At 54.6% G+C, this 141739-nt stretch overlaps 1 protein-coding gene across 4 annotated transcripts; it reads right to left on the bottom strand.

The window, feature by feature from the left end:
• Window positions 1-34473: 34473 nt before the first annotated feature.
• Sh3bp4 (SH3 domain binding protein 4) lies at window positions 34474-104607 on the bottom strand. 4 transcript variants are annotated; one of them, XM_047546540.1, is made up of 6 exons: window positions 104417-104607; window positions 86270-86446; window positions 50524-50768; window positions 43226-45585; window positions 36689-36877; window positions 34474-36347 (listed from the first exon to the last, which is right to left on the bottom strand). In XM_047546540.1, the coding sequence occupies exons 3-6, from the start codon at window positions 50639-50641 to the stop codon at window positions 36123-36125; spliced, it is 2892 nt and encodes a 963-aa protein (XP_047402496.1). In that variant the 5' UTR covers window positions 50642-50768; window positions 86270-86446; window positions 104417-104607; the 3' UTR covers window positions 34474-36122. The 4 variants fall into 4 exon arrangements, with proteins under 4 accessions (XP_047402496.1, XP_047402495.1, XP_047402499.1 ...); XM_047546539.1 differs by lacking the exon at window positions 86270-86446; XM_047546543.1 differs by lacking the exons at window positions 86270-86446; window positions 104417-104607 and adding an exon at window positions 94870-94890.
• Between the last annotated feature and the right edge of the window lie 37132 nt (window positions 104608-141739).

Genomic DNA, 141739 nt, shown 5'->3' with positions numbered 1-141739 from the left:
CTTCCAAGGAACCACCTGAGACAGCTGCTGTTTTGGAAATCTTGGAGCACGTTTTCAAGATTGCTGGAATCTGCCTTTTCTCAGAGTGCAGTCCTAATTAGCCCCCAGTACAGTTCTCTGCTCTCAGCCGGGTTGATTTCATTCTAGTGGACAGGAGCGAGACCCAAGTAAAGGTGAAAGATGGGGCCTCAGATGCCCACGGCCCGGCCAGCCCCAGCCCCGCTGGGCCCAGGTGCATTTCTGCCACTACGTCAGCAGGTCGCCGTCGGGCCTCACGGGGCTCCCCATTGCTGAGGACGCTAGCTCCTGTTGCCGGCATCGCCAATGCCACCTGCATGCCAGAGAAATGCACGCCTCCGGGCAGAGGCCATCACCTGACCGGCAGTGCCCTGGCTTGGCCGGAGGCGCTCTCTCTCTCCTGGCCTGGAGTGTTCTGAGCCTGGCGTGAAATGCGTCCCTCTACCCCGCAACCGGTTGGATGGCAGGACATGTGAGTCCCTCCTCCCTCCCCCTCACCCCATGCCAACTTATTCTTCAAAAGCGACCTTTCAGCTTGAAATACTGACACTGATGTGGGAAGGGAGCCTTGTGAAGACGAGACAGAGACCGGGGCCACCACAAGCCAGGCAGCAGGAGCCACGAGGAGCTGGGAAAGGCCACAGCTTTCCGGGGAGCAGGACCTGCTGCCACCTGATTTCCGACTTCTGGCCTCCAGGCTGTCCGAGGATAAATTCCTGCTGCTTCACACGATCCAGGTCGTGGCTCAGTGGTTTTGGAAATCCCAGGAAATGGGGCTCACCTTATCCAGACTTCGGCTGTCAGCATCTATGAAATGACTCTCTGGGTGTTTAGTCCTGTACGATTTCGTCACATGTGCAGATGTGTGTGACCACCACAGTCAAGAGGCAGAGCCTGTCACAAAGATGGTGGGCACCTCCTCTAGGGCTACAGCCACTTCTCTTCCTTCACTTCCAAGTTCTGTCGGCCACTCACCTCCTCTGTCACCCTGGGAATGCCACCTGAGTGCCACCACAGCACATGGTCTTCGAGGTGGGCACAGCTCGATCCCTCGAGATCCAGGTGTGGATCTGCAGTTTGCTGTTTTCCTTCCACAGTGTGGAGGTTCACAGGTTTTTACCATTCGCCTGGGAGGGTATTCTGGTTGTCCCGTTTTTGACTACTACAAATAAACCTACAAAGGACATTTGTGGCAACATTTTTGTGTGAAAAGAAGTTTCATTTCTCTGGCACAGGTGACCAGGAGGGCCCTCGCTGGGTCCTGTGCTGAGCATGTTTGGTTCTGTAAGAAACGACCCCTGGGCTTTCCCAAGGTGACTGTGCCTTTCTCGAGCCCACCAGCTGTGCAGGAGTCTTTCGGGTCCTTGTCCCCTGGGGCGGCCCTTGGGCTGGTCATCCTCCTTATTGCAGGCACCCTGACAGGCTGTGACTCCTCTCTCGTGGCATCTCCTGGTTTCTTAGGTCTTTCATGTGTTTATTTCCCACCTGCACATTCTCCACTGTGAAATGCCTCTTCCGTCTTTTTGTGCATTTATAGGTTGGATTGTTTGTTTTTTAACAAGTTTTGAGAGTTCTTACATTGGAGAGGCAGGTCCTTCGTCAGGGTTTGCAAGTCTTCTCTCCCAGTGTGTCTTTTCATTCTCCTAATGGATCCTTTCATAGAGAAAATTTTGATTTTTTTCTTTTTTTTTTTTTTTTTTGGTACCAGAGATTGAACCAGGGGCACTTAACCCCTGAGCCACATCCCCAGTCTTATTTTTTGAGACAGAGTCTCTCTCAGTTGCTTGGGACCTCATTAAATGCAGAAGCTGGCCTTGAACTTGCCATCCTCCTGCCTCAGCCACCTGAGTCTCTGGGATAAGAGGCGTGTGCCCACTGCACCCAGCCAAAGTGTTTGCTTTTGATGAGATCTTGCTTCGAGCATCAGGTCTAAGCCCTCTTTGACTAGTCCTAGGCCCCTAAGTTTTTCTCCTCTTTGAATGTTTACAGTTCTACACTCGGGCCCACGATCTAGGTGAGTTAATCGCATGTGTTGTGAGGTCTAGGTCAAAGGTCAGGATTTTTGCTCTGTGGATGCCCACGGTTTCCCTGCAGACTCTGAATAAGTGATTCCAGTCTCCATGGGCCTGTGATGGGTCTTGATTTTGTAGTTTGCTTCCCCAGGAGTCCTGTTCCTGGGGTGGGCTGGGGTGGGTGAGTCAGGGCCTAGGCATTCTGGGATCAAATATCCAACTCATCCTTCCACCGTCACCGCTGGGCAGCCATGGGCAGTGCCGTGGGGACAGGGTGAAGGTGTGTCCCAGGAACTGCTCTGCTCTGAGAGGCATGGGTGGCTGTGGAGACAAGCCATCCCGCGCCCGGCGAGCAGCGGAGCAGGCCCCGCAGGGTGGCTTCCGAGTCCCGGCACCCATGGGGCACGAGGCTCCTGGAGGGCTTTCGGTCTGCCTTGCGGCCTGCCGTCCCCGCATAGGAGTTTACCATCTTTACAAAACATCTTTATAAATGGAGGCTGTTCGCCATCCATTTGTCAAATAAATCAGTATTCACGGAACATTTTACTTACGCTTAAAGTGAAAATAAAAGTGAGAAGACCCAGGTAGCAAAATAAAACAGAAACAAAATTAATTGGAAACGAGATCTGTCCTTATCAATACTTTTGAAAATTCCTGTGTCAGTAATGCTTCGTAACCACAGACCCGGAGCTCCAGGGTGAGCTTCAGGGAGGCAGCTGAGTTGCCACACAAGCAAGTGCCCCTTGGCGCCTGACCTGGGTGAATCCTCCCAGCTCAAGTCTGCTTTCCAAAAACCTGTTTTTATTACCCTAACGGGGTTCTGTCTTCTAAGGACTGACACAAGTTAACTAGGTTCGCAGTGACCGAGGTATGAACCTGAGGCCGCTTTGTTTCTCGTTAACGGGAGATGTTATTGCTGAAGGGACGGGACGGTGTGACAGGGACTGGGGCACATTCTCCTTATGAAGACGCTTCCGGAGCAGCGATGCCCACACAACAGTAATTGCAAGAAGGCCGACTGGGCGCTCCCCTGAGCTCGGGGACCAGCCAGCACTCTCCTCCACGCTTGGGGCTGTGCCTGGGCACCTGCCTGAGGGAGCCTCTTGGGCAAGCGTCCTGCACCCCACAGAGCTGCACACCTAAGTTCCACGCCTGCCCCACATCCTTCCTGTCCCCACTGGTCTGATACAATTGACTTTGTGCTGAGGGCTTTATGATCCCATTCTGCCTCGCACCCCTCCCCCGCCGGCTGGCATCTGATGTGCCCCGAGCTCCTCACCCATGTCTTTGGGGCCCCAGGGTGGCTGCCTCAGCAGCTGAAGCACAGGGTGTGGATTCACTGCCTCGACCTCCAGGTTCTTGGAGACCCCTGTCGGCGCAGCCCGCAGACTGGCTATGGACGGTGGCACCGGGTCCTGTCAATGTCCACAGAGGCTTTCTGAAATGAAAAATCTCGGCTTTGGAGGGAGAAAGGTGGATTTCTTTTTAATAAAAGTATTTTGGTTCTTTTATTGCTAAAATGAAAGTGATTCATCCAATACCTCATCCTGAGCTCCTCAGCAAAAAGAGGAGCTGGGCTAGACCAGGCCAGGGCCCTGACAAAGCAGCAGTCCAGTCCCCAGGGCACCTTTCCTTGCTGATGCAGGTCACGCTGGAGTCGGGCAGCAGACCTGCATGCTGGAGTCGGCCAGGTGACCTGCAGTCACCCTCAAACCCAGCAGATCTTGGAGGGCTTTACGCTGCCAGAATGCAGATTTGATGACCGTCACTTTCTGCCAAGGGCAGCCCCGCTCCAGCCTGGTACCTTAGAGAAGGAGGCGGCTTCAACTCTTTTACAAGCTTGAACTTCACTCAGAGCTCATGGTCACCTCAAAGTGTAGGGAGCCGTGTCCATCCGGGCGAGACACCAGGGCACCGGGGCTTTAGAAAAGGCCACCAGGGTGGCTCTGGAGCCAGGCCGACCTTCTGACTCCAGGGTCAGCCTCCTTGGGGTGGGGCGGCTCCACACAACCATCCCTGACCTTGAGGCAGGGAAGCGACCGTGGCGCAAACCATGAGTGGGTCTTGAGGCCCTGCTGCTGGCCGCGAGGGGAGCGGGCAGGGCTGGGGACGGGGCCTCTGAACAGCAGACCTTGCCGACCTGTGGTCTGCTGGGCCTGCGGCAGATCTGTGCTCAGGTGACCCTCTTGTGCCCCCTGGGAGTCCTAAGAAAGTGAAAACCAACGGTGCCAGGACTTCGGAGGACCTGGGGGTCGCGGCACCCACCTTGTGGAGAATGGGCGGTGGGCCCTGGAACCGGCACTCGCGGCCTGCAGGCCCTCCGGGTCCTGGCGGGAGTGGTACGTCTGCCCCCGGCAAGTGCCCTGGAAGTCACCACTTAACACCGGCCCAACGCCCTGGTCACTGACCCACCAGGCTGTCCAGCTTCCATGTCAGGAAAGGATTTCGAGAAGAAACCATTCCACAGTTGGGCAGTTAGACTTAAAAGCTGGAGGAATTACATGCAAGACGAAGTTCCCGGCACAGAGACGCCCCGGAAGTCCGAGTGTTCTTTCTGGCCAGTGAGAAGCGCACGCTGGGTCTTGGCCCTCGCCCGCGCGCCTCCTCGGCCAGGGCACTTCTGAGCATGTGCCCTGGGATCCGAGGACAGGGCCAGGGGAGGGAGGGAGGCAGCCGGGGCTGCTCAGGCCAGCCTGGACCTTCTGTCCTCAGTGCCCAGGGAGGCACAGAGGGACAGAACCCCAGTATGCAGAAGCGCCTGGTGCTCCCCGGGGAGACCAAGTCAGGGAGGGAGGGACAAAGTCCCCACGGCTCTGAATGTCCACACTGAACTTCTGAAATGTGTAGGAAAGTTGAAACAACTGTGGTCTCATCACAAGCTGCCTCATTCTCTGTCCCTCTGAAGTCCCTCATGATACATGGCATGCATAGGCAATGTCCACTTAGTACATGAACTATTTTGTTAATATCGGATATTCTATCCCCATATTAATATAACTTATGGTACATATGCATGAATGCAGGCATGTTTACATATTTTATAGCACATATCACATTTACAATGTACAAATATATCATAACATGATTATATAAAATTAATACACATTATATTCATGTATACATGTGTGCTTACATGGATTGTATGTATACTTGTACATCACGTGTATATAATGAGCTTTATCTATATGCATTTATCTAGCATTTACTTACCTTATTTACCTGAGTGTATATGCACACTATCCTGAGTAGTTTGAATGTTGAAACATCCGGAAGTTGCAGGTATCCTAACATGGCTTTTAAATGTCACAAATAAGAACATTTTTAATATACTCATCATGTCCACCCAAGAAATTCACCTTTAGCGTAATACTATTATTTGATATTTGGTCCATGTTCAAGGCCCACTACATCAGTCATGGGTTCTTAAACTCCAGGACCCAACCAGGATCATGAACTGAGTCAGTGGCTGGGCTCCGTCACCCTCTCTGATTGGAGGAAACCCTCCTGCTCTGCTCTTTTTTTTTCCTTTTTCTTTCTTTCTTTCTTCTTTTCCTTCCTTCCTTTTTTTTTTTTTTTTTTTTTTTTTTGTGTGTGTGTGTGTGAGTGTTTTGTTTTGGAAGATTGAACCCAGTCAAGGCTAAGGGGTGCTTAACCACTGAGCCAAGTTGCTTAGGGCCTCACTAAGTTGCCAAGGCTGGCTTTGAACCCTGGATCCTCCTGCCTCAGCCTCCGGGGCCGCAGGGATCACAGGTGTGTGCCACTGCTCCCAGTTCCTGACCTTTCACAGCTGGTGTTTCCCGGGGGTCCAGGCTGGGCTCTGATTGCCCTTCACACCCCATGATTCGGTGCAGCTGTCTCACTGTTTCCTCCAGCCAGTCTTGAGGGTAGACGTTTCCAGCAGGAGTTCCACGTGGTGAGCCTCGTGTGGATCAGCATATGCCAACCAGAGGCACAAAGACAACCTGGGTTTGCCCCATTGCTGGTGGCATTAAGCTACCTCTTATATACATTCCTCAGGAAGTTCCCTGCAGGGTGACGTCCTGTGGCTGCACGACATCCTGTTCCCACGGCCTTTGTCCCAATGCTGTGGCATCACTGTGGCCCTTACCTGAATGGACCATTGTACTGGGGACTCCAAACGGCAATCTTTCTGTTTCTTCTCTATTTGTAGCTGGCACTGTCCTATAAAGAAGACCCCCACCAGATTTTCAGTAGTATTCGGACCTGTGAATACACTCACATCATCAGATCTGGCCAGTGGGAGGCTCCTCGGAGGCAGCCTTTCTCTCGTGCCTCCGCGTCCTTGGCTTGTCCTTCTTTCTGAGACTGTGAGGTGCTTCAGGCTGATCCTGCCGTCCCCCTGTGCTGGGCCTGGAATCCTTTCCCTCTGGTGGAGATCGGTATTTAGAAACCAAAATCTGGGTGCTGGGCGTGCTCATTGCTATGGGGCATCCTTGCTTCCATATCTTTTCAACGGGCAGAGGTAGGAAACACACTAAAGAAACAAAGTCACGAGTTCAGCTGGCCAGTGGGGGAGCAGCTGCCAGTGTGCACAAGCCCCTGGGATCAGTCCCAGCACTGAGAAAAACAACCACCATGAAGTTATACAATGACGGCTTCACCCTCAGTCCAGCGTCAGCAGGTTCTTCTCACAGCCCCACAGAGTGGTTCACTCTCTTCTCCTGTAGGGAACATTCCTCAGGCTTACCTGACAGCAGTCACTGGCACCATGGTCTAAGTAAGCCAAACAGTCTGGACAGAGAAACTGAGGTAATGGTAAAGACTCGCTATGGAATGAAGGTCTTTGTAGCTGTTGAGGCTGAGTTTTTGCTGAGGGGAGGCCTCGTTCTGACATGCATCCCAGCAAGCTGTGATGTGAGCTCACCCACGCTGCCTTGCCTCGTGCTGTGTGCTGGAACTTGCCATTCCCCGTCCTTTGTCTCAGACCTGTTGCTGGACAGAATTGCTTAGGCACGCTTGGTTTGTTTACACTACCTGGACCCTCGACGTACAGTTCACCTATAGGCTGACTCTGTTATACTTTAACGAGCGTGTTAACCTGATTGGATAATGTGTCTATATATGTCCTGTGCAACCCTAAATAAAGTTAGATCCGTGCCTTCAGAGCTCGATCTCCGATGCCTGGGTAAGCGCGCTGGGTAAGTTAGGCAAGGTAGGCGTCGTTTGTCCTCACCCTCAGGGAACCCGTCTCAGAACATCTACATTCTCCCCTGGCCAGAACTGGCACTCCTGATGTCCATGCATCTATTCATTTGCCCAATTCTACTGCAGATATAAAGTAGTTTTATAACTACTACACTACTAAAGCAAAGCTATTAAGTAAATCTCAACACGACTTTGTCTTAAAGCACATCACCAGCACCACAAAAAAACAAACAAACAACAACAAAAAAAAACCCAAACACATCACAGTAGAGTGAACTTTTCCAAAAGTACTAGAATTGCTATGTTTCTGTGTGGTTATGCTGTCAATCTGATGTATTGTTAGGTTATCCATTTCTGCTCATAGTCAAAATAAAGCAAATAAATAAATGTCAAAAGGTAAAAAAAATAAATAGAAGGTTTGCTCTGTAGGAAGCATGTGCAGAACTCCATGACAATGGAAAATATGACTTAGAAAATTAAAATGCAAATTTTATTTCAATCAAAGAGCTGTTTGCTCCAAGATGTAGGTGACACAAAATTGGATGGACTTAGAGGATGTTAGCACTTTGATTTTCTGTCACTGCTGTTTTGAGCAATCTTCAGGAAGCTAGAGAGACTTCTTCAATGTTCACACAATAAATAAGGGCAATGACGAGCCCCAGGATGGGAAAGGAAACTTGCATGATGAACACAAAAGCACCTGGTGATCTCAATAGATTAAAATAAAATAAATTCCTGTCTTAGTCCAATTTGTGTTGCTATAACTAAATACCCAGAGCTGGATACTTTATACCCAAAAGAGATTTATTTGGCTTATAGTTCAGGAGACTCAGGAGCATGGTGCTGGCATCTGATGGACTCTGACAAGGGTCTGGTGGCAGCCAGTGCCACAACGCGGGAGTGCTTTTGGAATAGGGATACAGGGAAGGTGCCAGGCTTCATTATAACGACCCATTCTCTCCGAACTAACCCAGTCCAGGAGACCTGACCCCATCCCCAGAGACAGAATCCATCCATTCATGAGGGTAGAGACCCCATGACCACTAGGCCCACCTCTTCAAGGCCCACCACCACCTCAGCACACCAGGCTGGGGACCCAGCTCGCACCGCACGGGCCTTAGGGGGACCCACCACATCCAGATCATGACCACCCAGTACCCACTGGACACTCCGACTTGCCAGGCATTTTCCGACTGGTGGGTAAGGTAGGGGTGACCGCCAAGAGGCCGCAGCCAGGGCAGCCTGCTGGGCGGCAGGGTTTGTCGCTCCTGTGGGCCCAGCTGGCCCTGCACCACTTCTCCTGAGACACGCTGCTCTTTGGTTTACGGGGGCTCCGACAGGCCTGGCAGCTCAGCTGCGGCCTTGAATTTCGACTCCCCGATACTTGGTGGTGGTCAGCATTTTGATTCTTCTGTGACTCACAAATCCCATGTTTTTAACACCGTGCGATTTCTTTAACTGTGATTCAAATAAGGCTGAGCCCTGGAGTCACCGCACATGAACCTGCGCCGGCAATAGCACGTCAGGCGCCAGGGAGAGACCTCTGAGCCAGTGAGAGACCGCTGAGCCAGTGAGAGACCTCTGTGTGAGTGAGAGAGAGACCTCTGTGCCAGGGAGAGACCTCTGTGTGAGTGAGAGACCTCTGTGCCAGGGAGAGACCTCTGAGCCAGTGAGAGACCTCTGAGCCAGTGAGAGACCTCTGAGCCAGGGAGAGACCTCTGAGCCAGTGAGAGACCTCTGTGCCAGGGAGAGACCTCTGAGCCAGTGAGAGACCTCTGAGCCAGTGAGAGACCTCTGTGTGAGTGAGAGACCTCTGTGTGAGTGAGAGACCTCTGTGTGAGTGAGAGACCTCTGAGCCAGTGAGAGACCTCTGAACCAGTGAGAGACCTCTGTGCCAGTGAGAGACCTCTGAGCCAGTGAGAGACCTCCGTGTGAGTGAGAGACCTCTGTGTGAGAGACCTCTGAACCAGTGAGAGACCTCTGAGCCAGTGAGAGACCTCTGAGCCAGTGAGAGACCTCTGCCAGAGTGAGAGACCTCTGAACCAGTGAGAGACCTCTGAGCCAGTGAGAGACCTCTGTGCCAGGGAGAGACCTCTGAGCCAGTGAGAGACCTCTGAGCCAGTGAGAGACCTCTGTGTGAGTGAGAGACCTCTGTGTGAGTGAGAGACCTCTGAGCCAGTGAGAGACCTCTGAACCAGTGAGAGACCTCTGTGCCAGTGAGAGACCTCTGAGCCAGTGAGAGACCTCTGTGTGAGTGAGAGACCTCTGTGTGAGAGACCTCTGAACCAGTGAGAGACCTCTGAGCCAGTGAGAGACCTCTGTGCCAGGGAGAGACCTCTGTGCCAGTGAGAGACCTCCGCCTGAGTGAGAGACCTCCGCCTGAGGGAGAGACCTCCGCCTGAGTGAGAGACCTCTGTGTGAGTGAGAGACCTCTGAGCGAGTGAGAGACCTCTGCCAGAGTGAGAGACCTCTGAACCAGTGAGAGACCTCTGAGCCAGTGAGAGACCTCTGAGCCAGTGAGAGACCTCTGTGCCAGTGAGAGACCTCTGAGCCAGTGAGAGACCTCCTCCTGACTGAGAGACCTCTGTGCCAGTGAGAGACCTCCTCCTGACTGAGAGACCTCCGCCTGAGTGAGAGACCTCCGCCTGACTGAGAGACCTCTGTGCCAGTGAGAGACCTCCTCCTGACTGAGAGACCTCCGCCTGAGGGAGAGACCTCCGCCTGAGGGAGAGACCTCTGAGTCAGTGAGAGACCTCTGTGTGAGTGAGAGACCTCTGCCAGAGTGAGAGACCTGTGAGTGGCACCAGGTTCCCTGCGGGCCTTCCCCCGTCACCTACTCATCCTCCTGCGTTTCCCTGGAGACCATTGATAAGATTTCAAGACCCTTCAAAACAATGTGGCCATTGCTGGTGATGTTTCCAGGGTTGCCGAGGAAACCGTCTCTCTCTGGGCTGCGGAAGGGAGGGAAGGAGGTTGCCCAGCTGCGCGCACCGCTGGGCGGCGAGGCCCAGCCCGCCCGGCAGGAGGACCGGCTGCCCCTGCTCCTCCGCTGGATCTTGCCCACCGCCCGTTGCGCACTGCTCAGGACGGGGCACAGAGAGCTCTGCCCAGGGCCGGCACCCGCGCCCGACTTCCTCCAGCAACACAGACTCCTGGAGAGGGCTGGGCGGCAGGTCTCCCTCGCTCCCTCTCTGTCTCTCCTCCGTGTCTTGCTGTTATCCAGATAACTGGTGCCTACCCGGCGTGCAGCTCTGGTCCTACCCTCCCCTTGCATTCCTGCCCCCCATCCTGGCTGGGGAAGGGTGTGAACGGAGGCAAGGGGCCTTCGTTGCTGCAGTGGGGAGGGCGGCCTCCACAGAGCCTCCAGATTGAAGCCCGCCAGCTCCCAGCCTGCTCTCCGCCTCCTCAGGGTGGAAGCAGGTTGGGCTCTGGAGGTGGCGTCTCCTAGAGCTGCAGTGGGGCAGGACCCTGAAGGGCTGTCCCAGGGCCAGGGCCTCCTGGCCGTGTGTGCAGGGTGGGCACAGGGAGGCCTAGAAGTCAGCCCCCAGGGTGGAGGCCCCAGGGAGAGGAGGGGTGGGGCAGGGTGCTCCAGGGACGGGCTGGGAGTGTTCCGGAAGGCGCTGGGGCTTCCGTGTGTAGGCCAGGGTGAGGTCCTCTGCACAAGTGGAAGCTCCGCTTCTTAAGGAGAGGACGAAGGTTCCGAGGATGGTCAACTGCAGGCCCAGCTCAGGCCCAGCGGGTTGGATGATGTCGGCCTGCTTCCTGCTTCCTCCAGCCTCCCTCCAAGTGGCAGAGGGGGTGGGGGAGCACAGGACCCTCACTGCCTGGGAGGGCAAAAGAGGCCTCTGGGAGCCTGGGCACCAGTGTCCACGTGAGGTGGACAGGAGCCGCCAGCCCAGGCCGGAGAGGTGGGGCGGCAGGAGGAGCGCCCTCAGAAAGGGCAGGTGGGGGCCCCAAGAAGGGCGGGCAGTGGGCAGGGGATGGGGACACGGTGTGCGGGGAGCTTTGAACAAAGCCTGAAATAATATTTACAGTTTTTTAAAACGAGAAGGAGGAGCGGCCCCAACGCCCCCAGGAACCGTGTGCGAGGGGTTGACTGCCCTGGGCCTGGAGCTCAGGGTTTGAGGGGAGCTGCCGGGGTCCAGCCAGGTGCGCCTATCCCCCTGCTGACAGGTGGGGGATCCCAGAACCCCAGGGGCAGCTCGTGGCTACTCAAGTGCCTTCTTGGAAAAACCAAGGTCCTTCCTGCCCCCAGGAGCCAAGGGACGTAGCAGGAATCTGAAGAAACACAGGAGGCCGGGAGGGGCGGACCTGGGCTGGGGCTTCCCTGATCCCCTCAAGCAGAGATGCCTCCGTGCTTGGGTGGGGGTTCGGAAGGTGAGCTGCATGGGGGCCGCAGGCGTGTCCTTACCAGCCGGGACCCACGTTCCCCTTACGTGAGGGCCGCCCTGCGAGGCGGGGCCAGCAGGGATACGCGCCCTCAGTGGACAGCTTCCCTCCGGGCAGGGGGATGGAGAGGGAGTGCCCAAAGGTGGCAGCGTGTTGGACACCAGGTCAGGTTCCCGCTTGCCTCCGCACAGCAGTCCTGAAACTCTCTGCTGAGTCACCAGGTTTTCTGTGGCTGGTATACTGTTCCCATCAGCAAATATGCTGAAAACAGAACAGAACAGAACACCTTTGGTCCCTGGTTACTTCCCCAGCTGCTGCTGTCCCTCCCTTCTCCCCTGGCCAGCTCAGCTTCTTGGAAAAGCCGATCCCACCTGCTCTGTACACCCCTCTCGCCCTGTGTTCCAAGGAGCAGAGCATGTTCCAGCTACTAGTGCTGCAGAGCAGAATTCCTCAAAACACATTACGGTCATGGGCTTTGTGGGCCAGGAGTTTGGGCAGGGAACACCTGGGGTGGCTTGTCTGTTCCACAGTGTAAAAGGATTGAATAATGGAAACTTCTGGAAGCTTCTCTCATGTCTAGTGCCTGGGCTGGGCTGCCTCAAGGCTGAGATCTGCTGGGCTGCTGACGGGCACTCCACGTGGCCTCCACACGTGGCTTGGGCTTCCTGGGAGCATGGCGGCCTCAGAGGAACTAGATGCTCATGTGGCAGTCAGGGCTTCAGGAGCGGATGTCCCAGTGAACGAGGCACAAACGCAGGGTGGCTTGTCCTGGCTTCAGAGTCACATAGCACCCTGTTGGCTGGACTCCACTGTGGAGCTGTCAGTCCTTCCAGATTCAAGGAGAAGGTGCATAGCACGCACACCTGGGTGGGAGGAGAGGCTGATTGTCAAATAATGGCAATTTTAAAGGTCCACGTCACAAGGGAAGGGACTCTGGAGTCTGGAGAGAGCCCAGTGGAAGGGAGGTGGGGCTCATGGTGGTCCACCTTGCAGAACTCTGAGGATCTGGTGCCTGTAGTCAAGTTCCACAGGACAGGCCAACTGGATCCAGCACTCTAATCTGGCTACACGTGGAGAAGCGTGTTGCTCTGGAGTGGGTAAGTTCAAATCCTCCAGAGGCTCATGTGCTGGAAGCTTGGTCCCCAGTGTGGCTGTGTACAGAGGTCTAGAATGCCATGTCTCTTCCTGCTCCTGTGCCATGCTGTGACACAGTCAGAGGGGCCCTCATTAGAGGCCACACAGATCCCCACTTGAACTTCCGCTTTCAACCTTATGAACTAAGTAAGCCCTCTTTAAAAATAAAGTACCCAGTCTCAGGTATTTTGTTACAGCAACAGAAAATGAGCTACTCCATGCATGTTATCCAGATACAAAGTTTTTTAGTGACCCCTGGCTCATTCTCAAATGTCCTCACTAATTTTTGTCCCTTGGGCATGGAAATCCCTCCCTGGGATGGTACAAACCCATAAGAAGAGAAGTATCTTTGCCAGTGATGGTAAAATAGCACCTGGACACTATTTTACCATCATTGGCAAAGATACCCTTCTCTCTGGCTAAACACAGCCTGGGGAGCTGGCGGGGGCATGCTGGAGTGAGGGAGGAGGCAGCTGGGGGCCAGGAGCAGAGCAGGGGCTGGCGGTCTCTTAATTGTGAAAATAGGCACAAATACCACTACAATACTACTGAAAATAAAATTAAGATGTCCTCTGAAAAATGAGTACGGTTCACTGCCTTCATCATTTGCTTGCTTCTAAGGTGTGTAGTCTTCCTTTGGGGCTCTTTCTGAGAGGCTCTGGGGACCCAGGCTGGAGTCTGGGACAGCATCGCTCCTTCCCGGCACCTGGTCTTTTGTCATTTCTGGAGTTCCAGCCGCGGAAGGTCACACACGACTTCCTCTGTGGTCCTGGACCAAGGGAGGCTGCCTCCTGGGTGGCCCAGCACCAGACAGCGAGGAAAGTCTCTTCAAGTCGGCAGGCGATGCTCCAGCCCGCCCTCCATCATGGCCTCCAGGGAGCGTCTCTGGGAGGCGAGCAGGACACCTGCCTGTCAAGCGTCCTCCCAGCCCTGGGACGGAGCTGCCGTCTGTCCTTCCTGCAGGGCGCCTGGGGCCAACGTTCCTCGCTCCTCGGACGAGAGATACCAGCTTCCTGAAGCGCTCTTTTGATGTTTTCTTTCTTTCTCTCCCTCCCTCCCTCCCTCCCTTTCTTCCTCTGTCTCTCTGTCTCTCTGTCTCTCTCTCTCTGTCTCTCTGTCTCTCTCTTCCCTTTCTTCTTTCTTCCTTTCTTCCTTTGGCAGTGCTGGGGATTGGACACAGGCCTATTGCTTTCTTTTTTTAACTATGCCATTTATTTATTTATTCTGTACTGAAATTGAAACCAGAGGTGCTTAACCACTGAGTCACATTCCCAGACCTTTTATGTATTTTATTTTTAGACAGGGTCTCCCCGCGTTCTTTAGGGTCTCTCTAAGTAGCTGAGGCTGGCTTTGAACTTGTGATCCTCCCGCCTCAGCCTCCCCTGAGTCGCTGGGATTAGAGGTATGTGCCACCACGAATGGCCTATTCTTTTCTTTTTAAGTCTGTTGGAAAAATTTCCCTTTGGTGGCTCATCATTTTCCGCTCTCTGAAAGTATCAACCTCATTGCTCTCCGCTGCTCTTATGGCAGGGCCAGGGCTGTAGCTGGCTGGACTTCCCTGAGTCCATCCTAGTTCAGACAGATGGGGACATGTCTCTGTACAGTCTACACGTCCACCCACTGACCCCACCAAGGATACATTTGCTGCAAGGCTTCGGGGCTTCCTAGGAGATAACCCACCCCGAGAGCCAGAGGAGCAGAGGAGCCCAGCAGGGGACCCAGGGGAGTGAGGCGGCTTGGAGGGGAGGCCGCCCCGAGTCAGGGCAGGATCTGTCCACAGCCTGCCCTCGGGAACATACCCGTGTCCCAGGAAGAGTCTCCAACTGCAGGGTGAGTCAGAACCACTTCCTGCCCTCGTCCTTTCTTCCCTGACCACAGTGTAGGGCGCTTGGTCTGTGGCCCTGCAGCAGGTTCACGGAGGTTTCATTGGGACTGCGGTGACTCTCCTGCAGCCCTGGTGGCTTCAAAGATGTTGAACTGGGTGGCAGATCCCTCAGCAGGGAGCCAGAAAGGGCCAGGCCTCTTGTGCCTCCCTACAGCCCGGCCTCTGGGGACAATTCCTGGAGCTGCGCCTGGGTTTCTACATCAAACAAAGGCTGGAGGGAAGAGAAGCCAAGCAGCAGGCCAGAGACCAGAGCCTGACGGGAGCCATGGAGGAGTCCCTGGGGACAGCAGCAGCCATAAACATCCACCCACCAAATAAAAACCCAAACTAGGTCTTGCTGTTCAGCCCCCAGGGGGCCAAGATGTCTTAGAATTCTAACTCAAAGAAAGCTAAACCCCCAGGGAGGCTTGCTGGAAGACCCCTGCTGGAAGGCCGCCAGCCCCCTCCCCATCTGAACGTCTTGCTGTGGTTTAAATGCGGTGTGTCCCTGGACGGTCTCCTGTGGTGGGAGGCGTGGTCCCAGTGTGGCCTGGTCCCAGGGCGGCCTGGCTGGAGGGGCCTGAGCCTTCCAGGTGAGCTGGGGCATGAGGTGACCTCTTGGGTGGTCCTCGTGAGGGTCATTATAAAGGGACCACGTGCGACTGCTCATCTTTCCTTTCTCTGCACCTGCTGGGATGTGAGCACTGCTTCTCCACCCACTTGGGCCAAGCAGGGCTGACATCCGCCGCCCTCAGCTGGGGACAGCCAATGGGCTGTCCAATCTTGGATTCTGAACCTCTAAATCTACGAGCTAGAGAGGCCCATCAAGGTGACTGTCACGGTTGCCAGGGGGAGGTAATCATGTCCCTGTCACCCCTGTGGGACGTTCACAGCACCCCTGTGGGCAGTGCTGTCCATAGACTCCAGGTCTGTCTGCCCACCAGGGAACATGAGGGACAGAGCAACCTCACAGGACCCTGACCATTCAACCCGCCAAATGCAGACGTGAGGCCAACGACTGGGAACGCCTCACTGTTTCTAAATCGAAACCCGGAGTGGGGACGAACTGCTAAGGAAGATCACAGGAGAACAAGGGACAAGGGAGCCGAAAGCAGGGGACAGGTAAGGAGCCGTCCACGACTCTGTGGAGACAATCAGGGGAAAACCAAGACAGAGCGGTCATCAGAGAACTCTAAGGAGCTGCGGCTGATCGCTCGGTGAAGCGGTGGCATTCGCAGGCTCAGACTTCAATCACTGACTTGTGGAGTCCAGGGCGAGTCGCTGGGGACATGGAAAGTGGATTCTGGTGGGTTAGGGTGGGGCAGAGGGCGGGACAGTAGAGTGTGGTCGATACAGTTGTTCTGAAATTGATGGTTCAGAGGCTTGCACATATTTGAGAATGTTTCCCACTGGGTTTACACTCTCCATGGGTGGACTGTACAAGTGAACTAAAAAAACCATTAAAATACATAAAATTAATATACCCGAGACATCCATGAGTCTCTCAGGAAGTCACGGAGACTCAGGATTGGACTGAGCATGACCCAGATGTTAGTCCAGGACACGCAGGCTTTACTCACGCCTATCTACCTCTTCAGAGACAGAAGTCTTTCTTAATGTGTGCGTGCCTTCTGATGCATTTTAGTGAACTTACATGTTAATTGCTCACAGTTTCCATAATTCATTATGTGCAGCCTCAATTACATTATTAATGACTCAAATTGCTGCTAGGGCTGTTGGTGGCCAGCCACTGGTGACCTACAGGCACAGGGTTCAACAGAAGTGTCCACTCTCCCACATTCTGCCCACCACACCTCTTAGAGAAACCACCCTCGGTGCCACAAACATCCGTCCTTCCCCGACACACGTGCACGCGTGTGCATGCACACACATGAGGTAACTGAGTTAATGGACGATAGCGGAGGGAAGCCGCAACCATCAGATTCTCTCTCCCAAAATTTGTGGCGACAAAGTCTAAAATTATCAACCTGAGGTGGGTCAGGAACATTCTTTGACTCGGGGGGCTGGGTCCCCATTGGAAGATGTGCACATGAGCAGGGAGCAGTGTGGGTTCTGCAGTAGGAAAGACCAATGAGGGGCAGCAAATATAATTGGCCAGTGGGCCACAGTGGAGTCACAGCTGCCTTGGTTCCTGGTGGTTTTCCAGAGTCCTGATGGTAAACTTGCATTTAGGCTGCATAAGATATAAGGAGCCGTGCTGGCGATATAGCCCATCACGTAGAGTGCCTGCCTCACAAGCTCGAGACCCGGGTTCGAGTCCCCAGCACTGTTAGGTTGCGGAAATAACAAACAAACAAACGAAAGCAATTCAGATATAAGATGTCTTGTCCAGGAATATTGTAAACCTCTCTCTGTGTGTGTTTTTTATTTATTTATTATTTATTTTTTGGTACTAGGGATTGAACCCAGGGCTGCTTTACTACTTAGTTAGATCCCCAGCCCTTTTTACTTTATTGTTAAATTTTGAGACAGGGTTTGACTCAGTTGTTCAGGGCCTTGCTAACTTGCTGAGGCTGACCTTGAACTTGTGGTCTTCCTGCCTCAGCCTCCTGAGTTGCTGGGATTACAGGCATGCGCCATAGTGCCTGGTGGTGAACCTCTCTTGACAAAGCACTTAAATGGGCTCCTCTGTCAAAACCCAGTAGGATACTGTAAATTATATGCTTTGTCTTTGTCCTCAGTTCCTGCTGTAGCTCCAAGACCCTTGGATCTCTGGAGCAGCGAGCGTGCCTCTTGTGTACTGACGGGCTGACTACTGGCTGACCCCTCTGCAGCTGCAGGTGGGAACTGGCCACAGAGAGATCGAGGCGGGATGAGAGAGCTGGGACTTCCAGCCCACCCCAAACCTCCCTGGAGGGAGAAAGACGGAAGATCGAGGTGAGCATCAATGGACAGTGATCTAATGAAAATGCCCGCAAAATGAAGCTCACGTTAGGCTCCCAAGGACAGGGCGTGTGGCGTTCTCGGGTGGCTGGCACCTGGCGGCTTTGGAGGATGGTGAGCCCTGAGAAGCCATGGGGTCTCTGAGCCTCTTCCTACCTGGTGTTGTCCCTGCATCTCTCCACTGTGTCCTTTGTAATGTAAACAAGTAAACTGAGTTCTGAGAGTCACCCTAAAAAATAAATTGAACCTGAGGAGAGGGTCGTGGCAGCCCCAACTTATAGGTAGTAGGTCAGAAACACAGGCCACAAACCACATTCGTGATTGGCACCTGAAGTGGGACTGACCCCTCGGCCTCTGGGGAACGACACTACCCCAGGTAGACAGTAGTGGAACTGAGTTTCGTTTGAGGACACTGGGCTGGTGCTCACTAGAGAACTGGCTGCTGGTGGGGAGAAGTCCCTACTCATTTTAGAGCCCGGGGGTCACAAAAATATTCTGTTTATTGTGTTAGTGAGGAGATAGTAGGAGAAACTGTCTTTTTTCCCCATATCCAAGCGACTCACGGTTGATAACGAGGTGCTGATTGCGTAGCTGGCAACATTTCAAGCAGACGATATTTGGTCCACAAGTCACATACGGGACACCTAAGAGAAGAGGGTGAGAATGAAAGGGCACAGACAGGGCCACAGGGGCCAGCAGCCCCATTGCCAGGTGTGTCCTTGTAGAGGGATGAAAGCACTTGTCCACACAAAGACTTATGCATGAGTGATCGCAGTGGCGTTATTTATAACAGCTCCATGCACGGTGACCTTCCAAACGCCAATCAGCCGGTAAGCAGAGAAACCAACCAGCACACTGTAGCGTACGACTCGCGAACAGAGAGAAAAGGTACTGATTCATATAACGATGTGGATGAAACAGAAACTTGGTGCTGGGAAAAATGATCCTTTTATACACAATTTTAGAAAGCTGATACTAAGCTGTATCACCAGAAGCTGATCATGGGCGTCTGGGTTTGCAGAAGGGGATAAGATCAATTGTAAGTGGCCCAGAGAGCCCTTTAGGGAGCAATGAAACTATTTGGTTTCTTGAATATTTGGCAATTTACATGGCATACATATTTGTTGAAACAGACTGTATTCTTAAAGGGATCCATGAAATTATCCTTTAATGAAGTTAATTTAGTAAGAAAAGAGGAAATGACAAAATCATTACGCACGCTATAAAAATTCTTAGGATATGTTTGAGTTCTTTGGGTTGAGCTGTGTTTTTATTTCTTATGTGTAAATACTTAGTTTTACATATAAACTTCTTTTATTAGATTTATCCCTGAATACTTGATGTTCTTTGTGCTACTGTAAATAGGATTAGTTTTTAATTTTTCAATTGTTTGCTGCTATTTATAAGATGCTAGCTTATTTTATAAATTAAACTAGTATCTTGTGACCTTGATGAGCCTAATTATTAGTTCTAATAGTTGATTTTTAGGTTCCCTGGGATTTTCCATGTTGAGAACTATATCATCTGCAAATAGGAGCAGTTTCATGTTTTTCTTTCCGACTTTTATACATTTTGTTTATCTTTCTTGCCTTATTGCAATGGCTAGAATTTCCAGTTGGATGTTAAATATAAGAGGTGGAAGCATGCACCCTTGCTTCATTCTCAATTTCAGGGAACAATTCAGTCTTTTATTACTTAGTATGTTAGTTGTGAGCTTTCACAGATGCTTTGTATTGACTTGAGGAATTTCCCTACTATTCCTACTTTTCTGAGACTTTTTACCATGAATGAACATTAAATTTATCAAATACTTTTTTGTATTTATTAAAATTATTCCTTATTTTGTAAACAAGGTGAATTATATTGAGAGATTTCCAAATGTTAAAGCAATCTTGTATTCTTGAAATTATTTTCACTTGACTGGTGGTCTTCTTACCTTGGTTCCACTGCAACTAATTTCTCAGACAGCTTTTTAGAGTTTCTTATCACCAGTGTTCAGAAATTTTGTAGATATCTATCTATCTATCCGCAGATAGATATATATGTGTAGAAAAAGAGGGAGAGAGAGAGTTACAGATGTAGCTGCAGATGTAGATATGTAGACTTAGACCTGTGGAACTGGTGTGATTTTCATTGTTTCTTATGATTGCGACTCACTGAGTTTCTCGGATCTGAGAGTTTCAGCAAATCTGAGAATATTTCAGCCATTATTTCTTCAAACACTTTCCTGCCCCACCTCCCCTACCTTTTGCTAGGACTCTGCATGTACATTAGACCACGTGGTATTGTCCTATAGATCACTAAAACTGCCCCCTCCCCGCACCCTTGTCTTTTTTCTGTCTGGTCTCAATTGGGAAGTTACTACTGCTCTATCTTTAGGTTCACTGATCTTTTCTTCCCTAATGTCTAACTGCTTGGAAACCTATCCCATGAATTTTTAAATTTCAGATACTGATTTTTCAGTTCTAGTGCTTCTCTTCAGTTCCACCTTCTGTTTCTTTCTTCTTTTCCCCGTGTTCTTGTTTCCCTTGGAATTCTTAAGCGTGGTCACAGTTTTTTTGGCTGCTATGACAAACACACTGGTGGCTTCAAACAGCAGACATTTACTTCATGCCGTTCTGGGGGCTGAGGGGTCAGGGGTCAAGGACTGGCAGATGGAGTCAGGAGGGCCTGGGTCCTGCTCAGTCGGCTGTCTTCTTGCAGTGACCTCACACGGCAGAGGGGCTGGGGGTCCTCCGGCCTCTTCTAAACCAAGCCTATTCATGAGTGTTGCCCTCGTGACCGTCCACCTCCCCAGTCTACAGATTCCATCTCTTTGGGGGTCCGGGCTCAACATGTTAGTTTGAGGGGGACATACACATTTAGTCTATGCCAAGTACATCATAATAAGAATTTTGAAGCCTGCCTTGGGTAAGTCCATCGTTTCTGCATCCCTGTGTCTGATTTTCTGGTTGCTTTTTCCTGGATTCCACGTCACCGTTTCTCACAGCCTCACGCGTCCAGTTCACTTTGATTGGACGTTGGACATAGTGCATATCATCACACTGCTGAGTGTCTCGATTCTGTCTTCCTTTAGGGAGTGATTCAGCTTTCCGTAGCAGGCTGTTAAAGAATTTTTGAGTCAGGTTGATCTTGTTGAGGCTTGTTTCTGGGTTCTGGGGCAGGGGTAGAGCAGGCTTTGCTGTTGGCCTGGTTTGTCCTGTGACTGAGGCAAGACCTTCCCGAGTTCTTTTCTGAATGCCCCATGTACTCAGTGAGGTCCCTCCACTTGACTGGCTGGAACTGTGGGAGCTCTAGAAATTACCCAGCTGACAGATCCCCAGTTCTTGTTTGCTCCTGTGCTGCAGAGCACAATGTGACCCCAATCTTGAACACACTCAAGGGCACTTTGCACAGGATAGGCAAGTGCTCTACCACTGGGCCACATTCCAGCCCTTTTTAAATTTAATTTTGAGACAGGCTTGCTAAGTTGCCCAGACTGGCCTCAAACTTGCAATCCTCCTGCCTCGGCCTCCTGACTGGGTGGAATTACAGAAGTGTACCATCAAGTCTGGCTTCAAGGGCACCTTGGGAGGAGCAATTTCCCTTTTAGCTCATCCCACTTGACAGCTCTGCTCTGTAACTCCAGGTCCCTCCGCTCCTGGAACCCGTCTCTGTGGCCCGCCTGACTCCATCTCTGTGCTGAGCTTTGGAACGTGCCTCCACGCGGAAGCAGGGCAGCCCCCACTCCCCCATGCTCTGCCTTCCCTCGAGGCCTTCGCCGGCAGCCCCAGCGTCTGAAAGCTGTCGCACAGGCTCTCCGCAGCTTTCCGCTGCTCCGCCAGGCAGGCAAGTTCAGCACTGACCACACCTGGCAGCTGGGAGCAGGAGTCCAACGTTCCCCCAAAGAAGTGGGGGGGTAACATCTGGCCCGTTCAAAAGCTTCCACTAAATGAGCCAAAGAAGAAATGAGGTCCTGACAACATGATCCATGTTCTCAGCCAGCAGGAGGGACACTAAGGAGGCCTGACAGCCACCCGTCATACCATGCTGGTCATCTCCGCAGGAAGGAGAACCAGAAGAAAACGGAGCTACGGTGAACCAGAGGAGGGTGCTGTGCTCACACAGGCCTGGAGGACCACCGAGGGAACGTGGGCCAGCAAGAGCCATGCGCGGGGGCTGCCAGAGGGGTCCCTGGAGGAGCGGAGCAGCCAGGGCAGCAGGCTCGCTCTGCCGCCCACAGCGTGTCCACCCGCATCTACCCACACCTGCCTGAGGACGTGCACGCTATGGGCTGCTCTGGAAATCAGCCCAGACTCACCCCATTGTGTTCAGACACCGGCCTGTGACGCTGGCCCCCTCACGTGAGCCCACTGGTGTGGAAGCCAGCAACCCCACCCGCGCCTCCTTGGACCCTGACCACAATAGCCTTGCTCTGTGGGACTAATGCAAAACTGTTTTTCTGAGGAAATGTCACTTGGTACTTTTCCACTTTATGAAATGTATCTTGTGATTATAACTGTCTCTCCTGCCCACCCCATTTTGGGGCTTTAATTCCTTATAAGCTGGTTGCTACCCCCAATCAGGGTGGAGGGTTTCAGAGAGCTGCTTGGTTCTCTGTGCTTTTGGCCCTGGCCAGAACATAAAGCTTTTGTCTTCACCTTCAAAGGACCTGGAGAATTATTTGGAAATTTGGGACTAATGCCTTAACAGGCAGAGAGCTTTGAATTTTGAATAGGTACTTGACTGGATAGGTGTTGGTATAAACCACTTTTATTAAGAGTGTTAATTTAAAACAAATGAGCCTGTTCAAGGGCAGGGGACAAGGAGGCAGAAGAGGACAGTCAAGTCTCCAGACGTTCCCCCAAAGGACACTGCCTGCCCTGCTTGCTCCCTCAGCTGGGGGGCCAGCACGGAACAGCTTCCCTGGGTGCTGGGGGAGTGGCCGGCTTGGCTGGGGCCACATCCATCTTCCAGGTGGGAACAGGGTGCGTCCTGGAGAAGGCTGTGCCCCCTCCTCACTGATATCCAGGGCAACTTGGAGGATCGGCCTCCTTATGTGAGGCTCAGGCCCTCTCCTCAGGTTGGATATTGTCTCTTCTCTCTTCATTCAACTCTGGATGTGTATATATGACTCAGGAAGAATAAGTGGCAGGGGACCATGTTTGTCGGTAGCCAACACAAGAAATGCAGGTAAGGCCGTAAGTTCTTCTGGGAGACTAAAAGAAACTTGGACTGAGACCCTGCCGTCCACGGCAGCCTTTCATTTTGACAAAGTTGGGCCGTAAAGCCACAGGTGACGACATCAGAGCCAGACGCCTGCGGTGATTTTCAGGACCCCACCAAGCATTCAGGTCTCGGTGATGAAACGGTTTTATAAAACATGGCGACAGTTTTGTTCCTTTAAGCAGCTCTAAGCACAGGTGAGGATGCTACTTAAGAGGGACATTAAGAAGGGTGAATGGGCAGTGAGGAGCCAGCTGAGTTCTCTGAAGGAGGACACCTTCAGCCCAGCACTGGCCACGGCTGGCTGTCTGCATTTGGATCCAACCAGAAAAACAAAGACAAAACACACAGTGCTCTGTCCAAGGCCCAGATCCCGCAGTCTCAGAGAGGCGTGGACGGGACGGGCCAGCCCCGAGAGCCTCCCTCCTACCGCTGGGCTTAGCCTGGACCCCTGACCCTGCTGCTGGCCACCAGGGATGCCATGGTAGGCCAGCCAGACTGGGCCCTACCGGAGCCTGGGGGAGCTGGCACCAGGGAAGCAGCTGTAGCCAAGGTGGTGACATTAGGTGAGTAAGTTCTGGGGAGGAAGGAGCCAGGGGCCTGCAAGGGCACCACCAATGGAGCTGCCCAAGGTCCGGGATGGGGAGCACCCCCGAGGGAGGTGCTGGAGGAGGAGGCCCGCGGGAGGGTTTCCTGGGGGAACCCCCACCTTGCACCTCTGGGCGGGCTCAGGGAGCAGAGAGCAGCTCCTAGGCTGCTGTCCCAGCTCTCAGAGGCGACCTTCCATTCATCGTGCCTCGCAGAGGCCTTGCTGGGACCCAGGCTGACAGACGGTCCTGAGTCCTCCTGAGTCCATTCTGGTAACACGCTGGCCACCCCTTCTTGGAGAGGCTGGGGCCAGGTCAGACCTCCAGGAAAGGCCTGCTGCTGACTTCGGGGCTGCACTAGGGCTCCTCACCTTTTTTATTGGGTATCTCTTTAATATTTGATGCAGCTCCCACAGGGACATTTTAAAGATTCACAGGCTGTTCATAGGATGCTTCAGTGTAGCCTAAAGAATTGAACTACATAGAACAGGCTGCTTTTAAGATATTTCAGAGCTGTGATAACAAAGGATGTTTATCTTAAGGAAACCTGGATTTCAATTTATCCTTGGAACTTTAAAGAAAGGACTGATAATTCCCAAAATTACACCTTCCGAAATATCTCACGGTTTTTCCTTTGGGTGTATAGAAAACATAAATCAAAGGTACTTCGGATGATGTAAAAAATGCCATCTGTGTAACCATGAAAGAGAGGCCGTGATCCAAAACCATTCTGGAATAATTTCTAACAGAAGCTGAGTGCGTGTGGTAGGTTTGGAACTTTCTCCTTTTGGAGACTAAGGAAATTTTACTTTTCTTGGACTGTGGGCACTTCTGAAGGATACAGTGAATAACTTCTTTCTTCATGCACTATGCCGTGGCCTAGACAATCCCCACCACGTTCGGGACGGCCATTCTGTTGTGGAAAGAAGAGGGCGACGTGGGAAGGCTGTCCCTTCCAGTAGCATCTCTTTAAATACAAGGTTTTGAAATTAATATTTCTGGAGTTAATGTAAAGATTGCAGAAGATTTTCAAGGGAGAGAGAGCCTTTACCTTTATATTCAAGATAGTTTCTGTTGGGACATCACTATGAATGAGCGTGTCCTTGGCCTTTGGAGAAACATCACATTGTACAAATACCCTAGCAAGAGAGTCCCAGGCCTTCTGCAGGAGAGGCACTGGGGTTGTGGGTTCACGGGGTCCCGCTTCCTGCAGCCCAGTCTCTGGGCCGTTTGCATGGAAGCGACAGGAGCGGGTGACCCCAGGGCCCGCGGCTGCCACAGAGGGAGCACCTTTCCTCAGAACCCCAGAGAGTACGGCAGGAGTAAGAGGTCAGGCTTCAGCTCTGCACACTGGAGGCCGCCGCTGAGACGGAGGCACTCCGTGTACCTTGCAGGCCTGTGTGGCGCCTGACTCCAGACTCTCCCGGACTGCCCTGCATGGCTTCCGTCAGATGTCCTGACTGGTGAGTCGGCATCTACCCTGCCATGGCACCAGGCCCTGGGTCCTCAGTGGGGAAATGCATCCCTGTTGTTCTGGTGTCCTGGTGTCTCCAGCGGAAGGGCTCAGAGAAAAGACACCCTGTTTTCTTGGAGGACGGTGAGCAGAGGTCTGCCTTGGGGCCGGCTGGGGACTTGGCGGTGGAGGTGGGCTGTGACAGTCTGTGTCAGAATCGAAACTCGGGCCGTGCACAAGTGATTCGAGCACACTCGGTTATTTTACTTCTTCTTTTCTTGCATCTCAGTTTTATGAAAGTGCATTTTGCTTTCATGAGGAACCCTTTATGAAGTCCCAGCTGCCACGGGCTTTTGTCAGAATGAGACCCGAAGAGCTAAAAATCAAGTCATCACGCTCATTCTGGATTCCAGGCGCGTGGGTGCGGTCGGGGGGGTGACTCCAGCTGCACTTTCACAATGCAGGTATTAGGCCAGCTTTTAGGTCCAATTGATCCTCTAATCCACGCTCCCCAGCTGGGGTGCGGGGAGGCAGCTTCAGGAATGCACTCGCCTGAGCATGGGCAGACCCAACCTGGAGCCCACCATCCCGACTGGGCCTGGTCCTTCCATACTACAGGAGCCCCTGTGGTTTACGGTAACATTTCATCCAAGGAGTGGACAACCCCACCCCAGCCCAGGATCTCTCTCTATAACCAGGGCAGCCACGTGCTGTGGTCCCGCCTGACCCTGCCATGGGATTCTGGGGAGTGCTGTTGGGCAAAGTTCCTGCTTCCCTTGTAAAGAGGGACTCAGATGGCAGGTCCCCAGCTGAGCTCAACCACCGAGCCACATCCCCAGTTTTTTTTTTTGATATTTTATTTAGAGACACGATCTTGCTTAGGCTGGCTTTGAACCCATGATCCTCCAGCCTCGGCCTCCTGATCTGCTGGGATTACAAGTCTGTGTCAGGCACCTTTGCTTTTCTTCTGACCTGGTAAGTGAACCCAAAGCCCAGAGGTGCTGTAGCCATCTCAACTATGGAACATAGCCAGCCGCTATGGCTGGGTCTGGGGAGAGAGGAAGCTGCTTCTCTAACCCAGACGACTCATCCGCCTGGGACAGGAGTGAAGAATAAGCCCCTTCCGCCACAGCCACCCTTGATGCGGCCCCTGGTGCACCCGGCCAATGGAGTCCTGCAGACAACGATGTGTCACAGATAAGACCTGCACATGAGCCACGGGGCCAGCATGGACCTGGGGACCAGTGACCTGGCACCCGACTGGGCTTGGTGCTGCCGGTTCCCCTAGAGCTCACTGCAGCTTGGAATGCTAGTCTTTTCTATCCAGGTCATTTCCCCAGCACCTGGGCAGGTGTTAAGCTTTTATGCATCACGAACCTGTGTGAGAACTGACTAAAAGCCTTGGGTAGCCTCCTCCAAGACACAGACCAAAATTAACAAAATATCTGTGTGCCATTCTGAGGGTTTCATAGGTCCCTAAAACCCACATGGGCCCTGGCTGGAAAAACAATCTTGCTCTAAACAGACACAATCAATTTTGATTATCTGACTATATATGCCCACTTTGTTGATTAACAGCATGTGAATTAGGTACTTGATTTTTAATTTTGCAAATTGGGATATTCATTCTGTTCCTTGGGTACTTACAGCCAGTTCCAAATTGCTCTCATTTCATAAATTATGATCTGTAGCAAAAAATATGTAATGATGAAAATAATATTGGTTCAGAATAAGATACTAAACAGCACAGCGGAAACGGAGTCCCTCAAAATGCTGATCTCTAGGCCTCGGGACCAAGCTTCTCAGCCTAGAAGTGCCTCTTGTGGCCCGTTGTCTTGAAGAGAAAGGACAGGTTCTATGCTCTGGTACTCACTGCGCTCTCTTCCCTTGCTTCTTCGAGACCCTGCACATGGTGATCGCCCTGTGACTGACAGATGTTTATGTCCAGGCAAATTTAAAACACACTGTTTCTCCCCAGAACTCCATGCCAACTTCATGCCAGCCCTGGGCATGCAGAGAGAATGCAAACCAAAGCCAATCAAAACCACAACTCTGGCAAACTCCGTTCTACCTATCTTCACGTAAAGCATCCAAAGTCAGATAATACATTTCTTGATATTTACTCTTTTTAATCCTGCAAGTCACTGTTTCCTTCTCATCCTGAGGTTTCTGACTCACAGAAAGCATCACCTGGGAATGGCAGGAAAGGGGCAGAGCAGGGACCTGGGAGCCAGGCTGCCCAAGTGTGGATCTCAGCTTCACACTTGCCAGCTGTGTGAGCTTGGGAAAGTTCTTAGCCTCTTTGTGCCTTCCTTTCTGATCTGTAAAATGAGGGCAGTAAATGTGCCTACTTCATACTACACTGTCAGGATCAAATGAGTTAAAAATTTCTAAAGTGCCAGGACTCTGTTGGGCACAGAGTAAGTGCCAAGGAAGTATCTGGAAGTATTTTTAGTCTGGTGCCTAGGAATAAAGTTCGGGTGGGGAGCTGCCCCAGGCGAAGAGTCAGGCCTATCCCAGAACCCCCCTGACCCAGGGTGCAGACGCAGGCAGAACACACCTCCCCTGGGAGTTCAGAGGCCTTTGCACCTGCGCGGTTGTGCAGGCCAGCCCTCTGCACAGCCCAGGGGGAGAACAGCATGAGCCACACAGAACCAGTCTACCCAGGCCGCGCCGTCCACGGAGGCAGCAGCCTCGTACACCCAACAGCTGTGGGCATGCGTCCTCGAATTCACAACCCCGGGTGAGCAGCAAAGTGTCCCCTGGCCGGGCACAGGCTGTGCCGCTGGGAGTTCCAGCCAAGGAGTCTCTCAGCCGACTGGCAAAGCAGAGCCGGGTGGCGGGAGGCGGGTCTGTTGCTCGGTGCTGGGGGCCCACTTATGCCCCTGGCTGGGCAGCCCAGGAGTCCCGGGGACACTGTCTTATGGAAGAAGAACCCCTGAAAACAATGGCCTGGATCGGAGGAAAGTTCAGCGAGAAGTGGCTGCCAATAGGAGGAGATGGAAGGCAAGGCGGGAGGAGAGCGTCCGCTGTGGCTGCGGCTGACACAGGGGCCACGCTCCAGAGCCACAGCCCGCCTGTGCAGGAGTGGAAGTCTACAACCCGAGCGTGTCCTCACACGCTGGGCTCCGCCGCATCTGGCTAACTGGCAGGTTCCCCAGCCCCGAGGCGCCCCGGCAGCCGGCTGGAGAGCCTTGTTATCCGAGGCTCCTCCTGGTGGCTCTTTAGGTGGTCCCGGGACTGCACCGAGAGACAGGCAAGCCCGTGTTTCCTTCAGGGTCCCTGGGCTGGTGTCCAGGGCAGCTCCTCCCAGAGCTGCGAGTGAAATTCCATGGAAGCCCAAGATGACAACCCTGTTTCAGCCAGAGCTGTTCAGATCTGACTGCAAAACACCCAAGTAAGACAGAACACTGCAGACTTGGACCCTGAGGAAACGATAGCAAACTGCCTTCTTTGGAGGGAAATGTGGGCTCAATCCAGAGCAGAGCCCTTTCTTTGAGGGAGAGAGATCTGCTGACCACACCAAGGGACTGCAGTGACCTTTTGGGCAGAATTTTGAATGTCACATACATGTCACGAACATGGGTATGGGTCTTGAGCCAGAGACAGGCACTCGTCTGGACAGCTTGATACCCGTGCACAGCACAGTGGCCATCAGTCACAGAGCTGTGTAGTCTGCACACACCCAATGCTTGGAAGGTGATGGCCAGCTCCGGGTCCTGGACGCGCACAAACCGCCAGGGCCTGGGAGGACCCTGTCCAGGTCACATGCAGGAGCCTCTCAGCACGCAGGCACCACCTTTCCTGATTTCCTAACTCATCACACGTGGAAAACGTGATCATTAGGAATAAAGATGGTGTTCAAAATGCCTCGGAGAGCCACAGGCCGACTTTCCGGAGGTTTTTCATGCACAGTCATATTCTGAGGAACTCGCTTGCCACGTGAAGAACCGACCCAACGCCCCCCACACACCAACCTCTACATACATGAGCACAGGGCTGTTGCTGTAGTTCAGGGTTACAGCTGCCGTGCTGATGTCCCTGTGGATTCTACTACAAACTCTGAGCTCAAAGGTTCCAACCAGGCTCAGTCAAAAATGAAAGGGAGTCAATTCTCTAGGTCTTTCCTCTCCCAGGAAGGCGGGCCTGAGCTCCACAGTTGCCAGGCAACCACCCAGCCCTGCTTTCACCCCGAGCTGGGCTCAGATGTCAGGGCAACTGTCCAGGAAGGACCTGGACAACAGCCCACTTGAGGCTGTGGATGTTCACAGTGCACCCACGGCTGCTGATCACACCTAAGTGGGGTGATCTACACTTTGGGTGTGAGCTGATTTTGCACTTGGAGTGCAGAAAAAGTGTGGGTGTGTGAGAAACAGAGCAAGAACTTGTCATCCTGAAGTGTGAGTTCAGCTGAGCCAAACGTGTGATATTATGGGGGAAGACCAGTGAGCCGAAACCAGTAGACACAGACCTTTCTAGAAAACTTCCTCGTCTTCAACACAGAACTCATATTTGTTGAAGAAGATAAAGAGTAGCGCCAGGTTCACAAAAAGCCACGTAGATACTAACAGCAGGCCTCCATTTCCCCCAAAGGAAGCGCTCTGCTGTGGATTCAGACGTCCAGCCAAGGGCTGTGTGAGGGTCTGCATCCACTCAGTGAGGCCCCGTGCCCACGTCTCACGAGCAAGCACACTGTGGTGAGACAGACCCAGATTCTCTAAGTGGTAAGGGCCAAGGTTATGGGAAATCAAAGGATGGGGTTTTCAGCCTGGATGGGGGAGATCCCCAGAGGAACCTGGCTTTCAGAGCTGAATCCTGAAGAGGTCAAGGTCAAGGTGCTTACGACAGGCAGCAGCAGTTGGCGAGGGCTGATTCTCCACAAAAGGGGCTTAGGAAAGGTTAACTAGGTAGTTTGCCAAGCCCCTCACCCAGTGCTAGGCCAATTGTCCTGATGAGAAATGTTCTGTGGCCCGAGGACAAACTGCCACAGCCACATGTCCCATGGACACCATGGCTGGGTCAGGAGTTTGCCCCCAAGACCACTGTGGCCCTGCAAGCTGGATGCTTCTGCCAACTCACCTCCTCCTGCAGGCTGCTGCCTCCCGGGGGAGGCTGGTCCCACTCACGCTTAGCTGGGGGAAGTTCTGGGTTTATGCTTCAGGGGCTCCAGACATAGCTCTCCGCCTCTCGCTGCCGTCCCTGAGGCCCTTACCCTCAGGTCTGAAATCCCAGCTCCCTGCAGTCCTTTTTAGAGTCAAATCCTAGAACCATTTGCCCCTCCACCCTCCCCTAGATCCACATCTTACTCGGCTCTCCTCGCCATGGACAGCCGCTAACCCTCTTCTCCCCAGTGTCAGGCAAAGTCCCTTGCTGAGTGTCCGTGTTCTCAGAGGCCACCAGCTACCTGCCCAGCTAGCCACCCTCTCCTGCCCAATGCAGTGATGAATCTCCTCCCATCTCCTGCCCTTCTCTTTCTCTTCCTGGACCTCTTCAGACCAACTCAGGCCTCCCTCTGAGACCCTCAAAGCCTCCCTCCCTCGGAGCAGACTCTGGGAACCCGAGTTTGAACTGAAGGCTGTCCACCACCGGCCCAGCTTCCCATCTGCTTCAGTCTGTTTAGGTGGCTATGACAAAATGCTCGAGACAGGGAAATTTATTAAGAACAGAAACTTCTCATGTCCTGGGGGCTGGGATGTTCAAGTTGAGGCAGCAGCAGGTTCGGGGTCTGGTGAGGGCCCCTCTCTGCTCTCAGGACAGTGCCTTGCTGCTGTCTACCCCAGAAGGGTGAATGCCAGGTGAAGCCAACGCTGTGTGAAGCTTCCTGTGAGGCCCTTAGTCCTACTCATGGGCCGGGGCCCCGCATGGCCTACCACCTCTTAATACCACTGCACTAGCCACGAAGCTCCAACAGCTCCCTCATCCCCCACTTCTCTTTTCAAGCACCTGGAACTCCAACGGCTGCCCTGGGGGTTGGTTCTGGGCCCCTGTCTTAGCACAGTACACGTGCGCGCAGAGCACTTCACACCACAGCCCTGCTGAAGCGCCACGTCACAGCTCCCTGCACGGCCCGGCATCCGGCTTTCCTTTCTGACCTCCCTTGCGACTCTTCAGAGTTATGTTTTAAAGTGTGTGATTTCTGAGTACTGGGGGATTTTCCAGATACCCGTCAGTAGAGGGATCGGAGGGATACGCATGGGGATTGGGTCCAGGACCCCCGAGGATTCCAAGACTCGGTATTTGCGTATAACCTAGGCACATCTCTAGATTTCCCTTGGGTCACCTTGAACCACCTCTAGATTACCCAGGGTACCATGTGCATCATGTAAATAAGTAGTTTTTATACTGTACTGTTACAGAGAACAATGACAAGAAGTAACCGTGTACTTCCTCAGAACAGAAACGACTTTTTCTCCACATACCTGTTTTTTTGTTTTTGTTTCTGTTTTTTTTGGTGCTGGGGACTGAACCCTGAGCTTGCCAGTCAAGTGCTCAGCACTGATCACAACCCAGCCCTTCCAAGTACTTCCATTGTGTGGTTAGCTGAACCTGTGGACTTGGGAGCTGCAGGTCAGAGGCCTCCAGGGCTACCCAGCTCCCCTGGCCCTGGGGTGGCTGTAAACCACCTGTTTCCCCAAAGCACACACCTTTCGCTGATCTGACACCTACCGTGGATCTGATTTATAATGCTGTTTCCCCGCAGGCATGTGAGTCCTACAGGGACAGGGGCTATGTCCCCAGCCTAGAAGAGTCTGGAAAATAGGAAATGTTCAGTGAACACTGTCAGTCACACAGCAATCACCTCTCCCTCCCTTTGAGATCATCCAGCCCAGCATGACACTCTGAAGCCCACCCACAGGCGCTCTCCCCCAGCTCGGCCCACCTGCTGACCGCAGTCAATCTGAACTGCCCTGTTCACACCCGGGCCTGACCTTCTCAACTGCATAAACTCCTGGAGCCCAGGAACTGGCTCTCGCTTCCCTGGACGCCCCTGGGACTCCCCGCGTGCCCAGGAGGGGCATGGGTTAACACAGGCCGATGAGCAGTGCCCGGGCCTGCGACTGCCCGTGTCTCCTTGCGGTGTGATGTGGGCAGGTGTTCCCTGCCCCTCAAAGTGAAGACTACGTCCACGTCTGCCATTTGTATACGACCGTGAGCCGTACAGGTATTCTGAAGGAAAGTAAACAAACTGGAATGGAAATTAAGCAAAATGGCTTAAGATGCTTAAAAAGCCATCCACAGCCAGTGACCTGGTTCCCCCGTTAGGAAGAAAGTGAGAGCAGAGAAGCGAGGCTTCAGGAACACCACCGGCGAGGAGCAGAAGGTAGGAATCGCAGCACCTGGAAACAACGAGGACAGCAAATCTGGGTGGCTGTGTCCCTGGGACCAGACCCCTCTTTTCCTAAGAACCAGGGAGACGGTGACATCTTTATTCTCCTTCACCTCTAACTGAACGCTGCCGTTTCCTTCGAGAGCGGGGAACGACATTACGGCCGATGTTCTGGGACACCGGCAGCTCCGAGGACGTTTCTACTCGGGCAGAGGCTCTCCGGGGAGGCGGGACCCCGGCTAGCCTGCTGCCGATGCCCGAGGAAGCACACATTGTTTCTGCGGCACGATTTTAAAACAATCTCTGGAAACTGCAAATAGGACAGCTTTCCTTTGTTCTCCCAGGTTTTATTTTATGCACTTACATAATTCTGAGGCGTTATAGCCTTCATCAAATTGCCAAAGGGGTCCGAGGCTCAGAGTTAGGCAGTTTCATTTCAATCTATTTCACATAAAACCAAATAAAAGCACCATAAATCACGGACTAAACTGAAAATGTTCCCTTGTGCCAGAAAACGAACCACGAAGGGCTGCAATTGCTGGTGCGTGCACTTCACGGCGCTCCGTCCTGCACTGGCCCTCTGACCCCCTAAAACCCAAGCTGGTTCAGTTCACCAGCAGGCACATCCGCACTTACTTTTCCCACTGGTGGTAAACAGCACGAAGCCCGTCCTATCTGCGCCCGCGGCCCCAGCCGTCTCATGCTCGAAACTCATTTCTATCGCAGCGAGGACCAATTTTCTCCTGCAGCACGTGCTCCCGGAATTCAGAGACGAGCTGTCATCAAAGGGCTCATGTGTGAGGCTGCCAGGTGAAGGAGGGGGTCACAGACTGGGGAACAGGAGGGGTGCTGGAACAGTGTGGCCGATAAAGAAAAGCGGGGAGGGCAAAGGGAGAAAGGACAGGTCTTAGGAGTGGCTGCGGGGCCTGGTGGCCCCTGGAGAGGGGTCTCAGGAACGGACTGCCTGGTCGCCACTGCAGGTGCCAAAGCTCAGCAGGTGCGGGAAGACTGCAAAACAGATGACTTGCACACGCTCCATCTGATTTCACAGGATGCCCGTCAGGATCAAGGGGAGGCTCTCAGGGACACAATCTTTCCTCCAGAAACCAGAGCACAAATTTTTTCAACCAAGTCTTTTCTCCTGAATATTTGGTTCTAAATAAACCCTACAAATTCCATCACCTTATTCATGATTATTGGTGTCAAGATGGGCACCAGTAGACTGCAGAGTGTGACCGAGTGTCTGGAACCACGGGGAGACGGGGCGGTGAACTGAACTTCGACCCAGACACGGAAGCCCGAACCGCGAGTCCTGCGCTGTACCTGTCTCTACTCAGGACCCAGGTCTGTTCAGGTGCGGTCGAGTGACGCTGAGTCATCCTGGATCAGGGTGTCCTTAGGAAAGCTGGGCCGACACCGACGGGCTGGTGGCGGCCGGGTTCTGGACTTCTGGCCACCAGAGCTGTGAGAATGCTTTTCTGGTGGTCCTAAGCTCCCTCTCTCACCAGCTTCGTGCAAGTTATGAGACCACAACGAACGTGTTCTGAATGGCAAATGGGTTTGGGGACCTGCAGGGGCTGAGCATCTGGTGAGAGCTTCCTGTTTCTAACCAAGACCCTGAAATGACCACTTACAGAGAGAGGGTCTATTCTGCCCCCGTTTGGGGCGGTCTGAGCCCATGACTGGAAGCCCAGCACCACGACAGGGAGCGCAGGGTGAAGGAGGCCTGCTCACTGGCGGCCAGGGGATGAAGAGCCCAGGCATAAGCCGCGTCCGCAATCCCCTTCCAGGGCCCGCCCACTGACCCGCTTCCTCTGGCTGGGCCCACCTTGTCTTCACAAGGCTCTCCCTCCTCCCAGTACTGCCCTGGCGGGGGAGGACCCAGCCTTTCCCACCTGGGCCCTGGGGGCCACGGCAGATCAGACCTCGGCGGCTGAAGTGAACAGACGCACAGAGGAGAGAGCCGCGCTCTCTGGTGATCCCTGCCGAGGGGCGCTCCGGCCTCTCTTGCAGCCCCAGGCATCCCCTGCCAATGCTGCGTCTTGGCACCACCCCGCCTTTGGACCCTGGGTTGAAGTCCCTCTCAAGCAGGCTGTCCACACCACTCAGCCGCCCTCCCCCAGCCTCCAGGGAAGCTCCTGCTAGCCGTCCTTCTCCCCCGCGGCACAGCATTCCCAGGTGGGGGGCTCCGAGCCTGCACCCCCAGGACGATGCCTGGCACACACGGAAACAGTCAGCCAATATTGAGGCAAGACTCCAACTTGTCTCCCTCCCTCAGTGACACCGATTCTCTCTTAGTCAGTGTGGCCTGTTTCAAGAGCAGTAAATTAACAGTGGGACTCTAGGAGCTCCCACCCCCCAGTCCTTGCCACGGGGGCTCAGGTGAGGGAGCCATTGTCTGTGCACACATGCTCACACTAGGTTTTGCTTCTGTTTTATTTGAAGTTCAACGGGGTACAGAAAAAAACGCACACACTAACGGGTTAAAATAGCCAGATAAAATTTACTGCAACTTTTGTAGAATTTAATTTGTGCTACAAGACACGTTGCATAGGAAACTATTTAAAGCCCCTGAGGAGAAACATCCATGGTTTAAGGTGCAACTGGTTCTTCTTTGGGGAAAAGGTGAGGTGATCTCTGGGCGTGTGAAGGAGAGGAGCGGAGAGGCAGAGCGTCGGGTCACTCTGAGCGACGGGGGCTGATGTCCTGCTCGTTTCTGTCGGTTGGTCTTCAGTGCCCTGATCAGCGGCTGCGTGGCGATGCGGGACAGGGACTACACGGTGGTTACCTAAGTCATTTTCATGTTTCAGGAAACCGTGAGCTCGGCACCGAAGGCCGATGCCCTGCAGCAGACACAGCTCCTCTCTGGGGCCCTCACTCCGCAAGCCACCGGCAGGAGTCCCGTCTCTCGCCCCTTCCAGGAGGCTGCAGCTACGGGGCGACGGTGGGATTCAACCCGGCGCGACCCGAGCTCGGCAGCCAAGCTCCTGGCTGCAGGTGGGAAACGCTCCACCCGCTCAGATGGGTCTTCACCTTGTGCCCAACTGTTTACCTACACAGTTCACCTCAGCCGGGTGGGGCACCGGCGGGGGAGAAGTGTTCGACTTAGACACAATGAAATGCAGAGTCTGGGGGCCGTCACCTCTGCACCCATGGGTGCAGCACCGCTTGGGAGGCCACCCAAATCTCTGCAGTGGGTGCAGGAAGTCGGGGGCCTCCCGGCTCTGGTGGGGGTGAGGCTTTCTCTCTACCCAGGGGCTACAGAGCACCCCCGCGCCCAAGGGAGACACCAGGCGATGGACAGAACTGCAGGACCTCCTCACCCGAGTGGCACCTTCCTTTCACATGACTAACCGCACACGGGCAGCGGACCCGGGAACGCCGCCTTCCAGGTAGACTAACCTACTGGCAGTCACACCGCCAGGCACCTGCAGCTACCGTGGGGCAGAAGCGCCCCTGGAAGCTCACGGAAGACTCGTGCTCTGTGGACGGTTGCCGAGTCCAGCAGGAGGCCAAGGCAGAGGGCAGGAGGCAGGTGGGCGGAGTGGCCGCAGGCAGGTGGGCACAGATGGAGACCCAGCCTGCCCGATTCGCCCGCTGTGCGCAGGGCTGAGAAGGTGCCACACCCGACAGAGCCCTCCCTCCTTCCCTGCTGGGTGTGAAACGCAGGCTGGGAAGCAGGAGCACCCACGGCCTTTAAATACTATGTACATCTGTGACATAATTTAAAAAGTGTTTCAACAACATAAAAACCTCAACGGCCTCTGCCCCTACTATGATTTCTAAAATCTTTATAGTCCATTAAAAAATTAGATACCAACTTTCTCGTGTCCCAGCCTCCCCCGGGACACTGCTTTTAAAAAAGTGATTTTAAATTTAACTTATACTTAAACAAATAGAAAGCTATTTGATTGGCAACATCCTGCAGTGGACAGCCCCCTGCTGTTCCCGCCTCACACGCTGCGGTCCCTGGTGTGCGGCTGGATGGGACCCCTTCGTGGGTGGCCTCCCCGATCTCCCACAGTCCTGGGGACAGCACGGGGATCCTGCTCACAGCACCTGTTCAGATCACCAGGTCGTCATGGTCGGCGGGGCTGAAGGCGGCTGCCCGCAGGATGTCCAGTGAGTTCACCAAGATCAGAGTCCCCGTGAGGTGCTTCCAGCGCTTGGTGATGGGGTTTTTCATCTTGTCCAGGCCTATGTGCAGTTCCTGGATGACGTCCCGGTAGCTGTCCCCAATCTGGTGGCTCCAGGTGAGCAAGAAGTCGTAGGCGGGTTTCCACATGGCCTGGGAGATGGAGCCCCAAAGAACCAAAGCAAAGGGGAACGAGGTCAGGTGGACCTGGGAGGCGGTGCGGCAGCCTCAGCCACCAGACCCGGCAGGAGACAGAGGAGCCCACCCAGAAATGGCGCCGTGGGGGCAGCACCCGCCTGGCCCGCCTCTGCTGGAGGCCTCCTCACAGGCGACCCCAGAACCCACGCGCCTGCCCCACCCCCGGCTGGGGGCGCCGCACGCCAGGCTCAGACCCAGACCGGGCTCAGCGGCCCTTCCCCTCACACGCCTGCCACCACTGCACCCTGGGCCACGGCACAGAGAAGCTAAGTCACCGAGCAGCTGGCCCTGCTCACCTCGCTGTCCACCACCCCGTTCCTGTCGCGGTGCGGAGACTCGTACGCGTCCATCTGCTGCCTGGAGACCTTGGCCAGCTTCTCAGCCAGCTCCCGCCAGCGCTGCGCCACCTCCACGGCTGTGGTCAGGAGCACAAAGTCCTGGATGAGCCTGACCACCAGGCCCTGGCAGTCCATTTTCAGTAAGGCCTGAGGAGTGAGAAGCACAGTGTGAGGAGGGACAGAGCCAGGCCCTGGCTTCAGGGGGACGTTCCACGCGGGACGGTGCTGTCACCTGGCAGCCTGAGGCCATGGAATGTCCCCTGGTCCCCACGAGCACTGCTGGGCTCACGGCAGGGAAGAGACAGTCTGCAGGGTGGTCAGGGCTGGGGACTGTTTCCCTCCAAGGTTCACGTCCCCGAACCTCAGGATGGGACCTTACTGGGAAGCAGGACTTTGCAGTTAAGATGACGTCATAAACTGGACTGGGGGCCACCAACAACTACACCCTCAGGAGAAGAGAAGCATCCTCTGAAGCAGGTGCCAACTCTGCCCCATTTTGCAGCTCACGCCGAGGGACGTGAGTGAGGCTTCCACAGCTGGAAGGGCAGAGCCAGACTGGCCTTCAGCAGCCGGTGCCAGGCTACCCCGGGGGTGGGCCCAGTCACTGGGGTCTGTTTTACAGACAAGCAAGCCATGCCTGCTGACCCGTGTGTCTTGTCCAGGCCCCACAGCTGGAGGTGCAGGGTGGAGGCAGGTCCAGGCCTCTGACCCTTCCAGCTCTGTGACACTAGGTGACCTCAGAAATTGAACCAGTATAATCCTGGTCTGCATGGGTCATGCTTCATTTCAGCTACCAGCGAATTTCAGAAAGTAGTGGGTTTGAACTTTGATACTTTAGACATAAATTGTTTTTTAAAAATAAAATGTTTACTAGGCTTCAGAAAAGAACTAAGTATACGTGTTTAGTGAGTGGGGGTAGAGGTTCCGAGGACTGTTGGGGACGTCAAGTCACTGGACGCTCCCACTCATCTCTGCTCGCAGCTGCCACCACACCAAACGTGGGTCTCTGTGCTCAGCTGCCTGTTCCAAAGACACCTGCTTACGACCCCAGCGGGCACGGGCGCGCTAAGCTGCTGTGTCCCCAGCCAGTCTACTCTCTGGCCATCGCTCCAGAGGAGGGCGTCTGGCCCCACCTGGAGGCAGCCCAGGTCTCAGATGAGTGAGGAGGTCGGTGCCATCTCCCTGGCCTCCACTTAGGCCACCAGTGCAGCGCTGGTTTCGCTGGTTACAAGGCTGCCCGCATCACCGGAGGCCATTCACGCATCGCCTTACGGGCACATGCCAGGAGGCCGCCATGTCTGAGCAACGGGAGTGCTTCACTGCAGGAGGCTCCAGCTCCGGGACCTCGCCCCACGACTTCCTCTTCATTTCCAGAGACACAGGTACACGCAGATGAACCAGAAAATACCCAGTGAAATCGAGCACCATGCTGACTTCACCCAGAACTGTGTTAGTTTGAATAAGCGATGGTTTAAGTCAGGTGAGCAAACTTCACCTCTAAAGGACAGATCATAAATTCATGTGACTTTATGGGTCACACAGTCTCCACTGCAACTCTCTACAGACAGGGCCTAAAGGCTGCCCTAGATGACAGGCAGGCAAAGGGTTCTGGTAGGAAGTCACTCCTAAGAACAGGCGGCCCACAGGCCTAGGCTACCAGCCTGTTTAAGAGACCTTAGGAAACACAGTAAGGTACCACTGGGTTTGCTATACATTTGCTCCACCTGCTTCTGTCCTCAAGAAGTCCAAGCTCTGGGAGGGAGGCCCCCTGCGCCCACCACTATGGCTGATGGGCTGGCCCTCCCTCCTGGACTAACCACGTGGTCCGCAGTGCGCTCTGGGGCCTCCTGGAGGGGCCCCCCGGGGGCCTGGCTAAGCCAATGGGTAACAGCCTCCTCCTCTGAAGGATGAGGTGGGTTTCTCCCAATTCACAGGCCCCCACTCCCTCTAGCCCCTCACTCCCACTGACTTTCTGGCCTCTCTGGGTCACCGCAGGCCCCGCTCCACTCCTGAGATCACGGCCTCCCTTGATGTGCATCCCACAGTGACTGCGTCCCCTTCCTTCTCAGGGACCCGTCTCCAGGGAGTCCACAACGCCCGTTTCCTTATCTCCCACGTCTGGACTGAGTCAGCCTTGGCACAGCCGCCAGCGGCTCCTGGGCTGCACCGCTGGCCTCCATTCCTGGGCCTCTCCAGGGCCAGCTCTTGGACCCGGCTCAGGCCCCTTCAGCAAACGCCTCACTGGGTTTGGGGGCCACTGTGGATTGTTTCTGCCCCGTCTCGCCTCCATCTCCAGCTGACCCGCCTTGCCTCCCAGCCACTAGGAGAGGCTGGGTCTGTCCTGAGGGGACGGTGAGCTCTCCACCAGAAGCTCCTGAATGAAAACGTCCGGTTCTCAGAGAGCTGGCTCCCAGGGCTCCCCTGCCTGCTCTTCCCCCGCACCCTCCACACACACGCTCTCCCTGAGATGACCATCACCCAAACCCGACAGCTGCACACACGGCTCGGGCCAAATCCTCTCCTGACTCAGTGTTTCCAAAATCCAGAGAAGAAATACGCACTACTGTTTTCCTCTTGGATGCTCGGGACTCCCCTTCCAAGACCCGCAAGGGGTATCAGATGAGGCACCACAGGATTTCAGCGCCTTAAAAACAGAACAGGCCTTCTTGTTTCCCCTTCGTAGAACAAAGCCAAGACCTGACGTCAGAACCTGAGGCTCCTCAAGGCGAAGAGCGCGTGTGCACCAGCGGGGGTCAGTCCCACCGTGGCGCTTCAGCCCTCGCCCGCACAACAGCTAAGTGCTTACTGGTTCGGAGGCCGGACTCTCCCTGGTGACACTGCTACCCATGTACGCAGTGGTGGCTTTGGCCCACCCGAGGGGGAGGGGGGCTGCCCTATGAGAGTGGGGCTGGTGGAGAGGCCCCGACCCTACCCCTTCTCAAGTCACTGGAGAGGAACTGAGGCCTTCGGGGACAGAAGTGCAAGGAAGGACCTTGCAGAAGTCTGCTCTGACCAGACACCAACGCCACAGCCAGAGCAGAGGGAGGAGCAGCCGCGGGAGAGGCCCCGGACTCCACTGGGGGCCTGGGAGGACACCCTGCCCTCTGCTCGCGGGGACGGCACTGCCAAGTGTCCAAAATGCAAGCACGATGCCTTCGCAAAGAGGAGGAGCATCCAGGACGCCTCCCGCTCTGGAAACACCCCACCGGGACGCCCGAGACGGAGTTCGCAAGGCCGACGGCAATGGCGCGCGCGCAGCACCAAGACGGAGCTTTCCGGGCCCGGTGCGGGCTGGGCAGGCCAGGTGTGAAGTCGAGGAAACCGGCACAGGCACCTCTGCACAGGTCTGCCAGGGGTCAAGGGGCAGGGACACTCCTGGACTCAGAAGTCGGGGGACCTGGAGCAAATCTCATCAGGTCCCCACCGCTTCCCTTCAACACAGAACCCCTCCCAGGCCCACGGAAGACAGGGAGACCACTCACCACCCGGTCCCACTGCCCCAGAGTCCATGACCCCAGCACGCCCCCGCCAAGCCGCTGGACCTCAGCCCCGTGCCTGCCGGGCCCCGGCCCAGGCTGCACCTGCAAGCTGGCCGCCTTCCCCATGCCACCCTTCTCCAGCCCACCCGCCTCTCATCTCACCTTCTCGGGGCCCTTCCCCTGTCCCTGGCTCCCGCAGGAGTTTACGCCACTGTTTTTCTTGTGGGAAAGGCCCAGGTTCTCCCACAGCCCAGCCAGCAGGCAGCGTGATTACTGGGCCCAGAGTCCAGCACCCTCCTGGCTGTTCTTCCTGGTTCTGGTCAAGCTGTGGCCGAGACCCCTCACCACCTCCAGGCGGCCCCACCTGCCTCAGAGCAGACTGACTTCACAGCTCTTCAGACTCACGGTGCCCACGCCAGCGCCTTCCCAGCCCAAGACCCTCAGCAGAGGCCCCAGCGGCCCTCTCAGGCCCTCTCTGCTCCACGGGCTCCGGGGCTGTCCACCTGGTGCCACCCCACCCAGCATCTGTTCCCCTCCCACAGTCAGCAAGGTCTGGGCTGTCCTCAGGGTTGGGTCCCATCCTTTGCCATTCTGGACAAGCAGGGCCCCTGCTGGGCAGCTGGGTAGCCAGGATGGAGGCGCGTCCTCGGAGGACACAAGTGCGGTGAGTGGGCAGAGGCCTCGGGTTCCAGGAGCTGCCCCAGGACTAAACCAAACAAGGGAGGGAACAAGCGTGAGGGACGAGAACAGACAGGCTCCGGTTCCGGGCTGACCTGGACCCGCCGGACCCCACGACTCATCCGTTCACTCTCTTGCTCCCTAGTCTTTACTCCACGGAGCCCTTGCTTGAGAGGGTGACCACAGGAACAAGGAGCACAGGGACCTCCGTGGGCAGGCGTGTGGGGACAAGTGTGTGGAACTGGGTGGGGTCACCCTGGCCCAGGAACAGTCTCCCCGTGAGATGTCCTTGGGTGCGGCTGGTGGTCCTGGGGGGAACAGGACTCACAGGGCCTGGGGGCAAGAAGGAGCTGGTGACCCCTTCTCACCCCACGGGGCAACTCTGCTTTCCTAAGTTGCTTAGACGCCACCTACAGAGCAAGGGACTCCAACGACCACACAGAAAGCATCTTGAAGATGGGAAATGGGTGGGGGTCTGGCTGGAGCCCCCGGGAGCAGGGCTACGGCTGGAGGCAACCTGACTGTCCAGCGGTGAGAAGCCAGGGCAAGGAAACACGCTGCCAGCGCCCTGATACACCAGCCGTGGCTTCTAGACTTGTGGCCAACCGTCAAGACTCACCTGCTCCCAGGACAGAGGCCAGGCTGGGCAGGGGCAGGGAGGACCCTGCAAAGCCAGTTTCACTTGACTGGCAGGAGACGCGCTGTGCCTTGGGCGAAGGTACAGACAAGGTCAAGTTCCTTTCCTTGTCCTTGGGCAGAGAAGGATGGAGGGGCGGTCAGAGGCACGGAGGTCCCTCAACCCTCCAGAATGACCCAAGAAGACAGAAAAATCCTCTCCAAAGTTGCCAGGTGGAACAAAATGACTCTGATCATTTAAACAAACGGAATGGGTATGAAAGCCACCCCTCACCACTGTCCTCGGCGGCAGGAGCTATGTGCTGGCTCCCCTCTGCCACTCACACCTCTGTGGCAAGGGAACAATCAATATTGCTTACATTCCATGAAAGCACCTAATCCCACAAGCAGCCGGTACCATGGCCCAAGGACTCTCCCAGGGGACATGTCCTCCCATCTGCACTGTGGAGCCAGGTCCAGCCGTGGAGACCTGGCTGGCTGGTGTGCACCAGCTCCAGGAATCTGCTTTACGGGTGGTCTGGGGTGTGTCCTGAGGGCACAGGGCGGCTGTGGGACAGGGACCTGTGTCACCCCGTGGGAGCCACACGCAGGGTCCCATGGAGGTCCCGCTGCTGCCCCACTCACTAACCAGCCTCGGCTTCCTCCCGCGGGTCCTCCTGGTGCCCAGGGTGCCCCCTAGTGCCCCTTCTGCTGTCTCCCTCCTGGCAGCCTCCGTGGGTCTCCACGCCCTGTAGTGCCGTGGGTCACCATCAACGGTCCCTTCACATGCCGCCCCACCAGGCTGCCACGCACGCGCTCTGCCAACAGAGGCAGGGGCAGTGGACCCACCCCCTGCCTCCCTGGCCACGAGGGGACAGTTGGGTGTGTGGGGAGCGCCACCCTCGGGTGCCCACCTGGGTCAATCTGGACACCCGCCATCTCTGTGGGGCTGCGTTCCTGCAGGACGGCAGGTGTAGGGCGGAGGTGGAGGGCAGGAGGGTGGCAGCCAGGCTGGGTGCCCAGTGGAACCAGGCAGGACTGCCCTGTGACACAGGCTTCCCACAGGAAGGACAGGTCCCTGTCTGGAGGACGTGGCTGAATCTACTTCTGCCACACAGAGTGCTGAGGGGACAATGTCTGCCCCAGGGACATCCAGGGAGACAAGGGGGACTAGCAGAGTCATGGGTGGGGGCTGTGGGGAGTGGAAGCAGGGAGCCCCGGTCAATGGAGGACTGGAGGTTTTGGAAATGCTTCCGGCTGACCTGCGGTCAGTGCAGGTCCCGTAGTGTGACACTGTCCCCACTCACTCCTCAGAACTCCAGCTTGCAGGTGTACTGGCCAAGCAAAGGCTGTCCCCTCCCCAACTCAAAGGCACCCCAGGAAAGGGAGGAGGGGAAGCAGCAGAGAGGGAGGCTGGAGGTGAGACCGGGTGAGCGCTCCCCGCATCGAGCCGGGCTGTGGGAAGAGTCCTTCCCACTCCTGAGTCACAGTCCCCGCAGGGAATCCCCAGAGGTCCAGGCACAGAGAACAGGCTCCACTCCGAGCCCGCGGAGGAGCTGACGAAGGCGGTGGGGAAACAGCCCCGAGTGCCCCCTCCCTGGCCTCTCAGGGATGCTGCAGGCACAACCCCAGCCCAGCCACAGCTCTGTCCCGGGGACGGACGCCGTCAGAGTGGCTGCGGGGCAGAAAGGAGCGTGCGGGGCCACGCCTGCCACACACTCACCATCACCAGCTCCTTCTGGAAGGACTTCCGGTCCTTGTTCTCAGGGTTGTTGCAGTCCTCCTTCAGCTTTTCCAGCACACAGGCCACGCGCTCGGGCTCGCTGTCCAGCTCCGCCCGGCAGAAGGAGGAGAGAGGCAGGCTGCCGTAGCCCAGGGCGTCGGCGAAGGAGCGCCAGCTGCTGATGTTCTCCATGAGCAGCGTCCGCACCGAGGCGTAGATGTAGGTGAGGAACTTGCAGGGCCGGAGGATCTGCTCCAGCAGCACCGAGGTGCTCAGCTCGGGGCCCGGCAGCAGGCCCGGCCTGGCCCTCCCGACCACCAGCACGTTCCTGGCGTGCACCAGGCCCACCTTGCCCTGGTAGTAGCCGATGTACCACTCCTTGGTCCACAGCTGCCCCTTCAGGCGGATGCGCTCCTCGCTCAGCAGAGCCACCGTGTCCCCCTTCTTGTACTCCAGCAGGTAGTGGTTCTTGTTCTGACGCACCACCGTCTTGAGTAGCTTGCCGAGCTTGAGGCTGGACACCGGCCGGTCCTGAAACGTCGGGTACTTGGTGGTGGTGGCAAACGGGGACAGGATGATCTTCCCGACCTCGTTCTTCTTGAGGAATCTCCTCTGCCCGGAAGGCTTGATGGCACTCTTGGGGGGCGGCTGTGGCGTCTGGATGCAGAACTGGGTCAGGATGGCCTCCTGGTCATCCTTCACCTGCACCCGCAGAGTGAAGTCGGAGAGCTCGCTGGGGCTCTGGCAGGTGATGGGGAAGATGAGGCGGCTCACCTTGCCCAGCTTCACCTGGAACCCTCTCACCACCCTGGCCTGCTCGCTGGCCTTGACCTCGTAGTTGGTCATGTTGGAAAACATACAGACCTGGAGATCCTGGGGCCTGGACAGGAGGAACTGGTGCTTCCCCCACAGGTGCAGGGCCACGGGGGCTGGGCCAGGCGCCTGCCGTGTGACCTCGCTCACCAGGAGCGTCTTGGGAGCGCAGTCATGGCCGAAAATGGTCACTACCGTCTTGAAGGAGGGGTGGATGTGTTTGGGACCGTAGAGACCCACGGTGACCTTCTTGTTGATGAAGTCCCACACGGTGGAAGGGTAGAGAATGTTCGGGCCGTGGGCCACAATGGCCAGGTACATGCAGGGCTCCAGGTTGTCCAGCTGCACCTGGACGGTGTCCCCGTAGCTGTAGGTGAGTGGGATGGGCAGGTACGGCCCTTCCTTCAAGTCGCTCCTCAGACACTGGAGGCCCACCGTGCTTTTGCTAAAAATGTCGTTCTTCACCTCGGCAGAAACCTTCATCTCCAGGACGAGGAAGGTGTTCACTTCCAGGTTGCTGAGCTTGACCTCCAGCACGGGGCTGACGCTGCTGGACCTGTCGCTGTTGAGCTCCAGCGGGGGGTCCAGCAGGGCTTTCATGGAGATCTGCTGTGTCTCCCCGGGGGCGACATGGCCCTGGGGCACGTGGATGCTGATGCTGGTGTCTGGGAGCTGCACGGCGCCCCCGGAACTATCCAGCTTACACACGATGTTCGTCTCCACGGCCTGGGTCTGGCCCCAGCCTGGGCTCTGGCCGAGCAGATCCAAGTCATGGCAAGACCGGGCCAGCTTCCGGTGGTTCAGCCAGGCAGTTCGAAAGTCCTCCCGGCTCTGAAACTGCTCGGGAGCGGGTGATTTCAAACCTGTGAAAAAACTCGAGGTGGCGGGCGCGTCCGACTTGGCCTGCAGGACCGAGAGCTCCGACAGGCTGTAGGAACGCTTGCTTCTGAAGAAGGGGTTGTCCCGTTTGGCCGGCTGCTCCGTGTGGAGTCCATTGGTGGTCGGGAGCTCGTCAAAGATGTTGCCGGTGCTGTTTGTGGTTGCTGAGCTGGACTCAGTGAACGAGGACGTGCCGGTGTCAAAAAGCAGCAGGTCCACCGTGCTTCTGGGATTCAGCTCATCCAGGCTGGGCATCGCTGGCGTGTTCCCATTCAGAAACGGGTTTGTCTGGACCCCGCTCCAGAAAGGGTTATTACTGTGCGCCTTGCTGGATCCTTTCTGGTCATCCGTCCACCCCCCGAGCAGATCCAGCTCCTTGGCTACCTCGTCTGGGCTGTCGGGGAGATTGTCGATCATGCCGCTGTCGCTCAGGGTGGAGTTGCGGTAGTTCAAGGGCTGCACGTAGGACGAGGGGATGTAGCCCATCTCGGTGGTGTTGTGTGCGTACCACCACTCCCCGCCCGACGTGTCCAGCACATAGAGGTGGTCGCCCTTGGAGAACTTCAAGGTGGTGAAGTTGGTGGGGCAGTAGTCCCTGATGGCGATCACTTCCTTTGCGTTTCCAAAAGGTGTGGGGGTATCAACCAGCAAGGCACTGGGAGAAGGCACTGGAAGACAGGAGAGAGACGGTGAGGCAGCAGGGCGCAGGGGGAGGTGGGCTGAGGACAGGCGGCACCGAGACTGGCCACCAGCCCAGCAAGCAGCCAACAGAAACAGACCTCAGTGAAACTCAGGGTGAACTTCACCTGGCCACCGGACTGGAGAGTTCCAGAACCACCTGCAGAAAGGGAGATCTGAACATCTCACTTTTGCCCAGATTTTCATGATCCAACTGCCTCCGTGTGGAAAGAGGCTGAAGGCGAGGTGCTTAGGAAGCCTGGTGCATTGGGTGGCAGGTGGCACACTGCATGCCTGGTGCCTCAGAATGAGGGGACTTCAGATCCCCTAATGAGGCACACGAGCCAAATTCCTGTTCCCCTTCAGCACGGCCTCATGAATGGACAGGCCCTTGAAAATCAGGCCTGGTTCAACCCACTCCTTCTCAAAGTGAATACGATTGTGGAAAACTGTTTTTAAGGGTTCAAAGTTACAGCGTGGAAGGGAAGGTCCCACACGCCTGACAGCTAGAGGCTTGGGTCTGGCCATGGACATCCCCGCTGAACCGCTGTTAAGAGTCTGAGAATTCCAACACTTTAAAAGAGAACCAAGCTACTTTATGGTTCTTGACATTAAACTACCTTTGTTATCAACATTCACAGCACATGGCAGGCAAAAAAGTCGTCTGCACAAGGTGCCCATCTTAAGTAATGGTAAACGGGCTGAAGGCCCGTGCGTGGGCTTGCTCTCCCTCCCCAAGTGGGGAAGCCTCCAGAGGACGGAGCTCTCTCTGATGGAAACGGCCCTTACGCTACTCTCAGGGAGTGACCTGTCCGCCCGCAGATACACCTGCTTCCTGGGACAGACACCTGCAACTTTCTCAGTAGCTTATGGAAAGGACTGCATTTTTAACTGAACTAAATCTGTGTCTGTTCTAGTAGGTCAGCAGTCAACCTACGCTACCAAACTGGCTGTCCAGAAAAAATTATGTGCCCGTTTCCTTTTTCCATGAAAGGGAATAATGAAAATTACACTCTGCTTCCTTGGCAATGCAGGCCCTGAAGCCTCTCCTCCCACCCTCCAGGGAAGCTGTGTGAGCCTGATCAGAGGTGCTGGCTGCTGGCCGGGCTCGATCAAGGCCTTGGGAGCAGGGACTGCGAGCCAGGTGTCCCCTGATGGGCTAACTGGCCTCTTTCCTCGGTGGCCAGGGCGAGGAGGAGAGGAAAGGAAACACTTCCGATCTATTCAGGTGCTTGGCACGGTGGTGCGTAGCCAGGAAAAGGGCCATCTCCCTCCCTCCCAATCCTGTTTTCCTCTAAAGCACCTACTGGAGGGTCAGAGGGAGTCCCCCTCACCCGAAGGCTCGACGAGTGAAGAAAGCTTAAATAAGAGAAGTAAGTAACGCGCACAGGGGAGAAGCCCACGCCGGAGCATGCAGACCCTGCACCCCTTTCTCCACAGCAGGGGGAGGGGGATGGAGGCGTTTAGGGGAAACAGCAGATGGCTTTTAGGGAAAGTCGCTGGGGCTGGGCAACAGACAGTGGCAGGGACAATGCAGGGTTCCGTGGCATGGCAATGCTGCCCACGTTCCCTGTGGGACTGCAGCGGGACAACAGTGTGGCCGAGGCCTGTCCCATGTGGACAGGGGAAGGCACGGGGGAGCCGTGAGGCGCGGCGTCCAGGGAGGGCCTGCGGCTTCAGAGCTGCCCTCTGCTGACAGTCCTCTGGGTGCCTGTCCTGGCCTCCTTCACTGCTGCCAACCACCGCACCACGTAACCACTGGGGTTCAGCACACAGCTCCCCAAAACATGGCACCAGGAGTTCACAAAGCTGTAGGATCCTGGAGCAGCAGGGGCAGGATGTGGAGCCTCCCCCACAGCAAGGCCGGGAGCACCCTGCGGGGCCTTCCCGCTCCCACGGCCCTGGCGGTGGCCGCCTCTCCACCCCGAGCCCGCACCTTCCTGCCAATCACATCCCCCACACTCCAGGGAGGCCCCCACAGAACCCGCGGTTCGACCTTCCACTTGGGTCTTTTTCTCTAGGGAAAAGGCTCCTGTGTCAACCAGACACCTGATGCTTTGTGCCCGTGATCTGTCTCCTGTCACAGAGGCCCCAGCTGGGAAGGGAAGAAGGAAGGCACCTCCCCCACAGGGACATATTTTGTTTGTTTGGGGGGTGTCCCTGGGCCTGGCTCGGGGCGGGGCCAAACCCAAGCTCCGGGATCAAGGTATTGGCCCAAGGCAAAGTCAGCACGGCCCCGGCTGCGCCCTTCCGCTGCAGATCTCAGCAGAGCAAATCCTGCACCAGGCAAGGGCTGGTGAAGGAAAGACAGCGGAGGAGGGCGCAGGAAGTCCCTCTGGCTTTGTCCCTGAAGGCCTGCTGTCCGAGTCTGCTGAAGCAGATGAGCAGCAGAGAAGCACAACCGAGTCCCACGATAGTGCAGTTCTGCGAGGCCCACGAGTCTTCAGATCAAGGCCCGAAGACCCGGTGAACAGCGGGTGAGCACACAGCCAGAGCTGGGCGGCAAAGCAACTGCACCAGGGTGAGGGTTGGTGGGAGCACGGAGAGCCAGCGGGGCATGCCCCTGTCCCCCAGGCCCCTCCTGGCCCCCAGCTGTAGCTCTTCTTACCCCTCTGGAGTGAGGGTCCCCATGCCTTCCACCCAGGAAGGTCAGCGAGGCGCCTTCAGGCTATGGCTGGCTGGAGGGCTCTGCTCCTCAACCACCCAGGGAAGAGGAATCCGAGCTTCTCCCACTTGCCTTGAGAGGAAGAGGGGCCAGACGGGAGGGCGGGAGGAGGTCAGGGACTCTGCTTCTGAGGCCTTCATTGTGAGGTACCGTTTCCTGAGCCCCATCAAAGGCTTTGAGGGTAAAGGGAATTGGGTCAAGCTGAGGCCAGTGGGCACATAAGCCCCTCTCTCACTTTTCTGTGGCTAGTCCTGGTCTAGCAACGTAGATCATTTGGTTTCCTTGACACATCTACTGGAAATAAAAATGAAAATCAAATGAGACTTGCATAAAGCTTGCCAGCCATTAAAATCCTGTTAGAATCCCTCCAAAGTTATATCCTTATTATTGCTCCTCCAGAGTAATTAATTCCCCTACAGTAATATCTCCAATATTTAAAAAATCCCCAAAGCAATTAGGCATGCTTTGCGCATAGCCTAACATGTATCAATGCAAATTATCATTTTAGTTTTACCAGACTGAATGAGAATGGCTTTACTTAAAATTCCAAGCACTCTCCTTGGAAGAGAAGCAATAATACATTTTACCCAAGGATTGGGCGCATCCAAGGGGAAGGGCCTCCCGTTGGGGACCGCACAGAGGTGGGCTGTGCTGTGACTCTCTCTGTACGTGGCCTTCATCAGTCACTGCCAGAGAGCACCCAGCGACAGAGAATGGAGGCTGCCATCTCATCAAGTGCAGGAAATCACTATCGAATCCCATCTTAATGAATTCTGGGGAGTGGTGCCCACATTCACAGGTACCTTGATTTTAATACGAAAAACTCCCTGAGTGTTGCAAACTCAGTGCACTGAACGGCACATTTTCTATCCTCTGCCCAGCGAAACCCCATCGGGGGGAAGACTGCACAGCAGGAATTCTGGCTGAAGCATGCACTCCCCCGCAAGCCTGCACCCCGATGGTGCCTGGGAAGCTGCGGCTGGCCCTCGCAGACAGACTCCAGAGGCCCCGAGGTCCAACCGGACCTGATTCTCAGCTGCCTTCTCCACCACTGAACTGGCCCTGCTCATACTCAAGATTATCATTGTTTTTAAAAACTGGGCTTTCTTCACCCCTTACTCTAAGACCATGGCCTATACCACCCAAGTTAGGCGCTCACTCTCCAGCTTCAAACCCGATCCACTGGACTATAAGGTAAGAAAGCAACGCCCATTATCAGACTAGGAGAAATAAATGGCAAAGTGATTTATAGTAACACCCATGAACCCTGCTGCCATCTTATAAAACCTCAGGGTTCCACATGCCCGTCTTATTAAAAGCGATGCTCAGGGCTGCAAGGGTAAATAAACCAGGGGCAGGAGGAAGATGCTAGGGATAAGATGGAAGGGAGCTGCCAATCAACGAAGAAGCAGCCAGCCTGCTGGGGACGCACGGTGGGGGTCACACATGCATCTGGGGAAAAACATTCCTTAGTTCCAGGTTTGTACCAAGGGCTAAGGACCATGGGAAAGTCCCTCCTGCTCAGCTGTGCTCCGGGAGGACCTGGGTGATCAATTGCAGCAACTGTTCAGACGGCCAAAGCCCGCGATACCCACCACGTGGCTCCCGCTGCAGCTCCCAGGGCACCAGGGAACACAAGCCTGGAAGCGGCTGGTGAGGGCAGGGTGGTTGCTGAGGAAGCGTCTGAATGATCCTCCTCAACCCAATTCTACCAGGACACCTGCCAGCGAGCCCGGGTGACGAGGCCCTGGGGCCGCCTCCTAGACCTGCAGGGGTCACACACAGGGGCCAATGTGGCTGTCCGGCTGGTTTTGTACAGCTGTACCGGCTTACAACCACGTCACTGTCTGTGCTTTCATGCCACAAGGGCCGCGCTGACCAACCGTGACAGAGATCTCAAGGCCAGAACAGGATAAAATAAAGAGCAGACCCTGCGGGGACAGGTCCACCTCCCGTCCCAGGCCGCTGCTTTTTCCTCGGGTGGTTCCCGATATCTCATCTGCGGACACCCTCCTTTCCCCTAGATTCCAAGACCACCAAGCTACTTCCTGTCACCAAATCTCCTCAAGAGAGAACAGACGTGTGGATGGAGGGTATCATTGAAGCCCCCTCCCCACACACCAAACACCCAGGCCAGGGGCCGCCGACCCAGAGCTGTAGTGCAGTTTTCTGAATGGAAGCCAGCGGCCTCTTGGGTAGTGGGCCCTCGAGGCTGAGGCACGAGGAGCCCTAGGCCTCCCCTCCGTGGCTGGTCGGGGCTCACCTTTGACATCATTAAAGCTGGTCTCTGAGAACCCCTCGCTCAGGTCGATCAGGGTCCCCTCTGACTTGCACCGAGGGAGGCCGCTGGAGTTGGCCGCTCGGATCCGCTGGGCCGCCATCTGGAAACCCTGGCCTGGGGGCCACTAAGGGTGCATGTCTCTTCCTCTGCTTCTTGGAGCAGCAGCGATGCTTCCGTTTCAAGCAACCACGCTGCGCGGCAGCAGCGGCTCGGCAGTGTGCTTCTTCCTGAAAGAGCAGGAGGAAGAAAGTTCCCTTGAGCAAGTGCAATGTGGCTTCCAGAGTCCTTTCAGAGGAGGAGGGCATCCTCCTCCTTCCAGGCCGGTCCATGAGAGGCCCGTTTCTCTCCCGCTGGCCTGGAGGCAGGGCGGGCTGCACTGTGCCCACTTTGTGCCATCTCCTCAGCCTGCTGGGCATGTGGCCACTCCTCCCGGGGCACAATGGCGCTTGTGAGATGGGTCCCAGCACCTGGTCAGCCCATTCTGCAAAGAGGACGACACAGGACCGTGCAGTCCACACTGCCAGTCCCGGGGCTCAGGAAAGCAGAAATAGCCTCATATATCCAGAGAGCAGCTGGTCCCCTGGGAGGAGCCGCGCGGGTGACCTGGCACCTGGGCAGCAGCAAGTGGGCAGCACTGCCGCTCTTGAGGCCTGGAGGGGTGCTCCTTGCCACATCCCAGCCCCAGGCCCAACCCAAGTGGTAAGCACAGTGGCTGTCAGGATCCCAGCGTGGCGTCTGCCTCTGAAACCAGGGCGCGTTTCCTGAGCCCTGGGCAGGGGCAGGTGGGCTCTGTGGAAGGCATCTGCCCTCCTGAGGCGGGGACGTAAGAATCACGCGCTGGGAGGGGTCTGGGACAACCAAGTGGCTGGCTGGCTTGTGGCACTGGGAGGTGAGAACAGGCGACTCTCATCTGGACATGACCCCAGGTTCCCTAGGCCAAGGTGACCACTCAGGAGCCCCTGAAGGACCCTGGCGTGCTCTGGCGGCACCTGAGGTCCTACCACGGCTCTGAAGTAGGCAGAGAGGCTTTGCACCCCCAGCTCTGCTCAGGCACGCCCTGTGTTCAGCATGGACCCTGATAAGTTCTGCTCCCTGTCTGTGACCTGGTGGGTGACAGGTGACTGGTTTGGTCTGGGTGGAGAACGAGCAGGGCAATCCACCGAGCTGGGCGTGGAACGCAAAGCAGCGTTGCCCCAAACGTGGCCTCCACCACCACGGCCGGCCCCGAGGCTGGAAGGCCAGCCTGCAGCAGCTCCAGCGAGGCCTCCCTCCCACCTCAAGACCCAGAAGGCCCCACTCCTGTACCAAAGGCTCTGGGAGAGGGTCGTGCTGTGCGCTGCACGCAGCTCCCAAGCTCGCTGCTGGAGCTCCAGGCTACCCGGCCTGTGAGGACCCCAACTTAGCGCCGTGGCAAGGCCAGCTGCCGGTGGGGCCCGGGGCTGCCCAGCGGGCGTGATGGAGAGCTGGCATCCGGTGGGGCCAGCAGGGAAGGATGGAGCGGAGTGTGCTGGGTCAGGCCTGAGAGCGCGGGCTCTTCCCCTGGGGCTCTCGGAAGTCACTGGTGTTGCTTAGGAAGGTGACTTTGAGTTAGAAATGTGCTGTTTTCTCTCAAAGACCCACAGTGAAGGAGGGACCAAGAGAACTACTGGGTGACCCCACTTCCCTCCAGGTCCCGGAGAAGTGGGGCACATCTGGGTGGGCCAGCCTTATCCAGGTAGGGTGAGTGTAGCCAGGGGTGAGCCAGCTCTGCTGGGCTGCGGTGCAGGCTGTATTCCCATAATAGCTGAGGACGCATGTGGAGGTTCCTAGAGCCACCCAGGACCAAAACTGAGGAAGACCAGGATCTTGGATTCCTTCTCAAGACCATGAAGGTATCCTGGGGCAAAGGCCAGGCCTCGGGCGTGGGCAGGGACAGAGACCACAGGGTTCTGTCACGGTTAGGGTCTGAAGCTATTCCCCGAATCAGGGCTGAGACGGAAGCAGCAGCGCCAACAGCTAAGCGAAACCTGCAGTCCTCCAAGAGCCCTGGCGGCACCCACAGAGGCTGGCCCTCAGGGCCACTAAGTGCCCGTCTCTGCCCTCGGCCGGGGAGAAGCCAGGCGCCGAGGCTGCCCGCGCCGCATTCACACTGGCTTCAATGCGCTCATTCACACAGACCCTCTCCACCTTGTGGGCACGTTTGTCCTGCGGTCTTCAGTGCTCAGGGAAGTCCCCAGAATGTCAGCTTTTCCTCCAGGGCTGGTGACAGGCAGCCCTGGAACAGGGTCCTGACCATTAATGCTTCAGAGCGAGTGCAAACAGGGACACTCACCCCTCACCTTGGGAGACTATTTTTTTTAACAGCAAAGGAAGGGCAGCCAGCCCCAGTGTGGACCAGGCCTGGATGGCTGCCTCCTCCAGAGGCCTTCCCTAACTGGACATGGCAGGGTGGGGTCACAGGTGAAGCAGTCAGTGCACCTCTGAACCAGAGCCAGGTGCAGGTGGAGAAGGCCCCACCAAGGAGCCCCAGGCCCTCCCGGCGGTGAGACACTCGAGCCTCCTCTGCTCCTCAGGCTCCTCGGCTCCCGCCCGCTGACCATTCTCCCCAGCCAGGGCTCACCTACCCTTCCCACCATCCACCTCTGATTTAGCCTCCGGTTTGCTCAAGCCGTCCTCTGAGGTCATGGCCACCCCCTGCGTAAAACCCTGCCGCAGTTCCTCATGCCCTGACGAGAGCCGAGCTCTGCCGCGGGCCTGCGAGCTCCCACCTGCCCTTCCAGGTTGGTCGCTGGCTTCCCTCCACACTTGGCCTTGCCGTTTCCCAGGACGGGCCCGGGGGCAGCGTCTGCAGCTGGACTGGCCTAGCCCCTGCTGGGCTCCCAGGAAGCCCTGGGCCTGCCTCTCCCTCTCCTCCCGGCTCCCCGAGTCCCGTGACTCACGGCACTGGCCCATGAGCAAAGGCAACATACGGGAGCCTCTGGAGACTGGGAGCCGAGAAGCGCCACGCCCCGAGCTGCTGTGGCTCTAGCAGGGTGACGGGCTGCGTGCTCGCTCCACTTCAGTTAGACACGTGGAGGCTCATGACGCTGTCTCCCCGCACATGGACGTGTGTGATGTGTGCAACACAGCGTTTTCAGGAGTCAGGAAGGTAACACGAGGCACTCAGCACCTGCCCTCCGAGATGCGGGCCAGCAGGGGTGACTGCAGCAAGCCCGCGGAGCCGTGAGCCCCGAGGCGGGGCAGCCTGGGCCCCTGGAAGCACAGCAGACCTGCTGGGCTCCAACAGGTTGAACCCCACACTCCTGCGGCCTGCCTGTGGCGAGGGGTCTGCTTGAGCACTAAGGGCGTCTTGAGTTTCCAGGGCACAAACCCAACCCTGGGACTGGTCCCAAAGCTCCTCCCACAGCCTGCCACCTGTCACCGGCAACTCCTTCAGCCAGCCCAGAAGCCAGAGACCCCCCCCCGGCTGCACACACCCTGGCAGCCCTACCTGCAGCACAACCTCTGTCTGAACCCGCTGGGCACCTGCAGGCTGACTCCATTACCATCATCAGCTCCTTCCCACCGGGGCTGCACCCAGCTCTGTGCTCCCTTCAATTAGCAGTCTCCGCCAGGCCCTCCCCACCCCAAGACTCCTGAGCCTCGGGCGTGCTGGCCAGGCCTCCAGGTCCGTGTGGCTGCTCCTGCGGGCTCGGGGCTCTCCCTGGAGGCCCCAGCTCCCAAGCCCGTCCACCACAGGCCTCTCACAGGCTGTTCCTGCACCTGGGAAGCCCTGCCTAGACAGTCGCCAAACTCAATCACCTATTCATACAGGTCTCTGCCTGAAATGTGGGGGCACAGGAGCATCCCTCACCTGCCCTCTGTCCCTGCTTACCACCCCTGGAGGTCCTTGTCTGTGGCCGATTTCCCCTAAGAACATCAGCCTATGAGACCCAGGCCTGTGCCTTGGTTCCTGCGTGCTGTGCGGCTGGTGCCCAGACAGGAGCAAAGGAAGGAATTCTATGACCGGAGAGCGGCAGTGCAGAGGTTCTCTGCTGGATGTCTAGGTGATCTTCAGGCACTCAGTGGCCAACGCAAGCTGACCACACAGCAGACAGGACCCAGGAACGCTCCTGTTCTGAAATCTAGGTGTGGATTTCTAAAACACCAACAGGGTTCCTGGGTCAGTACCCCAGCTACCTCCCTCACAACAACGGTGAAGCCATGGACTGGCCTCCAAGTCTGGACCCAAGAGACCTGGGCAATGCCCCAAGTGGAGAGGCCACAGGAGAGGGCACTCCTCTGCTCCTGTGGCAGAGGGGCCCACCCAGCATACTGGACATTGCGCCTTCTGGGAAGCAAGGCTGGACCCACCGGCACCACAGGCTCTGGGGACAGACTGGGTACCACTGCCCATCTGGCGAGAGTCAGCCCTGTGCCCTGCCCCCGGGTGAACGCGTGAGCCTCACAGCAGAACCGGGCACTCCAGCTCCCGGATGCCACATCCACCTGGGCTGTGGTGCAAGGTCACCTCAAGGTCCCTTAGCTCCAACTTCTAGGAACAGGGCTCCACGGCCAGCGCCAGGTGTGGGAATCAGGCACAGCTGGTTTTGAGGGGCCCTTATCTGAGAAACACAGAGAACGTGGGCTCGGCCGGGCCAGCAGTGACCGCCCGTGACCCGCCCACACACAGGGCCTGTGCGTCCCTGTAGAGCTGGTGACTCAAGGATGACCTGCTGGACACTCGCAGGAGACAGGCCAGCAAGCCGGCCAAGCACTCGCCCCCACTCGCTCTCTCTGCCGTGGAAGTGAGGAGGCTGGAGGGTGGGGACGGTGGCACAGTAAGAAGTCCGATGGGGGTCGGGGAGAGGAGGAGGGAGGGCGCTGTCCCTCCACAGCATGGCCTCTTCCGTCCACCAGCTGAGGGGCTGCGACTGCCAGCACACTGTGCTCCACCTCCGTCACACCCGGGGTGCCCCAACGCCCACACTGCTGTCTTCAGCGCTGGCCTCCAGCTGTGCCCGTCTCCCCACCCGCCCAGTGAAGACACCGTGGGCTCCCGGTTTCAGCTGCTCTGCGACTTCCCGCCTGACACCGACCCCTTCCCTGACCAGTGCCCTTGCAAACGGAAGCCCTCCTCTGGCCTGCGCGCCCTTGGGTTCACCGCGGCCTCCGCGTGGGAACTGCCCCCACCCGGGCACCACAGCTGCTGGTCTGTTGCCGCCTTGTAGTTCCCAGCGCCCCTGATGGCGTGAAAGCTGGTCACCTGGCCACTCTCCATCCCTCCCGGCTGGAGCAGCGCCACACTGTGCTGCCAGGGGCCCTCTGTGGATGGACGAAGGTGTCCTTCCTTCTCATGCTTTAGGGGCCACAGAGGCCACAGGGGAGTGCAGCCCTGTCCCTTTCCTCACTACCCTCAGCTGGGAAGCCCGCACCCGAGTCGGACACCCACGGGAGAGCGGAGAAGGGGGCTCCCACGGGACGGGCAGCAAGGGCAGCGTTCTACCGCATCTTCAGGGCACTCGTGAGACCACAGCCACGGCAGCTGCAGGTCACATCATGTGTCCCATGGAGGGCACTCTGCACTGTCCCCTTCTTTCCCCATCATCCTGCTTCTGAGTGAAAACCAGAGTCCAGGGACTAAGCCACACGTGGCCCACTGAGTGCCCATCAAAGTGTGGTATTCAGAGGCTGCTCACCACAGTGGTAGCCTGCGGCTTGCCCAGGGAGTCACATGAAGGCTGACCCACCATGTGATGCAGCCCACGGCCCACAGCCAGCAGGAGGGTCGCATGATCAGTCCAGACCAGAACTCTTCCCAGCTCTGGTCCCCAGCCAACCAGGAAGAAAAAGCACAATTATCTCTGAAATGCAGTGGCGGCGAGAGGGACCTTCACGTGCCAGGGCTGGCCTGGGACTCCTGGCTCCGAGGGACGAGCTGCTCAAGACTGCACCAGGGCACAAGGAGGGCTTGTTTCCAGCATTACTCCCTCATGTGCCAAGTTCCTCAAAAATTAACACTGTGCTTTAAGTTCACGCACGTTTGACCACTGTTTTCTACCTCCACCTCCAAGAGACTGGCAGCTGTCCTAGGGCACACTTAGATGGCGTTCAAAGCCCATCCTAGACTCCCCTCTGGGAAGCGCACATCGGGCAGGCCCCGTTCCACCCCAGGTGCAGGAACTGAGCTGGATTGAAAGGCGCGTCCTGGGCCGGGGATGTGGCTCAGTGGTGGAGCACTTGCCTAGCACGTGCGAGGCACTGGGCTCAACCCTCAGCACCGCATAAACAAAGGAAAGAGGGGGTTTCCTGAGGGTCTTTCCTGGGCAGAGTAGAGCCGAACCGAGCCGAACCCGCCCCACCAAGCAAAATGGCTCTAGGTGAGCAGACATCTTGACTGCATGACTGCCAGGCAGAGGTGGCAGTGCAGGGACGAGGGTCCCACAGCCTCCTTCCGGGTGGACAGGCTAAGATGGAAAGGAGCAGTTCCAATGCCATTCGCCAGCCTATGAGAGTCCAGCAGCCAGCACAGCAAGCACTTGGTAAGATCCTGCAACGAAGGAAGGAAGGACTTTTGCTCCTGAAGTGCTGCTGGCCCCGAACTCCTACCAAGATAGCTACAGCAAAGACCAATCAGAAGCCAGCCTCACCAGGATTTATTCAGGGATGAAGGACAGAATTCCTGTCCCTCCTCCCATCCCACTGCCCCCAGGAAACTGAGGGTGTAAGGTGTTCAGGGACGTAGACATGGAAGCGGCCAGTTGCCGCGGGGCACTGGCGGGCCAGCTGGGGGCACATCTCCCGAGGTGGCGCTCACCCTGGAATGTTTAATAGAATGGGGAAGTCCATGCACCGACGCTGGGAAACACCCAGATGCTACAACGAAACCTACGCCGCTGCAGGAAGTGCACTAGACGTCTGCTAGGAAAAGCGGGTTCCACACTCAATGCTCACATACTAGGAGGCAAGCGGGCTTGCCTTCGTTTCCCCCAAGTTTTCTTCCTTTCCTAATTAAAAAGCGCACCTTTTAAGAAGAGCTCCCAATCTCACCGGCACGGCACGCCTGGCCCCAGCGGCGCCGCTCCCTGGAGCAGAGGCGTGCTCTGAGCAGGGGCCAGCTCTCACGCCCAGCCCGAGCCTCCCAGTCCAGGGTGCCCGGGCGGGTACCCCTGCCTTCTGCTCAGGCCTCTTCCTCTGCGCCCTGTGATTCCGCCACCAGGGGCCGCGGGCTGCCTGAGAGGAGGTAGATCCAGGAGGGACAGACTAAGTCAAGAGAGGAAAGCCTCCGAAGCCAGCCAGGCCAACCCAGCTGACTAACCCTCCCCTGCAGCTCGCGACCTTCCCTGGGCAGCTCCGCAGTGCCCGTGACTGCAACGGCCAGCAGTGGCCTTCGTCACACCTGACAGTGTGCAGCACTCTGGGTCACCTTCTTAGGACACTTTTCCGTGGCCTTGCCAAACGCTCCTGAAAGGTCGTGGCCACTCACCCTCAACAGCGGCTCAAGAAAACCTTGCCAATCTCCCAAGTGGGGACAGAACAGCAAAGAGAAACTCACCTTCCTATGACCGCTGTTCAGACCCGGTTCACACAGTCCCATGCCACGCGGTATCCCGCCACGGATGCACACGCACACCAACGGTGGCTGCCACCCCGGTGTGTGAGCACTCGCTGTGCTGCCCAAAGGACACCAAGGTCGCCCAAGGACGCACTTCTCGGAACTCGCCCCCTGGGGCGGTGGGCCGGCCACTAACTTCCTGCCGTCCACTGCCCCTGTCCACTGCTGCCGCGTCCCCTGCTCTGTTGTTGTAGACTTCCTCTCCTCACGGCCACAACCCCCACGCGCCGCCCACACTCCCGCCTGCTCACCTGACAAAGTCCCGACTAGGCGGACGTCGATCGCCCACACGACACCAGGCTCGCTCAACGCAACGCTGCCCTTCACAGCTATGCGTTTCCCTTTACTCAAAAACAGGTCTGTGTGCTGACATGAGCGTGCAAAGAGTTTATTTTGTTTTCAGTCTGAACTTCATGAACTTGATAAGCGAACAGCTGGGCAACTTCTCCTGCCTGATCACACAGACTAACACGCGGTCGCCTGCGTGACGGTGGTGCGGGCCGATGAGGGCCTTTGCGGGGCTGCCCCGTGTCTCTGCCTGCCAACAGCACCGTCCACTCTTGCTAGGTCACGATGGTCACCCAATGTGGAAGAACTATTTGCAGGGGCCATTCTCCTTCAAAGTCCTGTCAGTTGTTTTTGCCGAATTTTTTCTTCCCAAGGAACTTTAGGATAATGTCATTAAATGTTTTCCCACCATTTAAAGTAAACCTACTGGAATTATCTTTTGAGGGGAGGGGGGGATTCCACTGGTAAGAACTCTAACATCTTCATGCTATTTCGTCTTTTCTTCAAGAAATATGGTGGTCTCCATTTTAACAACCTCCACAGCAAAGACTCAGTTCTGCTGTTGCGGTCCAACAAGAACAAGAGGCAAATGTCTGTAACCATGTTTCAATAAAACTTTATTTATAAACTTAAGTGGTGGGCCACAGACTACCCCTCCCTGATGTCAAGGCTAAGAGCTTGTGTGATGTGTGTGGTTTTTATGGACTTAGAGCGTGGCACCCACCAGCAGCCTCCAGCTCCTGGCTGGGAGGCTTAGGGCAAAAATAACAGACAACATCTCCAGAGCATGTAAACTAGATTCGGGTTTTGATGTAGTTGCCACAGGGTGCCAGCGCTTTTCCGTATTCTTAGGGGATCACTGCTGCAAAAAGAAGTCACTGACTTCTCTATCTGGCATTTTAAATGCAGCAACTACGATCCTGCCCTGAGGAAACCCCGAGGAGCCTCAGCACCCTCGAGGACGACCTCTGCCCTCCCTGCACGGCCACCCCGCACTGTCTCTGGCCGGCTCCACCTTCCTGCTCGCGGCCACAGATCGCACCTTCGGTCTCCTTCCCATATTCTGGTCAATTATCAATTTAAAATATCACATAATCTTTCCAACTAGAAAATTTAACTTCCTGTTCTTTTAAAATTTCCATTCTTTAACAGAATAAGTCTCGAGCTCTAGCAGCGCCTGGGAACTCTGGACTGCAGTTCCCTCACATGGAAAACGAGGGGCCAGCAACACGACCCCCGAGAAGCTCGGGGACAGAGCTTCTGGTTTGAGAGGGAAGCACACCAGAGACACAGCGGGGACAGTGGGTCCATCCTTCTGCCAGACACCGCCACACACACAGGGGAGTTCTCCAGACTGCTCCCTGTCCCTGCCCCAAGTTCACCGGCTGGGTCAGCCTGGCCTCATCTTTACCTGCTCCCACCAGGCACCACGGCAGCCTCCCACCTGTCTCCTGTCTACACCCCGACTCCCACACAACCAGGCCACTCTCCTCAGCACTGCACTTGGACCCCACCTGCCCCAACCCTGTCTCCCCATGGGTGCAGTTTAACTCATTTCTGCCCCAGGACCCTTGCACTGGCTGTTCCCATCGGCAGGCACGTGGCCCCAACCTCACTGCCTCAGCCCAGGAGGTCCACGTGACCACTTGTCAGTCAGGCCCCATGGCCATCTTTTGGTCTTGTCTGTTTTCTGGCTCCTCTGGAGGGTGAACTCATGAGCAAATTCTTCCTGTCCCAGCTGGATGTGACTACATACAGTGCAGCATTCCCGTCACCAAGAAACTGGGTTAAAGAAAGCAGGGGAACTGAGGGCGTGCCCCGCGCCGGGCCTGCGGCCCCTCCTCTGCCCCTTTCTCCCGGGAGCTCTTCACTGAGGGAGGCTTCAAAGCCACCATCACTCACACCCACGTCTCCTTTGCTCAAACCTTGGCCGAGATCGTGGAGGGGTGAGCAGGGACCTCCTGAATCTGACCCCGGCCAGCGGCAGCACCCACCCCAGGAGAAGCACGGGGGCCAAGGCCCTGTCCCCACTGGACCGTATCCCCACCCTGCACCTAGAAGGGCACCTTGCTCACAAAAAGCGCCATTCTTGTAGCATGAACTTGCAGACAGGGCCGGTGAGTTACCGGAAGCATCCGCCCTCATTCGGCCTCTCGCACATCCCGAGGGTCTGCTGATGATGCAAACCACCCCAGACAGCAGACCCTGCAGGCTCCGGCCTGCCCCTGCACAGGACAGGGTCTCTGTGGGTGGGTGGGTCCAACGTGCAGCGGCTTTCTGAACCCCAAGGAGCATCGCTGCTGCATTTCAGAAAGCACAAAAACCTGGCCTAACGTGGGCACCCTGGCATGGCTCCCCCTGAAACTCATGGTCTAAAGCAACCCACTGCCAACCTCTCAGGGGTGTGCTGCAGTCAGACAAGAGTCCACCTGGGGAAAGGCAGGGGAGGGGCTGACCCCAGCACCCTGGACCCGCATGGAGAAGGCAGCTGTTATCTGGCCACCCAGTTTAAGAAAGAGGTCGCACACCAACGGTCATGGTGTCCAGTGGGTGCATGGACATCATTAAGAGACCCCACGAGGATGAGAGGCCACCGAAGGCCAACAGAGGTGTTTAGGAACATGAGAGGTTGAACGATTCAGTCAAGGCACTTCAGCCAACAGGACCACAGCAGGACCGGATTTTCCTTTTGAACTACGAGGATATAAACCCCCCCCAAAAAAGGGGGTAAACGAACAGCCACGGGAGGCGAGCTCCAGGTGTCCGGTGATTCTCCTGTCACGTTGAATCCCGTGTTCCCCAGCTCTTCTGAGATCGGTGCACGTCAGTTTGGGGGGATGTCTGCCGCACCCCCAGGGCCTGGCCGCGGTGATGCTGAAGGCGGGGAGGACAGCCAGGCCCGCCCTGCTCGCATCCCCAAACCCCCCTCCCAGCACGGCAGATGCTTCACAGCAGCCGGAACCGATGCACGAGCAACCCGAAGGGAGTCCCCGGGCCTTCCAGACACAGAAGCAGAACAGGGGTGCCCACTTCCACTCCTGGGGGCGTCAGAGCTTTTGCACACCAGGGGATAAAATGCCATCGGGACAGCCCAGGGCTGTGCCTGACCACCAGGATCGATCTTGCGAGCCGGTCAGCAGAGCCTCGCTTTCTGCTCCTCCACTGTCGTGTGTCAGAAGGGCAGCTGGGGAGAGGACGGGCTTCTGCCTCCAGCCTCCCGGGTCAACACTGCTGGGTTTTGGACCTCAGGTCTCGCGGCTGGGAGGCAGCGGAGCCCTGCTGGTCGAGCTGCCCGGTCTGCGGGGCCACCGCAAGCTGCATGGGGTTTGGTCAGCTGGGGGTGGCACATCTGACGGGGTGCTGGCCGGCCACACGGCAGTCACCCTGGTCTGTGTCAGTGCACTCTGTGGGCTCCCATCACCCCAGGACCCTCTCAGCTCTCACCACCAAGGACCAAGGTGAGACTGGGAACTGGCAGCCGGGAGGCCAGCTCACCCTGCCAAATGCTGGGTTTGGACACAGCCCCGCTCCTGGCTGGGTGGCCCTGCTCCCAGCATGCACCTCCCTGTCCCTCCTTGTCACATCTAATAGGACTGAGACTCTAAGAAGTGCACAAAGTGAGACTCTAAACCCGAGCAGACTTGGCCCTGCCCCACACTTTCTGAACACTCTCCTCAGACCCGAAGCCGCCGGCCTTGGCCTAGTCCTGCTCACCACGCATTCCTGACCGGTGAGTCCACTGCCAGGCAACTGGTGATTACTCCTTGGGATGCAGAGCGTGAGTTAAAAACGCTTGCTAAGCCACCTCGAGAGCCACGCTAAGCCATCTCTTCAAGGTAGCCCATAACTGGGGTCTCCAAGACCCCTGCACCCAGGGCTCACTCACACCATCTGAAACCCACAGGACGGGCGAGGAACAAGACCAGGCGGCAGAGCCCCCTTAGGCACCCTGGGCACAGAGAGGAAGCTGTTCTTCCAGCACCCTGCCAGAAAACCAAGGTTGTGCCGGTGGGCTGGCCAGCCCACAGCAGCATATGCACCAACCGAGACCATAACTGGCAGTACCAACGAACATGCACGCCCAGTCCCTGCACCATACCCAACACAGACCCACGAGGGGAGGCGCAGGGGCCGGGGGCGAATCCTGCACACGGGGAGAAAGCACGAGGCTGGCGGGGCGGGAGACCCCATCCATGGCGCCGCGGCCAGACGCGCCCTGCCAGGGTCTTACCCCATCTTCGGGAACAAACGGAATCTCATCTTTACTGGATCATCAAGAGACAGCAATTCTGGAAAAAGACAAGGGGAAAGCTGTCTGGAAACGTCTGTCCTAAGCAGACGCACGCTGTCTTTCCCGCGGGCTGACGCCCCGCAGCCTGGGCTAAGCCAGAGGAAGGCGCTGGGCTACCCGGGCTCCTGCCTCCGGCCCCACAGCCCAGCACCAAGGCCCAGCTGCCCGAGTCCTGTGTGGCCTCCTGGCGTGGGCCCTGGCTCTCGTCTGACCCTCGGTGAGATTCAAAGGCCCTCAGGGTCCTTCTGGTTCTCAGACTGTAGTGGGGACTGGCTGGGCAGATGGCAAGGCACACAGGAGTCAGGGGGACTAAGAGGTGCCCAGGGAAGTGGCAGGGGTGGGAGGTCAGGGTGGGTCACGCGGCCAGCAGGGATCCGCGAGGGTGGATGAGCTGGGGCCCGGGGGTTCCCTGGTCACAGGCAGTCAAAGGAAGAGCCTCCCCACAATGCAGCTGGCTAGCGAGGTCCCTGCTCAGCCCTGTGTTCTCCAGGAGAAGGGCGAAGGGCGTGGGAACAGAACAGGGAGGGAGAGCACCGTGGCCCAGGGGCTCCCCAGCCCCCCTGAAGAATCTCAGGGAACAAGCTCCTGGCCGTCCCTGCTGTCACTGTCTACACAGAGCCTAGGCAGCAAGCTCCTGCTGTCTGGTGAGGACTCTGGGTCCCTCTCCGTGGCTGTCAATCACAGACTTGTGCTGAACGCAGGAGGGACCCCAGGACCTGTCCACGCAGGGCCCTTCCTATCTCCACACAGTCAGCTGTCCACAAGGCGCTCTGAGCAGCGGCCAGTGCCCTGAGACACGCGTGCTGCAGAAGGGATGTTGCCAGGTTCCCAGGTTCCTCTGTGCTGAGGCAACACCAACCAGGTCTGTGGTCACAGCTTGGATGTCCCGGGCTCCCCTTGTAACAGGTCTAATCACTTCAGTGTAACTGCTGATTTACTGGTTGTCTCTCTGGCCACTCACAAGCTCTGGGTCTGCAGGGATTGAGTTGGCCCTCCTGTTCCCTGGCCCCGCCTCCAGGCCTACGACACGGTGACCAGTGCTCCCTGCACAGGGGCTGGTGTGCAAAGGGCTACAGGCTGCTGGGAACACAGGCTACCGGGAAGGGGGGGGGGGGTCCCTGAGTTTCAGGACATGGGTACCCAGCACGCACCAGAACAGAGGTCAGACAGACCACGGCTGCTCTGAGCAGCTCCCAGACACACTGAAGGCACAGGCCTGAGCTGAGAGGAACCGAAACACAGGTGACAAGCCACCATGGCCGCTCCGTGGGCAGGACTGTGCTCCCCAAAGCTACCTCCACGTCCTCACTGAGGTGAACATGGCAGTGTCTGGAAACGGTCTGCAGCTGTGGTCATGTTAGGATGAATGATGGATTAGGGCAGACCCTAAATCCAATCGCTGGTGTCCCTTTAGGAGGAAAATTTAGATACAGAGACAAGATGGCCATTGACCGTGGAGACAAAAACTGGTGCAACTGCTGTGACGTAGCTGCAAGTCCAGGAAGTCCAGGGCCACCCACCCCACCTCAGCAGGGAGGAAGGGTGAGAAGCACCCTCTGCCGGAGGCCTTAGAGGGAGCAGGGCCCTACAGACATCCCCATTTCAGTCCTGGAGTCTCCGGACTAAGAAGACCGGCTGCTGCCTGGAATCACCCATTCTGTGGCCCAGTGGTCCCTGGATAGGGGTTCCAGGGGTCCCGGGTGTCCTCCGGTACATCACCTTGCGTACATACAAAGGGTGGAACCTGCATGCGACCTATGCACACCTTCCCTGCACCTCGACCCACTCCATGTGACTCACAATGTAAATGCTGCACATGGTCACACTGTACCGTTCAGGGTATGGCCAAGAAAAAGGGTCTGCAGAATTCAGTGCACACAGGTGTTTTTAATACTGTCTGTGGCTGAATGAATCCCGAGGTTGTCAGCCTGACAGTCAACTCTGGTAAGCAATCCTAGGAAACTGTTTTAGGCACTGGGTGTGGTCGGGAGTTGACTCACTTCAAACATCGCAGCTCCCCTCTGGAGACTGTGACCTCCACTCTACAGTGTCTTCTCTGAGGTGTGGCGAAGCCAGCCACTTGTCCATGGGCTTGCAGCCACAGTGTGGCAGGACCAGGCTGCTCCAGGCCTGCTGTCTGGACCTTAGACTGCACGCCCACATCTCACCTACCCGAGAGGCCCTGAGAGCGGGTTACGAAGGTACCTGTGCTGGGTGGGAGGAGGCTGGTAGCTGGAGGCTTAGGGACACCCTCAGGCAGTGGGCTCTGACTATCCAGCAGGGGTGGGGTGCTTGTGGGGGCTGGATGTCCTCTGCAGGACCTCTGGGACCAGGCACCCCCACAGGGCCCAGGAGGTGGCTACATTTTACAAACCCCACCCGAGGCGCGAAGACGAGTTCTCAGGTACAGAGAAGCCTCGTGCAAATCCCTCCAACCTACCGCCTGGGCAGGGTCTGTGGGGTCCGGTGCTGTGCAGATGCAGGGGTGAACAGGACAGCCAGGCCCGACTCTTCACCTCAGAGTCAAGCATCACCACAAACCCCAGGAGGCTCACCGGTCTTTCAGCGGGGCCTCTGTGACACGTCTGTGCAGCAGAGACAGAAGGCAACCTGGCTGGGTTTCCCCAGGAGAAGGGCTTGGGACCTGTGCGTGGGCACCCCATGCCGGTTTTCCTCACAGTTCCTACAGGAGGGGAGGCGCCCTGTGCCACGGGAGCCAGAGGGCACAGCCAGCCGGGGCAGTCTGGAGGAGCCCGTGGTCTCCAACTCGGAGCACCTAGGGACCATGATTCCATGCAGCAGGGTCCTGGTGGGCACAGGCTCCAGCTCGACCTCCTCTTGGTTCACACCACACTCTGGCCTCCTCTTCCTGGAATCTTCTCTCCGGCCTCCGGCAGAGTCCAGTGCTTAAAGCCGACACCCCCGCAGCAGCAGGGGGCCGGGCCAGCTGGGTGGGAGCCGCCTTCCTTCCAGGGTGTAAACGCCTGCTGCGGCCGGCGGCTGTCCTCCCTCCCACCTGCCCTGGAACAGTGCCCAGCTCAGGACTCGCTGAGGCTGGAGAGGAGGGCCAGAGAGCGCCCCACCCAAGGGTGCTGTCCTGGGTGAGCCTCCGGGTCAGAGCCTCCTGCTCATGCAGGTGTCCTCTCCCCTTTCTCTGCAGCTGGCTTTGAGGGTGCCATCTCGCAGGTGTGTCCCCAGCACCCGGGCGTGTCCTCCCCACCTTCCCTGGAAGCTCCTCTCTTCTGCCTGCTGGGTGTGTGCACAGGCCTGGCACCCACCTGTGCCTGCCTGTCCCCTCCCAGGACATTCTCCTTGAGGCCCGAGGCCCGGTCACACCACCCCAGAATGGCTGCCCACAGCCAGCAGCCCTCTGAGACTTTCTGGCCACAGCCATCCCCCAGCAAAGGAAAGCGACAAGCTGCTGGGGACAGGGCTCCCCTCTCCACTTCTGTCCCTCTCTGCCTGGCACCACGGACAGGAGGCTGGCGGCCAGCACAGGCGCTGTGTGCTCAGTGGCTCCACTCTCGGGTGTCCCCACGTCCTGACCCGCCCAGCTCCAGGGCCAGGACAGATGGCTGCGGCCCGGGATTAGTGGTGGAGCCGAGGGCAGAGCAACAGCTGCAGGGCACAAGCCTGTCCTGGCCCTCCCAGGGTCTAAGCCGCCACCAAGACGCCTTCACGCCAGGACGGACAGTGACAGGACAGTGGGATTCCAACCGCGGGAGCCCAACAGCAGTCCGTGCCTGGCGTCAGGGGCTGGCGCCGGCTGCCCTTTGATAGCCGATCCTCGGCAAAGCAGCCCGCTGTGCCCCTCCCGCCTTACAGCTCTCTGTAAGGAGTGCGCCCGCCTCGAGCCCCACCAGAAAGGCACACAGCACTGAGGCAGGGGGCTCCCGACACCAGGCACTCGCATCAGGCCAGCCAGCTCTCGAATGCAGGTTCCTGGGCTCACTGTGGATGCTCAATGTCACTCAGTGTCCCAGAGGGAAAGGGAGAACTTACAAGGGTGTCGGGTAGGTACAGGACACCCTGGAGAAGTGATAGCAGGGGAGAGGGGGAGTGCTCGGGGTCACAAGGCCCGCTCTGAAGTACACCGCTTTCCAGATCGGCCGTCCTCCCTGCACATACGTCACGCATTAGCCTCAGACGTTCCTGACGGGCACGTTCCCAAGGTAGCATGTCGCTGCCTGTCCCAGCCTCAGTGGCACTGTGCCTCTTGGCCACATCGATGCTGCTGCTTTAGTCTGCTTCTGCGGTGCCGGGGGTGGAACAGGCCGCGCACATGCTGAGCACCTGAACAACCACCTATGGACAGAAAGAACCCTGTGCAGTGAGGAGTAGCCACCGCCGGACTGGAGCCAAACTTCACGTCACCACCAGGAAGCCGTCACGGGTCAGAGGTGCTGACGGAGTCTCAGAGCTGGGGGCCCTCGGGCACCAGCATCCCAGGTAGGGGCAGATGCCCGGCCTTCGTGGGCCTGTCAGGACTTCCACCAGCTCAAGTCACTCACCAGGCTGGGGTGCCTAAACCACAGAGACACCTAGGTGCAGACAGGCGGCACCTGCAGCTGGCAGCTTGTCACTGTCACTGCATTAGCGCCACGGGGGTCCTCGTGAACCCACTGTGGAGGCTCCAGTCCAGAGACGTGTTTGTCAGGTAGGAGCTCAGGGACACCAAGATGGGGACAGCAGGGTACAGGAGAAATGCCACTGGAGGACAAGACAGGCAGAGGAGTCATCACAGCCCCGATGACAGCCCCGATGACGTCAAGTCCCGTTACCATGACAACCGCCACTGAGGACTCTGCCCATGACAACCCTTCCACAGGTTCTGCACTCTAAAATGAGCCAGGGAGAGAACCAGACAGCGTGCTAATCAGGTGTCCCAAGGAAACCACCGGAGTAAACGGGTAAGGTCTTCAATCCGGTCTGTCTGGGAAATAGGCCGGCTCTGGGCTCGGCGACACTGATTTCCAGACGTCAGGGCCCTGAGCCTGTCTCTCGCTTGGCCCATTCCGCTCTACCTTATGGAGTGCTACCTTTGCATCCCCCTTCAACACACTGTTACTTCTGCTCAGCTGTTTGTTTGGGGCACCAAGGACCTGGACCCCAAGTGGATACCCCAAAAATAACATTTCTCATTCCCATTTTACAGATGAGCAAACGAAGGCAAAGCAGAACTCAGTCTGTCACCAAGATTTGAACCCAGACCCACCTAGCTTAGCCCAGAGTCCAGGCTTCACCCCCAAGAACAGCACAGGGGAAGAGGAGAGAAGTCTCCAAAGAAAGGGTTCTTTTGCTCAGCAAGGACAAGTACAGTCCACCCTGCTGATGACCCTTTCTGCTCCCATGCTGCCCACTCCATCTGCCCACCAAAGATGCTGTTCAGTTAATAAACGGGTCCCTGGCCTCCAATGCCCAGGTGTGTAAGTCCACCCGGGATCTGGTATTTGAGGGCCAGAGCTCAGCGAGAGGGCAGTTCCCCCAGCTGGGCTGGACCTAGCAGCTGGGGTGTCCTTGACCAACTTCAGGGGAAAACCTGAAGGCAGGGCAAACCCACCGCACAAGGAAATGGCCCTTTAGCAGGGAGACTAAGCCCACTCGGTATGAAGCCCATTTGTGTGAGGTGTCTAAGATTTGTGCAGAAACTCGGCACCCCAAGCTGCTACGCAAACTATTTTATAGCACCCTGCATGCAGACGCCTACCGCAAATATCTATGCCCCGCTCAAGTTACAGTAAGTCTCTTGAAACCAAGAGATCAAAGCCAGCTGGGAATCTGCAGTTGAGCATTCCTGTGGGAGGCTCCTGCAGGCCCTCCCTGGATTCTGTACTATCAGGCTACTCCTTCCTCTGCTGGAACCTTCCCTGGCCTTCCATCATCTGAGACCATCGGTAGCCTGGGGACTTGGATGCTGAAATCAGATGACTCCAACTGGGCCATTCCCCCCCAGCATGCCACCCTCGATTGTGCAGCTTCTCCGAGGCACACTTCATCTCTAAAACAAGGCCTTTAATGAATACTGAGCTCCACCCACCTGTCCTTGAGAAGATCTAGTCAGATAATCCAGGAGAGTTTTGCAAACTGCTAATCACATGTGAATTAAAATTAAAATGCGCATGCAGAAGAGTTCTTCAAACACTCTACAGTACCAGGCTCTCTCAAGCTTCAACTTCACCAGATCTGGCAACGGTCCCCAAACCACATCATGTAAAGCCCACCCTTCCTTTGGGAGTTGGTACATAATTCCTCCTCAAATCCGCATCAGCACCTGAGCACCCAGAGGCCTAAACAACTCAGAGGACACCCCTCTCCAGCCACCTGTCCACTGACCACCTTATAGTAACCTGGACCTGCCCTGATTTCTATTAAGCATCTGCAAAGCCCCTTCAACTTCCAGGTGTTGTTCAGAGTAAGCCCAAGTCCAACGCCACAGGTAATTTTCCTAAGCCAGTTCTCCATTCTCTAAGCACGCAAACACTACCCGGAGGTAATAGAAGCCAGAGCAATGGAATCACACAGGAGAGTGGGACTCTCGTCTGGGCCCTGGGGCCCCTCCCGGGCACTGCAGCCAGGGGAGTCAGCGTACCTCCTGGAGACCTCCCCAGTTTATCTTATCTCCAAGTTGGATGGGCTTGTCTTGGGCCCTCTTCCAAGGCAACGGCTACGAACTTGGAGGGCCCAAATCCTGGAAGGATCTGACAGAGGCTCTGGCCAGCTGTGTAGAAAATGTAGCACCCATAAAAGTTGATGTGTAACTTCAGGGGCTTCACGGACCCTCAGGAAGGACTGTGCTGCAGGTCAAGAGCCCAGGATACCCACACCTGTTCTGTGGCTTATAAAAACGATGTTCAACGACCAAAGCCTGGTCCAGGGTTCAGTGGGGCTCCATCAAGACCCTTGGTCAACCTGGAGCCTCTGCTGGTGCTTTTTATATTTCACTGGCAGCTGGAGCAGAAAGAGGCTCACACAGAAGGGAGTAGTGTGTCACAGGACCCGGGGCCAAAACCAGGTGACCCCTACCCACAAGTAGTCAGGTGGCAGGGCATAAACCCAAGTGCAAGAACCAGACTACCCCGTGCTGGGTGGCAGCAGCAAGTGACTGGCTCAGGGGCAGTGCTGAGAAGGCACAGTGAGACCTCAGTGAGCCACTGGCCTTGTGTCTTGGCTTTTCCTCTGCCCAACGCAGAGCTTGCCTGGTGGCCTCTGGAGTCCTTTCTGGCACACCAAATGTGGGGCTCCAGAACTTGCCTCTACCCTGGGGGCATGAGCTCTGCAGTCAGGTGCCCTGTCCCAGGGCCTCAGACAAAACCATCCCGACATGACCCCACGATCCTGCTTTGCTCGCTCCTGCTAACCAGAGGAGCCCCAAGGTACAGACTCTGGCCAATGAACCATGTTCATCTCTCTTCTGACCCTGGTGACAGTCGGGAACAGAAAGGCAGCGGCCTGGGAAAGCACAGATCAAGGGACGAGGGCCAGGACCACCCATGCCCTCAGCCCATGGGCACCATGCTCACAGGGAAGGCATGCCACAGCTGCTTGGGGAGCTCAGTAAACTACGAGGCCCAGAGAGGATAAAAAACTTGCTCTAGGAGATGCGGAGGGAGGGGCAAGCTGAAGGACAGCAGGGAACAGGGAAAGAGGACAGGAAGCTCACACACAAGCACAGGTGAGGACAGACACATGCCACCTTCTTGATCCCCTGGGGGCACCAAAGGGGCACCTGACTCAGATACACCTCTCCAGGTCTACCCTGATCTGGAGGTCATTGCCGGCCGGTCCCTAACCTGTGTGTACAACAGGTGCCGCACACAGGTAGACCAACCCAGCTCCTCGGGAGAACTAGAAACTTCACAGCAGCCCCCGGGCAAGCCCTGCAAAGGCCTGTGCTTCAGTGGCTGGCGGCCATCCCGTATGCACAGGCGAGGGAACAGGAAGCTCCTGTAGGGCAGTTTCGTCTCTCCAACTCTGGTTCCCAGGACCTGCCATGCTTGGGCCCTGAATCTTTCCAGTAAGTGCCCCGCCCCCTCTTCTCAAGCAAGTTCGAGCTCATTATTTGATACCCTTTCCGTATCTGAGAACGTTCAGAGACACCAGTTCCATGCTTACAGACAGGGAAACCAAGGTCCAAGGAAACCGACTGACGCAAAAGGCGACTGTGGCCAAAATGGTAAGTTCTCTCCACTGATACTTTTCTGATCCAAGAATACCGCCATACCCATGGGTTCAACCACCTCAACTCAAAAATATTCTGAAAAAACCTGCCCTGTCCAGTTCATGTGTGGGCCTTTTCCCGGTCATTATTCCCTAAAGAATTCAGAGTGATGACCGTTCACATAGCATGGATATTGTACCAGGTCTTGCAGGCAACACAGACAGGACCTGAAGTGCGGAGTCCGGGCTCCAACCACCACGCGCCCATGAGCTCTTCTGAAAAGGCGGTCAGCTCAGCCCACCCTAGCAATGCACCAGCAAAGCGGGAAGACTCTGGGCCACAGGGAAGAGGAAGCTTCTGGATTAGGCAGGAGAGGTCTTGGAGGGCCAGGCAGCTACGGCAAGACAGCCCAAGGCTCTCGAAATAAGCAAGAGGGGCTCCTTCTTCCACTCACTTTTATCCCCAAAGCCTCAAACACGTCGAGCGCGTGTCTGTCCTCACCCGTGCCCCTCGGAGGGCAAGAAGGCGGCTGGCAACAGCACTGAAGTGCAAACTCTGAAGAACAGAGGCCAGTTTTTGTCCAATACGTGGCGGGCTCAGGCCTCCGTCCCTCTGCCGGCGGCCCGCTGATCTCACGCCCGCAGCTACCGCCTTCACTCCTGAGCCAGGGTGGAGTCCACTGCCATCTCGGTGCAGAGGTCTTGAAAGGAGCCGAGCACCACCTCAGGCTCCGCCACTGCCGCTGCACGCCCTGCTCTGGGTCATCTGCTGGTAACCAGCAGGGCAGGCCTGATCAGAGGAGCCCATGCAGCATCCACAGGCACAGAACGGACACCTGCAGGTCACCTGCCAGAGACAGTCCAGGAGGCCGGGGTAGCACCTGACAGCCAGGAGTGACCTGCAGATCTTAGTGCCTAGGGCTTGACCCAAGTCAAAGTTCAAGGGTAAACCAAACAGTGGCTGCCCGGGGATGGACGGGGGTGACAGGAGTGTTCTTACAGGGTGACGAAGGGTTCTGACACTCCAGCGGGAGGCACAGGACTGGAGACCTTGACGTACGACCGATCTGCACCCTCTACAGTTAAGTGGATGATATGAACGCAGCTCAACACCAATAAACAAGCTCTAGAAAAGTGTGGAGACCCCCACTGAAGACTGGCCCCTAATCCAGAACACGTGGTCACCTTTCCAGCACTGTGGCAAAATACCCAAGACCATCAATTAATAAGGAAAAGGTTTATTTCGGCTTCCCGTCTCAGGCTTCGGTTTGCTGGCTCTGTTGCTCTGGACCCGTAGCAGTACAGCAGGTCACGGCAGGAGACAGTGCGGGGCTGGGGTCCCTGTACTGATTCCAGGGCATGCCTCCAGGGACCTAATCACCTCCCACTAACTAGGCCCCCCACCTCAACAGCACCAGGGCCGGGGACCAAGCCTTCAGCACTGGGGCCCGCAGGGGACATTCAAGATCCAAACTATCATGCAGACTATGAATTTGTCAGTGATGCTCCACAAGGTCTAGGCAGGAGGTGTCTGGCCGGGGAAAACAGATGAGCCCAGCTGCCATGGGCTCCTTTAAAAAGACCACCCACCTCACTTCTTAATGGTACATTTGACTTTCAAATAAATCTACCATTCCATTAAAAACAAAAACAACAAATACTTGACCTGCTTTCTCTCACATCTGTGTGGTCCATGTCTGTGGCTATTTTCACTGGCTGGCATGGGAGTCTGGGGTACAGAGTAGCTCGTGTGCCCTCCCGGGCACCAGTTAAGGGGGCACACAGGGTGCTTGGGGGCAACTTGGTGGGCCGCAGGCGCCAGGAGGTACTGGAGGCTCCTGTCTCTAACATGGGTGGGGCATGCAGGGTGGTCCAGGCCTGAGCAGTGGGCGGTCACTGAAGCTGCTGGGGGCCGGAGCTTGTCCCCAGGTTATCGGGGAGGTCAGTCTTCCAGAGCCTCAGCTTCCCGCCTGCTGCCCCTGCCCAGTGGCTGGTCCCCTGCTGGCTGTGCCCTCACTGCCTCAGGGACAGAGCTGCCAGGCAGCACTCCATCTCTCAGAGGCAGCACCTCAGCAGCAACATCCAGGTGTCCTAGGACCTAGGTGGGCACAGCAGGATCAGTACCAGGTGAAGCGCCAGGACCCTCACTCAGGGAGAATGCACAACCACAGCCAGGCGCTGCAGAAGCAGGCCCAGAGCAGACCTGGGGAACTGCCAACGGTGACCTCGAGGCAAACCAGGGCGTGAGTGCGAATTAGTACCAACCAGACACTGGATTTTTGCTGGGGTGGTACAAAAACAGGCCCAAGTGTCACAGCAGTGGACGGTCTTTAAGACCCTGTGAATACCCGCACCCACCTCCTGGACTTCTCTCAGGCCACCTTTGGTCCACCCGCTGTCCTCGGGCCAGCAAAGGCAAGCCTCCCAGGAAGCCCCCTGCCCAGGACAGAGCTGTGGGCACCGCCCTGGCTCACTTTCAAGGTGGCAAAACTCTGGCCCTTCCTCCAGTCTCCTCCTCCCAGACACCATGCTGGCAGAACGCCAGAGAAAGCAAACCGCACCAATGCCACCCAGGGAATGCTGGAGCCAGAGAGGGGCCTCCCTCCGCCAGCCGCTCCTGCACCGCGCGGGGCGGGCCCGCTGGGCCAAGCTGCGCCCCATGCCCAGTGCAGAGGTGAGGCACGCAGGGGCTGATGGGGGGGTCGCTGCATGGCCCACTGCGCTCTCCAGAGAGAGGCCGGCTCAGCACCCACTGGAGAGACCCCGCTCTCCAGCCAGTAATGCCAGGCCAGAGGAATGCTGGGAACAAGGGTTCTCCCTGGAGGCTTCCCACGACCCAAACAGCCCCGCCTGCAGGGCAAAGCCTGTGGCCTGCCTCAGAGCCCTGAATCCCTCAGCTCCCCGCTAAAGCCTGCATGGAACCCGTGGACACCCCAACATCCTTCCACACCTGTGAACAAGTGGACGCTGAGCACGTGACATAGAAGATGGGGAGAGAAGCTGGAAACTTCCACCCAGGCTCCCTCGGTTTAACAGTACGCCCGGGATTCAAAGGGAAACCCGAAACAATTCGCCTAGCTGTCCACTTGATTTGGAAGGACTTTTAAGTCCAAAGTGCCCAAAAAGGAAGCTGGCAGTCCACCTGTCGCTTCTCAACTCCCCTGGCCCTCAGCCTCAGTGTCCACATGGTGCGTCCAGTGGAGGCCAACCTCCCCCACCTGGTGAGCGGCCTCCCTGTTACTCCCGTCACCAGGACAACCCTGCCGAGGGATTCCTGGGGGCACAGCGCTCCTGCTGCCAGATCAGGAGAACACAGGAGAATGGCCTGTGGTGAACAGCCCCCGTGACCCAGCTCCTCCTCCTCCACACCAGCGCTGCTCCCTCCTAACAGGTCCTGCCACGAGTTTCAAGGACAAATGCTCTCCCGAAGCACCCCACTTGGGACGGGGACAGCGAGAGTGACCTTGTCACCGTGGGCACACGGAGTTCGCTCATCACTGGGTGCCACCATTCGGGAAACACTCAACCTCTTACATTAGGAGAATAATGACCCCTTTGTGCAAACACAGAGGACAGTCAACCTGGGCCCTGTCCCTTGGCTGCAGGGAGACGACAAGCTGCAGGTCTGGTTTCTCGGCAGCAGGAGAGCAGGAATTCACGGACGGCAAACAGAAACAAAGGGCCATTCTGGGAACGCACAGGTGCCAGCGTCCATGCCGCCACATGGAAGACAGCTGACCTTTCCATGCTGGGGACATTGCGGGCTGCCAAGGATGTGGGAAGAGAGCCGTGAGGGGGGTGCCTCAGGCGGCTGCGGAAGGCAGGTACGTCAACGGAAGCTTCTGGAAGAACTTCTCCCTCTGGCAGCCGCTCCACACACATGGGGCCTGTCTCCCCACAGGTCTGCATACCTTGGGCACGAAAGATATAGCCAGGGAGCAGGCCAGACACCGGCTCACCTGGGCACATCGGCATAATCCACCCCACAGGGGGACGGTGGCTTTGATGGCAGAGGAAGAGGTCTGGAAGGGAGCCACTGTGGACGGTGGCTGCAAACTCAGAAGGCCAAGTTCAGAAGCCATTCAGAGGTGAGGGGAAGGACAGGTAGGCCTGTGATGTGGTGCCCAGACGCCCTCTTGGGCCCGGCTCCTGGAGTGTAGCCGGCAGCGGGACCTTGGCCGCCAGCCTCCTGGGACTGCCTCGCTGGAAGGAGCCACAACCAAGGTCACAGAGGCTCCATCTCAGTTACCTTGCATCCAGTGACCAAGGCAGTGGCCACAAGGCCTGCCCCACTCCATGCCCTGCTCAGGAGAGTCCCAGGGGTCACCCACGCCAGAGTTGCTATGGGTCGCCTTGCTGTGGGACCCTCATTAAGACCACAGCACCATGGTGCCTGCTCCCTTGGCCCCCACGGCTGCCCCCGAGGACTTTCAGCCCCCACCCAGGGAGCGTGGGCTTGGGCACTGCTTCCTCTGCCTACTTTCCCCCACACTGTCTCGCTGACCTCCTGGCACCTGCCCACTGACAACCTCCGCAGCTGGGTTTGCAGATGAAGCTGCAGCGCAGCTCACGGGACCGGGCAGGTGGAGCCAGACCTGCAGAGCCCACACCAGCCAGAGCACACGTGACCCCCAACGGCAAGGCACAGGGGGGTTGAAGGGGACCACCATGAGCCACCCAGAGCCACCTGCACTCAGGCCCACTTTCCAGAAGGGAGTAACAGAGGCTCTGGGCTTTTAGAGGAAGCTGGGACCTCACTGCTGGGAAAGAGAGGGAAGGTTTCATTCCGGACATGGCCCACGACTGCTGCGCATTGAAGAGCATCGCAGCCCGGGGGGAGGCAGGGTCCCTCCCCCTGGGGGACCCAGGCAGCTTCTTAGTTTTAGGACACGGTCCCTCTTTAGAACTTAACTGATGTACCTCCCACGGGAAAATGAATTCTGGGTGTGCACAGGTGTGGAAGGAGCAGAGGGAGCGCCCATCAGGACACAGAAAGTCCACTAGGGACATATATCTAGATGACGACGGCCTTCCTGACGCACAGCACCGTATGGACTCACAAGGCACGGGAGATCACACTCAGGCTGACGGACACCCCAGGAGGCCAAGCGTGACACACATCCCCAGCACGACGGAGGCTTCCACCTAAAGGAAGGCTGGGCAAGCAGGAGGCTGCGCCACAGACGGCAGGTGCCATCCACCCAGCAGGCGGGCAGAGAGCTTCGTGCACTTAGGGAAAGAAGAAGGAAATACCGCAGCAGGCCGAGGAGCGAAAATATCCACAGCCTAGGGGTGCTTCTGTCTGCCTCCCCCCAAAAAACCCAACCAGACCAGCACACCTAAGGACCTGGGGCCCCTCCTTTCCTGACACCCAGCCCCTTGGACCTAGGTCCACTTGGACGAGGTGCCACACCAGGACTCTTCATCTGCCTGCACCCACCAGTCTGCAGGTCCTTCATGAGGGACACAGGAAGCAAGCATATGGGTCCTACCTGAACCAACTGGGCCAACAAGGACATCAGAGACAGCATGTCCATGAACAGGAGTGGACCTCTGAGGGAATATGTGCTCCCACAGGGATGAGTATCACCCATGACAGGGACCTCAAGAAATCACCAGCTGGGGCTGGAACCAGCCTCCCTCCTCCACGCAGGGCGGCTCCCAGACAAGCCCACGGGGGTCACTGGCAGGTGCCTGGAGCTCCCCGAGACCCATGTCCTTCAAATGAAGGCCCTGGCTGTCCCAGGCTGTGCACGCCAGGTCCACGCCTGGAGCCTGTCCCTGCAGGAGACCACCACGTCTTAGTTTATGAGACCCCCCCCAACTCTCCATTATGCAGGGCAAGAAGCCAGGAGTCACGGGGGCGGATGAGTCTGGAGGTCCCCAGCAAAACAACCTCTGCACGGCCGGCCTCTGCAGGGTCCCTGCATCTGTGCTGGGCTCACCCACCCATTCCCAGTTGCCGTCTGAGGTGCAAAATAACGGTTGGCTGGACAGCCCACTGCCACCCAGCATCGGCTCCAACGAGGCACCAGGCTGCTCTGTGCAGAGGGAAGCCGCTCGCCTCCACGGCCGGGCTCACACACCCTCTGCACTGCTGCTTCACGCTCCGATCGCACTGCACGCTCAGATGGGGCTGGCCAGCTCCCTGGCTTTCCAGGGGTCCACGCTGCAGGTCTGAGCGCTCTCTAGGCAGCAGCCTTTACTCAAGGGCCTGAACTCCTGAAGTGAGCTGTGTGTCCTCCCGTGGGGCCAGGGCATCCCTGCTGGGCTCAGCAAGCACAGGGGCAGCTTGGTGCTGGGAGGGAGAAGGGGGGCTGCTGGCTGTGGAGGTCCCGCTGGGCCGGCTGGGTTGACTGGACTGGCTTCCCCTGCCCACCCCTCGCCCACTCCTGCTCCACCTGAAGCAGAAGCACAAGGTCTCTGGACAAGGGCTGCCCGTCCCTTGAGCGCAGCCGAGGAGCCACCACACAACCGGCTCCTAAGTCCTTGTGGCCTCAAAGGTCAGAAGACCACAGGATGTAACGTGGGTGGATGGAGCCGGCATCGAGCCTGGCGCACGAGAGCTCTGCTGACTTGTTCTTCCCAGAAGCGCCAGTGTCGCCGCTAGCTAGAACCTGGGGAATCTCTACACACTGGCCTGCCTCGAGGGCAGACTGGTGGCATCTCAGGAGTCTGAAGGTGCCAGTGTCTTCCCCGGCAGCTCAGTGAGATGGCCTTGCATCACCCCGTCAATCTCCTCCGCGTGGCCCACACGGCTACGGCCTTGGAGACACAAACTGCAGCTCCTCCTCCTCCGCCGGCTGGAAGTCAGGAGGGACGACCACAGCAGGCTCCTGGTCCTCATTCTATCTGACTTGGATGAGGCTACACATGGGGAGGTGGCAACTGTCCTGAATCCTGGGTCCAGGACAGTCAGTAAGGCCTGGACAGTCCCCCTGCTTCGCATGAATGTGACCATATTCATGGACAGAATCTTTAAGGGGTATGAAGCTAAGAGCAGATCAGGACCCAACGTGACTAAGTGACTTGATAAAAAAAGGAAATTTGGAGACAGGCGTCCACGCGAGCCCAGGCCTTGCGAACATTCAGAGGGAGGGTGGTGAGGCTTCCACAAGCCGGGGAACACCAGCGATCACCAGGCGCTGGGAGGCCTGGGGCAGATTCCCCACGCAGCTCAGGAGCCAGCCCTCAACACGCCTTGGCTGCGGACCTGCAGACCGCAGAGCCAGGAGGCAGGACAGTCTGCCACTCAAGCCCAGCAGTTGTGGTTCTTTGTGACGATCTCGCTAGGGTATCACACTCATGTTCTCTGTCTTCAAAATGGGAGAGGAACTCTAAAGGCCCTGCCCACCCTCTGGGTTCCATGCCCAGCACAGCAAAGCAAGAGGCAGGCAAACAGGAGCCCAGTGGCATGGCTGGTAAACTTCCTCACGCAGAGCACAGCGCTTGGCCTTCCCTGCCACACGCGATTTCAAATCCTACCGAGAGTGTGATGAGAACAGATCCACCTTTCTCTGCCCTGCATTGCACTGACATGAGTATTCGGCACAAAGCGGGGACCGGAAAGGAGAAACGGCCACCAAGCAGCCACCGAGTCATCAGGGTCGACTCATTCGCCTGCAGGAAGTCCCACCTGGAGCCTGGCAGGGTCACCTGGGTGGCATGGCTGATCTTCACAGCCTCCTTCTCTTTGTGAGACCCTTCTCTGCGGACAGTTGGCTGTGGGTCTGCGCCCCAGTCCTGCCCTCCTAGAGCAGGATGGGCCTGCCCTTCCCTAGCCGGAAGGCCTCTCCTCCTTCCTTTCGGGCGTCTGTTCCCAATGGCTGGGACTGGTGGACCGTAGTTATGGAAGTATATACGAATTTAATTACTTCATGCATTAATGGTTATGAGAGGAGTAACCTGCATGACAATTCAGGAGGAAAGTTCTAGAAAGGCTGGATAAAGGCTGGGTAATCACTAGCAGCAGCATGCTCACAGCTCCCCCGGAAGGGCCGAGGGGTCTGTACCATGGCCACCTGACAGCCAGAGGCCAGGTGCCTCCAGGAGAGAAGAGGCCAGCGCTCTGGCGCTGCCCAGGACCTTCTCCCACCAGGCCTCCGCACACGGGCTGCGCACCTGCCGGGCGCAGTGGCTAGCGGAGGACTCCCGAGTGCCAAGAGCCAGAAGTGCCCCCTGACTAGTGACCTCCGCGCAAGGACCCGACGTCCCTGCCCTCGGCTTCCTACTGTCAAGAAGCTCTCTGCGTCACGAGAACGCGCGCCTGACGTGGGTTTTCTTCCTTTCCCTTGGCTACTAGCCCAGGGGCCATGAGGGAGGGCACTTGGCCCTTTCCTTGTAGGAACCACAAAACAGCACTGAGTGCAAGAAAACACAGTGAAACAGGCTGAGGGCTCGGCCTCCTCCGTCTGGCGAAGGCAGGGGCTGTCACAGGAGCACGTGTCAAACCGCCTGCACACTCGGCCCCAGAACACACTTTTCTTAGACCTCCCGGGTGACGCTTGGAACCCATGTGCTGCAGGGACGACCCTCTTGGCCAGTGTGCTTCTCCACTTGGCTACTCTTCTCAACAAGCCTGTGAGGCAGGAGACACGGTGTCCCCAGGCTTACCTCGCAGATGAGGGACCAACTTCAGCACGGGCTTCAGGGACGTACCTGACCTGAAGTGCTGCCAGGCCAGCACTGTGCCCTCGGCAGACAGCAGGCTGCAGCGATGGCTGTGCACGTGCTCGAGGACCCAACGCCAGGCTGGGTTTCAGCAACTCCTTCCTGTCCCCCTTCCGACAGACCCCGGAGCACCCCAGTGGAGAAGCTGCAGGAGGCTCAACTAAACAGACGAAGGGAGCGTCACCAAGGCCTGATGGCTGTCTGCTCTGACAGATGCTGAGGAGGCTGGCAGTGTTCAGACAGCCTGCTGAGGACTCCGGCTGTCAGAGTGTGGCTCCAATCCTGGCTCTGCCACTGGACGCTGTGCCCACAGCTGGTCCTTCCCGCCTCCCCCGAGGTGGTGGGATGGGCCTAGATGCACCTCTGTGCGCCCACACAGGGGTCCGCGAACCCAGTGTTCATGAGGGCTGGTGCCTTTCTTCCAGAGCCCCGCCCAGCCAACTCCTTCCCGGGAGCAGCAGAGTGGCCTTGCTGTTGGCCGCCCCTCCCTGGGGGCAGGGGAAGCCCGTCCAGCAGAGGAGGGTGGGACTGCCCTACAAGGAGCACTTATGTCTGCAATTCATTCCTGGATGACAGATCACACTCCACCTGCTTCAGACAGCGGGTCACACCCTCGAGGCAGATGTGGAAAGGAGTCAGGAAGGGAGTCTCTGGAGAGAGCACCCACTGAAGCCCAGACCCTGGAGGAAGTCATAAGACCACAATGCACTTTAAAATGTCCCCCAAACGGCTCCCCAGTGCCTGAGTCCTGCTGGGATGACCATGGTGTTATCCAGAAAAGCAGGGCAGTCCCTGTCTCAGGAAATACCTTACTTTAAAACAACACATGTTTAAAAACCACAAAATTTTTTAAAAGTATGTTTTAAAAATGCAAATTTGAAAAGAGTCAATCGAATGTCCACTCTGTTGGACGTGGTGCATCCCAGGAGGAGAGTGTCAACTCGGTGACATGGGGCTTGGTGACGCCCACCCCCTCCAGGCAGGCCAGAGGGCACGGAGCACTTCCTTTGGCCACCCACCCCCTGGTTGAGTCACGTGGAATGAGCTTGGAGCAGCACCTGGGCAGCACACGTGGCCCAGGCAGTGACCCAGCACAGCAGGAGGGCAGCTCTGTCCACTGCCCCTCACCCCAGCAGAGCTCAGGAACCCTCCACCCTGGGTTGTCCCAGGCTATTCACTTTGGCCACCCACCCCCTGGTTGAGTCACGTGGAATGAGCTTGGAGCAGCACCTGGGCAGCACACATGGCCCAGGCAGTGACCCAGCACAGCAGGAGGGCAGCTCTGTCCACTGCCCCTCACCCAGCAGAGCTCAGGAACCCTCCACCCTGGGTTGTCCCAGGCTATTCACTCTGACCTCTGCCCCAAGAGGTTGCAAGTCAGACATGAATGAACACCAGCTCTGCCCTCCCAGCAGCGCCCAGTACGTGAGGGCCAAGAACATTCACCCATCGCTGGGCCACCTCACCGTCCTCGCCGCGTCCCCACCTCCACTCAGGGAGGTCTGAAATGCCAGCATGCTGCAGGCCAGGAGCTGGAAGTCACAGAAGGACACAATGGAGGACAGAAGCTGCGGAGACAGAGGGCGGCTCCTCCGAGGAGCAAAGCTTCTGGTCATGCACAAGGCCCCAGCCTGGACGTGAACGCCCGCGAGAACGGAGGATGCAGCACAGGGTCAGGGACCCTGCGCTCCCCGCCCTCCCCTCGCTTTCTCAACAGCGCCACCACTCTGACGCCCCGTGGCCACGAAGGCAGAGCCCTGCGGCGGTCAGAGGCCGCCAAAACACTTGCCCTTCTTCAAACCTGCAGGGGACTGTCACCAAGGAGACTTGTGGAAGGCCACCCATGACGGAGGGGCCCTGTGGAGACAATCTCCAAACCTCAGACAGGTGCAGCCCGCTGCCCGGCTGACCTCCCATTCTCTAGAGGGACAGTCTGAGGCGCCGTCTCTGGTTCCACATGGTGCAGCCCCTGGTGGCCGACCACCCCCGACACTCACCCTTCACAGCGGCTCCTCTTTCCAGCCCCCTCGGTACCCACTCCTGCGGAGTGGAATCAGTTTCCCAAACACTCGCATCCAAGTCCTCATTGCAGGCTGTTTTGGGGTCACAAATCAGAGCAGATGACAAACGCGGGGCTGGCACTGGAGCATGGGTTTCGGGCCAAGCCTGAAGCACACAACTGAGCGACAGAAATGGGCACTCACTCCTGCTCGGTGCTGGCCAAAGCCAGTGGGCTACTCCTATTGTTAGAAAGTCCCGATTTGGAAAGCCAAGCAAATATTAGGTTCTATTAATAGATACGTTTATCTCAGCTAAATCTGGGGGAAAGCAAAGGGTATTTATGCCCCAGGGGCCATGTCAGCATCATAGCTCTATGAACCACCGCAGCTCCTTCCAGGCTGAGGCCCGGCAGAGGTCACGCCCACAGGCTCCAGGGAGGGGGGCACCGCGGCAGCCACGTGGCAGGGGGAAGCCCCCGGGAACGAGCGCCAGCTGCTTCATGCCCCACCCTGCAGACCCCCGGGACCCCAGTCCATTACTTCCCCTACCTGCTGAGACATCACCACAAACTGGGGCTTAGAATTCAGGTTCACTCCTTACAGTTCTGGAGGCCAGAAACGTGAGGCGGGTCTCACTGGGCTAAAGTCAAGGTGTGGGCAGAGCTGGCCCGTCTGGCAGCTCCAAGGGGACTGGAAAGGGGCTCCTGACCTCCAGCTTCTGGTGCGGCAGGCCCACTCCTGGCCTCCCTCCTGCACCCAGCACACCTGCTCTGGTCTGTTTCTCTACCACTCACGCTGGGCCCCTGCTCTGCCATCAGCTCTTCCTCTGCTCTTTCCCACAGTTGCTCCTGATCACACTGGGGGCAGATGCAGGCCACCAGGTGCCATGCTTTGGATGTGGTCTGAGGGGGAAGCTTAGTCTCCAGTGTGGCGACGCTCAGAGCAGGTGGGGCCTTTAAGGGGCCTCTGTGAATCTCCCTCAGCAGTCTGCCGCTCCTCCACTCCAGCCAGGTCCTGCCCCCTCACCCGTGCAAGCAGCACCTCTCCCCCCAGGCCCAGCGGGAGGGCGCCCCACAGGGCCTGCCGCCTACACTCAGGCACGGCACTTCCTCCCCTGGGGAGTTCCAGGGAAGGCCACGCTCACCATCCCACACCCTCCAGCTCCTGGGCTTTGACTCTCATGGCCCAAGAGTTACCAGAGCCTGACTTACCAGCTGCTGGACCCTGCTGCCCCTCCACTCCTCACCCATCAAACGGGCAGTGCCGCCCTCAGCTGTGGCATGCTGTGGACTCAGCCCAGCATGAGGAATGCCAATCTGAGAGAGAGCAACCCAGCCAGCCAGCCAGCAGCAGGAGAGGCTGGCCACCCAGGACCAAGCCACAGGACAGCAACTGCAGCCCAGGGACTACAGTCCCCAGCAAAATCCAGGGCACCCAGTTAAATCTGAACTAAGGATAACAAAAATTTCTTAGCGTAACTACAACCCAAACATGCAAATGCACTTGGACATCCTACACTTAATTTGCTAAATTTGGCACCCAAGAGGTCTGCCTCACATGCACAACAAGCTAGCCCCAGACAGTGGGCAGAAGTGAGGGGCGGGGTCAGCAGCCAAACCTACAGGGGACACTCCCAAAGAGCAGTGCTTCCTGACATTTACTTCCCACTAAAGAGCTGTTTTCTAAAAATTAATAAAATGAAAATCATCTTGCTAACTATGAAAAAGAGTTGTTCAATAACATGTTCCACTCCCGTATCATTCTGCAAGGATTCAGAAACAAAGCAGCAACGCCCACAACAAAGATCACCATGGAAACTGCTCACCTCCATCCTGAAAATCATGACTTCACTCCACGTTCTGCCAGAAACCCAAAGAACCCTTGTGCAGACAAACACCAGGGACTGTGACTGAATGGCAGGAAACGGAGCAGCTTTTTCTAATTTTAACTTCCTCCAGGAATGCATGTGAGCTGAACTTGATGGGCAAATGCTCCCCAGACTCACCCACGCCCACATTCCTTCCAGTGGAGCCCCCACCTCGGGGGAGTCCAGGGAGAGTCGAACGCAGACCTCCCACGCTGGCTGCGAGGGGTCCCGCCCAGTCCCAGGCTGACTCATGGTGATGCTCTCCAGGGTGATCAGGACTGCGACGAGCCACTGGGAGGGGAAAGCCTCCCAGGCAAGGGCAACCACAGACGGGCTGCACCAACTCAGAAGGACGGCTGGAGCCCTCCTGCGCAGTGACCCTGACGGCCCACCCAGCCCACCACGGGAAGCCTTGGAACAAGTCTGCATGTCACTCTTGGGAGGGGACTCAGACTGCCTCAAAGGACTTTAAAGGCCCAGGAGGCCAGGGGCAGAGAGGAAGTATTTGCAACACTTAAGAATAAGAAAAGCTGATCTTCCCAGAAGTTCAAAGAGCTCCCACAATGCAGTAAGAAAAATGGGCACAAGCCATGAAAAGACTCTTCCTACAGGAAGAGAACAGGGGCCCATGAACATTCACTTAGCAGCAGGAGAACCTGAAGTAAAGCAGACACCGTCTTGCTGGCCCCACCAGGGCCATTCACACAGGCAAGGAATGCCGAGGCCCGCTTGCCGGAAGAGTCCCTGGACTGGGAGCCGATTCCCACTGCCGGTGTCACGCTCAACTGCAGGCTGGGTCCCTTGCAGGTAGGCTTCAAGGGCACTCACAACTTCCTGTGATGGGAAACCAGCCAGTGAGGCTGAGCTGCAGCCGCAGGTCAGCACAAAAGAGCCTCAAGCACAAGGTGTGGCCTCGAGCCAAAAGGAGCTCCTGCAAGATAAGGCGTTAGGTACCTAGGGCTGCAGAAATGGCCAAGGGACAGGTACTTATCATACCTCAGCTCCGTAGCTCAGGAATCAGGGTGTGGCTGAGCTGAATGCAGACACCTTCTTCTCTGGTCTCTCAAGGCTGACGGGGAGGGGTCTGCTCCTGGCTCATCCAGGCCACAGTGCCTTGTGGGTATGGGACCCCAGCCTGGGCTCCTGGCTGTTGCTGGTCCAGGCCACCTTCAGCCCTTGCCACCTGAGCCCCTGTGTCCCCAAAGCCACAGTGTCACCAAGCAAGAAGCTATCATCTCAAGTAACCTAATCCAGGAAGGGACATCACCTCTGTGAGGAATTCTGTCAGAAGCAGAATGCTAGGTCAGCCCAGACCCAAAGGAGGGAAGAGCGGCAGACTGAAAGAACAGGAGGGCAGTGCGACAGGGCTTGGGAGAGAACCCAGAAGAACAGAATCCAGCAGGGGGGAGGCCTCAGAAGGGCCAGGGCAGGTGCTCCCTTAGACAAAACACGTGGGGGAGGGGGAGGGGAGGGGCGGGGTCTGTGAGGGGCGGGGCCTGGGGAGGGGCGGGGCCTGGGAGAGCGCCAGGCCAGAGCAAGGCTGAAGTGCCACTTCTGGGCCTGGGAAGTGGCCACAAATTGCTGCAAGCATTCCTTGTTTCCAGGATTCCCTGAACATCTCAAGTGTCTTAAAAGAGTATCTGTGTCTCCAACATTTAGGAACCACGTGGCTTGGCCCCTCGCACCTGGGTGAGGACAGGGGCTCTGCACCCAGCCGGACTCAGAAAACTTGCCCAACTTCTGGGCAGCATCCCTGCCTCCTGTTCACCTTGCCCAGCAAAGAAAGGGGCCAGCTCCAACCCCAAAGCACAGCCACCACCCAGAAGTCCTCCTCTCCCTCCGTCAACACATCCAAGAGGGTCCAGCTCTGCCTGGAGACACCGCTGCTTGGGGTCGGGACTGAACTCCGGTGGTCAGCACACCCAGCTTGCCCAGCGCGTGCTCTCCAGTCCAACACTCAGGTCGCGAAGGCCACAGAACCCACCTCTCTTCGCTGGGCCTGGGCTCCCTCCAGGACCCACAGCACCCATTGTTGGGGGTGGGCCTGTGCCTCTCAAGGCAAATGAAACAACAATGGGTTGCTGGAGCTGGGAGTCGCCCAGAACCACATCCTGTTTGGCCTCGCTTGGATCCCTCCACCAGGCCAATGCTGCACAGCAACAAAAGGACTCCCAGGGATGAGAGGCTGGAGGAGGAAGGAGCCTGCTGGGAGGTGAGCCACCCCGGCCAGGAAGCACAATGTGGACGGACTGCCAGCTCCGGGCCGGCCGTGTGGGCACAAGGACAGAGGCTGGCCCTGCAGGGAGAGCAGCGCCTGGGCCTTACATTTTCACCTGTCCCCCCACCCAGCAGCAGAGACCTGCGGAGCCAAGGAGAAGCCTTTCTCCAGACGGTGAGAAGTGACGGGACGAACATATCCCAAGTAAGGGGGGCCGCCACAGGCAGCCAAAGGAGTAGCGAAGCCCAGGGACACCAGGAACAGCTGACAGGCCCGGGTACAGGGAGGAGGGATGCAGGGGTCGAGATGCCCCGGAAGCCCAGCACCCTGCACCTCTCTGGAGGAGGCCTCCACAACCCCCAGGCCTGTCGGTACAAGCGCTGAGGAGTGAGGAAAGGGCGTGTCCTTCCAACGCAGCTCTTCCATCTGTTCCTGAGGGCCTCCCTGGCACTGGCCTGCTGCCCTCCCAGCTTACCAGGGTCCCAATTGTGTGGCTTTCCTTTTCACAGCTCCTGTGGTTCTGAGCTCACCAGGAGGCGCCAGAATGTGTGCGTATGAAGAAGGCCTCTAAAACGCCCACCTGCTGGTCACTGCCCAGCGTCCTCAGGGAAGCAGGCCAGCTGGCCAACCCCCCGTGTGGTCCAAATGGGCCATCCCTACTCACCCAGCACAGGGGAAGGTTCGAGTGAACAGGCAGCCGGAACCACCACCTGTCCCACCCGTGGCCACAGGAGCAGCGGGCAGAGCAGGCTCTGGCCGGCTGGGGTTCGGGAGCCCAGGTCCCCGTCCTGTGGAGTCTGCACAAGCCACAGAGCTGCCCGCCAGCTCCTCTTCTTCAGCTCTGGAAAGGCAAAATGGGGCTCATCTCAAAAGGCTGCTGTGGACAGGACAGTGAGTGCCCTTAGGACACCCAGGCCCACATCAGGTCCCCAGCCAGTGCCATGTAAGTGCCTGCAGCTGTCCCATCCAGTCCCCAGGGAGCTGGTGACACATGCACCACCCCAGGCCCACTGTGCTGGCATCAGCCTTGTGGTGGGATCTCTAGGTGATTCCTATGCACCTGAGCAAGGAGGAGGTGCAGAGGGTGATGGGTGAAGGTCAGGCACTCAAGTGCCAAGTCCCACGCACACATCGTGCTGCACATGCTTATTTACCTCCCAGTACCGTCTGCGCTCGCGGCACAAGCACCAGTGGCAGCTCGTGGAGCAGGTGCCTCAAGGCAGCCGTCAGTCACCCTGGAGCTTTATCAGCCGTCCACCCTGATCTGCTAACAGCTTGACGGGGCCCCAGGCAGGGTCTGCCACACCTCATAACTGGCTCTAAGGCCTGCGCCAGGGCTCTGGGTCTCGGAGCAGCTGAGCGAAGCAGGCATTGTGGCCGCCGCTTCTCTCCCAGCCTCAGGTTCACCCTGAAAAGATAATCACGTCAGAGCTCAGAAGCTCCCTGGCCGCCGCGGGGAGAGCCGCTCACCTCTAAAGACTGGGCCAGGAGAACAAAGAAAGCCAATGGAAGACAGGCAGAGGCCTGCTCCAGAGGACAGGATGGCGGCCAAGGTCCTGCAGACGGGCCTTTCCCTCCCGTCCTCTTCTGTTCCAGGATCCCACTCAGGCTACCACACACATTCCACTGTCACGTCCCTTTAGGCCCCTCTTGGCTGGGCTACTGCCCCAGACATCCCTGTGTCGATGACCGCGACAGCCTGGTGGAGTCCGGTCAGGTGCTTGAAGCTGTCCCTCATCTGAGAGCCATCTGAGCTCTCCTCGCCGTCCGACAGGGCTCGTGGTGTTGGGAGGAAGCAGGTGCTGTTCTCCTGTGGCTTGGCGGTGTTGACCGTGGTCACCATCCAGCCTTCCCCAGGCCGCCTGCTCCCTCTCTGCTCAGAGCCTCCTGTGCCCACTGCCAGCCACAGGGTGAAAACACAAGCTCCTATGTTCACGAGTCAAGAAGCACAAGGCCCAGGACGGCGCCCGGGCTCGGCCACAGGCAGCCCTGAGGAGAACGTGGGAGACCGTGCAGCCTCCCGCACACCTGTCCCGCCCGCCCCCGCACTGAAGTCCACTATGCAGAACTGGCAGTGGACAGTGAGCCACCTCAAACGTGAGTGGCTGGATAAAGGTGATACTTCAGTCTGCATTCAAAACGAAGCATGTTCTACAAGGGCCCAGACACCACCGGCACTGCCCAGCTGGCCCTGTACACGATCCCGGTCAGGTGGTGGCACCAGGGTGACTCTGGGCCCCTGAAGCGGTCACTGTTCAGATGAACAGGTTACTGGAGAGAGGTTCCCAAGTCTGCGGTGTCCCTCACAGGGGCTGCTGAATGAAAGCCAGGACCCGACCCTGGAAGGCACAGCCACACACACAGCACCTAGGCACAGAGCTCGGGCAAGGCCCGCCGTCTGCAGTCACAGCCTGGCGTGCGGGGACCCGTCCCTGTTGGGTCCTGGAAACCGCACCAGGCAGCAAAGTCACATGAGTTCTTTCAAGCAGACGGGCAGCGAAGCGCTGGGAAGGGGAGTCAAGATGGAGCGAGGACCAACGACTCTGTACAACTGTCCCTCACAGCTCCAGTGACCGACTTGCTACCTTGGCTTCTCCAAACAAGGGTTGAAGGCACCCATGCTGCCCGCCTCCCGGGTCAAGTTCCAGACTACGTGGGTCCCAGGATGAGCAATGGCGCCGTGGCACTGGGAGGTAAGGGACAGCATGCTCAGGTGCGGCCAGGTTTCTGGGCTTGAGTCCCGCTGCTGTGACCTCGGCACAGGGCCCTGGACCTCCTGAGACTGGCATGCCCACCTGCAGAGACAGCAGGGCAGCAGTACCAGGCAGAACACTGGCTCCCCACGTGCTGCTCGGGGCTGGCGCTGCTGCTGAGATCGCCCCATGTCTCAGGGACAGGAAAGTCACCACGGTTCCAGGAGATCCCCACAGCAAGCTGGTCCACCAGGCAGGTGGGGCCCCTGCACGGAACAGTTGCAGAAGCCCCCGTCACACTCCAACGGTCCCCTGTCCTGGCCCGGGAGCCCCACGAAGGGCAGCTGCTTGCAGGGCCGTGCTGGGCTGGCTCCAAAGCCAGGGCAGCTGCGTGTGCCAGGAGCACTCCGCGGGGCTTCTAATTGGGGTGTGTTATTATGATCCCCGTTACAAATCGCCACCCGTCAGGGATGGGCAGGGCCGGCTGCGGTTGAAATCCAACAGCAACACCTGGCGCAAACACCGGGACCAGCTTAGATTCCTGCCCTCCTCCCAGAGAAGAGGCTGGACCAGCAAGGACTCCCCAGCGTTTTCTGTGCTAAGAAGCCCTGGGCACGGGCAGCACAGAGCTACCCCTGAAAAAGCAGGGCTGGAAGGGCCTCGCCAGCCCATCCCAAGGTGAATCTTAGGGCCATGTGCTCCACAGCCTCCCTGGGCTTCTGAGTGGGCCCAGCATGCCAGAGGTGGACACAGGGCATCCCTCTGAGCCCGGGGCTGCATGTCCACACACCAGGTGCAAAAAGGCATCAGGTGAGTGACCATCATGACCCTCAACATGGCCCCGTCCCCAGCGCCAGGGAGGAGCTGCTGAGCTGAAGCCCCAGCTGACCCACAAGAGCACAGGGACTGGCGAACACTGACCGGGCAGTGTGGCTCACAGCCCCAGCCCGGGTTTCAGAAGAGAGCCGGGCTTCTGGGAGCCACAGCTCAGCTGGGCCAGAGGACCAGTCCTGTCTGACCAGGAGGGCGAGAGGCCTGTCCATCCAGGTCTGGTGCCGCCACCCTGCCGGGTGGTCAGTCCCTCCTCTGCACCTGACTTCAAGGCAGAGCGCTGCAGCCATTTCTCAAAGTGAGGCTGCGATCCACTGAGGAAGGTCACCGCGGTCCCAATCTTAGGAAGACAGGAGAGGAAAGGTGCGTTACAGCAGGGTGCACACCTGGGGGGCTCTCCTGAGGGCCACTGCGGGGCCCCCAAGGGGCACTGAACACTGTTCCCCCAATGGCATCCACCTCCTTCTCAGGATGACCACATGGCCAGTGGCCTGCAGATGACTTCAGCATTGCCTGTGAATGCTGTCCCTGTGTCCAGTCAGTGGCCAAAAGGTTGCAAACCTGAGCACAGAGGACCCCAGCTTAAAGGACAGCGTCCACATGGTTCATCTCACAGTAAGGTCATTGTGTGGTGAGACCCCTTCACTGGCTGTTCCTCCTGAATCTTCTGTGGCCACCTGGCCACCCTTCAGGGTCACCAGGCTTGTGTTCTCAGACTGCAGGCTGCACACGAAGGCTTTCCGTCAATATGCGCTTCGTCAACTTCCCAGCACCTGCGAGGCTGCAGGAGGCCTCAGGAGCAGTGCCGGGTGAGGCCAGTGTCCGCCTCTGCACAGGGCCCCCCTCAAGTGATGACACAGAGTCTGCTCCCCCAGTGCTCTCAGGCACTGGGGGAAACATGCACTGGGAGAAAAAATCTGAAGCAATTCACCTGAGTTTTCATTTTTCCGCCAGTTGTTCTTGTACCTGTAAAGAAAAAGGCCTACTCTCCCAAAAATTTCACAGAAAATCTGTTTAAAAGGAGGCCAAAGAGCGTGCTGAACAACATCATCTCAGAGGAACTCAAGATCACAATGGGACGGCTCACACCCATTAGCAGGCTGTTATAAAAAATAAATACATAATAAATAACCAACGCCAGCAAGGATGTGAGAAACGGGCCCTCGTGCACTGGAGGGATAGGTGATGACGGGCTGCCCTGGAAAACGGTTTGGAAGCTCCTAGGAAAACTGGGAACAGATGTGCACATGATCTGCAATCCCACCTCTGGGCACAGGCCCAGGGGGATGGAGAGAGGGGCCTCCAGGGTATTTCTGCACACCCAAGTTCACAGCAGCATCACCCAGTCAAGACAGAACCATGCGTCCAGGGACAATGAATGGGTCAACAAATACACTGTGGACACCAGCCAGCCACAGATGGTACTGATGCCACCACACAGGTGACCCTGGAGGACACAAGGCTCGGTGAGGAAGCCAGTCACACAGGACATTAGATGATTCCACTTCAATGAGGACCCTGCAGAAGGGGGCCGGAGGGGGGCCGCGCAGCTCCAGCGTTGTTCTAGCTACTGAACTGCACACCTCAATGTGGTGACAAGCAGAACACACTGTCTTTTGCCTAAATTAAGAATTAAAGGCTGATAATAAAGCAGAAGCCACGTACCGAGCCCATCCTGTTCTCTTCCCATGGCTCCTGAGGAGATGTGCGTGCCACTCAAAAGTAGCTTCAAGCTGTCACTCCAGGGGGCAAAAGTGAGCCTGGTCCCCAGAGCTAATAAGACAGAAATGGGTCCCACAGACAGGGAGCCCAAGCCACAGGACATGCCGGCTGTCAGGATGAGCAGGGCAGAGGCCGCTCATCCCTCACTTTCTGCATGCCTGTGGTATCTGGAATGTTACGAAGGCATTTGTTATTCCTTGGCTAAAAGGATTTATGTGCGCTAAGGTTCTAAGAAACCATCGTCTCAGAAATGATAGGCTCAAGACGTATCACAAGGTGGGGTGGGAGGAGGCCCAAGACACTCTCAAAATGCAAAAGGCGCGCCCCAGCCAGCCCACCAATCCCTGGAAAGGGGCCTGAGCTATATTTTCAACCTCCCAGGTGATTCTGAGACACAGACTGGGCTCAGCCAAGGTTTAGAGAAGGGCTGGGCCCTCCTTAAATTCAAGAGCGAAGGGAGGTGCCACCAGGGCCACCAATGCCCGCAAGTGCTGTGTTCTGACCACGTCAGCAGGACCTAGGAAACAAGGGAGCTGCTGGTGGGGACCAGGCACCTGTGAGTGACAGTAAGCCGGGAAGCTGAGGGGCAGGACGGCCCGGGGTCGCACACAAGGTTCATGGAGAGGATTCAGGTGGCTCCCAGAGACCAGCCCGCGGCTGCGCGAGCGTGCAGGCTAGAAATAGAATGCGCCAGCTAGCTTGCCAGAACCCGGCGCCACCCAAGGAGGCTGGCTTGTCTGTGACACCAGGCAGCTCCTGAGGTCTGCAGCCCAGAGATTCAGGTTGCCAGGGGTGGGCAAAGGTCAAAGGCCGAGATGGCTGTGTGGCACACTCAGGCACTCCGCACACGAGCCAGGTGAATCAATGAACCAGTGAGTGAAGAAAAGGGGCCTCAAAGCCACGCGACTCAGGTGCTGCGGCACACATGGGTCACGGCAGGACTGCTGAACCCCGTGGTGACAGCAACAATCCAAGCTTAGAAAGGCAGGGCTCTCGGGGTGCTCTGGGCACAGGGGTGGAGGCAGGCTCTCGCCCCAGGGCTGTCCACAGACCAAGGCTGAATGCACAAAATCAAAACCAGCCACACAATACTGCAAATCAGATATCCTGAGCAAAAAACCTCTCAAGACAGCATGTTCAATCACAGAAAATGGAAACTTTTCAAGGAAGGCTCCCCTCGAGGTCACGGGGAAGAGAGCTTGCATGTCCTCCTAAATAAAGCCAATGACGAGCCGGGCACCACGGTGCACACCTGTGATCCCAGCGACTCCGGAGGCTAACGCAGGAGGGTTGCAAGTTTGAGTCTAGCCTCAGCTACTCCGAGAGACCCCATCACGAAATAAAAAAGAACTAGGGGAGTGTGGCTCAGTAGCAGAGCTCCCCTGAGTTGGATCCTCAGCACCAAAGGTAAATAAATAAATAGAAGTAAATGAGCCAATGGCTCAGGGTCAGAGCCCTCTTTTCCAGGCTGGACCTATTTGGTGGACCCTGTCCACGTGAAAAGAAACTAAATCAAAATGATTGAGGACAGGGACAATTAAAGGGGTATTGAAAAAAGTAAAATTCAGGACTGAAAACATTAAACACATGCACAGAATTTTTACACAGACAAAACTGTGAAGTGACAAAAATATGCAAACATCATGTGGAAAGAACCCAAAGAGAGGAAAACAGTGTTGGCTCACAGCAGCCTCGCGGGACAGCTGACAGGACACAGGGCAGGCAAGGCAAAGCCCAGTTCAAGGTGTTGTTACCCCAGCCAGGGCACTTCTCCCCGTCCCAGGGAACACAAGAACCATCAGCCACAGGGGGCCCACACGCTTGAAACCCCAAAGCAGGGCAGGACCCCACCTGGCCCCAGTGCGAGGGTCCTAGAAGTGAACCAGGGAGGAGGGACAGTTGAAGAGGACACCGGGACAAAGAGCAGAAGCTCCCAGGGAGGAGGTGGTTCCAGGAGAACACCTCTGCAGCACCATCAACCCATGACCCTCCCACCTCACGGTTCTCAAGACCCACCAAACATCCCCGGAGTTCCCAGGTCTAGAGAGGAAACCTCTAGAACATACCATCAGTCATCATCGTTAATCACAGGGCTGACTCCACAGCCTGGAGGACCACAGCCCACGGTTCCACCCCTTTGCTCCATCGGCTATGGACCCATGGGGAGCCAAGTGGCCCAGCGGACAGCTGCCCTCACCTGAGTAAGGGAAGTGGCCCACAGGTGCCCTGGTCCAGGCTGGGAAGCTCTGGTCACGGAGCACCATGGAGATGTCCCAGGGCAGGTGCCCTGGCTGCAGTGACCTCTAAAACACCTGCCACGCAGGGTGGGGAAGGTCTGCCTTGACTGTCCGACCAAGTGCCAGGCTGGCGTGTTAGAAGCACCGAGGTGCACAAGGAATCGAACCCGTGCTCAGAAGAGGGTGGGCAGGGCAAACTGCTTCTGCAGGAGGGCGAGCTACCAAACCTGGGAGCAAGCGCGCCCCGGTGGGCAGTCCCGGCTTCATCCACCACGACGTTGCTTGGCAGCTCCTCCTTCACCATGAAATCTAGAGACATGGCGCCCAGTGTGGGGCTGAACCCGGCCCCCCCACTTCCCAGCCCAGACACCCCTCGATCCTCTGCTACGGGATGGTGGCAGCCCCACCACCCGCACGTTGTAAAAGCCAGGTGTTTCTAGACAAAATGCTGAAGACGGGTGGCCTGTCATCGGCAAGGAGGGCCCACTGCTACTGCCGCCAGGAGCTGAGAGGCGCGTGCTGCCCGGGAGCCAGGGATGGCGCAGAGACACCTCCACCACCAAGTCGGGTCAGCTTAATGAAGCGGAGCTTTGACGTCCTCTGCCTGGCACCAGGGCCATCTGCCATCAATGAAAAGGACTTACTTCTAAAGTCTCCAAGGACCCTCATAATTCAAGAGCACCGAGCACCGAGAAGGTCCGAATGGCATCCAGGGCTCACGCATCCCAGATGCACAGCCAGAGTCACAAGAAACAACTCGGGACACCAGTGCCTCTCTCCTCAGCCCCCTCGGTTACCACCTGGGCCTGCGTGCCACACACAACAACCCACTGTCAAATGCCTGCTGGGCCCCCGGCACCCTCGCCGTCCTCTGGGCTTCGGCTCTGCTTCAGCGACAGTGACCACCACCACGTTCTGGAGGCTCTAAGAGCAAGACCCTGGCACAGCGACTGCCTGCAGCCCTTCCCAGCTACTGCGTCCCCCATCCTCCCTGCCGATCACTCCAAACGTGCGGTTTGCTCCCTTTCCTGCAAGACAGAGGGAGGGGCGGGTGGGCAGAGGACCAAGGGGACCCTCTCCATGCCCAGCTCGCGTGCCCACGGCAACTGCTCTTCCGTCCACTCCTGCCCTGTCTGCGAGCTGCAGGGGCTGGACATGGGCAGCACAGCCCGAAGGCACAGGAGGCCCACAACAAGCCCGCGCTGACCGTCACACACTGCGGGCGGCACCCCAGGGTCGCGTTCCGAGGGCCGCTCACCTGCTGCCCGAACGCCTGCGGAGCGTGCACCCCGAGGCACAGTTGCTCTCTCCACTTTCCTGCTCAGCAAAATAACTCTTCTTCCAGGACAACAACCAGACTCCCAACTTAGCAAGCAGCCAATTTACAGAAAATTTCACTAATGACAAAAAAAAAAAAAAAAAAAAATCAGTGTTTATGACACCACTTTCCAGCTCTGGCCACCTCTTCCGTGCCCAGAAAATGGATGGCTTTGCGCTGGGCATGCTCAGGATGGCTGCCCTTCCTCTGGAGCGGAGGCTGTGAGGTCTTCCCACAAGGGACGGGATTAGCCGGGTGAATGTGGGTTAAACGTAGAATCTCTCCGTGGCCAGTAAGCCCCAGCTCCTCAGCACTTCACACGGGTGCAGGCGCGTCGCGCCAGGACCACAGGCCACCATGGGGACAGCCGGGCCCCTTGGGGCCTCTCCAGCGTGGTTTTGGCTAGAAGGCCTCCCATTTGTCACCAAAACCGCCTTCTGCCCAGGATATAAAATATAAATACCGTGACTCCTGTAAACATCCGACTGCAGGTTTGTCATTTCCCGAGTGTCGCTTTGGGTAACAAATGGAACTCTGAAGAACTGTGCGGAGAGGACATTTAACTGGGATGACCTGATGAAATCTCATGACAGGCCCAGGGGGACAAGTTCCATGTGTTGGTCACTCATCACAGGAGCCCTGGGAAGGGCCAACTCGGCTGCAGGGGGTGCCAGGCTATGAGGAAGGGACCCAGGGAGACAAGTGGTCTGCTGGGTCACCCCCTGGTCGGGTCACCCCCTGGGCAGTTCACTCCCAGGCAAATCGCCTCCCTGGTCAGGTCGCCTCCCTGGTCAGATCACCCCCCCGGCCGCTCAGGTCATGCTCACACATCTAACCAAGTCTTCCCGGTGTCCTCAGATAAAAGCTCAAAGCTGATCAAGGCTCAGAGGGCCCGTCTGATCCAGCCACCTGCCTCTGGCGTCCCTCCCAGCTGCTCTCGGAAAGCTGTCACCACTGTTTGTTTTCTGGCTCCTTGGACTCACCAAGCCACCCTCCCAACACCCTGCGACCTGCCTTCGGTTTTTTGGGATTGGCTTATTTCACTTAGCTTGACATTCTCCAGTTCCATCCATTTTCCTGCTCCCCGCCTCACACTCCTTAGCCTCTTGTCCCTTCACTGAACAGGGTTCTCCGGGGAGCCTGCCCTGACCCCAGGACCACCCTGTGAACTCCCATCTTTCCCCCCTTGGGTACCGGATGCCTTCCCCTGAGCTGTGGCCAGTGCCCATAAGGCAGAGGCTGTCTGGTGGTCCCCCACCACTCTGCCCAGAGCCAAGCAATGAAAGAGTTCAAGTTAGACATGAGCTAACAAGAAGGGGCAGAGAGCCAGGACTGCACCCTAGCCAGTTACAAGGGGTCAGCCCCAGGCCTCGGCCCTCCCAGCCCAGTAAGGTGCAGCCGGGATCAGAGCCCACAGTATTAATGAGCCCCACTGGGTTCAGGAAATGCCAGGCAGTCCCTTACCCTTGCTGGGGTTTCATGAGGCCCCCAAAGTGCTGCCTCATGTCACCAATAGGTGCATGACTCACGGACACAGTGGGTGCCAAAGCCACGCTCAGGAGACAGGCCAAAAAATATTCCACCCATAAATTAGTTTTCCTCTCTTGCCAGAAAGGCCTGTGACACAGACCAGAGACAGGGTTCAAAATCACGGCCCACCATCAGCAGAAAGCAGAAGAACCTCTCCCCCTAACGAACCCCAAGTCTGAAACCAAGCCTCTGCCCTCCCCAGTGCCGACGGACTGCAGCCCGCCGTGTCCAAGCCAATCGAGCCCCACGCCCTCCCAGCCCTGCTGACCCCCAGCAAGACCCTGCAGAGCTCTGGCCAGGCTCTGCAGATGGACAGGCGGGACTCTCACCCTCCCCTCGCTGAGGGAGTGGCCCTGCAGAGCCCCAGCAGAACCAGCTGCAGCACAGAGCCCCCTGGGATCCAGAGACACAAGCCCCCCAAGAGGGTCCCGCAGGGTGGGCTGCTCCTGGGGCGGCCAGGTTTACACCAATGAGGAACCCACCCTGCCTCTGGGCTCCTCTGCACAGTCCCCATCCACCACCCACTGCGCAGGGCAAGTTCTGCACGGGCCCGGGGACCCCAACCGCGCTGATCTCACAAACCTGGGGGCCCTGTTCACAAGGACGTGCCCAACAGAGGGAACACCCACACACTCTGACGCTGGGCATGAGGGTGCAAATCCGCGTGTTAATCCAAAACATCAACCATTTTAGATGAAAGCCGTTTTTAAAGGCACAGGACTCATTCCACAAGTACCACACTTGCTCGGGAAGCACTGTGCGCCAGGAAGGCCGCGTCGGTCCCCGCGGCACCAGCCACCTGTCTGCGGGATCTGTGCTCACACGTGAGAACGAAGGCACGTCACCCACGGCGCTGCTGTCTGGGCGGCAGACTTCCAACCGTGTGAACTTCTCCAAAAGAGTTTCCAATGTTTCCAAAAGGAACATGTTTAAGTATCTGAGGGGAAAAAAAGCCTAAAGCGAAAAGGGTTTTTTAAAGAAAAAAAAATTAAAAGAAACTGTTCCCCAAACTCCCACTGGACACAGGCACTTCCCCCCTCTCCCCCAGATGCCCAGGCAGGAAGGACTCTTCCCGGGGCTCAGAGGCCCCCAGCGACCTGCTGGTCTTCCACTGCTGCCTCCAGAGCACCCTCTCCCCAGGTCTGGGGGCTGGAGAGCCACCTGCTGGCTCTGTTGCTCACAGGTCTCCCCAAGGAACTTGAGTAACCAAGTAACCATTAAAGGTCAGACTGGACACCTAATGGCAAACCCAACGCTGTTCAGGTCTAATGCTGAGACCTCTCTAGTCAGGCTGCCCACTGACCAGGGCACCTTTCTGCCCATAAAACCTGTTTACTCAATACTCGGGAATGAACTATGGGACACACACAAGACTCATGCCACAGGTCACAAAGAGCTATCAGCTGATAAGTGGGAGCCCAAAGGGGGACATGGACGCAATCAAATCCATGGGGGACCATGTGGGGTCATTATGTGATCCCTCCCAACTCTCCCATCTGCAGGTCAGCACCAGGATCACCACTGTGCAGGCCCAAAGCCCAGCCCCAGAGTCAAAACGAGAAGCCAAGAGTCAGGCAGGTGGGGAACCTGGCACTCTGTCACTGCAGCATCCCTGAAATGAAACAGACCCGAAAAGGACCCCTGGAGAGACCGAGGAAGAGGCACTTGTCCAGCCAGCGGGACAGCAGGATGGAGGCCAGGCTCCTAATCCTCCTGGGGCCTCTCCCTTGTGCACACCAGCCCCTCAAAGCTGACTGAGCACAAAGAGCCACCTACAAACGCGGTCAAAGCCCAACAATGCAGGGAGAATCTGAAGCCACAAAAAACCCCAAACAGCGTGTCCCTGATGAGACCAGGAGGCTTCACGGAACCTGAGCGCCAGTGCATACTAGGTGAACCGCAGAGACGCCAGGGCTGGGGACCGGTCTCCCGCTGCCACCCGCAGCCACAGCCGCGCTGTGGGCTTAAGGGGGTCCAGGTTCAAATGCTGCCCCACATCGTGAAGGTGAACCATCAGCAACTGCCAGGACCCCACGGGAGTAGAGCATCCTTGAACACAAATTTCTGAAAACGTGAGAAAAAAGAAAACAGGACTCTGGGGAAGGGCCCTAGGAGAGCAGATAAGGTGGGCAAGACCCGAGCAGGAAGACAGCTCTGTCACCAGTGCCCCCACCAGCCTCTGCGCCGCCAGGGGCCCAGCCCCGGCCAGCGCTCCACGTGGATTGTTTATGTGTACCACAGCAGCTCCCACGAGTATTTCCACTTAGAAGTGCATGTTCCATTTATGCCCAGGACACATACAAATGCTCAATGGCACTGTCTATCAAAGCTACCATTCTCAGGTGATTCTCAAGTGCTTAAATGCAAATGCATTTTAGACTACTCCATTTACCTCTTTGTATCCGGAAAGCTATTAGAAATTCAAATCCTTTTACAAAGGGCATTAAGTGTAAAATGGGTAAACAAAGGTAGGATAAGCCTGCCTGCCTGAATTTAAAATTAGACTGCTTGCAACTCTGGAGACGCCCCTTGCCGGCATTTACAAGCAAGCAGATTACTACTCATAAGCCAAAATTCTCAAAGCCAGAAATTACTCTGGTCATATACTGTAAGTTTTAAAATGTCAAGAGGCCTATGAAGAGAATATTGGAGTTGTCACTACACGGCCTGATGAAGTCACCACCCTGCTTTCTCTTGGCAGGACTCCAGCTCTGCCATCCTCCAGCCCGAGGCGTCCTGCCTCTGAGACCCTACTGTGCACAGGGGACCTCAGAAGTGAAAGGCAGCCTTGGCCACCCACAACCCAGCAGGAGGGGCGGCTCCTGCCCTGGGGTGTCAGGGAGCTCTGCCTCCTGGGAGAGGCTCAGGGGGACCCGGAAGGCAGAAGGGTCCCCTGCACTGAGTCCCCAGGACGAAGGTGGTGAAAACGAGCTGCAGATGTGCAACCTTAACAGGTCACACATGTTCTTTCGGCCAGCCGGCTGATGACCCTCTCTCTCAGCACCAAGAGCCGCGCGCTGGGTCTTCCCTTGGGCCCCTCACTCCCACCTCCCATGCTAAGTCAGCCCCCAGACCCTGGTCACTCCTGCTGTCCCATCTGCACCCCTTTCCGTTACCGCTAACATCTTCTGAATGACCTGCATTCTGTCTTCCCTTCTTTCTTCTAGAAGCTTCCCTACTACCACAATTACATGGTTCTTACAAGCCAAACCTAGGCCCCCATTACCCAGAACTGTCCTATTCGCATGCGGCTCTCATCCCTAGCTTCCTGGTGGGCTTCAGGGACAAAGCACCTGGTCCCCCAGCTGCATCTGCTGTGACGCCCCCTAAGCCTTCCTGCCCACCCTCATGGTGGGCACCAGATCCTACTTTTCCCACTAAGACTCCCGCACTGAGCTCCTCCACTGGGGGCTCCAGTCCTCTCTCCAAGGGTCCTTCTCTGCCCTGCACACGACAACCCTGAGACCTGGAGCCTCCCTAAATTCTGCACCCAGGGGTCTTGCTGGCCCCTTCCAGGGCCCTGATTGATGACCACGACTGGCCCTGAGGTCAAAGGGCACTTCCCTGCCCTGTGCTTACCGCCTCCCAAGAAAGCACTCATATTTTAAGACAATTTTACTGCTAATTATGACAGAGAAAAAGTAATCCACTTATGTGTACAACTAAGCTCAAGGACCTATGAAGTTCTCAGCCATGGCCCTCGAGCCGGGAATGCCCCTTTCTCCAGCGGGATGGCCCCAGGAAGCCTCCCCTGAGATCTCCTCCAGGCTTCATCCACCCCTCTTCTTCTGGACCAGCAGAGGCAAACCAAGCAAAACAAGGGCCACTGCAGTAAGGCAGGCATCAGGCAACTGGGCGGAGGGCCCTGCCTGCCTCTTCCAGGAAGCCAGCACCTTCTCACACGGAGCCTCGGCTCAAGGCAAAGTCTCGACTCCTTGCCTCAAACATGGGCTCTGACCCTGGCTGCTCTCTGGCCTTCACCTACAACCTCACCCCTTCCTCACTGGTTCTCATCCTGAACTCACAAGAGCGTCACCTGGGGAACTTGCCAGATAGGTTCTTGGTGACACCCACATCCTTTACAGCTCCTCAGCAGACCTGGCCCAAGTACAAGGGGACCACTATGTCATGGGCACAGGAGGGGGCTGGTGGAGAGCTGAGCTGGGGCCAGTCCCCACGGCCCCACGGGGCGTTTGATATTTAGAGATGCCACCAGCCCACACCTGGCTTGCAACAGCTTCGGTTGGAGTGTTTACGCCCCAGAAAGCAGCAGGTGTGCCATCAGGCCCTTGGTCTCTCTCTTCCAGAGCAGGTTCCTGGCACACACCTAGCTCCAGGACCGCTTCACTGGAAGCTAGAAAAGCTTGATTCAGGCCTGCAGGCTTTAGTTGGCTCCCACGTTCCCAAGAGTGGGCTGGGAGAGAAGACTTAAGAAGAAGTTGGAGCCATAAGTCCCTTTCAAAGAAAGGATTCTTTTCAATCTGTGCAGAAGAGTTGGCTAACAGGCATCAGCAGAGCTCCCGAGATAAGCCTTTATTGAGCAGATAAGGATAATCTCATTAGTGTGTCATTTATTTGATTGCGAAGAGGTGGAACCCTTATCTTACATCTACTTGAAAGCCTTCCTATAATCTCCTCCTAGTGACCAGTCTGTCCAGGTCTGCCTGGGGCGCCTCCTCAAGGTACAGGAGGGCTGCCTACCAGATCCTGAGTTACCCCAACTTCCCAACGTCAAAGGAGGATCTTCTGCGTCGATTCCCTTGGTGATGCAGACAGGTTGAGGAGTTCCACGGACATTACAGATTGCCTCACCTTCAAGCAGAAGCTGGTCTCTAACTGTGTACAGGAAGAGCCACCCGGCCATTTCCATGCCGTCTTAATGCTCCCACAGGCAATGACTGAGGACATTTGCGTATCTCAGCACCCAGGAGGTGTGGCTGAGGGCTCTGGATCCACGCAGATCTGGGTTCAGTCAGGCGCTGAACTATCAAGTTGCAAGGGTCACCCAAATTCTCCCAGCTTCCCTACAAAACGAAACCCCTCCAGAACGGGAAAGAGCGCACTCGGGGCCTGGAGCAGAGAGTCCCCAAGGAGTGACACTGACCTCTACCCTTAAAACACCCCGATCCTGAGTTAGGGAACTTGGGGCACCACTCCACTCCCTGGAAGCCCCAGCTGCTTACTGACAGCTTAAGAAGGTGCCGTCCGTCTGGCAGACAGGACTGGAGGGCAGCTGGGATCTCAGCCCTTCCTTGCTGAAACACACCCTGCACTCCCTGCCCTCTGAGGCTGATTACCAACACCCTTTCCCTGCAGAGCTGGTCCCTCTACCTCAGGTGTGGGTTGCACAACACTCGGATGCCCTCAGGCCCACTGCGTAGCTGGTTGAGGCTTCCTGGAGGACACTGAATTAGCAGCTGGATTGTTCTCTGGGTGCCTTGGGGCTTGATTAATTATTTTCGGTCACCCCTACCAAAGGGTGGTGGCTGAATGTGGGGCTTCCATTGTGCCGCAAGCTGAGGAGCCCCAGCTGGGCTCTCAGAGGCTGCCTGGGAGGGCCCAGGGAGCAGGGCTGCCAGTGCGTCCCTGTGAAGTCTGGCTGTTGGGTAACCTTTCTCAATCCCTGGTTTCCGGCTGCAACCTCAGGAAAAGAAGTCCTGGTGTCTGTCTCCAGGGCCTTGGGAAATGTCTCCGGGGCTTGCCTGCAATTCTCAGAAGAAAAATCACAACACAGTCCAACTCAGGTGGCAGATGAATTTGAAAATCACTATGTGACCGGAAACCCAGAGCGCTGGCTGCTAGCCAAACAGCGGCTTCCACTCAGTACCTCAAAGAGGGCGCCACGAGGGTGCCAAGCCAGGGGTGAGGTCGGCCAGCAGAACTCGGTGGCTCCTAACCTAGTCTGGGGGAGCGTTTGCTGAGGGAAGACCTGGCCTGTGCCCCAGGAGGAGGAGACTGCCCAGGGGCTCCCAACTCTCTGGGATTGGAGGATTCAAACCCAGGGACCTCCCAGAACCCAAGGAAGTAAACCCAATTTACCACCGCAGACATCATCCGACTAGAAACCAACATTAAAGAAAATGTATTCAAACAGACCAGAGGGAAATAATTCCAGGCTGCCGAATAAAAGGCAAAGAGAAATTCCAGGAAGGCACCCCTCCTTCCCTCCCCACCCCCGAAAATGAACAGCACAATGGGAAAATTAACAGACAATGGGCCCTGCTGGGACACCTTAAAGCAACACACCCAGTCCACCTTCTGGGTCCTTCCAAACCCCTGTGTGAGCTGGGACCTGGACTACACTCAGGCCAGATCAAAGTGTTGAGTGACAATGAAAAATGAAACTATCCAGGAGGACCTAGGAGGAGGCCCTTCCCCGCTGCTTCCTGGGGGGAGAAAGTGAGGACAAAGGCAGGCAGGCGGGAGCCTCTGCCCCCGGCTCGGGGGCTCGGGTTGTTGGCACTTGGAATGCACAAACAGCATGACTGTTTTTAAGGACATTAAAATTAAAGCATGGTGCCTGAACCTCGGGACCAGAGGGGAAAAATGAAAGCCCACAGAAGCGGCTCAGGCTTCCCTGCGGCGGCCTCCAGCTGCTCATTGTTCATTCAGTAAACAAGTGAGCCGTACAACAAACCCTGGGGAGCTAGGTGGTTCGCTCACTCGGTGCTCCTCCAGGACTGGCCATTCCCTCTCCCATCAGCAGCCTCGCAGCATTCCACGGCCAAAGCCCACCAGGAACATGCCGCGGGGGCCCTTAATATCAGTGTCCCCGGCTACAAGAAATCCATCCAGGTGCAGAGGCTGTGGTTGGGGAGGGAGGTCAAGGGCCCCAGCTCCCTCCAAATTCCCCACTTTTGAGGGATTTGGCCTGTGCTGAACAGGGAACCAGGAATGTCCTCCAGGGTCCAGTGGACATGCCTGGAGTCTGTTTCCTGGGCAGGATGTGCAGGTGGGGGAGGCAGCGTGTTTTATTGGATGACAATGTAGAACAGCAAAACGCTCCCCAGCACCTTGAAGTACAGCCGCTGTCCATCCAAGTATGTCAAAACGCTCTGCAAACCACCCATTAATTTTTATGGTGGCCTGAGAAGCAGATTGAGAATCATTACCATCATTTTTACAAGACAAGGAACCAAAACCACCACAGGGAGGGCTAAGAGGCACCAGGTATACCCTTCTTTCCATCTGGGCCTAGGGTCTCACACAGAACCCCAGCCCAATGGAAGGAGACTCACAGCCAGCGTGAAGTGCTAAGCCAAAAATCCAAACTTTGGAGCTCGGAGACACATTTAGAAGGGAGGGGAGAGCTGCATTAACAAATTTCTTTAGACAAGAAAGGCTTCTGTTGTAACTTGATTAAATCGACAAGGCTGTGACCCCAAGAATGTACATATTAAAGGCTGGTAGGCGCTGTGGGATCAGGATGGTTCTGTTCATTTCAATATTTTCTGCTCTAGAACACACCGCTTTTGTAATAAGGAAAAAAGTTACCAGAACTTTATCATGACTGACATACCACATAGTACCAATCTACTTGCACTTGGAAAGAATAAACGAATAAAATCCGGCACAATACTCCTTTTCAAATCTCAATGATTCCTGGGGCTCCCCAACCAGCGCTACTCCTCCCGCGCCGCATCTCCAGGCGCCGCACTCTTGAGAAGGGCCAACGCAGACCGACCAACCACGGATCTGCTTGGCTTGTGCCCCGATCTGCACGGCCTGTGCCCCAGTCTGCACGGCAGCTCCCCGTGATGTTCGGCCTGCCCCGGGCCAGGATCCGCGGCACTTAAGGCTGGAACCCCAACAGACACCAGCTGCAGCCGAGCGGGCTTCGCGGCAGACACCACTTGGAGAACACCGCGCCTCCATCCACGCCAGTCCAGCCCGCCGGCCTCGAGCGCTGTCACCTCGCGGTTGCTGGGTCACCGCCCGCCAAACCAGAAACCGGAGTTTTCAATTCTATCCTCAACAAGGCTCCCCGAAGAAGTTGAAATGTGCATCGTCACCAAGTTTAAGCGGAACCATGCGCCCTTCCCTCCTCCCCAGAGTCGAACAAGGGGTCGCCCCGACCTTTCCGTACTCTCCCGGCGCCCCTCGGCCCCCGCGAGCCGCGCGTGCCCTGGACTCGCGCCCAGAGCACGCGTCCGGTCGCCGCGGGGCCGCCCCAAGGCCGCGCGTCCTGCAGGCGCCAGCACCCGGGAGGGGGTCGCCGCCGCACTGGAAACGCGAGCGCGCCTGGGGGGTCCCGGGCCCCGCCCGCCTGCGCCCCGCAGCGGCAGGGCGAGCGAGGCCGCCCCGGAACAGCCCCGCGCCGGCACCCGGGAGCCCCAAACTCAGGCGGCGGGGAGCGGTCGGCGCCCGCGGGGCACTACGATCTCTTCCAGACGCCCCGCGCGGCGGAGCGAGGCCCGCGGCGACCCGGCGCGCAGCCCCCCGGATCCCCGCCCCGAAGCGCCCCGCCGCCGTGCGCCTACCTGGCTCGCATGGCGTCCCCGCGGGCTCCTGCGGCGCTCTGGTCGTCCAGCGGCTCACCCGGCCGGGGGCGCGCGCGGCTCCGGGAAGCACCGCGGCGGCGGAGAGGCGGCGAGGGGCCCGGACCGCCGCGAGAGCCCGGAGCGCTCGGTCCCCGCCCCGCGGGCGAAGGGGTGGCCCGAGCGGGGCGGGGCTGCGGGCGGGGCGGAGCTGCGCGCGGACGCGGGAGAGGGGTGGTCCCGGCGGGGGTGGGGCGAGCACGGGGTGTGGCCGAGGCGGGGGCGGGGCCTGAGCGCTCGGGGCGGAGCGAGCGCGGCATGTGGGCGGGGCCGCGGCCTCCCTGGCGGGCTTGCCCGGTCCGCCCCGCGCCTCCTGCGCTGCCTGCTGGGTTCCTGCTTCTGCTCCTCGGCCTTCGCGTTCGCCCTCCCGCAAAGGTGGCTGGGTTGTGGCTGACCCGTATCTTGGTCCCGGGTAGCGAGCGGATCTGAATGTGGCTCTGATCGCAACCACCTGGCCGTGCTCCTTGTCCCCCGCAACCCCGCACCTTCACCCCTTCTCCGGGAACCCCTGGGAAGACCCCTCGGACGCGCGAGAGGGCATTGGCCAGGCCGCGAAGGGTCACCGTTATCGAGGGCTCTGGGAAGAAGGTAGGGTGCCAGGCTGTGGGAACAAGCTCAGAAGTTAAAAAGTAGAAATAAAGAAAGTCACTGCATAGACAATTAGGGAGAAAAGCTTCCTGCTAAGCGGAATGCAAACGGAATACGTCTCCTTCGAATTATTTACACTTGCTCTGACCTGTGCATCGATCACCTGGCATGTAGCTCAATAAATGTTCCGTGAAAGAACGCATCGCTTAGCCGTGTGGCAAAAAATCTCACACTTGGCTACCCACTAGTTCATTTCGCGTTTTGGAAGCTTGGAAGGTTGGTTTGCGACAGGTAGAGAAGTAGAAGCTTTATTTCAACCAACTCCAGAAACTGGACTTGAACCATGTGTCTACTGCCAGGGGCGGCGCTGCGGGAAGGGAGCCCCTGTTCAATTCAGAGCGCCCTTCTTTAGAGAAGAAAGAAGCTAACTTTTTCCAGGTTCAAAGACTGAACTGTCCTCCCCATTTCCTCATGCAGCAGATATTATTATTCTCATTTTATAGGCAACTTTAGACGTTAGTGCACTAAGGTCTACAGCATGATCACATGGGGCATGTCCGAGTCTGAATTCAAACCTGGGATTTTTCAGTCTCCCAAGACCTTGCCCCACCTTCTGTCTCGGAGACCTCCCTTTATCTAAGGAACCCGATTTTCTAAACACTGGGTGTGAAGCCCATGTTGAATTTTTGGAGTTAGAGACAGGTAGACAGAAACCTAGGGCTTAGAAGAAGGATGAAAGTCTGTCCTGATCTTGGTGTCTTCTGCATGTAGACTGGATTCCTGAAAATGGGTACAATTCCCCGTAAGATATATGCTGCAGATTTTGGAAGGAGGAGTGGTCTGCAGGACTGATGAAGGAAGCAGAGCCTCCTCTGTGGAGGAGAGATTCTGGCCTATGGAGGGTAAGAGAGTCCAGATAGTGTGGGTCACTGAATAAACTGCCTGTCATGCTTGAATCTCTGGCAAGTTATTTTGCCTCTCTGTGACTCAGTTTCCTACATGAGTATGAAAATTAAACACAGCACATACTCAGAAGACTGTCTGGCACATTGTAGCTCTCACTAAGTTTAGCTACCATCAGTACTGCTACCCCAAATGACTAGCATCTGTACTGTTTTTTTTTTCTTAAGCCTATAAAGCATTGGAAAAAAAAATCAGTAGAAAATGATCAAAAGGTTTAAAAAGACAATTCCTGAAAGGCCACAAATGGCCCAATACATGAAAAGCTCCTCCGACAGGCTAATGAGGGAACTCAGGCGAAACACAAAGAAACAGTCAAAGGAAAAAGCCAGAGCCCAGCCCAGGCAAAGCTCAGTCCACTGAGCAGTGAAGCAGGAAGATGCACTAAACATCACAAAGAACAAAGAACTGTGGAGATGCAGGATGCACATGAACGAAGGAGACAGGGTCCGCACGTTTCATCCGGGGGAGCAAAGATCATGGCTCTGGCACCCGCAGAGACAGGCACAGCCATGCCACATCATCGCCCAGAAGAGGAATTTAGAGGTCAGAATCCTTAAAGGAAGCTACAGAAATGGCAGAACAGCGCCCTACGCTTTCCCCCCAGTCTCTGGAATCGAGCTTCTGGATAAACTGGGATGGAAGGTCACGTTGAGGTTGAGTCATGTGCAAATTGTCTGGGATTCTGGAAGGCAGGTTGGTCTCTAGACCTGCTTCCTAATCAGTGGATGCTGTCTTTTTGTACCCGTTTTTGTGACTTGTTCTTCTAAGTGTCTCTAGGACAAAAGAAAAGATATGGACTATTCCTAACATCCATAACATTCAGTTATTCAGCAAGCATTTCCAGTGGGAAAATATAACAGAAAAATCAGTAATTTTTTTTAAGTACAAGAAAAATGCATGTTTGTTTCAGGGATTAAACTGATTAGAGACATGTGTGGAATGAATGCAAGCATCCATCTAATTTCATACCCTCTCTCAAGATGCCCTGGCTGAGGTGAATGACATGTCCTTCCAGAAGGTTTTTTCCTAAGCATTTGCAAATGCATTGAGTACATACCTGCATACATAATATATACATATGTGATGTACATGTGTGTGAATATACACTCATATATATGGTGAAAAACAATGTAGTGGATTCTGAAATCAGGCTACCTAGGTTCAAACACCAGCTCCACTACTTAATGGTGGGTAACAAGGCAAGGCTACATTGTGTCTGCTGTTTCAATTTAAAATACATGCAATGCTTGCAAGGATTAATCAAGGTAACACGTGGAGATTGCTTAGTTTAGTGCTGGGCGCACAGTATATCACTTACAAACACAAGTGGTTATTATTATTACTTAGACACACATAGACTGACAAGTTTTTTTTTTTTTTCTGTTCGCATAAAACCCAAATAAATGAGCCTAACTTTTAAATAAACTCCAAATAGAAATGTCTTTGTCAAGAGAGTGTCCATATTGCTTTCAGGAAAAGTGTTGTAAGAGTAAGTCTAAGACGGTGAACTTCAGACTTCAGGACAGGATGCTACCCTGCAAATCTTTCCATGGGCACCAGCTCCACGTGGGTGTGTGCTCAGTGTACAGTGAAGGTGCTGTTCTGGAAGTCTCCCGTGTCTAGGAGAGACTGATGCATGGGGAAGACAGACATCTACTCTGAAAACCAACAATGGTGCTGTTCACTCCAACTACGGCCATCAGAGATTCATCTGAGGGGCTTCTCAAAATAGATGAAATACTCCCAGAAACATCAGCTCAGACAAGAACAGCACCCAGGCGGCACACACAACCCTGGGTTCTTTAGATGTTCTCTCGTATATCATGCTGGTCCAATGGACACAGTTCACATTAGGAGAGAGCAACTCAGAATCACATGTGAGCCCATCACAAAAACATCTCCCTATGTACAAGAGCTTTCTCAGCCACAAAATCAAAAGAATAACGTCCCTTTGGTGGAAAGAAATCAACAATGGCACAACACCCAAGACCGGGGGGAAATAGGATAAAAGTATACAAAATACAGTTAATGGGCAAAGAAAAGCTTAAGGCACACAGTGTTTGATATTTTTCTAACAAAATCTGTAACAGAAATGGAATCCTACGCGTGGGTAAATGGAACTTCAAATCTGTTGTCTCCCACTCAGAGTGTGAAACAGCCACCTGTGGTCAGAAGCCTGGTCTTCCTGCTCAGAACCCACTGCTCTGCTACATGTAACAGGTCCATTCCTCAGCATGAGGCAGAGAGAGTGGAGAGGAAGCTTAAAAACCAGAGATCCTGGGTTTTCTGCCTGGGACCAAGGGGCTCCTGCCTAAGCCGCACAGTGGAGAGATTTCCCACTGAGTGGATGGACTGAAAATCCACCCATTTTGCGGGGGCGGGGGGGGGTTGTTTGTTTTGATCTGAAAACATATTCACATGATCCTTACAATGTTTTGAGTATAAAGTTACATTTATAGAGCCTGTTGGAAGTTGTCTCTTATCTTTTGTTAGTTGCTATTAAAGAGTCAGCTGTGATTGTAAAAAAACAAAATCCTAGCAGTTTCCGTTAATTATGAAAGTCAAATCCAAGTCATGAATTTGGATTCCAGGAACTGGGAAATGAAATAGTACCGCCCCACACACCTTAATCTTCCTCGATTTGGAAAATTCTATAAATATTTTAAGCAAGAATTCAATTCAAAATTCAATTAAAATCATATGTATTTTATTGTCACAGGACATAACACATGCTGTTTGTGGTAAAGACTAATATTTATTTTTAAACAACTATACATCTTTTTAATATTTCTGTGCACATGTGCTGAGATCAAATTCAGGGTCTCCACGTGCTAGGCAATTACCTTACCATTGAGCTACAACCCCAGCCCAGAAATCTTTCTTTTTAAATGCATCTGTAAGCTTAAATATTGAGATACTGATGCACAAAATTTGTACGTTGCTTTCTTACTAAATAATGAAACATGATATCTCATCCTTTTCCTTGGATTCCAGATATGGAGAAATAATTTTTACATACTGCAGTATTAAGAAAATATGCTCCCCCCCGCAAAAAAAACAAAAAAAACAAAAAACCAAACCCACCTAGCTAGGTAAATACCCTCCATGGGTTTATGTCAAGGAAGGTGCTCCTTCCATAATTCCCAAGCCTAAGGAATGGCAAGATCCCAACATCTAATCCTTGCCAGCCCCTACGCATAGCTCTGCAAGTGTGATACTAGTGAGACAGGGAGACCTGCCCTGGAGCTGCTGAGAGTCTGGTGGGGACACAAAGGAGTCACAAAGCCTGCAGGTGGTGAAGGGTAGGTTATAGAAAACCCAGGAGCTGGGAAGGGAGGGAGACCGGCTCTGGGCAGGAGGCCAGGAGAGGGAAAGCAGTGGGGAGGCTTGTGTCAGGAAGAGGTAATGCAAGGGTGTGGACCCTGAGGTCCAAAAGAGCTTTGCACTCTTAGGGACTTGAAGTGATTGCCAGTGAGGTTGCCGAGAAAAGGGTGAGATGGAGACGGAGAGCAGGGTAAGCTGAAGATGGAGGGACTCTACGGGAACTGTAGGCACTGAGAGTCACGGGGCTTCAGACACTGCCACATCCTCTGTACTTCCCCAGCAGCTCACAATGCTGCTTTGCCAAGAATTTAAAAAGATACTAGCTGTAGGAGAATCTCCATTTTAGCCAGAAAATGTTAAGTGATCTGTTGGCCATTCTGGGAAGCCTCTGTCCTCAAAGTTCTAAACTGCTGTGTCCCTCCATCCTGCTGGCCATCCTTCATGAACTTGTACTCACAGAGGTATAACTAGGGCATCACAGGAGGATTGTGCTGTCTGCATGGTCCAGAAGGGCTATGCAGAATCCAGAGGGGTACAGAGACAAGATGGTTAACTTTAAAGAAATTCTGGAAATACCTCTGTGTTGGTCAGTATTGCATTGTTGTGACCAAAATACCTGAAAAGAACAACTTAGGGGATGATAGTTTTATTTTGGCTTGTGGTTTTGGAAGTTCAGTCCTTGGTTGGCCAAGTTCATTGCTCTTGCACAAGGTAAGGCAGAACATCATTGCAAAAGGGCATGGTGGAAGAATACTGCTCCATTAATGTCAGTAAAAAAAAAAAGAAAAGAAAAGAAAAGAAAAAGAAAAATCCAGGAAGCAGAGAGAGAAAGGGGAAGGAGGTACAGGAAAGATAAACTCTTCCAGACATGTCTCTACTGACCCACCTGCATTTCACCTTTGAACATTCCTGCATTGACATAGGAGGTTTTTGGGGGGACACCTTATATCCAAACCATAACTACCTTTAAATAAATATTCATTACTTTGCTCTTTTATTCACTTACACATTCAACAAATGTGCCTGAAGTGCTTACTGTGTGCTAGGCAGTGTACTAGGAAAGGAGATACGTGTGTCTAGATCCTTCTATCTAAGGAATACCTTATCTGTGGGAATAAACAATTATCCTAAAGAATAATAAGTAATTGGGTGGGTGACAGGTACTTCACTGTTGAATTCTATCAAATATTTAAAGAGCTAGTACCGGTTTTTCACATCCTCCTCCAAAAAACGTAAAAAGGAGAAAATACTTCCAAACTCAGTTTTTGAGAGTATCATTACCCATATACTAAAGCCAGAAAAGGATGTCCCAAGAAAAGGAAACTATGAGCCAATACTCTTGATGAGCATCAATGCAAAAATCTTCAACAAAATACTGGAAAACTGAATTCATTGAAAAGGATCATTTGCCATGATCAAGTGGGGTTTATTCCTGGAATGCAAGGATGGTTCAATCTACATGATTCATTCAATGTGACCCATCACCTTAACAGAACAAAGGACAAAAACCACATGACCATTTTATTAAATATAGAAAAACTTTTGACAAAAGTTAACATCCTTTTTGATAAAAAAGCATACATTTGATAAAAATTAGGTACAATTTTTACTGCAACCTAAATATCTTTTATGTGATAAACCTACAATACTCCATGGTGAAAAATTAAAAGCCTTTCTCCAAGATTGAGAACAAGATAAAGAAGCCCATTCTTACTGCAGTACTGGCAGTCCTTGCCAGAGCAATTAGGCAAGAGAAAAATGAAAGTCATCTAAATAGGAATGAACCAAGTGAAATTGTCACTGTTTGCTGACAACATGATCTATACATAGAAACCCCTAAAATTCCATCCCCAAACTGTTGGAACTAATAAAAGAATATAGTAAAGTTTCAGGGTTCAAAATCAGCGCACAAACATCAGTAGTGTTTCTCTACACTGATAACAAACTTTCTGAAAAAGAAGCCAAAAGAACAATCTCATTTATAATTGCTTCAATAAAATAAAATACTTAAGAAATCTATCCAAGGAGACCAAAGACTGAAAACTAAAAAAAATTGAAAAAAAAATTGAAGAAAACACAAATGCATGAAAAGACATCCTGTGTTCATGGATTGGAAGAATTAATATTATTAAAAATGTCCAAACTACCCAAAGTGATCTACAGATTCTATGCAATCGCTATCAAAATTCCAATGTTGTTTTTAATAGAAATAGATAAAAATAATCTTAAGATTTATGTAAAACTACAAAAAAGCCCTAACAGAAAAGACACTTGTGAGCAAAAGAGAAAAGCTAGAGGCATCATACTGAGTTTAAACTATGCTACAAAGCAATAATATTTAGAAAAGTGTGGTGTTCACATAGTAACAGACACATTGGGCAATGGAACAGAAAGGGGAACCCAGAAATGAACTCATGTGCCTATGGGCAATTGATTCTTGACAGTGGTGTCAAGAGTACACAATGAGAAAAGGACAGTGTCTTCAATAAACAGTGCTGGGACAAATGATACCCTCATGCAGAAGAATGAAATTGAACTCTTACCTCACACCATATAAAGAGTTAACTAAAATGGATTAAAGATTTAAATATAAGCTCCAAAACTATAAAGCTACTAGAAGAACAAGGGCCTTGGGGGAAGTTCTATGACATGAATCTGGGAAACCATTTTTTAGATTTGACTCAAAAGCGTGGGCAATAAAATCAAAATGAGACAGTGGGGTTATGTCAAACTAAAAAGCTCCTGCAAAGCAAAGGAGACAGCCTATACATTGGGAGAAAATACTTGCAGGCCATAGAGGTGATCAGGAGTTAATATCCAGAATACATAAGGAACTCAACTCTATAGGAGGAAAACAAATAATCCAATTAAGAAATGTGTCAGGGACCTGAATAGATATTTCTTAAACTAGGACATACAGTCAACAGAAGTATGAAAAAATGGTCAACATCACTTGACATTAGGGAAATGCAAATCACACCCATCATAATGATTATTATCAATAGAACGAACGATAACAATTGCGTCAGGGATGGGGAGAAAAATAGAACCTTTGTACGCTGCTGGTGGAAATGGAACTATGTACAGCCAGTATGGAAAACAGCATGGAGATGCCTCATAAAACTAAAAATGGAACTACCATAGGATTCAGCTAAAAATGGAACTACCATAGGATTCAGCAATCGCACCCCTGGGCATTTCCCTGAAGGGTTTGAAATCAGTATGTCCAGGGATGCCTGTGCTCTGGGGCTCACTGCAGCTAAGTTCTGTGATCCATCCAAACGTCCATCAAGGGAAGAGGTAAGGAAAACACGGGGCAAATCCACAGTGGGTTACTACTCAGTCTTTAAAAAAAGAAGGACATTCTGTCATTTTGTACAACACGGATGAACTGGAGAACAATTATGCTAAGTGAAATGAACCAGGCACAGAAAGACAAAGCACATGTTCTCGCTTATCTGTGGAATGTGAAACCATGGGACTCATGGAAGCAGAGAGGAGAATGGTGGCTTCAGAGGTGAGCTGAGGGTGAGAGGGGGTGGGCAGAGGGTCCAAAGCCTCTGACCAGAGGGGTAAGGCAGGGCTTTTTGATGTTGTTGTTTTTAGATGCATTGCACATCATGGTAAATATTGTAAATGATAGCAGGCTGTTCATTTTGAAATCACTTAGAACAGATTTCAAATGTTCTTCCCACAAGAAGGACAAGTATTTGAGGTGGACATGTTAATTAGCTTGATTCAATTATTCCACATTATATTCATAAATCACTTTGTATCCCATAAGTATATGTAATTATAGTTTTCAACTTATAATAAAATTATAATTAGGTATGATGGAAAAAATTAGATTCTTGTTTTCAAGTGTGTCAGTAGGGTGTAGACACAGGTTCCTTAGAAAATCCCAAAGTTTTTCTTCTGTTTTGCTTCTGCATCGACTGTACAGAGAAGATGTCGGGAGGGCCTTGTTCCTCTCTCCTCCTTCTTTCCTCTTCTCTCCTTTCTTCCTCTTTTCCCTTCACCTCTTTCCTTGCTTCACCTCTCACCCACCTTCACCAAGCTTCTGTTTTCATCTCCCTTTCGTGGGGTGGAGAGAACAGACCTGAGATTAGTGTTAAATAGGCTGCTTCTCCCTGAGGAGGTGATTCTGGTCAGCACGTGGTTTTTAGCATCTACGAAATTGACCTGGACACTTTCCATCCCTGGCTCTGGCCTGCTGGGTGCCTCACCCGCCATCAGATCCATTTGGTTCCATTAGAGAATTACAGTCTTGTGTGCTCTGCGGGGCTTAGGGCACCCAACTGCAGACCTAGTCAGCCAGAGCCTCCAGACCTGCAGGACAGCCAAGCGACCCAAGTTGGGACAAGTGGACAGACGTGTGAGACTGTGTTTCTGAAGGGAACTGGGAGAGATGCTGCTGGTGCTTCGTGGCCTTTTGTCATTAGGGTTGGGGGTTGAGTACCTGAACCCACAGACGGTCAGAAGGAGGCTGAGAAGGAAAGAGGTAAGTTCTGGAAGCACCACGTGAAGCTCTGAATGTAGGAGGTGCAGGTGACCATGGCAGCGAATCACCCGCAGGGTCCTTGTGAGGAAGGGGATTCTCCTCTCCACAGTGACCACTTTGAAGACAGGAAACTGAGGCTTGGGGAAGTTGTATGACTAGGCTGCGGTCACTGCTAGAGCCCTGCTGAGACAGCTGCCCCCGGGCCTGCCCACTGCCACGCCCAAGCCTCTAGCTGCTGCTCAGAGCGCATGGCATCAGAGGCCCATTGCCTGCTTCCTTCCTAAGGTCTGGTTATAAAAGGTAGGGGTAGGCACGTCTGAGGAGCACAGTTCACTCAGTGTGTCCACCTGTGCATCAGGTGTGGTTGGGAAGGAAGTTGAGAACAGTGAGGAAAAGACTGTATGCAGCTCGGTGGTGGAGCACGTGGTCAGTGTGCTGGATGCCCAGGTTCAATAGAAAGGAAGGAAGGAGGGGAGGGAGGGAGGGAGGGAGGAAAGGAGGGAAGGAAGGAAGGAAAGAGGGAGGGAGGGAGGGAAGAGCAGGTGCTGGGGGCTCGCTTGTTTGCCTGGAAGCCCATCTCTCCGGCCCATGCATGTCAGGGACCAAGAAGTTCTCATTCTGAGAACATTCTGACCTTTACAATAAGCAGCAGCGCCCCTCCCCCCTCCTGGCTGATAATTCTGACAGTATGGCGCCTATGGTGCCGTCCCTGCTTCTCTTCCGGGACTTCACCTTCCCGCCCTTGCGAACCTCACCTTCCCGCCGGCGCGAACTTGCAGCCTATCAGGAGCCCAATAGAAGAACACAGCCAACCAGGCTGCACCTCGTCATACCCCTCATTCCCTGAGCATATAAATACCCCTGTGTGAACAATAAAAATTTGCAGCTTGATCAGAATTCCTGTCTTGCTGTCACTCCCTGTGTCTCTTGTCCCTTCATTCCTTCTCTCTTAGGTTTGCCGTTCCGCGTTGATGTCCCGCGGGTCGGGACACATGCACGCTTGCTGGGACGCTCAGTCTTGACCTCCTCTTTCCTTCTTCCCAGCTGGCAAGAGACCTCCCTGTTGTCAGAAGCAGGCAGCCCAGTCCTGGTGATGAACCCTGACACTGTCGGGCAGCCCTCTCCTCTGGCCAGCAGAGTGCCAGCTGGAGGAGAGAAGGCCAGGTCAGGAGGTGGCCTGCTGTGAGCATGGCTTTGTGGAGATCTCTCCAGAGGTCCTGATGAGTTGATGGATTTCCGTGTCAGCTTGAGAGATACCAGTCACTGTCCCCAGAGGTTCTGGGAGGGCAGAGGGCAGGTGGCGGTTGGCCTGAGGAGATAACCCGCTCCCTCTCCAGAGTGGGCATGTTCAAAGAGGGCACCATGGGCAGTAACCAGGTAGGATTTGAAAGAGAGGGATAGGGCTTCCTGGTTCACCTTCTGAACATCAGCACTAAACTCTCAGACAGGAGGAGTTAACATGTGAGTTTCTTCTAGACGGCCATAAAGGGCTCGTTCTCGAGATATGGACCAAGACTGTAACACATCAATGTATAGTTATACATTGCATATTAAAAGGTGAATATTTCCACTAATTAGAACAAATAAAATTTATTTATTTTTTTAAGAAAGGTGAATATTTCTGATATCAATTCACCCCCGGTGTCTGGTTTCAATCTGCAGTTCCTCCTGGTGGAGGCTGTGGGACACTGGTTTCTGGTCTTCTTCCCTGCCCTTGATGCACCTGATTTATTTCATTTGCCCAAGGACCCCATGACCCACATCTCTCTGATGAAGACTCCCGGGCCCTGGTGATTGGCGCTCTGTTTATGAGCTTGCTCAAAAATGCGCAGAATCTTCAAATTCCAACCTTTACCCGTTGTGCTCATGGGAGGCTCTTCCTGATGTTCATTCTGCTCGGCCACTTGCAGATGGACCACCCAGCCCGAGCATGGAGACTCTCTGGCCCCGAGCTTCGGGTCTGGCTTCTCGGGCATGGTCCAGACTGTCTGCATCACCTTCAGCTCACCTGTGCCTCCCAGCACCACCTTCTCAGGAAAGTAGGGCGTCCAGTTTAACTCATGGCTCCTGCGTGCTCTCGAGCCAGACGCTACGTGGCACGTGTCTCAGGTTATTTCCATTCCAGAAATCCTTCTCAGAGGTGACATACTTTTGCCCAAGAAGACACATAGCTAGGAGGTGGTATCTCGGAGATGCTAACCTGGATCTCCCCCACATCACAGGGCTCTTCAACTCTGGCGCCTTCTGCTGCTTCCCGGGAGGGGGCTGTTCGTCCAAGACCTGCGACTGCCCAAGTGGCATGCACAGCAGTGACGGGGGCAGGTGTGACAGAATAAGGGGAGACTCCTCCTGCTGGTTTTCCCGTCATGTCTCTCCAAGAGGATTCTGACAGTGCATGATAAATACTGCCAAGACTGTAAAGCCACTGAAAAGAAAACGAATGTTTAAGAGACTTGCAATATGAATTAAGATTTTCATCCCAGCAGAGTTTGTCTGAGATCACATGCATCTGAGCAGGGATTTAACTCTATGCTTCTGGGCAACTCAAGATAAGGGGTAACGTCATAGGTTCTAATAATTTTATTACCTACTCTACCAGCTTTGCTCACGTCTACTGTGCACAGTCCACCTTGTGGAGCTACATTTCTCTCTCTTAATGTTCTTAGGTATTTGTTAGATATCTTTGTTCCTAGGGTGGTGGAATTTCCTTGTGCTGTCTTTCATCTATTGTGATTTGTGGTGGTCAACTTAACGGTCCTTCAGTCTTGAAAGGCACGTCTTCAAATTATGGTACATTTTCCTGAAATTTTGTCTTTAATAAGTTGAGTGCCTCCATTTTTTTCATTTCTCTTGCCAGACTTCCTGGTATTTAGATATTTGATCTCCCGGGCCACAGACCCATCTTCCTTAATTTTTTCTTATTTATTTTCTATTTCTTTGCCCTTTTATTCTGTCTTTTTTTTTTTTCAGGGGAGGTCCTGGGAACTGAACCCAGGGTGCCCTACCACTGAGCTACACCTCCAGCATTTTTATTTTTTATTTTGAGGCAGAGTCTGCTAAGTTGCTGAGGCCGGTTTTGAACGTGGGATCTTGCTGCCTCGGTCTCCCTCGTAGCTGGGATTATAGGCATGTGCTGGAGTGCCTGGCTGCTCTGCCTCTTCCACTGAATGTTTGAATTTCTGTGAGTGTATTTCTATTATTCGGCCCCTGTGCCTGGGTGACGGCATCCATATGCCCAGCTCTGCACCTTGCTTTTTGTATAAACAGAACGTCCTGGAGAAGGTCCAGAACCGATCACTGTGTGCAGCCTTCTCTTAAGTGGAGGGCAGTGCTGCATCACAGGGCGCGTGTTGCTCTGAAGCAGAACAGTGTGAATTGATTGTGGTTCATTGCTAACAGAGGTGGGAAGGCGTGGGGTACGGAAAAGCAAGGACGTGTCAAGGTAAGAATCAGCAACTCAGGCCAGGAAGTGTATCGGTGCTCTGGAGAGACCGTGGCCTCAGAGTCAAGTGAAGCATGGATTGCTTTTCCAAGGGCTTTTACTCCAAAGCTCCAGACTCAAGGTCGAGGAGGAACATGGTGACATCTGTCCTTCAGAAGGGTCCAGGATGTAGGATAACCCAGAAGGGGAGAAGACCCAGATCGGGGAGGCAGTTGAATGCTTGTTTCAGACTTCAGATCCAGAAGTGATGAGCGTTGGGATGAGGAAAACCCCACCTCACCTGCTCTTGGTTGACTTAACCTCTGGTTTTGGAGGTCAGCCAGCTGGGCATTGCTAGTCTCCCTCCTGCTCTGCTGTAGGTCGCACCTCTGACTGTGGGTTATCGGATAACGGTGCCTAGGTCACTCTTCAGGGACCTGAGGCAGTTTTCGCTGCAAACACTGACCTTTCACTTGGGCCTGCGGATGCCTCAGGGGGACTGGACCCGGTCGAAAGGCGTGGCCTCTATCCTCATGTGTCTGTCCCCTTGGCCGCCTTAACCTTTGGGTCAGATTCTACTCAGCCCTCCTCAGACCTGTTGAACCCTGGAGAAGTGTTCTGTCCAACACTGTGACGTAAGGTTAACATGACCTGTACTTGCCTAGACCCTCTCTCCTCCACCTTCTCTACCACCCACCATGACTGGAAACACCAGACCATGAGAGCATGAAAAGAGGTGGCCCCAACTTCCAGGAAGACCTCCATCTATTCCCAGGAAAAACATGAGTATTTGTCCTTAGTAACCTGTCCCTCTCCTCCTTAGTTCAACCCTCTGTCTGTTACCTTCAACCCCTGGAGCTGAGAAGCTGCTTTGTGAGCAGAGTTACCTCTTCTCTGATCTTTGGCCACCAAGTGAATTCTTTCCTTCCCCCAACACCCATCTCTCTGACAATGGAATTTCCATGGAATGAGCCTCTAAACCTGGAATTGTTAACACCATGACTGTGGGAATAGAGCAGAGGACTCAGGTGGTGGTTTTAGACACCATGGAGCGGGGAGCTGTCCAGTGCCGTGGCTGTGAAGGAACAGGGGACAAGGATAGGTCCACCATGATGCATCAGGTCACCTGCTTCATAGGGTGAAGGAACCCACAGGAGGAGTAGTCCAGGGGCAATGGTAGGGTCAGGCTGGACCCGTTGAGTCTGACGTATTTATGGTACATCCACATTGAAGTGCTTTATCTGGAGGGGGCTGATTCCTAACTGGGAGGTGTGGGCTGAAGTGGTAGATTTGGGTTCATGGGGACTTGGAAAAAGTCATTTACCTACAAATGTCTTGGCTCTCCCTCTCTCTCTAGGCTTCCCTCTCCTGCCACCCCCACCTCCCTGAGCACATCTGGCAGGTACCCCAGGCATCTATGGGCAAGTTGCTCTATTTGACAGGTGGCTCCCTGGGTCTTCTTGACAGTCAGTTTCCCACCTCTTTCCATCTCTGGAAGCATCTCTCTCTGATCACCTGTCTCCATTGGAGCCTCCCCAACAGTTACCCACCGGCTTTGCCTGCTTTATCAAGTCCTGCCATTATTATTGTGTGACTTCATGGCATCAGTCATTCATTAATCTGTCTAGTGCTTGGTCCTGGTCCTCTGTCCCCTGCACTAGGAGGTAAGGTCCATGACAGCGGAAACTACTGTCCTGTGTCCTATTCACAGGCCCCATGACTCTCCCTGCAAGTAGACGGTGCTCCAGAGACATTTGTACAGTGAACAGAAGAGCAACCAAAGAGGAACTGAGACGCGGCTGAGGAGGTGCAGTCGGAGAGACAGAAGGAAGTCAGAGTGGACAGGCCCTGAGGGCCAGCGCAGGAAGGATTTCAAGTAGAGGAAGTGTGGGCTGCATCAGGGGACAGTGAGGAGCAGCGATGGCAAGGCAGCACAGCACCTAGTGGACACGCAACAGGAAGGTCCTGGGCCAGTTAACAGGGCCATGTTGGAGGGGCCGTGGGTGGAACAAGGAGTGGACAAGAGACTGGCTTCGAGTGGCTGAAGATAGGACAGTAGCTAGGGGTGACCAATCTTCTCGATTTTGTTTTCCAAGTTGTTTGTTGGTTTTGTAATGTACAAAGCTGCTCCCCCGCCCTTTCTGTTACAGCCGTTTCCCCGCCTCCCAACCACTTGTCAGTCTGTGAACATCCTAGCTAGCTGCTGGTTCATCAGTCAGCTTGCAAGTGTCCTTCTCCGATATTGGTCCCCTGTTAGCCTGGCGGGATTCAATGGCTTTATTGTAGCTACCCCGCCATCTTTCCTCATCCTTCTCTCTCTCCTCCTCACTTTCTCTATCCTCCTGGCTTTCACACTCTCTTGCGTGCGCCCTTTCTCGTTCCCTTTCTTTTCCTCTCATTTTCTCTCTTACCCTGCAGGGAGACACTCTGTTTGCTTCATAAACTCCCTTACGTGATTTCCTGTGTCCAGTGTGGTTTCCGTGGGATTCCTTACAGGTTTAGGAGTCAACAGACAAAGAAATGGGAGGGGGCAGACCGAATGGGAGCAGGGAGGCTGTCCTTTCAAAGGCAGGCGCTGAGATGTGGCCATGCAGCTGGGACAGAGGCTCTGCCTCCCCCTCTCCATTTTCAGCCATTTACCAGTCTGAGGAGTGATCTGGGTCGGATGCCTCCCCGCCCCACCCCTCTGCTGCTCCCGAGAGCCCTTAAGTGCTGTTCTGACAAAACTGGCCTCCACACGCATCCGTTCTCATGCGCTCTAAGTCGCATTTGCAGGTTCGGCCAAGTTCGAGGTGGAGTGAGGGGGCCTCTAGTCCTGACTTGTCAGGTCGGAGTCCTCACGTTGGCCAGTTCACCTGAGTGTCGCCTTACCTCCCTTGTGAGTCTGGCTGTCTGTCACAGCTGCAGACCACTGAGGTCCCTTCCTTTTCCTGCTCCAAAGCCTGCCTGTCAGGAAAACACAGTCATCCCAGTTAGAGAATCAGTTGGAGAGAAAAAGATGGGACTTCCCATCTCTTTCCTCCTGAGAACTTCCAGACAAGATGGTGCACAAGATGTGCACAGGAGTCACTGTCCCACGTTCCCATCTGCTGCCAAGTCACGTGTGGAACACAGAGAAGGAGTCCATGTCAGCCCAGGGAAATGAAGGAGGATGCTGTGAGGTGAACAGGCCTCCTCTGCCGCATGCTCCCGCCATGGTAACTGTGCTGCCCCAGGCCAAATCAACAGGGCCAAGTGGCCAAGGTCTGAAACCCCTCCTTTCAGTGATTCATCTTAGGTATTTTGTCACCTGATGGAAAGCCAACCCCTACACAGGCCAAGAACAGTGATGGTGATTATGGGTCCAGATTAAAGTATCATAGGTGGGGTGGGGAGGAAGAAATCTCATAACAAATCCACTGTTTTCCTATAGAAGGATAAATACGGCTCATTTTCTCTTAACTTTGATGGCTAGTTTCCATTAACTCTAGAAATGAGTTTTTAAATCTGTCTTGCAGTCATTATTAGAATGAGAACACTTGCTTTACAGACCTCCACGGAAGTCCACACAGGGAAGGAATGGCAGGGGCGGAGCACACCTCTCAAGTACGATCAAATGGGATGGAGAGGAAGCATCCAGGAAACAGGCAACCGAGCAGGACCAGACAAACCGCCATCATGTGCACTCACAGGTTAGTTCTTCTTAAGAAAAAGGGGAATATTGAACTAATCAATTCCAGGGATCAGCTGCTTACAAGTATGACTACACCATGAACACAAAAGCCGGGATTATTAAAGGCGGGCATGCATCAGGCAACTGAGAACCACAGAGGACGCCAGGCAGGATGTGTTAGCATCACTCAGTTCAAAGTGAAGCCCACTTGGGAAGGTGGCAGCGGCTTGCTCTGATTGAGAAGAGGCAATCAACGCTCTCCCCAGGGGATCTCATCTCACTCCCAGGTTAATTATCATCTCCATGCTAATGAACCCCAGTTTACATCTCAGGCCAGATCCAGTCTGTCACTTCCACACCCCAATTTCAGTTGTCTGTTAACCACCCCTACCAGGCCATGCCATCCCTAACAGATGCAAGTTCCAGCAAGAGTGGCGAGCTGCTCTGTTTGCCCAGGACCGAGGGCTCTCCTGGGACATGGGGTTTTCAGCACAGACTGGGACAATCCTAGGAAAACTAAGACAGTTGGTCATACCAAGTCCCTCTGTCCCAGGGACACCTGTTGCTTTGCTCTGTGATGCACAGATGGGAATCCCAGGCCATTTCTGTCTCCTTTACCTGGAAGTTCAAGGAGGGCCAAGGCTGTGCCAGGGTCTGCTTGCCTCTGTGTCTGTGGACGGAAGGAGAGAAGGAGTGAGCGCTGGCCTAATAGTCAAGACCCTTCGCCAGAACATGTAAGACAGCTTCCAAATAATTTACTCCTTGAAGTATTTTTTTTAATTATAAAACAAAACAAAATCCATTTTCGTGTGTGTGCACACGCGAGTACCCCTGTGTGCAGCCTTCCGTGAGGCCATTCTCTACGGAAATCTTGAACCCTCCGCTCCTAACAACTCTGCCACAGCCTTCCATTTACTTGACTTCACAAGGGTTTAACTCTTACAATGCATTTTAGTTTCCCAAGAATTTGGCATTTGTTCCACTTTGAATAACTTTGGATCCCCTAGAGATTCTCCATTATTACTAAGGAAAGATGCTTTTCTCTTTCTTTTTTCTTTCTCTCTTGCAGCACTGGGATGGAGCGCTGGGCTCCAAGTGCCCTACCACTGAGCCACACTCCAGCCCTGGTGTTCCCTCTTGATGGAGGCATTGCTGCTCATGAAACCATTCATAGAAACACTTTCTCTTCCCTAAATATTTATTAATGAAATATTTTTATTGCCAAACATGCCTTCTAAATATTTACTTCAAAGGGGTCCTCTTGCAAAGCTCTGTTTATAAAACTGCCAGGGGAGAGTGTGAGCAACTTTGACTAGAATCACTCGGCGCTGGGGAGATTTTAACAACAGCAGCGAGAGGCTGTTTGGTTATTGGCCGTGTTGCAAAATGACGGATCTGGTTCTGTCACGTTCTGTGTGGTTCTAATGTTTACAATGCTCAGCCGAGAGTAGGTGCACGTGATACCTGCTCGAAGGCATCTGGCGGTAACAGTTGCGTGAAAGCAGAGAAAGAGGCGGATCCCTGGTTTGGCTCACTGCCTGTGAAGGCTGACGGACACAACTGGGCTCTCGGTCTGGGATGGATGTCGTGTGGAGGCCCACTCGGTGCCTGTCCACATCTGTGCCACTCTGGAGCTCCCAGCTCTTCGTATTTCAGGTCCCCGCTCCCGTGTTAACAGCTCACTGAAGAGAGATCACCAAGAGGCAAAGTGACAGCTTCCCAAGGAGGCTTTACTGGGGCTTGTGCTGGGGCACAATGGAGGCAGTGCCTGGTCAGGATTTCTGCACCATCAGAGCTTTGCTCTTGGCACCTGGTTTGCACTTGGTGCAGTGATCTGCACATGTGGGCTGGTCCACCTCGTCTGCTTGCAGAAGGTTGCTGAGGGGCTCACTACCGGCTCCCCCAGGAGTCACATGTGGGTCAAGTTCAGGTATGTAGCGCAGGCTGAGGTTGCAGGGAAGCTTGGGGAGGCCACAGCTCCCGAACCACTGTCATTGGTTTCGGATTCTCGAAAGCAGCTTGTGTTAGGCAGGACACCTTGGTGAGGGCATCCGGCTCTCCCTGCTGTCCCACCTAACGCCGGCCTCCTGGGCTCCGGGCCTGGGCCAGCACACACACATGCATGTGCCACTCACAGGTTAGGCAAGCCTTGCATTCCTTGCTTCCTTTTGACAACTTTTTCTCTTCCTAGTTGTCCACTTGGGTCCCCATTTTGGCAGAACAGCACAGCCTCTGAGTACCAGGATGGCCACGTTGGATTTAAATATTTAGGCAGCTTTCTGCCTGCACGCAGTTGGTTCTGACCAGTCTTTGGCTGGTGATCCAACGTAACTGGGTCAGCACTTGACTTGTAAGAGAGAATGGGTTTGCTCAAGCGAGCTCACACACGCGTCTCCTAGGAGAGTCTAGACTTGGGTTTTGAGTATGCAGTTAGTGTACACAATCAACGCCACCTTTTTGGGAGGAGATAAGCGTGTTACTTGGAATGAGGTGGGTCATTTTATTACACGCTTTAGTCATCTCGGTCGAGGTGCTGCAGTGCGTAGGGGCTTCTATGGGGCTGGTGTTTACTCGGGTAACTTGTCATTGGCAACATACAAAGTACCAAAGTTGGCACACAGTCTACTTTGAATCAAATCAGACATGTCACCTCCTCAGCCTCATTCTACTCCCTCTCCTGCCTTGTTTGACTCTGCTGGGTGGGGAGGAGGTTGGAGGGACACCCAGCAGGCAGGGGCTTGCTCCCGTGCCCAGGCAAACCCACGGGACTACCACACCTTGAACGTCACCTGGTCTTATGTGACTCTGGGAGTCACTCCTGTATTGTGTCACCTGTTTTCCAAAAGGGCTTCCAGCTCTCCCTTCTCTGTGAGGTGCAAGAGGCAGTTCTGGGAAAGGCGCTCAGCATCTGGGTTGGGCCTGGAGACCTGTAAGCAGAGCTACAGGAAGTGGCTTATTATAAGATTCATATTTGGTAATGGGTCCATGTACTTTATAAAACTAAATTATTTGTGCTGATGGACGAGGTAATGAGAAGATAATGCAAAATGGACACAAAGTCTAATGGTCTTTATTTTTAGCTTTTGAGTCTCTGTGTGGCTCCAGCCCCTTGTCATACCAAGTTCCATTTTCCTGGGACAGTGCCACCTGCAGGTTTCCATCTGTGCTGAGTGAGCACCAGCTCGTCCCAGGAAACGTCTCCCAGATGCCTAAAAAGAAAACCTGGAATTTAAAATTTCTTGACAAAGTACACAAAGTGGATAACCTACATTCCCTTTGTTGGGTGTTGGTTAAAAACAAACAAGCAAACAAACAAAACCAACACCGTATCCAAGTAAACAGAAATGCAAGTGTTTATCAAGGTACCAACAGAGAGAGGTCGCACTGTTTTGTGAACTGACCACCTAATGAACTGGTTCATTACTCATCCTGCTGGAAAATGTTCCCAGATGTCTGTGGGAGTTTGTCTAAAATTAAGTATTCTTTGAATAACAATGTTTACCACTCAAATTCACCTAGCAGTTACTCTTCAATTGCCATCTGGTACCCACAAATTTTTACCTTTAACTGTTACTAAAAAATTTAATTGCTCCAATTTTGGCTCATGTATTTCCCCATCTTTTCAGTTATAGGGTCTGTTTCAGTCAGGTTTTTGTTTTTTTGTTGCTGTGACCAAAGACCTGGTAAGAACATAGAGGAGGAAAAGTTTATTTTGGTTCCTGGTTTCAGAGGTTCAGTCCTTAGTAGGCTGACTCTATAGCTCTGGGCCTGAAGTGGGGCAGAACATCATGGTGGACGAGTAGTGGAGGAAGGAAGCTCAGAACATGTCAGCCAGGCTGTGGAAAGAGAACCTCGCTCACCAGAAGCAAAATAGAAACCCCAGAGGCACAATCCAGTGACCTACCTCCTCCAGCCACTCCTTACTCGCTCAGAGTTACCACCCATCATCCATTCAGGTGGATCCAGTCACCTATTAGGTTACGATTCTCATAATCTAATCATTCCACCTCTGAATGTCCTTGCATTGTGCCACACAAGATCTTTTGTGGGACACCATATATCCGAACTACAGCAGGGACTATGTCTTTTACTACTGGAACTCTCTGGTGCACCAAGAACAGAGTATGCAGAGTAGAGTCCAATTTGCTGCTCTTCTCTCAGAAAAAGCCATAGAATAGACCTTAAGATCACTTGTCCATGAAACTCTTGAAGGTCAATGCCATCCAATGCTGAGTCTCTTTTCCTACCTCCCAGACCAGCCTGTTTCCGCATTACAGATGCATGAGGATCCTCATTGCTAGTGGCCTGGGTACGTCAGAGCTTTTGGCAGGTCTGAATGGAAACCCACCTGTCGGAGACTTCCAGTGTTGGTGCTGTGCCTGGCCCCTGGGCATACACATGATTGCCACCTTCCTCTTCTGATGAAAGCCCTTTTTAGGTTCAAGGGGAGCCCTTGTTCCTCCATGAAGTCCTCTCTGACCTGAGCTCCCAAAGACCACAATTTCTTCCCACCCTGTTTGAAATTATTCCAAGTCCATTTCCTCTCTAACCATGGCCACTGGAGGTTTTCCTCATGTTGCCCAGGACTGTGATCTCCTCTGAATATCTGACAAAAACATCTTTTGAACATAATAGGGAGGACAGCCCACCCTCACTACAGCAGCTCCGTCCAGAACAGGTGGCTCCCAGCCAGCCAGGGCCACCCTTGCTTTCTGACTGCCTGGCAAGTGATGGAGGCTCCTCCCACCACAGGGACCAGCCTGGGCTTTGAGTCGAGAGCCACAGAAGGGCCAGCAGGATGCTCTTCCCAGGCAGTGAGGGTGGTGCCTGGGCTCAGTGGTGGTGGTGGGACTGTCCTACCAGTCTGCTGGGGCCATCAGTCCCTGCTCTGTTCCTGCCCACTTCTTTTCCAGCCCATCCAGTATTTCTGCATGACACTCAACATTATTCTGTAAGTGATTTTTCTGCTTAAATCAGTCAGTCAGTTTCTAGCCCAGAATCTTGACCTATTGTACGCAGCACTGGTCAATGCCTGAGCGTCCTGGTGTGAAGCTGAGTTCTAGCTTCCCATCACCTGGTGTCCCACCTATGCAACCTCAGGTATCAACCACCGCCTATGGAGAATGAGGTAATGATAGTAATCCTGGTTTCAAGGATTTGCCATTGAATAATTAAATAAGTCCATTATGTAATTATATATCGTGTTGGTTTGCTTGGGCTGCTGTAACACAGGACCACAAACTGGCTGGACTCCATATCAGACATGTATTTGCTCACGGTTCTGGAGCCTGGGAGAGTGAGATAGGTGGGGAGGGTTGTTCCTCTAGCTGTCCTCCTTCATCACAGATAGCCTCTTGTTCTGGTGGCTTCACCTGGTCTCCTCCAGGTATCTCTATCTTAATTCCCTCTTGTTATGAGGACAATAGATGGTACTGGGACCACGGCTGACCTCATTTTAACATAGTGATCCCGAAGTTGCTGTCTCCACACAGAGTGCTATTCAGAGGGATGGGGGATCAGGAAGTTTGAGGGGACAAAAATTCTTCCCGCAATAAATGTCATCCCAAGTGCAGAGAATGCCCTGCGTCTGACCCGCTGGAAACGTTTGATCCACATCACACCACCATTCCCCCTGGGGTAGACACAATGGGTCCCTGGCCTGGGTTTTGGAAACTTCATCTCATGGCTGGAGAATGCTGCAGGGCTGTGCTTGGCAGATGGGCATGTGATGTGGTGTCATCGTCCTATGGCCCGTCACTCTGCTGGCATTGCCAAAGGGTCTGATGCGAGATGGGGAGGCTGACAGGTCAAGCCGCCGCCTTCCCTTGGCTCTGGAGCGTGGATCCTCCTCTGGAGGATGAGCGCAGCAGCAGCACGGGTCTTCAGTGTCGGGGGGCTCTGAACTTGGACAGCTGTGGAGTTCCCTTGCCCAGTGCATCACAGGAAGGAGGTGCTGTTCACTGGGCTGAGTCTTGGGACTTGGGAGGCACAGGGGACAGCTGTCAGCCCCACGTGCCATTGGAGAAGCTGGTTTCTGCTGAGTGGGTCCCCGTGGGACTTCCCCTGGGGTCCTGAGAACAGCAGATAACATTGGGCTGTTTTTTGCACCAAAATGATCTCCCAAATCTGGCAGGGGCTCTTGAGCACATTCCCAGTGGACCCAGCTCAGCCCTGGAACACTAGCCAGAGAACTGGGAGGTTGCCGGCTGAGACCTGTGTGGCTTTGCCAGTTCCCTTTCTTCTTTTTAATCCCCTGATGACAAAAGTCATGCAGATGAGCACATTTTTTAGAGAAATGGAAGGTGAATCAGGAGCAAATTACAAAATGCTCGTGATTCCTCATTCTCTGTTTCTTAAAATAGGCTGAAAATACAACTCTGCATATTGCAGTCTTGCTGTTCTGGCTACAGGCTTATGATCTGAGATTATGTTTGGAAGCAAATTTTAAATGAGGGTCCTCTGATGCTCCCAGAATCTTCCCTCAGAAGTGGACTGGGGTGGATGCTGCCCATCCCCGCCCCCTCTTGGCCGTGGCCAGCTCTGGGAGAGCTCTGCAGAGTGCGGGCCCTGCATTCCCACTCTCTAACATCTAACACCCCCAAACGGGATTGATGTGCAATCTGAACGCACAGCCTTTCCAGTTCCACAGCAAACCGCATTGTCAAAATGATGGGCCATTCACTTGGCTGGGTACTGGGGATTTGAAATCAAATGTCACAGCCTAATTAGGATGGATCTCAGAATAAGTTAGGTATGGCTGGAGGTGTTTACATCACCACAGAAACTGGAAGCTTCTAACTCTTGGAAAGTAGAATAATTAGGATCCTATTCTACTAGAATCCTGGAAATCCAGTGTTCTTAAGGAACAGCTGCATATATCATCTATCTATCTATCTATCTATCTATCTATCTATCTATCTAATTTATCTATCAAATCTTCCTCTATATAAATAAGAAATTATAAATTTAAGAAAAATACTGTGATAAGCTATCTGATAAAAATTTAAAACCTGAAGGTTGTTGGATGGAAAGTACAAAAGGACAAAAAGAGAGCTAATCTGCTTGTTTTAGAGAAATGTACAGGAGAATAGGAGAGAGCAACACGGGTCGCAGGGTGAGGAGCCATGTGTGTCTGCGATGTGGAAATGGAGGCCAGGTGTCTAGGAACTGGAATGTTGCATCATATTTTAGGAACTACTTTTAAATGTTGGAAGATAACATGCATTCAGAAAACAGCACAAAACATGAATGCATGTTTAATAAATAACGATGAAGTCAGCAACCCTGCCCGGGTGGAGGGCGAGAATATTCCGGGACCACGAGCCCAGGCTGCTCACCTTGGAGAGATGCCCAGGGATAGAATGGTGGCATAGGGCAGGTCTGTGTTCGACTCCATCAGAACCTGCCAAGTGGTCTGCCAACGAGGGGGCCTCCTTCTGACTCCACGGTCACCTACCTCCTCCCCAAGATGGGCACTGCCAATCATTTTGATATCAGTCCTTTCAGTGGGTGTGGAGTGGCTTTCACGATGCCATTAATTCACATTCCCTGGTGGATAAAGATAACGAGTAACTTTTCATAAACTTTTCTTTTTCCATCCTTGTGTCTTCTTCTGTGAAGAGTCCATCCATTACCCTATGTAAGTGTATGATTGCACAAATGGTATGCCTCTACTTCATGTACAGAGAAACAAGATGAATCCCATTTGTTTACAATAAAGATAAACTTTAAAAAAAGAGTCTATCCAAATATTGTGTTCATTTTTTAAAAAATGGGTTTGGTCTCATTTTTTAGTTGTAAGAGTTCTTTATGTATACTTGGTACAAATTCTTCACCAGAGAATTGTGGTATTTTTCTCTCAGTCTGCAACTTGCCCCTTACTTTTCCTAAATCTTCAGAGCAGATTTTAATTTTGATGAAGTCTAGTTTATTAATATTTATTTTCTGGTATATGTGTTTTGCAATCCTGGGTCTCTTGTAGCCTGAGCTGAGGTTCTGTATTTTTCCAGGAGGATACTCTAGTTGTTGAAGTACCATTTGCTGAAAAGACCATCTTTTCTCTACTGAGTTCCTCAGTGCCTTTGTTGAAAGTCAGTCCGCCATGCCTCTGGTCTGGTTCTCTGTTCCTTTCCGTCTCTCTAGACGTCTTCTTTGTGCCAATGCCATATTCCGGATGAACACGCCTATCATCTTGAAATCAGGCGAGTTAGCCCCCAGTTGCTTCTCTTTTCAATGTTGTCTTGGCGTTTGTAAGCTCTTTGAACCCAAATGAATCCTAGGATCAGCTTGTATATTGTTAGATATGGAAAATGAAAAATCCCAAGAGAGTGTGGCCTGAGAAAAGGAAGTGAAAAAGAAAGCCGCACATTGATGGCTTTCATCTCTTTCAAGATAAATCCTTTGCAGATGCTGGCCACAGGTGGGGAGAAAGTGTCTCATCAAACCAAGAATGAGAGTCTCTGGGAAACGTTATTCTCTTCCGAGACAAATCCTCTCCAGGTGCTGGCCTCAGACACCCTCCACCCAAAAACCCCAATCCTGAGTGCCCGAACAGACGCGCTCACTAAACCACCTCTCAGCGTAACCTATATAAGCCCAAACTCCCCCTTTGGCCAGTGGCTCATTTTCCACTGGAACGTGGGTTCCTCAGAGGTGTGTCACCCCATTCCTGCATGAAACTTCGCTCCTGAATGAAAGACTGAGAGGATCTGTGAAGTATGTGCCCAGCTCAGCCTTTTGGGTTAACATATATCACATGATCTTGCTTCATTCATTTGGAAGTTCTAGTAGCTTTGCAATTGGAATCTGGAATTTCCCTATGAACAGCACTGTAAGCCACCATGGTGTGATGGACACTGGAGAACCCTCCACTCAGTGTGAGCCAGCACACATTCATATAGTGAAGAAGTTCCAGTCCAAACCCAAAAGCCCGAGACTGAGTGGCGGTGCCGGCATAAGCCCAGCCCAAGTCGCGGAAGGCCTAAGAACCAGGAGCACCATGTCTAAGAGAGGAGAAGGCGGGTGTCTCAGCTCAAGAATGGAGAGCAGCAAATGTGCCCTTCCCCTGCCTTTTGGTCCCAGTCAGGCCCTCAGTGTGTTGGGTGAGGGCTGCCCACACTGGTGAGGGCAGGTCTTTGCTCGGCCTGCTGGTTCCAACCCTGATCTCTTCTGGAAACAACCTCGCAGACACACCCAGCGGCAGAGTTTAACCTGCTGCCTGGGCATCACTTCCGGCAAGCTGACACACAAAACCAACCAAGCAGTCACTTTCTAATACAGAGCGGAGCTCAGTGGAGGAGAGGCACTATGCGGCTAAATAGACAGTTAAGGGACAGGTAGTAACCCAGCTCTCGGGACAGAGAGGCAGAGCACAGTGGAGAGTAGCGTGGAGGTGAACCCCAGACATGCCAGTTGTCCCCAGCGCCCCAAGGGAAGGCACGATTTCAGAGCTCTGAAGGAAGTGCAGACACGAACAATGTAAAGCCCTGCCAAGATTCCACGGGGGAGAAACTATTTCTAGTGTTTCTGCTGAAGAGTTGGTGCCAGGGCTGGTCGGGAGCTTGTTCTGTCAAGCGGAGTCAAGCGGAGTCAAGCGGAGTAAGCAGATGTGTCTGAATTTGGTCTCTTATGATGGCTGGACAAGATCTGCCTTCCCCATTGGCCTCTATTAGAGACCCTCTGGGGGGCATATATCATCTTGGCTGAAGCCAACAAGCCTCAGACCAAGGAAGTCATGGTTTGCTTGTGGAGCACCTCATGACACCCCCAGCTGTCCCATTAGTGTAAGAGGGATAGAAATGGAGTCCTTTTCTCATGGGTGTCCATACAGACTTTTCCCTCTTTTGGGGGGAGCTGAGGATCCAACCCAGGGCCTTGCGCATGCTAAGCTCCTGCTGCATCTGCCACTCAGTGACTCCCTCGGTCCCATAAAGATTTTGAATGGGGAAGTGAGGCTTGTCTAAGAAGGAAATATTTAACCCTGGGGATACTCTAATGTCTTTGGGTGAAAAGGTCATAAAGGTTTCTGTCTCAGCCCAGAGACCTTTAAGGCAGGAGAAGAAGGACACACAGTGTTGTCTTCATTGCTTTGTGTCTAACTTGCTTCTTGGACACATCTCAGATCAGGACAAGTTGGTCACTGTAGGTGCAGGCACAGGCTAGGCAGGCCCTCCTCATTTTCCTGAGGCTCAGTGTCCTCCTGGGGAGGCTCAGACCTGTTGACCACTGTGGTATGCCACCCACTCCAAGGCTTGAGTCCTTCACGACTGGGTGGAGTTGAGCCTGAGACAAAGATCCAGCCTTCTGTGTGGGCCATGCCTCTGAAGGGAGCTCAGGACTTCCTGAGATGTTTCTCAAATGAATCACCCGTTCACCAGAACCTTGTTCAGGAACCAGTGCTAGCAGATCAACTGAGACTCCACCATAAAGCCTCTCGCTTTCACTCGTTGCATGCAGATAAAGATTGGGAGTAAGGAAAGAAAAGTTTGCAAGGACTACCAAAGTTTACTTGGGAGAGGAACAAGGAGGCTGAGCTGGAATCTGAGCTTTGTTCACCCATGTTTAGACACTTAGTCATGGATTATCATGGGACACAGGAATCTGAACAGCTCTCCATCAGGGTTTCCTGGGAAATTCCCAGCAAGGCCTGGGGGTGAGTGGGGTGGGGAGGCTGGGGAGGGTGTGGGGGAGGCTGGGGAGGGTGTGAGGAAGGCTTGGGAGAGGTGGTGGTCAAAGCAAAACAAAGAGACCTGAGAAAGACCACATTGTGCTCATAATTTGACTTCCACAGTGGCGTTACCTGGACCTTATCCTTATACAACTCTTCAAACTTAACAAAATACTTTTCTTTTTACTATTAATATTTTCTGTTGTGTAAATACAAGTGTACAACACGATGTTTGTCACACATAGTGAGAAAGTTACTGTAGTCCAGCAAATTGACATATCCATCACCTTGCATAGTGACCTAGTTTGTATTGTAGAAACTTCGGATGACGTCCAGAATACTAAATAATATTGTAACAGTTGTCCTCATGTTGAACCTTAGATTCCTGAACCAGTTCGTCCCACGGATCTGCAAATTAGTCCCCTCTACCCATCACCTCTCCAGCTCCTCCTGCTATTCACCTGCCCTGCCGTAGCGACCATTTCACAAGCATGTTTTAGGCATCAGTTTACCGCTCCGTCCATAATGTACGCAGGAGCTACTTGTTTTAAGGTGAGACAGTAAGTATTCCATTATATAGATGAGAAGAACCCTCATTAAGGACACATTTAACAACCACCTTCCACTCAGCGTCCTTCACCTTTGGGGCGTAGAAGCTTTGGGTGAGATGTGCACTTAAAATCACCCAAGTGGATGCCAACAGTGTGACCCAAGGTGAAGCAGCCTCTCTGGGGGCTTTAAGATTTTTTTTTTAGTAAACTTTACAAAGTTAAAATTATTGGTGTGTCAAGGCGTAGCAGAGTCTGGCTGTGGCCACACACAGGCGTGCAGACGCCGCTGCGGGCATGGTGCCTTTCCTGCGGGTAGGTGCGCAGCGGAGGGGTGCTGCTGCCTGCCATCTCCCGCCAGATGGGACCGGCACAGCCCGAGCGCTAACGCTTGCTCTCTAACATGTTTTGAGTCCAGAAGATGACTATTAAGGGTGACACCTAAAATCAGAGACAAATCAAAAGGAAGAGGGAAACGTTGCTGAAGGAGAATCGCTGAAGCCAAGGGCAGGCTGCCGGAGACTCCACGCGGAAGAGGAGCACCCCGAGGCAGCCCTAGCGCAAGTGCCAGCCCTGGATGCTCGGAAACGAGGCCCACCTGCTGGAGAGCTCCCTCCAGTGAACACAGAAGATTTAGGGCCTGTTAACAGGAACCGGGCATGAAATATGGACAGGTTCTAGGACCAGGATTTTCATGGCTCTGGGGACAATTTAAACTTCTGCCAGTGAGCTTTCCTAGATAAAATGTGATTTTTTTCATTTCTAGCGAATATGCCGGGAATGTGACTTTCCTTAAGGAGTCATTTCAAACCTTATTTCATCTTGATTCATGAAGCAAAGCGAAAGGAATATCAAAACTCGTCATCTTATTTGAACTGTGAATATGCAAACCATGCAGCATCCCTCTCATGGGAAACAAACACGGAAGCGAGAAAACGAAGCCAAGGTGGAATGGCACATAAAGGTCGAAGGAACTTCATGGTGGCTTTGGGATGCATTGACTCTCACACCTGTGCACCTGCCTGGCCTTCCGACCAGTGTGGCTCTTACAGTGAGGAGCCGGGTCACTGCTATGTGACCGTCCGGAGGGACCTCTCAATGAACCGGACTCTACAGTGCCTGCCCACCCTCTCCCCACCTTCCACCCCCGCTGCGGGTCTCTCTCCTGCCCTTGGGTACCCTGTTGTCACCGAGGAGAGACCCTGTGGGCACTCCAGGCCTGTGCATGGCCACCCCCAAAGCTCAGGGAGGCTCTGGTGTGTGAGCGTTGGCCTCGGGCTGGCAGCTGGATCACCCATCCTTCTCCCCTCCCTACTGGATGGTTTGGAACTGCAGACCTCTTGAAGAGTCTCTCTAAAGCCATCCTGTGACACAGCAACCAAATGGTGCCGAAGCTGTGGCTGGCCAATGAAGCCCTTTGCCCACTCCCCGTATAGCTCAGTAAAATCTAGGCCTACACATACTCGGCAGGGACTTGCCACTGACAGCTTCTCCAAAGTTCATGAGTGTTGGGACATTTTCACTGTCAGCAGGAGAAAAGAGAATGTATGTGTGTGTATACACACACATGTATATGCATATATATTCTGAATTATATATATACATATACATATGTATACACTTGAAACTAATGGACTTCAGTTTGTCAGTTCAGTTATTTCTTTTCAAATTGCAGTTTTCAAGGGTTGTCATACCTGTCGATTACAATATTTGATTGATGAGTTATACCCCTGGGGCTGGGAGGTTGCCTCTGCTGTAGGATAATTTCATGGAAACCTCTCTGGGACCACATTGTACCTGCCAGTGGTTGAAGCCAGGCCTGAGCTTGAGGGCGCTGCCAGTGCGATCTGCCAGCCACACCCCTCCTGCCCATGTGCCCCCTCCAAGAGGCCAAAGTTCTGTTGTCTTTCCAGCAGTCACGAGCTGCGTAGTAACTCTTTCCCCAGAAATCCAAGACTGGAGTCTGGCTGTCAGGAGCACTCTGCACCCGCGATGAGGCGCTTACATTTTGTTTCGGAGACTGTATTTTAACTCGATTTTTGACCTGTGTCTCCATGCTTTAGAACGGGAAATGATTTTGCATTCATGTTTAATTATAAGCCACATATTCAAAGACAGATCTAGTTGAATTTGGAATTGGAATCGTCATAGTCCACCTCCCTTGCTGGGGATCGGGTGGAGTGGGAACTGAGTTTCAGAGACGGGCATGAATCTGTCCACAGCCACACAGGAAATGCCAGAGCTGGACGGGAGCCCAGTCTTCCAATGACTGGTTCATGGTTCTTCTGTCACAAATGCTGCCCTTTCAACTTCATTTCTTCTTGTTCTAGTTCACAGATGTACAATCTTCTATCCTTCCCTCCTGACTATTTTCAACACTTCTAGAAGAATCTTTAAATCTAATACAAGAATCTTTAAAAGAGGGTTTGATCATGATTCCCATACTGATTTAAAATGAACACATGTCAAAGATTTTATTAAAACGCTGGGCGCAGTGGTGCACGCCTGTAATCCCAGCAGCTCGAGAGGCTGAGGCAGGAGAATCACAAGTTCAAAGCCAGCCTCAGCAATAGCCAAGTGCTAAGTAACTCGGTGAGACCCTGCCTCTAAATAAAATGCAAAATAGGGCTGGGGATGTGGCTCAGTGGTCGTGTGCCCCTGAGTTCAATCCCCAGTATCAAAAAAAAAAAAAAAAAAAAAAAAAGATTTTATTAAAGTCATTAAGGAATAAGGGAAGATGTTACAATTTGTTCAAAGGAGAGTTGGAAATGCCACAAGGTAGAGGGAGAAGAGGTGAGCAAAGATGATTGCATAATGGATGCACTAGCTACAAATAACTTACATTTCTATGGGCAGAAATGATTTATATCAATATCAATTTTCTACTTGCAGAGTTATAAAATGGCTCAAAAACTCTAAGTGGAAATTCCATGAAGGACACATAGTAATCTTTTTTTTTTTTTTTAAATTTCAAAGTCTTTCACAATTTTTCTAACAGTAGTAGGAACTGATAAGTGTGATTTATTAAGTAAGAATCTGAAGTAACAAGTTGCAAAACAAAACTTTCCTTGTGCTTATCTTCTCTTGGAACTGCTCTCTTCTCCTGTCTACCAGAAACCTGATTTAAAAAGCAATCAGGTTTGCTACTTGAAGCCTCACTTTCCTCACTGTTCTTACAACTGTCGATTTCCCAATCTTCCTGGGTCAGGGTCAATAGTTTCCCAATGCTGCTGGAATGACTTCAGACCAATGGTAATTATGTGTCAGCTCCCTCCTCTCTGCAGCTCAGACTCAGAGGCCAGAGTGACATTCCTTCTTCCCTTTTCTTTCTTGGGCAGATATTCAAACGTGTCCAGTCTGACCCCGAGAGACTTAGCCAGGTGTCTCCTTTTTGCAACCAGCCCATCTCTGAATCCTGCCTTATGTCTGAGCCCCAAGTCTTTTTATCCACTGCAGGTCCACATAGCCCCGTCGGGACTTCAGCCTTGGTCCTCGTTTTTGTTCCAGTGGGACCAGCGTGCATCCCACTCCAAGCCTTGCCTTGCTGCGGCTGGTGATTCCATCCCAGGCAGCCAACTTGGGCTTCCCTGAGGTCTGACCACTTTCCACCCCATGTCAACAAGTCCCTATCTCCAGTTCTGCCTTTGGCTTCCTGAGCAGAGTCTGGGTATCTTTGTATCCCTTGAACACAGTAGGTCCACTGTACTGAGCATCACTTGGCGTTCCCACAGAGCAGAGGGTAGTGCTGAAGCCCAGGGCTCCTCTCCCCGTATGGTCAGCCAGCTCCTGCCAGAGGCTGTGGCTGAGAGTGAATCACGTGACCATGTGGAAGCTGTTAGGAACTCAAGATCTTACAAACATGTTGTGCTATGCCTCAGGCACAGTCACAAAAACCCAGTGGTCCAGGTGAATCCAAGATTCATGAAGCAGAGATCCGACAAGCACCTACAATAACCTGCTCTCTGCAGATCAGCAACCTTCACCGTTGGAGCAAGAAGCTTTGGGTGTGTTGTGAATTTAGAATCACATGAAGACAGCCACACATGGACACCAACAGTGTGACCCACAGTGAAGTAGCATCTTTGTGTGCTTTAAAAAAGTGTCTGAGTAGCATTTATAAAGTTAAATAATTGATGTGTTTATGTGTATTTGTGCTCTGGCCTCGTATACCATATCAACTCTTCATGAAAACGCTTTAGCCTTTCTGTCTCGGGAGCAGAACAGGATAGGGCACCACCAATAGCAGTCATGAAACCTAGAGATGAGGCTTCCAGAAGCTCAGTGGAGAGGTGAAACAGGCCTTGGAATCTGCATGCCTTAGAATGGCCCAAAGGGCTTTAATGTGTGAAACTCTCAGGAAGCAGAGGAAATGACCTTGGCCAGAACTAATTGCTCCGTGAGGGACCTTTGAACTCCTTCTGGGTTCTGCTCTACCAGACTCTGGAAGAATATAGATTTGCTTATTTGGCAAAATCAGGTATAATTTCAGATATAATTCAGAAATTCTGCTTTAGAGACCACCTGCAACGGTGGGAGAATATTCACACCTGCTGAGAGTTCTTTGCAGGCAGGAGGCCCAGGATAGCTGCAGAGGCAACAATCCTCTGGATCAGTGGGGAAGGGTCTTAAAAAAAACCAAAATGAAGCATTGTAATTATTTGTTTAGTTAAATCTAGGATAAAACGAGGGCCGCTTACTACATCCTTGTCTTCTCTCATGCGAGAAGAGTGACTCAGGAAAGGTTGACTTTGACCTGGGCTTCTGGTATCCAACACATGCAGTTGGTCCACCGTATCTGTGGGTTTCCTATTCTCAGGTTCAACCAGCCATGAATATTCAGAAAAAAAGTCTGTGCTGAACACATACAGGATTGTCTCCTGTTGTTACAACACTACATAGACAGCATTTATGTTGCCTTAGGTGTTGTAAGTAATCTGGAGATGATGGGAAGCTCTTGGGAGCAGGTGTGAAAACTGTTTTTTATACAAGGGACTTGAGCATCCTGGAGTTTGGTATCTGAGAGGCATCCAGGAACCAAGCCCCAGAGGACACTGAGGGTGACAGTAAATCCACATTAAGTTGGCCAATGGGATGGTTTCCAAAGTTTGCCTCTTGAAATATTTCCTTTTAATAATGACTTATAAAGACTTTTGTTAAGTAGAAAGGTGCTTTAGCACTGTTAATGGCAAATACAATCAAGTTATTTTTAGACTCACTGTCTGCTTGTCCTGAAACTCCAATTCTATGTTTACTGCTAGTTGAAGTTAATAATGGTAACGGGAAAGTTCTAGTTATGTGTTTTATAAAAGAAGAGGTGGCATTTTAGATGTGGAGTTCACTCCATTGAAGCAAATACTGGTCACTTGGTTTCCGTGCTGGTCGAGGTGGGCTTAAGTCTGGTTTGGAACAGGTGCTGCTGAGGGTGCCCGGTACCCCAGGGGCACAGCCCGGGGCGGCAGACCAGCGGTGCCCTCATCCACGGCTGCCGCCGCCCACCCTGAGGACGCACAGCCTCTTTCTTTGACCTCAGATTCCAAGGGGGAATAAGAAAGCCCCTCCCTTCTCTCCAGGCAGGGCCTGACACTGGCCCACACTTCTCCCTGGAAGAGGGTCCCTGGCAGGACTTCTCAACTGCCAGCGTGGGCAGCCCCGGATGTCCGCGGTGGCCCCTGGTCTGGAGGGCCACAGCTGCTGGTGAGTTTGAGTCAGTTCTTTGGGGCCATCTGTAGTTTTTCTTCTGCCAATTGTTTGGCATCAGTCTGGGCACACATTTTCCTCTGGGGCCACTTAAAGTCCCTTCTAACACGGGACTGACACCTGGTTTGTATGCCTGCTGGGTCACATAGATCGCACATGTGGTTTTTTTTTTTCCCATTTGATTCATGGACTTTCATGTTTTGTTGTTTGTTTCATATAAACAAATGGCTTTTGAATGTTGTCAAAGTCAATGTCCCCTTAGGGTCCTCGGTGCACAGCGCTGGTACATTGGGGTCCACACCCTAAATGACCACTGCTTTGGCTGATAGCCCCCAGCTTCCTAGAATCAGCTGTGCCCTCTTGCCCCACATCCTTGACACCAAAGGTGATCCTGTCCCAGCACCAGGTGGGCTGTCCTGCGGCCACAGTCCAGGAGGGAGGTGCTCCAGGGCGGGGACAGCTGTGCTTTGTGGGGAGAGGGAGGGACGAGGGCTGCTCGAACCCGGCCAGGGAGCAAGGCCTAGGCGCAGTCTTCCTGTGGGGTTCGCCTTCTCGGGGGCAGACCACCCATTTTCTTGCTTCTCTGCAGGTTCAAATTCTCAAATCTAGAGAGCCCTTCACAACTGCACAGGGATCACGGGCTTGTTGCCATGCTGAGCAAGTCATGGTCTTCCTCCTTCCAACCTCTGGGCAGACTCACACCGCTCCTCAGGGTCAAAGTCATCTCCATACATTTTACGCACATGTACGAGCCTCATAAAGATTAAAATCATTTCTGTGTATGTTCTATGGCAAACACAACTATTCCTAAAAGGACTTAAATAAGTTCTGCACATACAGTTTTTAATATACACACACATTCTCTGTAGGAATTGAGATCACTTTTATACACGGCCTATGGTAATTTACATATGCACAGACGTGGCAGGCATAATGCATAATTCCGTTTCCTTATATTAGCAACAAGGACTACGAACACTAGGTTTGCAGATAGTGCTATTTTCCTTAAAATGCTTAATAAGATTTAATTAATGGAAATCAATTTAAAACTTCATCTTTTCAGAAGAAATTTTGATTTAAAATTCTGACAGTTACTCATTAAAATTTTAAGTTTTCATTTTGATGGACAGTCTTTGATATTTTAGAAGAAAAATACACTTGGAAAACCCATGAAAATAATTTTAGATTTTTTAAATCTTCATTCAAGTTGTATTTTTTCAAGAGAATAATTCAAATTTGTACACTTGGAATGCAATTAAATTTTAATTTTCAATCCTTTAGATCAGTGTCGATGAAATAAAATTACATGGAAATTGAAAAGTAATATAGTGAGTTTTGCTGAAGTGAAGACAAAAATAATTTCATGAACTAAATATGACATTTTACCAATTTTGTGTATATTTGCTTCATGATTTTGCCAAATATTGCTGGCTCAGCAACAGCGTGCCCTGATCCATCACAGTATTGAGTATTTGACATTTTGCTAACTTCCAATTGTAAAAACATTAAACAGCTTTTACATATTTTTTGTTGTTATAATTGTATGCAGAAGGATACATGTTTCATCTAATAATGTTTAAGGTAACAATCTGTGTGATGTACAACTTCTAGGTGGTTCTGCGTGTGACAAAGGGGTTGCCATTTTGCCCTGACCTTGGAGTTGCCAGGGTTGGTCAGGCCAGTCCAGGCCCAGGCTCTGGCGGGACATCCAGTCTGCCCTCAGAGTCGCTACCTCTTTTCCACATTTTTCCCTTTTTGTATGACTTTGTTGTATGCCTTGGAATTCTCAGCTCAGTTTGAAAAAATAAAAGAAAATATTCTAAGATTCAGAGAGATGAAATCAGACTTTAGCAAATGGAAGCAAAATAATAATGACAATACGAAAAGAAGGATAAAATAAGGTAAAAGTGAAAGGACATCAAGCCACCACACTTTTGGTGTTGTGTTGGCTTGCAGGGCTGCTGATGGAGTGCTGGAAACTGGTGGCTCGAGCAACAGAAAGGGGCCTGTGCCCAGTGACTGGTCGTCCAGGAGTCCAAACCAGGTGTGAATGGGCGGCTCTCCCGAGGCTGGACGGTTGGGCCACTCTGGCCACGGCTCTGCTGCTTGTGGCAGTGGCCGGTGCTCCTGGCTGGAGGGAGCACTGCCCTGGGTCCTCATGCGCACTGGCCTCTCCCTGAGCGTCTGTGTCAACGTCCCCTGTTTGTGCAAAAACGCCAGTGGTGTGGAGTTGGAGGCCCCCGCCGCTGCTCTGGGATGACCCATCTTCACGATCCCATTGGGATTAGGACTTTGACGTTCAACCCATAACGGTGACCCAGGAGACGGCAGCGAAAGCAGGGCGGTGATGAGATCGTCTGAAAGAACCCTTCAGAGGGTCACTTCCTAAGTGCAGACGGCAAGATGGCAGGCACGGGTCAGAATTTCACAATTTGGGTATTAAGCAGAAACCTCTCACGTAAACACAACAAACAAAAATCAAATCAAATCAAATTTCTGAAAAGTAGAACAAATCAATGAACCAGCGGGTATCGTCCAATACCGGGCAGCTCTCCCTCAAATGGACCTGGTAGAGAGCACAGAGGGGGTGTGTTGACCAGAGCACCGGGTGGCCATGCTCCACCCCAAGTGCAGAGGTGGACTCTTGGGTGGAGCCTTAGCACGGGCTTAGCACGGGCTTAGCACGCCGAGGGTCCTGCTGCGGCTGGCACGGGGTCATCGCCTTTCTCAGGTCGTGTGCCAGAAACAAAATAATGCCGTGGTGCCCGTGATGGTGCATGGCAGGAATCTGCTCCACAGTGCTGCCCGGAGACTTCTTGCCCAACCTCCCAGCTCAACTTGGCCCTGTGTGTGTGTGTGTGTGTGTGTGTACGTGCGTGCACACAAGCAGGCGGGCGGGGCGCGTGTGCACAGCTCGGAGCAGGCAAAGCAGTCCAGACCCACCATGTGGTGTCCTGGTGCCACCCACTCGGGCGCACCGAGGGCCTTCTTCCTCCATCCTGTCTGCGGCTGATCAGTGTGACTGACTGACCGAGCGCCTGCCCCCCACCCCCGCCTCCTGCAGGGTGGGGAGAGCTGCACCCAGGGCCTGACGTTCACGCGTTAGCTTGGACCCCTTTGTTAGCCAACACACCAGCCTGGCCTCCTCCGCCAACCCGGCAGCGAGCAGTTCAGCTCAGCTCTGACTCTCTCCCTGGCCCATGAGAGCCCCAGGACTCAGGGGTTCCTCTCCTCAAGACCACCTTCACCTCAGATGTCCTGGATCACAAGTCCTGGACCACTGGGGATTTCCGAGGTCCCCTACTTAGGTTCGATGATTTGCTGGAAGGATGCAAGGAACGCAGGAAAGTGCTTTACTTTCTGCTATTTTTTATTTTTACTTTTTTAAAGAAAGGAAATGATGGGATAGGCAAAGGGAAGAGATGCGTAGAGTGAGGAAGGGGAAGGGACACAGAGCCCGCCCCTCTCCAGTGCACCCTCTGCAGCACTGGACACGTTCTCCACGGGCGAGTCCTCTGAATGCCAAGCTTGGGTTCCATGAAGGCTCCCTTCACCCAGGACAGGATCCCCAGATCCCTTGCCATGGTGCCTGACCATCTCCAGCCCCCCCTTCCCTGAGGTTGGGGTGCAGGCTGAAGCTCCCCTGAGCTAGGGGTGCACTAAGAGCCAGCTCATTAACTGCAGTTGCCCGGGCTCATTGTGAGTCATGATGAAACTTGTCTCCCCAGCTCCTGGGAAATCCAAAGCTTTCAGGAGCTCTGTGCCAGGAACTGGGGACAAGAACAAATATGTATTTCTTATATAACAGTGTCACCTACGTCACTGAGTTCCACTAAGTTCCCGAGGCTTCTCATGTCTTTTTTTCCCCATTTGTCACCTGGGGTCACACAATATCTTTATTGAAAT

Source organism: Sciurus carolinensis, chromosome 3 (genome assembly GCF_902686445.1).
Source record: "Sciurus carolinensis chromosome 3, mSciCar1.2, whole genome shotgun sequence".
NCBI classification, from domain to species: domain Eukaryota; kingdom Metazoa; phylum Chordata; class Mammalia; order Rodentia; family Sciuridae; genus Sciurus; species Sciurus carolinensis.
This window is presented reverse-complemented; position numbering and strand designations above follow the sequence as displayed.

What these genes read in the sequence shown, in the direction of transcription:
- Sh3bp4 (XM_047546540.1), bottom strand. Translation starts at nt 50,641, where the DNA reads ATGGCGGCCCAGCGGATCCGAGCGGCCAACTCCAGCGGCCTCCCTCGG. An exon ending in CAGCTTTAATGATGTCAAAG is followed by an intron (nt 45,586 to 50,523) that starts GTGAGCCCCGAC and finishes CCTGTCTTCCAG; the next exon opens with TGCCTTCTCCCAGTGCCTTG. An exon ending in TCCAGAAGGAGCTGGTGATG is followed by an intron (nt 36,878 to 43,225) that starts GTGAGTGTGTGG and finishes CTCACTCCTCAG; the next exon opens with GCCTTACTGAAAATGGACTG.